Here is a 144179-nt window from a genome sequence, read left to right as displayed (position 1 = left end):
CGAGTCTGTCAAGGGAACCATCCTCTTCGGAAATGCCACCGGTTTCTGCGCCTTAGCGCTGAGAAACGGCTCCAGGCAGTCATCGAAAAGAAGTACTGCGTCAACTGCCTGGCCCACCACCATTCCGGGGGATCGTGTCGTAGTAAAGACCGATGCCAGTCGTGTGGACAGGATCACCACACTCTTCTCCATACCAACGAGTGCTCAGCGTTATCCTACGCTTTCCAGAGCTAATCCTTGCTGTTACTTTTGCTGCGTATCCTCGCAAGGGGGGGGGGAGAGAATGTTCTCGCCAGAAAGGCGTTTAATTTCGGGAGGCAGTGTGATCCCGTACGCTCTCCTTTTCTCTCCTTCTGCCTCCGGACTTCCAGTCCTAGAGCTTCCAATCCGCTCTCCCTATCATTAATTTCTTTTGTATATTTAGTACCAATTTACTTCTGATTAAATAAAGACACCCGACGCACGTCGCGCAAAACCCCGTAAAGTCTACGTGTTATTATTTATCGAGTGCATTTCAGAGTTAGAGCCGCCCCCCTCCAACAGTATGATTTTTATGGTCATTTTGAAAGGTTTTTGTTGTTAGTTGAGTTGTTTTTTGTTACTATTGGCGTTTTAGATGGTTTTAGAATTAGATACTGTCGGAATCGCTGTTTTTATTAAGCTTGGTTTTATTAAGGTTTTTTGCTTTTGGTTGGGTGTTCTTAGTGGTTTTGAGGTTTTTTGCAAGGGTTTTATTTTTTTCTTTGGAGAAGATTCGAAGTTTCAGGTCGTTGGTTTTTTCGCTGGCAAGGAAGGAAGTTCGTGAGGTCGAAGTGGAGGGTGTGTCGATCTCCATGTAGGTGTCATCTGGGTTGTAGCGATCGGTTAAAGCTTGGGAGGCTGTTGCAGAGTTTACGGGCTGATGGTCTGGTGTCTGATATGAGGTCTTGGTATGATATGGTGTTTTGATGATGATGATGGGATGTCGTATTTAGTTTTATGTATTTGGGTGTAGATGTGATATTTTTGTTTGTTGTTTCTGTATAGGTGTTTTGATTCTTTAGTGTAGATGCAAAGCTGTTGCTTAGTTGTTTGTTGTGGCGAGTGTAGTATAGTGTCAGTGCTGTTTTATGATCGACTTTTTCTGTAATTTTAATAGCTACCAGTTCTTGTTGTTTTTTGAATGTTGGGCAATTCCGATCTAATGGCCTGTGTTTGGCGTCAGATTCAAGAAGGTTTTGCAGTGTATGCACAATTTCTCGTTCAGGCAGGTCTCGTTTTCCTCGGTGTGTGCTTTGGCAGAACAGTTTTTGCAAAGCTCCTCTCGGCTCTTGCAAATAGCTGTCGGGTGTCCATATCGGAGACGTTTCTGCATCTTAATGGCATTGGGATGTATGGGCAAACGCGAATTCTTTCATAGCCAATGTCTATTGATTCTGGGAGATTCAGTGAGGCAAAGGTAACAACAATGAGTAGGGTTTCTTTCAAAGTTGTGTCTTGTCGTTTTAGGATTTTGCGTACTTCGGTGACATTCTGTGGTTTTAATTCGCTAAGTATTTCTGATTCATCTATGTTGCGTAATTCGTTGCAGTATATGACGCCTTTAGAAAAGTTTTGGGTTTTATGTTCTGTAACTTTAAGTTCTATGTCTGTCATATTTTTAAGTTTAAGTAGTTTTTGTGCTTGTAAATTGTTTTTTGTTTTAATGAGTAGGTAACCTGCGCGGACGTTTTTACACGACTCAACTGGTCCTCCACATGCATAATCAATTGTTTTTTTAATTAGGAAAGGTGATATGTTTTCAAAAGATTTGTTGTCGGTTCTATTTATTACGATACATTTCGGTTCTCCTAGCTGTTTGTTGTAAATTGATGTTGTTGAGGTTTTATGTATGTCTGGTGGTTTATCCATTGTTGTTGTTATTTTTTGGGCTTGCGCCCGGCACTCTGAATTTTGTTCTATGTGTAAATTGTTTTTGTTTTCGAATTTTGTCTTGTGCACTTATTTGTTTTTTTACTGATTAAGTTGGTGGGCTGATTTTCGGCGCTTTGCACTACGGTAAGTCAGACGTAACACGTCTTATATTCAAGAGAGTTGAAGTGGTACTGTTCATCAAACTTATTAGGAATTTAATACAATAAAAATTGAGCATTCATTATAAAATTTTTAATTAAATCTTGATAAGATACTTTAGGTTTTTCTTTTAACCTATCACTCTGTCTAATATTTGTCTGCGAGTCAACCATTTCATTTTCAATTATATCGCCAGATATAACATCACCAGACGTTTCTGGATCGGCATTCTCCAAGTTAGCTTCCACATCACTAGGCAGTTTATCTGATTGCACAGATTTCTCAGAAATATTAAGAACATTATCAATTTGTAAACTTTCACCATCTTCTTGATTAAGATGCTCGTTCTTATCAACCACTGCTCTAGATTTGACCATGTTGACCTCGTCAACAATAACATCTCTTGCTGTTACAAACTTTTCAGTTTTCACACACCACACTCTATAACCGTTTGGTTCATAACCAACAAGTATACCTTTCCACGATTTTTCATCGAATTTTCGTTTTCTTATTTTAACATGTACATATACTGTCGAACCAAAAACTTTTAAGTATTTTAAAATTGACTTTTTACCATGCCACATTTCCTATGGTGTTTTAATGCATTCCTTTAAATCATTACTTGGGCTTCTATTTATTAAGTAGGTAGCTGTCAGAACTGCCTCACCCCAGAACTTTTTCTGTAGGCTTGCCCCTATAACCAGAGAGCGTGCTTTCTCTGTTATAGTTCTAATCATCCTTTCGGATACGCCATTCAACTGAGGTGTGTGTGGAACTGTTATTCTTTATGTCTTTATTCTTATATTTTTCAAACTGGAGATTTGGTTGTTTACCTTTAATGCAACTCTCACATAACTCATCACTTGGTTGTATATTGTTTAAAATGTTAGAGTCTTCAAATAAATTTTTTGTTAATAATTTCGAATAATTTTCCTTTACTTATATGCCCTAACCTCTCATGCCATAAATTGTGACTTATTTTATTTAATGGAAATGCTTGCTTATGTATTGTAAATCTTACAGAGGGAACGTTATCAAAATAATATGCATTCATTATATTTGCATTATCTTTACTTACAAGCACACCTCCTGGGTGAAATACTACAGTAAAGCCAGCATCTTGCATCTTTTGAACTTAGATAAGATTTTGAGCGACTTCAGGACAAAATAATACGTCATTAAGAGTTATAGGGGTCTTCGTATCAGTTAATAACTTTATATTTCCCTTCTTAGTTGCAAAAATATATTCGTCAGATTTAGCAACAGCTATTTTAACTGGAGATTCAAGTAAATTAATTTGTGATAAAAACGATTCATTGTTAATTATGTGATTTGATTCACCCGAATCTAAGAGAAAAGAAATTTGGTCTTTATTCTATTTACCCACAACTTTAGCTTCACCGATCACATCGGTATAATTGTCGGTAAAGCAAAGGGTGTTTTTGCTTTCGTAAAACGATGGTCTAAGGAATTCGATGATCCCTACTACGAAACTCTTATATATATCCCTGGTTCGGCCATACTCGAATATTGTTCGTGTGTATGGTCCCCCCAATATGCAAAGTATCAGGACCTTATCGAATCGGTACAGAAACAATTCCTTTTGTTCGCTCTTCGGGGTTTAAACTGGGACCCACATCGCCACCTTCCTCTGTATGCCGACAGACTACGCCTTCTGGACCTGCCCTCTCTTAAGGATCGTCGGACCTGCCATGGCGTGATGTTCCTGCATAAATTAAAAAATGGATATATTTTTTCCAGTAATCTTCTTAAGGGGGGATATACATGAAAACCAAAACTTTTTGGGAAATTTTTTTTTTTTTTTTAAATAGTTTATTATTTAAAGAATATAGTATGAAAGTTTCATTATCGAATTCCAACTTTAAGTGCCTCAAATCAAGTATGCACGCAAGGTATACAAGTGTTAACGTGGGCGCATCAAAAGCTTTAAATGTCTTTTTCTCAGCTTCTAATGCTATGGACACGATTCACAAAAAACTATGTAACATATCGGAGTGAATCAAAAATTATTACGATCAGCATTAAATTATCTTCTATTTGAACCTACATGGTTCTTATAAAACTGAGTATTAATATTTTTTAAGAGGGTGGGAAGTGAAAACTGATTACCTGAAAATGGCATTTTTTCCTTCAAATCAAAATTTATTCTTTTTTGTCTTGATTTTTTTTTGGTTTTTTAGGTTCAAATAGAAGATAAAGGTGTAATGAATACAAAAAAATTTAGTTTACGGATTTCGGACAGGAATGCGCTACGGCATATGTTCCATAAGTCCGCCATTTTGTAAAATATTGTTTATAACTAATTTTTTTTATCATCTCTGATTCTACTTTTAACTATATCCAAAGTTTCACGACGATTGCTTGACTATTTCTTATAAAAAAAAATTCACGAAAAATGGGAAAATTTTGACCGCTTACATGTATATCCCCCCTTAATCAAATACGCTTTTCAGTTCCTTCTAGGCCATCACGTTACTTTCGGCCTATAGCTTTGGATATTTGTAAAACTAGTTTCGGGGCACACTTTTCGCGTTTTATGTTCACTTTACAACGACATGTACTCTCTGTTATATTTTGAAATGTCATTAGACTTTAACAAAAATAATATTTTAAGACACCTATCCTTGCCTCTGACCACCTGATGTGAGTCGGAGCATATCATTAAAAAACACTCCTTATCCGGTCTGAGGTAAGGATATGGATTCAAAATGATAGATATTTGCTATTCTTAATAAATAAATAAATAAATAAATTCATATTGGTCTTATTGTTACATTTTAACATAAATGCGAACCCGGAATTGCGAACTGTGTTATTTTGTTGCTGAGCTGCTTGCGCCTGTTTTTCATGACTATTTTCCTTTTCATTTTTGTATTTATAGCAATCCCTTTTAATATGCCCGGTCTTGTTGCAGTGAAAACATTTTAGTTTATTAAATTTATTTTTGTATTTGAACTGATTCTTGTTTTGGAATTTTGTTTTTTGTTTGTCGTTTTACTTACTTTATTTATAGCCTGTAGTACTTTTAGGCTTGTATCTTTCGCTGACCGTTTTAATTTTATTTCATGGTCTAGTAATCTATTCTTCACAAATGCAAGAGTTAAATTATTTTCTGTCAAAGTCTCAATGGCCGTTATGACGCCATCATAAGATAAAGGAAGGTGGCTTACTTTATCCATCTCATCCAGATTGCCACCAGATGCAATCAAATCAGTAATTAATTCATCGAAAACCGTAAAATGATTAAGCAAACTAACATCTCCTTTTAATTTTAACGACAGTAATTGCTTTCGCACAGGCAATTGGCTTGCCAAACTTTTTCTTTCATAAATCGAATCTAAATTCAAAAATATTTCTTTGGCACTGCAATCACTCGTGGCAAAATTTAACAAGAAAGGAAGCTAACTTCGGCACGCCGAAGTTTGTATACCCTTGCAGATTGGTTTCAATGTTTATATTATAGATTTAAATGCTGAAAAGACTCACAAAACAGTGATTCCTTACATTTTACCTATACTTATTATGTTTACAGTTTGACAGTTTCTGTTTTACATTCCCAGCTTTACATATTTTATACATTTACCGATCGCTTCTATGGCAGCTATATGATATAATTGTCCGGTTTTTATAAAATTTATACCAAAATCCTAGAATAATAAAAAAAGCTTATATCTCAGAGTAGATAAACATACGTTGATAAACAACGAAGCTATAATTTGTTTCCTATTAATTTCCCGATCGTTCCTATGGCAGCTATATCATATAGTCGTCCGCTTTTCATAAAATGTTTACCAAAATTCAGAAATAATATAAATGGCCACATCATCTGCAAAAATATTGAAAAATAGCAAAGTTATAATTTTTTTTCGAAAAATATTTCGAACATTTGTATGGCAGCTATATGATATAGTAGTCCGATCCGGCCCGTTTCGACATATATAGCAGTGAGAGTATATAGAAGACTATATGCAAAGTTTCATTCAGATAGCTTTAAAACTGAGGGACAAGTTTGCGTAGAAACAGACAGACGGACAGACGGACAGACGGACAGACGGACAGACAGACAGACAGACAGACAGACGGACAGACGGACATGGTTAGATCGATTCGGCTGTTGATGCTGATCAAGAATATATATACTTTATAGGGTCGGAAACGTCTCCTTCACTGCGTTGTAAACTTCTGACTGAAATTATAATACCCTGCAAGGGTAAGGGGGTCTTCTCATTAAAAAGCCGTTTTTTGGACGCTTTTAAAAAAAATTCTTATTTGAAAACGCAAAGAATAATTGAAAACTTTTTTTATTTATTGTATTCAAAAATGTTCAAAGTAACTAAAAAAGTTGTTCTTGCCTCGATACGAGGGTTGTTCAAAGAGTAATGAGACTTCAAACTTGGTGGTCGAAAAAAAAGGTGTCGTCCTGGCGGCCACGATTCAGGGTCTCCAGAGCGTCCGAAATGAAAAATAAAAACGGGGTTATAATCAGAATTGATGTCATTTTCGGGTGACGGAACAGATTTTTTTTTAAATTTTTTTTAACAAAATGGCGGCCATTAAAAAAAAAAATTCGATTTCGGGCTTTTTTTTTTGTAGTTTAGTGTAAAAAAAAAAATAGAAAAAAAAATTTAAAAAAAATCTGTTCCGTCACCCGAGAATGGTGACAATTCTGCGTCGACTCCACTTTGTTTCATGAAAATCGGTTCAGTTGAACTGGAGATATCATGGCCGCCAGTTCGAAAAACGTGGTTTCGAGATAAACGCGTTTGAAGTTTGAAAAAAGCTCATTTTGCGAAGAACTTGATTCACAAAAAAGGCTGTATCTTCTAAAGTATTTCGAATTTCTAAAAATCTAATGGGGACATATACACACCATCCCAAGCTATAAATAAATGCAAAAAAAAAAAATCGAAAAAAAAAAGTTGCCCAATGAGAAGACCCCCTTAAATATTCAATTATTGTGTTTTTGGCTAATTTGTCAAGCTTTTTCCATGCATCAGATTCAATGTTACTACTTTCATCAATCGCTTTTATCAAATCGTTTTCACTTAGTAAAGCCCGTATACGAAACTTCCAAATTGAGTATTTTTCCCCATCAAAGGGTTTAATATTACGTTTTCGTTTTTCCATTTTGATTATAGTAAAGTAATATGAAATAACATGCGATACCTATCTGCTATGGTGTTCTGGGCCCATAACCTATTATAATTTTAGGAAAAAATGGAATTCCTGGAATGGCGGAAAAACACGACCACGCCGTTTGGTTGGTAGAAAGAAGAGGAGGAGCGGAAACGCTAATAGTGATGGACAAAATGAATAAATCATTTTGCTAAATATCGATACTATTAATAACGACATTTATATCGATATCTTAACAAGTTTAATATAAAAGAGACAAATATTTTACTACAAATGGGCGTGGTCTCGTTTTTTTTAAGGATTCAAATTTGTTTTCATGTTGTGGCGATTAGCTGAGGTGTGCTCGGTTTGAGCGTTGTTGATCGATCCGGACCGATCACACTCAATGCAGCTCTCTGGTATCTACCCTACCACACTGTAAAGGTTTGTTTTGCCATAACAATAAATAAATCATAAGGGCAGACTTTATAAGTAGCTAGATTAGATCTTAGGGACGAGTGTTTCTTCCACGGACAATTTTATGTGGCCTGTTCAGGAGTTAGCTCACCAAAAAGCCTGATGATCCGATCTCCTGATGTCAAACAAAGAATGTTGTTTACATAGAGGTTTTACAATAAGTTTTAAGAACATTTTGAAAATTATATTATAGAATAGGCCTCTTAAATAAAACTACGGCGTATCCCATACCTCCTGGTGGAGTGGAAATAGGGATTCATTTTTATACCCTTGCAGGGTATTATATTTTCAGTCAGAAGTTTGCAACGCAGTGAAGGAGACGTTTCCGACCCTATACAGTATATATATTCTTGATCAGCACCAACAGCCGAGTCGATCTAGCCATGTCCGTCTGTCCGTCTGTCTGTCTGTCTGTTTCTACGCAAACTAGTCCCTCAGTTTTAAAGCTATCTGAATGAAACTTTGCATATAGTCTTCTATATGCTCTCACTGCTATATATGTCGGAACGGTAAGTCAGAGGTAACACGTCTTATCTTCAAGAGAGTTGAAGTGGTACTGTTCATCAAACTTATTAGGAATTGAATACAATAAAGATTGAGCATTCATTATAAAATTTTTAATTAAATCTTGATAAGATACTTTAGGTTTTTCTTTTAACCTATCACTCTGTCTAATATTTGTCTGCGAGTCAACCATTTCATTTTCAATTATATCGCCAGATATAACATCACCAGACGTTTCTGGATCGGCATTCTCCAAGTTAGCTTCCACATCACTAGGCAGTTTATCTGATTGCACAGATTTCTCAGAAATATTAAGAACATTATCAATTTGTAAACTTTCACCATCTTCTTGATTAAGATGCTCGTTCTTATCAACCACTGCTCTAGATTTGACCATGTTGACCTCGTCAACAATAACATCTCTATAACCGTTTGGTTCATAACCAACAAGTATACCTTTCCACGATTTTTCATCGAATTTTCGTTTTCTTATTTTAACATGTACATATACTGTCGAACCAAAAACTTTTAAGTATTTTAAAATTGACTTTTTACCATGCCACATTTCCTATTGTGTTTTAATGCATTCCTTTAAATCATTACTTGGGCTTCTATTTATTAAGTAGGTAGCTGTCAGAACTGCCTCACCCCAGAACTTTTTCTGTAGGCTTGCCCCTATAACCAGAGAGCGTGCTTTCTCTGTTATAGTTCTAATCATCCTTTCGGATACACCATTCAACTGAGGTGTGTGTGGAACTGTTATTCTTTATGTCTTTATTCTTATATTTTTCAAACTGGAGATTTGGTTGTTTACCTTTAAGGCAACTCTCACATAACTCATCACTTGGTTGTATATTGTTTAAAATGTTAGAGTCTTCAAATAAATTTTTATTAATAATTTCGAATAATTTTCCTTTACTTATATGCCCTAACCTCTCATGCCATAAATTGTGACTTATTTTATTTAATGGAAATGCTTGCTTATGTATTGTAAATCTTACAGAGGGAACGTTATCAAAATAATATGCATTCATTATATTTGCATTATCTTTGCTTACAAGCACACCTCCTGGGTGAAATACTACAGTAAAGCCAGCATCTTGCATCTTTTGAACTTAGATAAGATTTTGAGCGACTTCAGGACAAAATAATACGTCATTAAGAGTTATAGGGGTCTTCGTATCAGTTAATAACTTTATATTTCCCTTCCTAGTTGCAAAAATATATTCGTCAGATTTAGCAACAGCAATTTTTAACTGGAGATTCAAGTAAATTAATTTGTGATAAAAACGATTCATTGTTAATTATGTGATTTGATTCACCCGAATCTAAGAGAAAAGAAATGTGGTCTTTATTCTATTTACCCACAACTTGAGCTTCGCCGATCACATCGGTATAATTGTCGGTAAAGCAAAGGGTGTTTTTGCTTTCGTAAAACGATGGTCTAAGAAATTCGATGATCCTTACACTACGAAACTCTTATATATATCCCTGGTTCGGCCCATACTCGAATATTGTTCGTGTGTATGGTCCCCCCAATATGCAAAGTATCAGGACCTTATCGAATCGGTACAGAAACAATTCCTTTTGTTCGCTCTTCGGGGTTTAGATTGGGACCCACATCGCCACCTTCCTCTGTATGCCGACAGACTACGCCTTCTGGACCTGCCCTCTCTTAAGGATCGTCGGACCTGCCATGGCGTGATGTTCCTGCATAAATTAAAAAATGGATATATTTTTTCCAGTAATCTTCTTAATCAAATACGCTTTTCAGTTCCTTCTAGGCCATCACGTTACTTTCGGCCTATAGCTTTGGATATTTGTAAAACTAGTTTCGAGGCACACTTTTCGCGTTTTATGTTCACTTTACAACGACATGTACTCTCTGTTATATTTTGAAATGTCATTAGACTTTAACAAAAATAATATTTTAAGACACCTATCCTTGCCCCTGACCACCTGATGTGAGTCGGAGCATATCATTAAAAAACACTCCTTATCCGGTCTGAGGTAAGGATATGGATTCAAAATGGCAGATATTTGCTATTCTTAATAAATAAATAAATAAATAAATTCATATTGGTCTTATTGTTACATTTTAACATAAATATCATATAGTCGTCCGCTTTTCATAAAATGTTTAAAGTTAACTTCAATAACACAAAATAATATTTTTTATACTGAACACCCACGTTGTGAGGAGTCGATTGACCCCTCACAAATTACAGCACTAAAAACAGCCGAAACGCCAACGGATCAGCAGCCGAATAACAACAAACTGCAGCCACCAACAACAAAACCAACGGCACAAACAACCGCCGAACAACAACGGACCAGAAGCCACCAACGAGAAACCAACGGCACCGAAATATTATCAAAACAATAGCCCGGCCCAGGGGAAAACAAAGCAATTTCAAATCAAAAGAAAACTATTAATTACTTACTCAATTAATATTTTAGCCTAGCAAGTAGATGTAAGTTTAATATGTAAGTTTAGAAATAATAATATAACTTAAGCCTAGCGATAGTTCTTTTGTTTTGTCCTTCCCCCCGGTTCTCACATCACCAGCAGACACACACACACACACACACATCAGCGCAGGGGCGACAAACTCACCACGAAAAGTAGTCACATGAACCAACGCCGCATAAGAGCGAGCGAGAGGGAACATACGATCGAGCGGAGGAACAACCCCCGAAAATTGGCACGCGCCAAAAGAAAGAGCGAGAGCAAAGGAGTGCCGAAACTTAGAGAAGCGAAAAACGGAGCTGCAGAAACTTCGAAAAAGCGCGTGACTTTTTCACTCTTGCGGACGTGAGAAATTGAAAGGAGGTGCGAGCGGAGTGTTTATTCTAGAAAAGACGTTTTTGCGGTTCAAAGTGCCAGAAAATCTAGTAAACAAAACCCGAGACCAACAGGCGGATCTCGACCAGGATTGTTTTGACCCAAAATACCAAGCGAGACGCGCCGATGCCCACCAGCGGCCATCGAGACGAACCAGCCGTCGACGCGACAAAGTTCAGCCACGGAGATTTCGCCATCAGATTCCCAGCCGTCAACTGACGCTGAACGCAAGGAAACCGAGGAACAAGGAGCAGCGTGTGCCGGCCCAGGACCAGCGGCGGAGCACCCTACGGATTCACGTGTGTGTGTGCGTGAGAGCGAGACGGGTGAGTGTACAAAGTGAAACCGCATTTTGACCAACGAGAATATCACGTGCACAGAGAAATATGTCGAAGGCCTCGATGCGGTGTCACCAAAGAGTAGGCTAAAACCTGTAACCTTAACCTGACCTAACCTGCTTAACCCCGAACACTAAGAGAAACGCCTGAAATATAAATGAAAACCAAAATAATTCAAATAAATTAAATAAAATATTTTCTAAAAATATGAACATAAATTCCATCGCCATGATTCTTTTAATTTCACCCATAAAATTGGGGAATATTTTCTGCCGAGACACCGAGAGAAATGGGTGACCAGAAATTATAAAACACATTGCTAGTTAGGTAATAAATATTTCTCAACTATTTTTACGCAATACTTTGCCATGTTTTCTCTGTGGATAAAATTCCCGAAATATTTTTATGAAAATCCCAGATATTTTCTGCGAGTTTCCTAATGCGGCTAGAAGCATTAGGAAACTCGAACCGCCAACACTAGGCCCCAAATAAAAAGCTACTTTAAATACTGCTCGACTACTTTTTTTAAAACACACCTCAATTCAAAAGCTGGTCGCGCATAAATATATGTATTTCGAAATCCGATACTTGATCAGGGCCAGGCTTAGCCGATCGCATATTACAGAACGGCAGCGAGTGCCTAGAGTTTAGCCCGAAGATTTTTGCCTTAGAAAAGGTGTCCCCATAATCAATCCGCTTTCTCGGTCTCCTCGAGGCGAGGGTCATGAGCCAGACCCAATACGCGTAACCGATGACCCTTTTTGCTCTCCTGCAAATACCGAATCAATTACTTTTCCTTACTCAGTATCCCCGTGGCTGACACTCTCCATCTTAGGTCAGCCCACCGATCGTCAAAAGCCTTTTGTCCCAGATCTTTATAATTTTTTTTCTGTAAAGAGACCCTGGCGTGACCCGTTGCAAAAATAGGAAAATTCATAATCGCAAAATCGTTTTAAACCATACAAATTCGACAGAGAATTTCCCAGGGATTCCAAATCTGTAACCAAAAAAATGTTCAGATTTTTTTTGGTGAAGATATGAGCATTCAAAGTCGAAATTGTTTTCCATGTATGCGTCATACAACAAAAAATAGGCAAATTAGTCGACTTGCAGGTATAGTTACACAAAAACTACATAACCAATGGTCATGATTTTTTTTTTAATGACAGTTACATTCATTAACACTTATCCGAATTTAAAAAAATTGTAGTTTTGTGTGGGCTTGTACAAGTAAATAGCTACCTGCCAGGTGTCCATTATTTTCACATTCTTCCGGCTAAAGTAGTCTATAACTTCTGAAGCTGCCCAGAGCCGGCAACTATGACTACGCACTGCGGGTATCTTTCCTGAATCAGAATCCGTTTAGATCGGCTGCGTCCAGCTGCGACTCTGGCATTGCGAAGCAAAAAACCGAAGCAACTCAGGGTACAATATACCAAAATACCGACAGAGTTTCAAAAAAAAAAAAATACTAACTGTAGGCGTGGCACATTTTTCAATACATATGTAAATTTTAATATTTTATTTAGCTATTTTTTTACGGAAATATGGGCGCGCGTTGGATTTCGTATCTCCGGAAGCGAGAATTGGAAGCGATTTTGAAGGAGTTTTCCTTGGAAGCAACAGGAACAGTCGAGAAAATGAGGAGCCGGTTGGCCGCATTTAATAATCGGGACGATCACGTGCTGGAGATAGCCGAACGACTGTAGGAATGCGAGGCAGAAATCACAGCCGCGCTAACTGAGAGGAAACAACACACCCCGAGTCCGAGTCCACACCCTCCGGGTACCACGCAGCTTCAGGTGCCAACACTTGAAGGCAGAGGCGCCGCCGATGTAGCCGGAGACATGGAGACTAACCCGGTCAGACGGGATATTTTTCCCTAGAAATCCGAGATGTCAGCAGCCACGCTCGCAGAGAAACTGAAGAATTGGGGATTTACTCTCAATGGGACCACGGATCCCATTACATTTATCCAGCACCTCGAGGAACGAGCCACCGCATACCAAGTCAACGTGGAGAAGATGCCGCAGGCCATCCCTGGTCATTTCTGTTGGGATTGTCGTCGCAGAGGAATACGCACTTACGAGTGTTGCCGTCGGGCCCAGCCGGGAAACGAGAGGAGTCTTCGCCCCCTCGGGGAGCGGTCGGAGACTGCCTACAGGAATCCCCGGAATTAGGAGAAATTTTACAGGTTCAGGCTAGCAGAATTATCGCGCAGGTACGAATTGAGGGTCAGCGGTTTAACGCCACTATAGATACCTGAGCTAGCAGAAGCTTTGGGAGCGAACGAGTCGTTTAACGCATAGGAACACCACATAACGTACGGTCGGTACGCACCCATGTCAGTCTGGCCGAAGGCTCGCGCAAAGAAAGAACCAAGTCACTTGTAGCCAAAGTCCAGTTGGACCAACATTGGGTCACCCTTCCATTGCTAGTTTTAACTTCGATCATGGAAGACGTGCTATTGAGCATGGACTTCCTCTGTGGCGTGTCCGCAACTCTTCAATGTGGTCGCGATTCGCTGCAACTGAATCTTCTCCCTATAACCAGTCCCAAGAACGATTTAGCAATGCCTGCTCTTTTGACAAACGTGTTTACTCCGGAATCAACAGACAACATCGAAGCCACAGTACCCGAACCACCAATAAACGATCCAGATAACGGGATGCAAGCCACCCAGACCAGCAGTATTTTAGGGCACCGAGACGACATCGCCGTGCGAAATAATCCGTGCGAGTGACTTTCCCAGCCAGACCAGAATACAGACCTGACGCTGAAGGAGCCGTAATCAAAGAGAACACAGAGCAAGAAGATTTAGAATCCTGGGCGAATCAATTTCTACAGGAGGAATTGGCCAAATTCGAAGGATTGACGGGAGTGTCAAATATCGCCGAGCATACAATTACGATGCGGGATAATAAGCCCATCAAACAGAGGTATTTTCCCAAGAATCCTGCGATGCAGAGTATTATTGATGAGCAGATCGACGACCTGCTACGCAACGACTGCCTAGAGCCTTCACGGAGTCCCCACAGAGCCCCTATTGTACTCGTGGGCAAGAAATCTGGAGAGATGCGACTATGTGTCGATTTTCGACAACTAAATGCCCATTCAATTCCAGATCTTGGAACGGTTACGCCATGCCAAATACATATTGACTCTCGGTTTGAAGTGCGGGTATTGGCAAATTCCTGTGGCCGAGTCCAGTCGCGAGTGCACTGCATTTACAGTCCCCGGGAGGGGATTGTACCACTGGAAGGTAGTGCAGTGTAGTGCGTAGTGCAACCCATGTCTCTGTTCCTTAAGAAAGGGACGAAATGGCAATGGCAGCAGGAACAGCAAGATACGTTCGAGGAACTTAAAAGGAAGCTCACGGAGGAACCTGTTCTCACCTGCCCCAATTTCAACGAGAAAACTGTTTTGCAAACAGACGCCAGCGACATCGGCCTAGGAGCGGTCTTAACTCAGAAGATCCAGGGATAAGAACGGGTCATAGCATTTGCCAACAGACGTATCATCACCGGAGAAGAAAATTACTCTGCAACGGTAAAGGAGTCTGGCAATCAAATGGGCCAACAGGAAACTCAGGTTAACGGACCTCGCCTTGAAGTGGATTAACTCGATTGATAATCCCACCGGCCGCATAGCGCGCTAGGCGTTGGAACTGCAGCAGTACCAGTTCGACGTCAGCTATCGACGCGGGAGCCAGAACATCGTCGCAGATGCACTTTCCCGACAGCTTCTGGAAGTACTACAAATGATCCACGAGGGTAAGCCTGGATGCACATGGTATCAGCGAATGCTGAAACTCGTTCAAGACAGAACTAAAAATTACCCGAACTACGCGTACGAGAACCAACAGCTATATAGGCATATCGGATCCCGACACGACGACGAAGACTCCGTGCCATGGAAACTGTGTGTGGCCAAGGAACACCGTGTATTGTCGGAATGTCATGACCAGCCCACGGCAGGACATCTAGGAATCAGGAAGACAACCACCCAGATCGCCCAGAGATATTACTGGCCGGGTCTTTTTGGGATAATGCCAGGTATGTCCGCAAGTGTGACCCTTGCCAGCGATTTAAGGCAAGCCAAAGCAAGCCAGCGGGTAAGATGTTCACCAGACAGATCAACGAGCCGTTTGATACTGTCTGTACCGATTTCATTGGTCACCTTTCGCGGTCCAAAAACGGAAATACGATGCTGCTCGTATTCTTCGACGCCTTTTCGAAATGGGTTGAGTTGGTCCCCTTAAAAAAGCTACTTCGGCGCATCTTGAGAAATCCTTTCGGGAGAGGATTTTGAACCTCTTCAGGATTCCAAGCACATTTGTCTGTGACAATGGAACCCAATTTCGAGTCGTTCCTTCAAAGCCTTCTGCAAACAGGCGGGAATGGAGATCCAGCATACAGCAACTTATACTCCGCAGCAGAACCCGACAGAAAAGGCCAATCGCACCATTAAGACTATGGTTGCCCAGTACACCAAGGACCAGCAGACGACTTGGGACGAACTTCTGCCCGAACTGAACCCGGCAATACATAGAAGCGTCTCGGATTCAACCGGAATCAGTCCGGCGTTCATCGGCCAAGGCAGAGAGCCAAGACTCCTAGGGGCCTTGTATGATGAAGTGACTCCAGGGCCAAGCCACGCGCCACGGTTACACAAAGCGAAAGCGGAATTGGTACGCGACGTATTCAAAGTGGTTCAGGAGAGCACTCAGCGAGCTTCGTTGGAGCAACGAAAATACTACGATCTCAGGCGACGCGCGTGGAGACCAACCATAGGATCGCTAGTCTTCGTAAGACAGCATCACTTGTCCAAGGCGGTGGATAGGTTAGGTTAGGTTAGTCCGGACGGCCCTCGAGGGGCCACACATAGGCCAATATGGCCCATAGCTATCCGGGGAAACTCCTGGATGTACCTAAAGACTATTTATGCGGGTTTCGAGATCCTTGAATATCAAGGTGTTTTTCGCAAAGGCAAGGAGTTCGCCTGGCTTCCTCCTGGGGCATCTTCTAGCTATGCCAGAACTGGAGAGCCTAGGTATCTCATTCTTGCCCTCGTTAGGGCCGGACATTTGCAAATCAGATGCTCCAAGGTTTCGTTTGCCTCGGATTCATCACATTTCCGGCATTTGGCGTTGTCGGTAATACCCAGCTTGAATGCATGTGCAGCAGACAGGCAGTGATCTGTTAGAATTGCATTCTACAGTCCTTACGCGGAATTACTCCTCTACCTGCTTTTTGCGCTTGCGTCAGCCCGTCTCTCTAGCTCGCTTTGGATCGTTCTTAGGGAGATAGGGACGTTTTCTGCTCTTTAATCGCCAGTCCGACGCCTTCCTTTGCAAGTTGCCTTGCTGGCTGGGAACCCAGTAGATCCTCACTGACTTAGTCGTGCTCAGGCTATCTAGTGACTCCCTGCTTGCCAGTACATTTTTTGAACTGACCGCTGATGATTGCATGGATCTTATCGCCGATTAACTGTCTACGAACAAATTGACCGCCTCATGTGGTTTATGCTCTGCGCAAGCTCTGCTGCTTTCCTGATGGCGAATACTTCCGCCTGGAATATACTGCAGTAGCTTGGTAGCTTATACGACAGCCTCATTTCAGGGTCTCAACAGTATATGCCCGCTCCAACTCCTCCTTCCATCTTGGAGCCGTCGGTGTATATATTGAGGTATTGAGCATGGTCCTGGCTTGAAATTCACTCATTTGGTCCCATGAATACTGTTGTGTTTACACCCGGGCACGTTCACGGTATCATGTAGTCAGATGTACTGCTCATGTCTCGACCAATTGAACTGTGCCTGAAACCTTGTAGCGACCAGTTTCCTGATGCAACCAGACGTTGTGCCGCCTTTCCTGCTGTCAGTTGCGCTTGGATATCTAGGGGATATATACCGATTATGGTTTCAAGTGCTTTGGTGAGGGTTGACCTCAGCGCCCCTGATATGCAGAGCAGTGCCTGCCGCTGGGTTCTCTCCATAAGCTTATTATACGTTTCCTTCTCCGTGGCTTGCCACCACACTAAGACTCCATACAGCAGAGTCGGACGCACCACCGATATGTAGAACCAATACATTAGAGCGGGTGAGACCCCATGTGCTGCTAAGCATCTTCATGGATGCAGCGCTATGGTGGCCTTTTTTACCCTCTCCACTACATTGGCCTTCGGGGTCAGCCTGGTTTTGTTAATTTTCGGGGGTATTGCGGCACCTTGTATCTCTTGGTGAAGAGAATAAGGTCCGTCTTATCCGCATTGATATTGAGGCCTACCTTCTCCGCCCACTCACATATCTCCCTGAGCGTTGTTTCCATGATTGAGCTGAGGGTCGATGGACAGACTCCCGTGATAATTATGCTTATTTCATCCGCATAAGCTGTTATCTTTGGTGCTTCCCTCTCGAATCTCTTGCTTAGGTCGTCTACCACCAGATTCCATAGGAGGGGCGACAGAACCCCACCTTGCGGCGTGCCTCTGTGCGCTACTCTCACCATGGAAGCGGTGCCCCAATCTGATTTTACCCGCCGGCAACTTAGAAGATATCTTATCCACAAGTTGATAGCGGGGGACGAGTTGGTCGCTTCTAGGTGATCCATTATAGCGTCCGTGCTAACGTTGTTGAATGCCCCGGATATGTCCACGAACACTCCAAGTGCATATTCCTTATTGTTTAGGGCGCTTTCAATGGTGGCTACCATCGAATGTAGTGCCATCTCCACTGATTTCCCCTTCGTGTAGGCGTGCTGTTTGGTCGACAGTTGTCTCCCTACATCGTTCCTGATGTATAGGTCTAGCAGCTTTTTCAGCGTTCTAAGTAGGAATGAGGTGAGGCTTATCGGTCTGTAATCCTTGGGGCTCACGTGGCTGAACTTTCCTGCTTTGGGCAGGAAGACAATCCGAGAGGTCCTCCATTGGGTAGGGATATAGCCCGTGCTTAAACAATCTGTATATATTGGGTAGAGCCATAAGGTGATCACTTCCTTGGTCGCCTGCAGCATGGCTGGGAATATTTCATCTGGTCCTGGTGCTTTTATCCTCGCAATGGAGTATATAGCCCAGTGCATTCTACTAGAGGATATTAGATCTTTTGGGAGATGCTCTACTCCAGTTGCTAGGTCCTGGTGCTTATTTGCATCGGGTACCTCAGTGCATCCTGGGAAATGCGCATGCACTAGTGCTGTTAGGGCCTCTCCGCTGCCCTCAGTCCACTGTCCGTCGTCGTTTGAGCTGACTCTGTATGGTTGGCTGCTTCGATAGCAGCTTCCGGAGTCTAGCCATTTCCGGGGCAGTCTCTATATTGGAGCAGAAGTTTCTCCATGAGTTTCTCTGCGCCTTGCGTATTTCCTTCTTGTAGTCCGTTAGTAGGACTTTGTATTCCTCATTGATGATGTCATCTTTCGCTTGCTTGGCGATTTTGAAGAATTCTTTAAGTTTGTTGCGTCGGAGTGAAAGGTCCTTATTCCACCAGGGTGGCCTGGTCCTCTTTCTCGTGTCCGATATAGGGCATGATGCGTGGTACGCATCCAGCAGATTTTGAAAAGGGTCTCTAGGGACTTTTCTATGTCTTTGGCAGATTCTACTATGCCCAGAGAGATCGCGAGCCGTGTTGTGATAGTCTCCTTGAACTTTCCCCAGTTAGTATTCCGGGGGTTCCTGAAGACTGATTGTTTTGGAGAGTGTTCGAATGCGTATTGGAACCGTAAGTACTTATGATCTGAGAAGGATGGTCTCTCAAGGACTTTCCATTCTGATACCAAAGTACCTTGTCCCCTTACAAGAGTATGATATAGCACGTTTGAGGAGGTGGGACCTACAAAGGTGTGTTCCTCCCCCACGTTTGCTATACTCAGGTTGGTTGACAGTATAAAGTCTAAGAGGGACTCACCTCTGTCGTTTATGTCGGGGCTCCCCCATACGCAGTGGTGCGCGTTGGCGTCTGCACCCACGAGCAGTTGCTGGTCCTTCGGGCTGGCTTCTACCAAGACATAAGGTTAGCGTGTAAACCCTTCCGTACAAGTACGGTGGTTCTATTCCTGCTTACCGTTGGTGGATGGAGCAAATTGTAATTTGCGGACTTCAATCCGGCGATGGCATTGCCTGAGGCGATCCATGGCTCCTGCACCAAAGCTATGTCGGCGGATCCTTGCTCCATGGCTATGAGGAGTTCCGCCGACGCGACCTTGCACTTATGGAGGTTGAACTGCAGCACCCTTAGTGTGATGGGTACTGGGCTCACCTCCATACGACGGGTTGACTACTACGGTCAGGTCACCGTCCTCTCCTTCGTCAGACTCATCCAGCGTCATTTCCCGGTCGGCACCCACGATGGTTTCCAGACCTAGGTTCTTCTCTACTACGCTTGCCTTCAGGGTGTGAGCATCCTTATCGCCTGGGTGGCGCTCTTCGAGGCGCAAGTATACGCTACCCATGCCCGAGGCGGCGGATAATTTTGCCGCAAAGCTAGCACCCAAGTACGAGGGCCCCTACAAAGTAATTAAATTCTTTTCTCCCACTATAATGCGTTTGCAACACATCCAGAATAGATAGCGCAGAACGGCATCACTCGGAGATTTGAAGGAAGCAGTCAACGAGCCAGAATCCCAGAATCTTGTATCCAGACGACTGGACAGCACCGAAGACACCCAGATGGCTGAACAAGTTTACCGATCGAGCGACGCTAAACCCCACTAGCAAAGCAACAGCAGCATCAGAGAAACAGAATCCAGGGATACCCGCACCAAGCCGGAGGCAACAAAGAAGCATTACAAGGAAATACCCGCACCCAGGCGGAAGCATCAGAGAAGCGCAGAAGCAGCATCCAGAAGTCCGAATGAAGACGGCACATTAGCAAGAAACAAGCTACAAACAAGCCGTCGAGTAACACTCGATCCTGGCCAAGACAGGAGCCAGCAAGGAATACTGCGACCGGAGCCAATGTTTGAGTCAGTGGGGCCACTTGTTGGAGGGAGCGCCTTCCCAACGTCCCACTCCCCTAGTGGGAACTCAATACTTCCAGTAACATTGGTTAACCTTCCCCTCCCCCCCTCCACCCCCATAACAACTAACTAACAACTAAAACCTAGTTAGTGATAGTCAAAAACAAAAGACTAATAAACCTTTGTCTCCCCTACAGCAATGGCATCGGACAACTCGTCCGACTGGAGCTCTGACAGTGAGATGGGACCCGCCGAGCCCCGTAGAGGCGAGCCCCCCCTGTGGCGCCTGGAGACGCGAGCCCCGGCCACCTTGAAAGGTTTGGGCCCCAACGGTGTCGCCCTGGACCACCTGGCGGACAAGGACGATGGCCAAAGTAAGGCGCCTCTGTCGGGAAAGCACACAGCCCAACCATGGGTGCGTAGCCCGCTCGGATCGAGGGGCAGGAAGCCCGTCTCAGGCCTGGGCCAAGAGGCCATACACGCCTGGGCAGCAGCGGTGGTGCCAAGCCTGGTGCCATCCGCTCCCCGTCGAGTGACGTGGGGGGCCGTGACCGAGGTCGTCATACCTCCGCGAGCTCCAAGGGAAAAGATGCCGGCCCTGATCAAGGCCACCAGCGACAGCGACGAGGATGACGACGATACGGCCGTCGCAGCCCCGGATGCGGCCGCAAGCGACAGCGACGATGACGTGACCACCAGGAGCGACGTCCACTTTGCGGCAACGCTCGATCCCGCCGTCCATGCGTCTGTCATCGCCAGTTGGACTGCAGAGATGACCGAGATGGTGCGCTATCTGGAGGAGCAGAAGAGGGCCAAGGAGACACCAGCGCCGCGTCCCGAGGACCGCACACCACCTACCTCGGTCAAGAAGGAGCCCAGCACATCGACAGCCCCGGCCAAGGAAGTCCGCGAAGAATACCCGCCGGCCGATGAGGACTGGGTGTTGCCACCCCGACACTGGCGCATCTTGATCGAGGGAGGACGTATCCCTCGCTCCGTGGTCGAACACGTGCGACCTCAGGAGGGGACCAACCGACGTGTGAACCGGAAGTTCCTGTTCCACGCCGGGAAGGAGGAATTCCGCGTCCACATTACGAAGACGGACAAGATCATCATTTCTAAACGCTCCCCGAAGTAGGAGGGGGATGTGAGGAGTCGATTGACCCCCCACAAATTACGGCACTAACAACAGCCGAAACGCCAATGGATCAGCAGCCGAACAACAACAAACCGCAGCCACTAACAACAAAACCAACGACACCGAAATATTATCAAAACAATAGCCCGGCCCAGGGGAAAACAAAGCAAAATCAAATCAAAACAAAACTATTAATTACTTACTCAATTAATATTTAAAACTAGCCAGTAGATGTAAGTTTAATATGTAAGTTTACAAATAATAATATAACTTAAGCATAGCTCGGGCAGAAAAAAAAAACAACAACAACCCCCAGTGTCGCGACGCGTCGCAGCCACGCGCCACACAGAATGTGCGAGCAGAGAAAATACACTGACAAACACTTTTTGAGTAGAATTAATTATATTTGTTTATTGATTGGTTAAAAATTTATATTTATTTATTTATTCGTCAAAATCGATTGCACTGCATCAGATCCAAATTATTAATGTTTGTAAAGAAATATCTCATCTCAAGTTTGGAGCTTTCAATATCTTCAGCCATTTTTGCGTGCATTTATTTCCGCCTAAGAAAAACGACTGCAAAAGAAATCCAAACTTTTTTCTTAAGTGCAGAAGTCAACGTCAGCCGCGCAGTTCCCTTTAAAATTGTTCTTGTTTTTGGTACGATGTGCGAGTTTTGATCGCTTGGGTCGCAAACTCGAGATCACGGCAATGTGCTTGCTACCTGCGCCAAAAGTCTGTGTCTAACAACAACAACAACTTTTCTGAGCTGACTTTCGAGTCCAACAACAACTTCTTTGAGCTGACTTTCGAGTCCAACAACAACAACTTCTCTGAGCTGACTTTCGAGTCCAACAGCAACGACTTCTCCGAGCAGACTTTCGAGTCCGACAATAAATTCTCTAAGTTGACTTTCGAGTCCAACAACAACAATTTCCCTGAGCAAACCTTCGAGTCCGACAATACATTCTCTGAGCTGACTTGCGAGTCCAACAAACTTCTCCGAGCAGACTTTCGAGTCCGACCATAACTTATTTGAGCCGATTTTCGAGTCCAACGATAGATTCTCTCCACGCTGACTGGCGAGTCCGACCACAACTCTCCGCGCCGACGTCCGAGTCCGACAACCACTCTTTTTTCTCTTATCCCCATGCACGTTCTGCAACCCTCGAGCTACCGCGAGAAGCCAGACGCGAGAAGACCAACCTTGACGCGAGAAGCCAAGCCCTCCTGCGAGAAAGCAATGCACGCAACCGAGCCAGGGCACACAGAGCCAATCTACATCTACGACGCGAGAAGCCGTTGTCGTCCGACGCAGTACGATCTCACCGTCCCGCTAAGCTACCCGAGGACAGACACAGGACATAAGCCGCATATCAGTCGATAGGTATTTTTGCGTCATATAGAGCTGCCTAAGTAGGCCGTATATTTTCAGAGATACCCTTATAACGTGTGCGCTCCATGATAGGTTATTAGTAATGGTAATACCTAGGTTAACAACTTGCTTAACATACTCAATACAGCCGTTATTAATACGAAGACTAGGAAGATTTGGAATATTTTACGATCTTTTACTAACAATTAAACATTTACATTTTGACGGATTAAGGGAAAGTCTATTCATCCTTGCCCCACTACTACTACATCTACACAGTCAAAAATTCTAGCAACAGGACAACTAACATACATTTGAACACCGTCAGCATACATATGAAGATTACCATTGGTTAATACATTCGGGAGGTCATTCATGTACATAGAAAACAAAAGTGGTCCAAAAGCCTTGAGGTACACCTCGCGTCAAAATCATAGCGTCAGAGGGTCCAGTGTCAGTGATCACAGCTTGCGATCTGCCATATAAATATGACAAAATAAATTTAACAGCAGTGTCAGCGAATGAGAAGAACTTTGAAAGCTTCGTACATAACATTTCGTGGTTAACCGTGTCAAAGGCTTTGCTAAAGTCCAAAAGAGTTAATAACGTCATAGGTTAGGTTAGGTTAGGTTAGACCGGACGGCCCTCGAGGGGCCACACATAGGCCAATATGGCCCATAGCTATCCGGGAAAACTCCTGGATGGACCTAGAGACTACTTCTGCGGGTTTCAAGATCCTTGAATATCAAGGTGTTTTTCGCAAAGGCAAGGAGTTCGCCTGGCTTCCTCCTGGAGGCATCTTCTAGCGATGCCAGAACTGGAGAGTCTAGGTATCTCATTCTTGCCCTCGTTAGGGCCGGACATTTGCAAATCAGATGCTCCAAGGTTTCGTTTGCCTCGGATTCATCACATTTCCGGCATTTGGCGTTGTCGGTAATACCCAGCTTGACTACATGTGCAGCAGACAGGCAGTGACGTGATAGAATACCCACTAACATTCTGCAATCCTTCCGCGGAAGATGCAGCACGTAGTGGGTGAGTTTCTCGTTGTGTTCTTTGCACATGATTTTTGATATTCTGCAGGTTGCGGAATTACTCCTCCACCTGCTTTTTGCGCTTGTGTCAGCCCGTCTCTCTAGCTCGCTTTGGAGCGTTCTTAGGGAGATAGGGACGTTTTCTGTTATTTCACTCGCCAGTCCAACGCCTTCCTTTGCCTTGGTGGCTGGGAACCCAGTAGATCCTCACTGACTTAGTCGTGCTTAGGCTATCTAGTGACTCCCTGCTTGCCAGTACATTTTTGGAACTGACCGCTGATGATTGCATGGATCTTATCGCCGCTTGACTGTCTACGAACAAATTGACCGCCTCATGTGGACGGTTTATGCTCTGCGCAAGCTCTGTTGCTTTCCTGATGGCGAATACTTCCGTCTGGAATATACTGCAGTAGCTTGGTAGCTTATACGACAGCCTCATTTCAGGGTCTCAACAATATATGCCCGCTCCAACTCCTCCTTCCATCTTGGAGCCGTCGGTGTATATATTGAGGTATTAAGCATGGTCCTGGCTTGACTTCCAGTCATTTCGTCCCATGAATACTGTCGTGTTTACATCCGGGCTCGTTCACGGTATTATGTAGTCAGATGTACTGCTCATGTCTCGACCAATTGAACTGTGAACCCCACCTTGCGGCGTGCCTCTGTGCGCTCCTCTTACCATGGAAGCGGAGCCCCAATCTGATTTTACCCGCCGGCAACATAGAAGATTTTTTATCCACAAGCTCATAGCGGGGGACGTGTTGGTCGCTTCTAGGTTATCCATTATAGCGTCCGTGCTAACGTTGTTGAAAGCCCCGGATGTGTCCACGAACACTCCAAGTGCATATTCCTTATTGTTTAGGGCTCTCTCAATGGTGGCTACCAACGAATGCAGTGCCGTGTTCTCTGATTTCCCCTGTAGGCGTGCTGTTTGGTCGACAGTTATCTCCCTTCATGATGTATAGGTCCAGCAGCTTTTTCAGCATTCTAAGTAGGAATGAGGTGAGACTTATCGGTCTGTAATCCTTGGGGCTCACGTGGCTGAACTTTCCTGCTTTGGGCAGGAAGACAATCCGAGAGGTCCTCCATTGGGTAGGGATATAGCCTGTGCTTAAACAAGCTGTATATATTGCGTAGAGCCATGGGGTGATCACTTCCTTGGTCGCCTGCAGCATGGCTGGGAATATTCCATCTAGTCCTGGTGCTTTTATCCTTGCAATGGAGTCTGTAGCCCAGTGCATTCTACTAGAGGATATTAGATCTTTTGGGAGATGCTCTACTCCAGTTGCTAGGTCCTGGTGCTTATTTGCATCGGGTACCTCAGTGCATCCTGGGAAATGCGCATGCACTAGTGCTGTTAGGGCCTCTTCGCTGCCCTCAGTCCACTGTCCGTCGTCGCGTTTGAGCTGACTCTGTATGGTTGGCTGCTTCGATAGCAGCTTCCGGAGTCTAGCCATTTCCGGGGCAGTCTCTATATTGGAGCAGAAGTTTCTCCATGAGTTTCTCTGCGCCTTGCGTATTTCCTTCTTGTAGTCTCTTAGTAGGACTTTGTATTCCTCATTGATGATATCATCTTTCGCTTGCTTGGCGATTTTGAAGAATTCTTTAAGTTTGTTGCGTCGGAGTGAAAGGTCCTTATTCCACCAGGGTGGCCTGGTCCTCTTTCTCGTGTCCGATATAGGGCATGATGCGTGGTACGCATCCAGCAGATTTTGAAAAGGGTCTCTAGGGACTTTTCTATGTCTTTAGCAGATTCTACTATGCTCGGAGAGATCGCGAGCCGTGTTGTGATAGTCTCCTTGAACTTTCCCCAGTTAGTATTCCGGGGGTTCCTGAAGACTGATTGTTTTGGAGAGTGTTCGAATGCGTATCTGGGATAAAGGATGTCCTCTGCCTCCTTGTTTATCTGGAGGACTGCACTTTGCCCCCCCTCTTTGGGTGATGGGGCCGCAACGTGCAACACCTTCCAGACCGCGGTTGGGATATCCGGGTTCTGACGCTGCAGTAGCTTCAGCGCCCGGTCCGCTTGCATTGCGATGGGGATGAGTACCTTCGCTTTTGGAGTGGATGGGATTAGCTCCCGGTCCACCACCTCTAGCTTGGCTCCCTCCGACAGCGCCTCCAACTGGCAGACCGCTTGCGTCAGCCACTTTCTCGTCGGGTCATCCATGCACTTTAAGGGTTATATACAGTTGTGATAGATGAAAAAATCTATATTTTTTTATTGCATATTCTTTAAGTATATACTGTTGAGAATACTCTCACAAAAATTCATAACGATCGGAGCATTACAACCGAGGTTGTAGCTATTTATGGCGCACTACTTGCACATCAGCCGGAACAAACTTGAAACTTTAAACGCGATTATCTCAGAATCTTGTTTTTTCGAAATTACCTTTGCGGTGGACACGATTACTAAAAAACTATTAATCCGATCAACACCAAATTTTGACCACTTATTTATTATAATAATAGCTAGTCCATGAACGATTTTCAATTTTTTTGAAAACTTCCTTTTTTAGAGCATAAAAACCGAAAATCTTACCCCTTAAAAAGGACATTTTTTGTTGAAACCGTCGCCATTTTTTTTTAAATCAAATTTTTAAAAATCCTTCGTTTACGGACAAGGAAATGCAATATACTAACGAAATTTTTTTGAATTTTTGATTTCTGATGAACCGTTCTCGGGATATGATGTCCACCGCAAGTCACCATCGAAAAAAGACGATCTTGGAATTCGGCCATAACTTTTTTATTATTTAATATTTTTTTATAAATATATAAATAAATATATAAATAAATTTTAATAAGTACCCAGAAACATGTACTAAACAGCGTCGGCAAAACATTTTTAATAAATATTCTTTATGGAGTAAAAAAAAAAAATCGACATAACTTCATATTTTTGCGCGGTACAACTGTATATAACCCCTTAATATAAATGGCAACCCCTCCAGCATGCCCCTCGCGGTCAGATCTATAAAGGCCATAACCTTCCCATTCAACTAGGACATCACTAAGTTGAGGGACAAACCAAGTTTCACTAACACACACAACATCAACATTAGATTTTATAAACAAATACCGGAACTCATCGATTTTTTTGCATAAGCTTTGAGCGTTAATATGGCATATACGCAACCCTTCTTTTTGTTTTGCAAGAACCCTAATTTTTGCACTACTATTTGCTCTGGATGCTGCTAAATCAAAGCTATTGAATTAAAATAATAAATTAAGCACACACGCAATTTAAGAACTATAAAATTATTACAAAAAAAGAATTCTATTAAAATGACTTCTCTTAAAGAACTTAGTTTATTAAACCTACATAAGAGACAAATACTAACGAAAAAGAATTCCCTCTCTTAGTTGCTCTTCAGCATTTCCAGCAGTCGAGATATCCAGAGATAGCGATGTATTAGCTTGCAGGTCGTGGAGCTTCTGCATGCTATCAATTCGCATTATCTATGCGTCGGCTCCCTCGTATTGGGTGACATGTACGACCGCCCGTCGTGTAAACACCCAGTGCAGACGCTTAAGCTTTTTTAAGCGCCTGGCCCATTTGAAGATAGCGTAGTTCTCTCTTGAAAGGCGCTCATTTAAGTAGAGGGCTGCCGGCGAATTGATACCCAAAAGTTGTAGGTTTAGTGGCTGCTTAAATTCTTTACGGTACGCACCAGCCGCACGCAGCATCGCGGCCTTATCTCGCACGTGTTCAAATCTAATAATAATGGCCGGATCCACGTCTGGATTAGATCTCCGCGGCTTTATCCGGAAAATATCGTGAATCAATGTTTTTAAATTTTCGCATTCACAATAGGGACCTTCGTGGACTCGCAAGTCTGCCGCAATGCAGGCGTTAACCTGAGTAGCTACCTGAGCCTCCACTTCTCCAAGACGCCCACCCAAATGTTGAGCCTCTTGAGCAGAGGCCTCCAGCTGCAACAACCGTTTCTTAAGCTGCTCCACACCGGCGACTTCTCTTTCCAGATGAAGCACCCTTTGAGTGAGTTTTCCAATGGTCTCACTCATCACATTTACCTTTTCGCCCAGCTCTTGTAGTATGCGGGTTTCAGATATTTGAACCGCATCAGTTATAGTGGCTGAAATACTGGCTGTTTGTTCAGCTAGCTTGTTCTCAATGATGTCCAGTAATTTAGGACACGGCGCATCAGAGGGTCGGGCAAAAATTATTTTTGCACTTTTAGTTATTTTTATAGTGTTTTTAAAGTGTTTTTCACCACAGATTTAATCGGTTCAAATAAAAAACTGAGTGATCTTTGGAAATAAATTTATTTTCTACCACAATAAGTGAGATTACAAAAGATTTTAATTATTTTCACGGAGCTGTTTAAAAATACGTCTTTCTCTGACTTTATCTCTCTCTTCCTGTTCATAAATATATGTATTTAGAAATCCGATACTTGTTCAGAGCCAGGCTTAGCCGGTCGCATATTGCAGAATGGCAGCGAGTGCTGACAGAGGCACATCCGATGCCTAGAGTTTATCCCGAAAATTTTTGCCTTAGAAAACGTGTCCCCATAACCGATCCGCTCTCTCGGTCTCCTCGGGGCGAGGGTCATGAGCCAGACCCAATACGCGTTACCGCTGACCCTTTTTGCTCTCCTGCAAATACCGAATCAATTACTTTTCCTTACTCAGTATCCCCGTGGCTGACACTCTCCATCTTAGGTCAGCCCACCGATCGCCGAAAGCCTTTTCTCCCATATCTTTATAAATTGTTTTCTGTACAGAGACCCTGGCGGGACTGAGTATATTCCAGCCGTCGAAACTAACTTACAACGTAGACAATCATGCTTTAAATATGAAATAAATATGAAACTATTAGTCAAATATACGGAAATATCTACACACCAAATTATCTACCGCAAGCAAAGCTACGGGCACCATGCTAGATATTAATAAAAGTATTATCAGTAATCTACTTTATTGGCTGGCAAAAATCCTCCATCTGAACCCTCCCCGAGGGTGCCGGCTGGGCAATGGGCACTATATTAGCCCGGACAGGGGTAATGCATTGCTGCTTGCCCCGTCCGCGGTAATACAGTGTCTAGCTAAGGCCACGGTTCAACTCCTTCTGCCCTAAAAAGCTTAAGGAAATGAGCCGTTAGCCATGGGTGGAAGGAAGGCATAAAACGCAAGTGGGTGGTACCCCTGAAAAAGAAACTATTCTGGAGGGTTTGAAGAAAGAAACCAGGGCTGGGATGTCAGCCCAAACGTCGGTGGAAGGCGTGACCGCTACCACCGGCACCGGGCACGGGGGGGAGCAATCCTCTCTGCGTGTCGCCAGTGGTTACACCTCTGATGTGACGGGAGCAGGTCATGTCAGTTGCAACGCTACTGCCGAAAAAACTACGCAGGGGAAGTTGAGCCGCTCACGTGCCATAGTCGATACATACTCGGACCTTGAGAGCGTGCAGCTTCTCCACTCACCGAAACCAGGCACCAGCTCCGAGCGCAGGGACGGGCCAAAGCGGTCAAGCGAGGGAATGAAGGCCAAGGCGATGTACAAGGCTGCCCTCCGCATCCAGGATCGGCTCCAAAAAAAAAGACGCCCTATCCCCAGAGGAGAAGGCAAAGCTTACCTGGGCTGAGGAGAAAATCGCTGAGGGGAGGCTTCACTTCGCCAAACTCCCCCATATGAGTTCGACTCGCGGATTCGCCAACAAGGTGGAGGAGATGCTTGCCAACAAAAGGCAACGCTCAACCGAAAGTGCCTCTATGGACGCACCGGGGAGCAAGCGGCAACGCGGGCCTATGGAGGGAGGCCCTCCTCAATTGGCAAAAAAGCCCAAAAAAACCGCAAAAGTCAGTGAGGTGACCAAACGATACCTGATCGTGGCCCTCATTGACAGAAGCGATGAAGCCGGCAAAATGACCGAGGCGCAGTGGAAGATGGTGCATGCGCGGCTCGTTGAGTTATTGTACGCACGGATGGAGGATGATCTCGAAGCTCCCATGCCCACCTTCGATGGTGCTGGGTGGCTAAATGGGGTCAAAATCCTAAAGTGCATGGATGAACCGACGAGAAAGTGGCTGACGCAAGCGGTCTGCCAGTTGGAGGCGCTGTGGGAGGGAGCCAAGCTAGAGGTGGTGGACCGGAAGCTAATCCCATCCACTCCAAAAGCGAAGGTACTCTTCCCCATCGCAATCCAAACGGACCGGGCACTGAAGCTGCTGCAGCGTCAGAACCCGGATATCCCAACCGCAGACTGGAAGGTTCTGCACGTTGCGGCCCCATCACCCAAAGAGGGGAGGGGGGCAAAGTGCAGTCCTCCAGATAAACAAGGAGGCAGGGGACATCCTTTATCCCAGATACGGGAAGATGGCGTGGGGCATGGGTAGTGTATACCTGCGCCTCAAAAAGCGCCACCCCGGGGATAAGGTTGCTCACACCCTGAAGGCAGATGTGGTGGAGGACCTAGGTCTGGAAACCATCGTGGATGCCGACCGGGAAATGACGCTGGATGAGTCCGACGAAGGAGAGGACGGTGACCTGACCGTAGTAGTCAACCCGTCGTATGGAGGTGAGACCAGTACCCATGACACTCAGGGTGCTGCAGCTCAACCTCCATAAGAGCAAGGTCGCGTCGGCGGAACTCCTCATAGCCATGGAGCAAGGATCCGCCGACATAGCTTTGGTCCAGGAGCCATGGATCGCCTCAGGCAATGCCATCGCCGGACTGAAGTCCGCAAATTACAATTTGCTCCATCCACCAACGGTAAGCAGGAATAGAACCGCCGTACTTTTACGGAAGGATCTACACGCTAACCTTATGTCTCACTATAGCTCTGATGACCTGACCGTGGTGATGCTAGAGAGCGGGAAAAAACACGTTTTGGTAGCTTCCTGCTACATGGCACACGACAGAACACATGAGCTTGGTAGAAGCCAGCCCGAAGGACCAGCAACTGCTCGTGGGTGCAGACGCCAACGCGCACCACTGCGTATGGGGAAGCCCCGACATAAACGACAGAGGTGAGTCCCTCTTAGACTTTATACTCTCAACCAACCTGAGTATAGCAAACGTGGGGGAAGAACACACCTATGTAGGTCCCACCTCCTCAAACGTGCTAGATCTTACTCTGGTAAGGGGACAAGGTACTTTGGTATCAGAATGGAGAGTCCTTGAGAGACCATCCTTCTCAGATCATAAGTACATACGGTTCCAATACGCATTCCAACACTCTCCAAAGCAATCAGTCTTCAGGAACCCCCGGAATACTAACTGGGGAAAGTTCAAGGAGACTATCGTGACACGGCTCGCGATCTCTCCGGGCATAGTAGAATCCGCGGAAGACATAGAAAAGTCCCTAGAGACACTCTCCAAAGAACTGCTGGATGCGTACCACGCATCATGCCCTATATCTGGTGGAATAAGGACCTTTCACTCCGACGCAACAAACTCAAAGAATTCTTCAAAATCGCCAAGCAGGCGAAAGATGATATCATCAATGAGGAATACAAAGTCCTACTAAGGGACTACAAGAAGGAAATACGCAAGGCGCAGAGAAACTCATGGAGAAACTTCTGCTCCAATATAGAGACTGCCCCGGAAACGGCTAGACTCCGGAAGCTGCTATCGAAGCAGCCAACCATACAGAGTCAGCTCAAACGCGACGATGGACAGTGGACTGAGGGCAGCGAAGAGGCCTTAACAGCACTAATGAACGTGCATTTCCCAGGATGCACTGAGGTACCCGATGCAAATAAGCACCAGGACCTAGCAACTGGAGTAGATCATCTCCCAAAAGGTTTAATATCCTCTGGTAGAATCCACTGGGCTATAGACTCCTTTGCGAGGATAAAAGCACCAGGACCAGATGGAATATTTCCAGCCATGCTGCAGGTGACCAAGGAGGTGATCACCCCATGGCTTTACGCAATGTATACAGCTTGTTTAAGCACGGGCTATATCCCTACCCAATGGAGGACCTCTCGGATTGTCTTCCTGCCCAAAGCAGGAAAGTGCAGCCACGTGAGCCCCAAGGATTACAGACCGATAAGCCTCACCTCATTCCTACTTATAACGCTGGAAAAGCTGCTGGACCTATATATCAGGAACGATGTAGGGAGACAACTGTCGACCAACCAGCACGCCTACACGAAGGGGAAATCAGTGGAGACGGCACTACATTCGTTGGTAGCCACCATTGAGAGAGCCCTAAACAATAAGGAGTATGCACTTGGAGTGTTCGTGGACATATCCGGGGCATTCAACAACGTTAGCACGGACGCAATAATGGATCGCCTAGAAGCGACCAACTCGTCCCCCGCTATCAACTTGTGGATAAAAAATCTTTTAAGTTGCCGGCGAGTACAATCAGATTGGGGCACCGCTTCCATGGTGAGAGGAGCGCACAGAGGCACGCCGCAAGGTGAGGTGGGGGTGTGGTAGACGACCTAATCAAGAGAAATCGAGAGGGAAGCACCAAAGATAACAGCTTATGCGGATGACATAAGCATAATTATCTCGGGAGTCTGTCCATCGACCCTCAGCTCGATCATGGAAACAACACTCAGGGAGATATGTGAGTGGGCGGAGAAGGTAGGACTCAATATCAATGCGGATAAGACGGACCTTATTCTCTTCACCAAGAGATACAAGGTGCCGCAATGGATCCCCCCGAAAATTAACAATACCAAGCTGACCCCGAAAACACAAGTCAAATACCTCGGCAATGTACTTGAAAGCAAGCTGACGTGGAGAGCAAATGTTTTAGAGAGGATAAAAAAAGGCCACCATAGCGCTATTTGCATCCAAGAAGATGCTTAGCAGCACATGGGGCCTCTCACCCGACTCTGCTGTATGGAGTCTTAGTGTGGTGGCAAGCCACGGAGAAGAAAACGTATAATAAGCTTATGGAGAGAACCCAGCGACAGGCACTGCTCTGCATATCAGGGGCGCTGAGGTCAACCCCCACCAAAGCACTCGAAACCATAATCGGTATATATCACGGAACAACGTCTGGTTGCATCAGGAAACTGGTCGCTACAAGGTTTCGGGCACAGTTCAATTGGTCGAGACATGAGCAGTACATATGACTACATGATACCCAGAACGTGCCCGGATGTAAACACAACAGAATTCATGGGACCAAATGACTGGAAGTCAGGCCCGGACCATGCTCAATACCTCAATATATACACCGACGGCTCCAAGATGGAAGGAGGAGTTGGAGCGGGCATATACTGTTCAGACCCTGAAATGAGGCTGTCGTATAAGCTACCAAGCTACTGCAGTATATTCCAGGCGGAAGTATTCGCCATCAGGAAAGCAGCAGAGTTTGCGCAGAGCATAAACCGTTCACATGAGGCGGTCAATTTGTTCGTAGACAGTCAAGCGGCGATAAGATCCATGCAATCATCAGCGGTCAGTTCCAAAAATGTACTGGCAAGCAGGGAGTCACTAGATAGCCTAAGCACGACTAAGTCAGTGAGGATCTACTGGGTTCCCAGCCACCAAGGCATAGACGGTAACGAAACCGCGGACGAACTTGCAAAGGAAGGCGTTGGACTGGCGAGTGAAATAACAGAAAACGTCCCTATCTCCCTAAGAACGCTCCAAAGCGAGCTAGAATAACGGGCTGAAACAAGCGCAAAAAGCAGGTGGAGGAGTAATTCCGCAACCTGCAGAATATCAAAAATCATGTGCAAAGAACATAACGAGAAACTCACCCACTACGTGCTGCATCTTCCGCGGAAGGACTGCAGAATGTTAGTGGGTATTCTTACAGGTCACTGCCTGTCTGCTGCACATGCAGTCAAGCTGGGTATTACCGACAACGCCAAATGCCGGAAATGTGATGAATCCGAGGCAATCGAAACCTTGGAGCATCTCATTTGCAAATGTCCGGCCCTAACAAGGGCAAGAATGAGATACCTAGGCTCTCCAGATGCCTCCAGCCAGGTCAACTCCTTGCCTTTGCGAAAAACACCTTAATATTCAAGGATCTCGAAACCCGCATAAATAGTCTCTAGGTCCATCAAGGAGTTTCCCCGGATAGCTGTGGGCCATATTGGCCTATGTGTGACCCTTCGAGGGCCGTCCGGTCTAACCTAACCGAACCTAATCTACCTTATTTATGCGATCGGAGACGACTCTTTCTGATCGTTATAAAGTTGGTTTTAAAGAAAATTAAATATTTAACACAAATTTTTGAACTAAGTTTATTATAAAAGGAAAATAATTGTGACTTCAGTGTACATAGCAATCAAATGAAAACTAGAGTTTTTGTTATTTTATTTGTGAAAGCAGTAGTTTTACGTCAACTTAAGCATATTATTTGCACACCTTGCGGCACTGTCAAAGCTTAGCATATTCTTTTGCAATTCTTTTAACATTTCAATGTGCTGCTTGTGAATCTTTGTATTGACATATTTGTATTTTACGCCATTTATTAGTTTTGCAACTAAGTAGGAAAGCCATAGGATATTGGTTTTCGGGGAAAAAGAAGCCCAGTTGTTTCTGAAAATATATAAAAAAAATATAATAATAATAATAAATAATATTGCGAAGAATTAAACATCTATATAAGTATCGATATAATTACAGCTGTTCGGATATAGTCCATTTAATAGTTCTAATTAATTTTAATAAGACTTAAACTATGATATTTTGCAGTCAAATAATTACTCATATATGATTTTATTGCTGGCTTGTTCGCTATTTTACTAATAATGCGATATGTTATACTCTGCACCATTCCCCAATAAGCCTCACTTGTGAACTTTTGACTTGTTTACTCTCCTCAACAAATAGCGACCGGCTATCTTTACCCTGCTTGTGCGCTTAGGTATTATGTCGAGGCTCTATGTAATCCTCTTCTGAGTAATTATGCGATCCCAATTCCATAGTTATATCCACATTTTTGTACGCAGTCTTCCATATACAATCATTTACAAATACAAATACAAAACAAGAAAGGAAGCTAACTTCGGCACGCCGAAGTTTGTATACCCTTGCAGATTGGTTTTCGTATTTATATTATAAATTATAATGCCGAAAACAGACACTAAACAGAGTTTCATAACATTTTACCTATACTTATTATGTTTACAGTTTGACAGTTACAGTTATACATTCCCAGCTTTACATTTTCTCTACATCTACGGATCGCAGCTATATGTTATAGTTGTCCATTTTTCATAATATTGTTACCAAAATTCTGAAATAATACTAAAAGCTCATGTCTCAAAGTAGATGAAAATACGTTGAAAAACAACGAAGTTATAATATTTTTTATTACTTTCCTTATCGTTCCTATGGCAGCTATAAGATATAGTCGTCCGATTTTTATAAAATTTATACCAAAATTCTGAAATAATACCAGAAGCTCATGTCTCAAAGTAGATTAAAATACGTTGAAAAACAACGAAGTTATAATTTTTTTTCGATTCATTTCCCGATCGTTCCTATGGCAGCTATAAGATATAGTGGTCCGATTTTCATAAAATTTTTAACGAAATTCTGGAATAATATAAAATGGCTATATCTCAAAAATGATGGAAAATTATTGAAAAACAGCCAAGTTATAATATTTTTTCCAAAAATTTATCGAACATTTGTATGGCAGCTATATGATATAGTTGTCCGATCCGGCCCGTTCCGGGGTTTTGCGCGAAGTGCGTTGGCATGTTAATTCTACGTATATAACATGAGAACAAACTAGAAAACTTGAACCTAGCTTGGGAGAGCGTACTGGAAGCTTTATGGACTGGAAGTTCGGAGAGAGAGGGAGAAAGCGTACGGGAGATTTTAAGGCTGTCAGCGGGATCATACTACCTTGTTATTGCCAGAAGAAGGTTATAGCATAAGAAAATGTTGGGAAAACCTTCTGGAAAAGTCCCTAGCGGCTCAACAGATGTACACACTGTTGTATGTAAATTTCTGAAACACCCTGAAACAGATCATAACTGCGTTGAGATTGTGTATCAATGCAATCGGTAAAAAAAATATTGAAACAAAAAAGTCGAGTTAACGCAGCATTACTAAAGTGAGCTTAAACAATTGGAAATAATGCCTGCTGTTAGACGATCAAGACTTGGACGGCGTTCAAGCAATGCAACAAGTAGTCAGAATTAGCCGGACGCAAGAGGAACGTACAGAAAGAAATGCATCGATACGTGCCCAGATGGCACAGCTTCGCGCTTCACAAAGACCACCTTAAGCCCGACAAAATAATAGAGGAAGACGAACCGCAAATGAAAACTTGATTCGCGCTGCATTCGCATACAATTCTGAAACACCCTACAAAGATCATTGCTGCGTTCTTATTGGTTCATTGTCTGTCGTATATCAGCATTGCAATGCACTGAAGTTTCGGTTGGAAACCCCCGGCTTATGCTGTGCACGTGGCAAAATTAAATTAACCGTTTTTGATCATCCACAAGAGCCATTGTATTCGCTACTATATCGAAATTCAGCCCAAAGTTTCCTAAAGCTTGCACAAAAATATAAAGGATGCTTTCAAATGACGTCATTTGGAGCCGAGGTTGTTAATCGATCAGGCTACAATCCAACTTATAAAGTAATGGCGTCTCTTTATTATCAAAATGAACAACTCTCATTTTTTCGAAATTGCATCCCAACATTCAGGTTCAAGGCCAAATTCACCACCGAACGGGCGCTTTGTTACCACCACAAAACAAAGATTATAATTTCCTTCAGATCTATTTCATTGGTGATTCGGCAGTTGATCTAAATCACCGCTGTCCAATATTTACTGCAACTAAACGTGAAATTATCGAAGAATTGCAAATATTCTCCATTAGCATAATGAATTGGTTAGATTGTTCATTGGTTAAAATTCATTATGACGAACACAAAAGACTCACTGTGGCGCCATACAAGACAATTTAATGCTCCCACTATCAATGAAGTCGCAGTGGTAATTGTTGGCGAGAATGTGGAATCACGCGATATTGTTTTTAAGCGTCGGGATAATGAGACTCATCGGTCATATGATGTTCTTCAATACCTGTTGATGTTCTGTCGTGGAGAATATGGGTATCACTTCAACATAAAGATGGTCAATACAACGACAGGTTTGTTTACAAGTCATCACTTCTTTTTGATTTTACAACTAAGTCTGAATTCAAATTTTAGGAGAAGATAGGAATAAGAAGGTCAGCCCTATGAATTTATATGCGTATCGATTGATGATGTTTCAACAGCACTGTTTCGACATGTACGTCAAAGTAGAAACTGAACGTCTCAATTTCATTTGATTTAATCAGTCGAAGTTGGGGCGAGATAAAGTTCGCCGGGTCCGCTAGTTAGACTATAAAGAATCGATCCATTTTCGTCAAATAAATAAGATACGATAGTGGAGTTATCGTGTGGCGCACACACTCGAATACGATTGCGAAAAAAAGAGTCGAATAAAACGACGCTAAAATAAAAATCAAGTTATCACAACTCATAGGCCATAGTTAAAACGGTATTTAATTTCAAGTTTAGGCTAAATAAAAACCGAATGAAAGTTTTTGGATACATTTTATGTTTAGTATTGTAAGGATTAATAAAATGTTATTTCTATTTAAACATATCTATGAGACACGACGTTGAATTGGGGAGAGATTTTATAATGCATGGATATAATTATACACTAGGCAAATAAATTTAAGGTTCATTTTATACTTTTATGTGTTTCTATCAAATTAACGGTGTCGTGTGTCACATTGATTTGCCTTAACAGCCTTAACGAAACGTGAGTCCTCGGGACACTTATCCTTTATCAAATGCATTATAGTTTTTAGATATCGGTTGTTTTTGTGGAGAGTTAGGATGTACACCGAAAACCAACTTTTTTTTTTAGGAGACTCAAGAGATTCCCAAAACAAAATTAAAAACAAAAAACTCCAAATGTTGTTGTTTAAACGGTACTCAATTCATTAAGCTAACTTAAGCCGTTTTGCCACAACATTTTTTTGAATAATGGCCAGTTTTGTACCGAACAGAAAAGTGTGCCTTTCTACGTACTGGAGTGGAGTATCTCAGATTTTACGTTGAAGATGGCGAAATTAAACCAAATCCAAGTAAGATTGAGGTCCTTTCCCCACCAACTACTGCGACGCAATTAAGACAATTTATAGGTCTGGCTATTGGCTATTGGTTTATTCTAGCAAGAGTACAACAGCTTCGGAAGTTAAATATGAAATGCCGTGAACGGTAGAAAATTTGTTTTGCACACTCACTGTCATTCAATAAAAGCTGCGCAAACGAAGTTGAGTTTTTTTTTTTATCACAAAACCCAATTTCCACAGTTTCTACAGTCATCCCTAGGATAGCAGAGGTTCGTGTAGATCTAGCAGCAAAAACAAATATTTGGCTGATATCTAAAATGAATAGAGAAACATGGAAGGAAATGTAATAAAAATATATGAAATTAGAACTGGCCTACTATACACGAAAGATACAGCATAATGGCAAGACTCGTTATTTACCAGTGATTCCTAAGGCGTTTAGGTGGTCTGTATTAAATAATGTGCACAAGGCCTTGATGCACGTAGGATGGCAGAAACTCTAGACAAAGTTAATGAACAATTCTGGTTTAATTTGGTATTTAACCAAACCCTCTTCTAGAAAGCTACAAATGTAACTACACCCAATTCCTAAGATTGAGATACCATGGCATACCATCCATGTACCAGGGGTGTTAGTTGAAGTTTTCCGGTTTTACTGTTGATGGCGCTAGCCGTACTATATACATTTGTATCATTCGGCATATGTGTCATTTTTTTCTGTTGACATTAATCTAAAGAAATACACATTTCGCATTCCGTCAAAATAAAAATATCATACTTTTTTACCATGCCCACCTTCGATGGCGCTGGGTGGCTAAATGGGGTCAAAATCCTAAAGTGCATGGATGAACCGACGAGAAAGTGGCTGACGCAAGCGGTCTGCCAGTTGGAGGCGCTGTGGGAGGGAGCCAAGCTAGAGGTGGTGGACCGGGAGCTAATCCCATCCACTCCAAAAGCGAAGGTACTCTTCCCCATCGCAATCCAAACGGACCGGGCACTGAAGCTGCTGCAGCGTCAGAACCCGGATATCCCAACCGCGGACTGGAAGGTTCTGCACGTTGCGGCCCCATCACCCAAAGAGGGGGGGGCAAAGTGCAGTCCTCCAGATAAACAAGGAGGCAGGGGACATCCTTTATCCAAGATACGGGAAGATGGCGTGGGGCATGGGTAGTGTATACCTGCGCCTCAAAAAGCGCCACCCCGGGGATAAGGTTGCTCACACCCTAAAGGCAGATGTGGTGAAGAAGGACCTAGGTCTGGAAACCATCGTGGATGCCGACCGGGAAATGACGCTGGATGAGTCCGACGAAGGAGAGGACGGTGACCTGACCGTAGTAGTCAACCCGTCGTATGGAGGTGAGACCAGTACCCATGACACTCAGGGTGCTGCAGCTCAACCTCCATAAGAGCAAGGTCGCGTCGGCGGAACTCCTCATAGCCATGGAGCCAGGATCCGCCGACATAGCTTTGGTCCAGGAGCCATGGATCGCCTCAGGCAATGCCATCGCCGGACTGAAGTCCGCAAATTACAATTTGCTCCATCCACCAACGGTAAGCAGGAATAGAACCGCCGTACTTGTACGGAAGGGTCTACACGCTAACCTTAATTCTCACTACAGCTCTGATGACCTGACCGTGGTGATGCTAGAGAGCGGGAAAAAGCGCCTTTTGGTAGCTTCCTGCTACATGGCACACGACAGAACGGCCCCACCAGAAGAACTCATGAGCTTGGTAGAAGCCAGCCCGAAGGACCAGCAACTGCTCGTGGGTGCAGACGCCAACGCGCACCACTGCGTATGGGGGAGCCCCGACATAAACGACAGAGGTGAGTCCCTCTTAGACTTTATACTCTCAACCAACCTGAGTATAGCAAACGTGGGGGAAGAACACACCTATGTAGGTCCCACCTCCTCAAACGTGCTAGATCTTACTCTGGTAAGGGGACAAGGTACTTTGGTATCAGAATGGAGAGTCCTTGAGAGACCATCCTTCTCAGATCATAGGTACATACGGTTCCAATACGCATTCGAACACTCTCCAAAACAATCAGTCTTCAGGAACCCCCGGAATACTAACAGGGGAAAGTTCAAGGAGACTATCGTGACACGGCTCGCGATCCCTCCGGGCACAGTAGAATCCGCGGAAGACATAGAAAAGTCCCTAGAGACACTCTCCAAAGAACTGCTGGATGCGTACCACGCATCATGCCCTATATCGGACACGAGAAAGAGGACCAGGCCACCCTGGTGGAATAAGGACCTTTCACTCCGACGCAACAAACTCAAAGAATTCTTCAAAATCGCCAAGCAGGCGAAAGATGAGATCATCAATGAGGAATACAAAGTCCTACTTAGGGATTACAAGAAGGAAATACGCAAGGCGCAGAGAAACTCATGGAGAAACTTCTGCTCCAATATAGAGACTGCCCCGGAAACAGCTAGACTTCGGAAGCTGCTATCGAAGCAGCCAACCATACAGAGTCAGCTCAAACGCGACGACGGACAGTGGACTGAGGGCAGCAAAGAGGCCCTAACAGCACTAATGCACGCGCATTTCCCAGGATGCACTGAGGTACCCGATGCAAATAAGCACCAGGACCTAGCAACTGGAAGAGCATCTCCCAAAAGATCTAATATCCTCTGGTAGAATCAACTGGGCTATAGACTCCTTTGCGAGGATAAAAGCACCAGGACTAGATGGAATATTCCCAGCCATGCTTTAGATGACCAGGGAAGTGATCACTCCATGGCTCTACGCAATATATACAGCTTGTTTAAGCACGGGCTAATTCTCTATCCAATGCAGGACCTCTCGAATTGTCTTCCTGCCCAAAGCAGGAAAGTGCAGCCACGTGAGCCCCAAGGATTACAGACCGATAAGCCTCAACTCATTTGTACTTAAAACGCTGGAAAAGCTGCTGGACCTATACATCAGGAACGATGTAGGGAGACAACTGTCGACCAACCAGCATGCACGGCACTACATTCGTTGCTAACCACCATTGAGAGAGCCCCAAACAATAAGGAATATGCACTCAGAGTGTTCGTGGACATATCCGGGGCATTCACGGACGCAATACTGGATCGCCTAGAAGCGACCAACTCGTCGCCCGCTATCAACTTGTGGATAAAAAATCTTCTAAGTTGCCGGCGAGTACAATCAGATTGGGGCACCGCTTCAATGGTGAGAGGAGCGCACAGAGGCATACATTTTATGTTTAGTATTGTAAGGATTAATAAAATGTTATTTCTATTTAAACATATCTATGAGACACGACGTTGAATTGGGGAGAGATTTTATAATGCATGGATATAATTATACACTAGGCAAATAAATTTAAGGTTCATTTTATACTTTTATGTGTTTCTATCAAATTAACGGTGTCGTGTGTCACATTGATTTGCCTTAACAGCCTTAACGAAACGTGAGTCCTCGGGACACTTATCCTTTATCAAATGCATTATAGTTTTTAGATATCGGTTGTTTTTGTGGAGAGTTAGGATGTACACCGAAAACCAACTTTTTTTTTTAGGAGACTCAAGAGATTCCCAAAACAAAATTAAAAACAAAAAACTCCAAATGTTGTTGTTTAAACGGTACTCAATTCATTAAGCTAACTTAAGCCGTTTTGCCACAACATTTTTTTGAATAATGGCCAGTTTTGTACCGAACAGAAAAGTGTGCCTTTCTACGTACTGGAGTGGAGTATCTCAGATTTTACGTTGAAGATGGCGAAATTAAACCAAATCCAAGTAAGATTGAGGTCCTTTCCCCACCAACTACTGCGACGCAATTAAGACAATTTATAGGTCTGGCTATTGGCTATTGGTTTATTCTAGCAAGAGTACAACAGCTTCGGAAGTTAAATATGAAATGCCGTGAACGGTAGAAAATTTGTTTTCCACACTCACTGTCATTCAATAAAAGCTGCGCAAACGAAGTTGAGTTTTTTTTTTTATCACAAAACCCAATTTCCACAGTTTCTACAGTCATCCCTAGGATAGCAGAGGTTCGTGTAGATCTAGCAGCAAAAACAAATATTTGGCTGATATCTAAAATGAATAGAGAAACATGGAAGGAAATGTAATAAAAATATATGAAATTAGAACTGGCCTACTATACACGAAAGATACAGCATAATGGCAAGACTCGTTATTTACCAGTGATTCCTAAGGCGTTTAGGTGGTCTGTATTAAATAATGTGCACAAGGCCTTGATGCACGTAGGATGGCAGAAACTCTAGACAAAGTTAATGAACAATTCTGGTTTAATTTGGTATTTAACCAAACCCTCTTCTAGAAAGCTACAAATGTAACTACACCCAATTCCTAAGATTGAGATACCATGGCATACCATCCATGTACCAGGGGTGTTAGTTGAAGTTTTCCGGTTTTACTGTTGATGGCGCTAGCCGTACTATATACATTTGTATCATTCGGCATATGTGTCATTTTTTTCTGTTGACATTAATCTAAAGAAATACACATTTCGCATTCCGTCAAAATAAAAATATCATACTTTTTTACCATGCCCACCTTCGATGGCGCTGGGTGGCTAAATGGGGTCAAAATCCTAAAGTGCATGGATGAACCGACGAGAAAGTGGCTGACGCAAGCGGTCTGCCAGTTGGAGGCGCTGTGGGAGGGAGCCAAGCTAGAGGTGGTGGACCGGGAGCTAATCCCATCCACTCCAAAAGCGAAGGTACTCTTCCCCATCGCAATCCAAACGGACCGGGCACTGAAGCTGCTGCAGCGTCAGAACCCGGATATCCCAACCGCGGACTGGAAGGTTCTGCACGTTGCGGCCCCATCACCCAAAGAGGGGGGGGCAAAGTGCAGTCCTCCAGATAAACAAGGAGGCAGGGGACATCCTTTATCCCAGATACGGGAAGATGGCGTGGGACATGGGTAGTGTATACCTGCGCCTCAAAAAGCGCCACCCCGGGGATAAGGTTGCTCACACCCTAAAGGCAGATGTGGTGAAGAAGGACCTAGGTCTGGAAACCATCGTGGATGCCGACCGGGAAATGACGCTGGATGAGTCCGACGAAGGAGAGGACGGTGACCTGACCGTAGTAGTCAACCCGTCGTATGGAGGTGAGACCAGTACCCATGACACTCAGGGTGCTGCAGCTCAACCTCCATAAGAGCAAGGTCGCGTCGGCGGAACTCCTTATAGCCATGGAGCCAGGATCCGCCGACATAGCTTTGGTCCAGGAGCCATGGATCGCCTCAGGCAATGCCATCGCCGGACTGAAGTCCGCAAATTACAATTTGCTCCATCCACCAACGGTAAGCAGGAATAGAACCGCCGTACTTGTACGGAAGGGTCTACACGCTAACCTTAATTCTCACTACAGCTCTGATGACCTGACCGTGGTGATGCTAGAGAGCGGGAAAAAGCGCCTTTTGGTAGCTTCCTGCTACATGGCACACGACAGAACGGCCCCACCAGAAGAACTCATGAGCTTGGTAGAAGCCAGCCCGAAGGACCAGCAACTGCTCGTGGGTGCAGACGCCAACGCGCACCACTGCGTATGGGGGAGCCCCGACATAAACGACAGAGGTGAGTCCCTCTTAGACTTTATACTCTCAACCAACCTGAGTATAGCAAACGTGGGGGAAGAACACACCTATGTAGGTCCCACCTCCTCAAACGTGCTAGATCTTACTCTGGTAAGGGGACAAGGTACTTTGGTATCAGAATGGAGAGTCCTTGAGAGACCATCCTTCTCAGATCATAAGTACATACGGTTCCAATACGCATTCGAACACTCTCCAAAACAATCAGTCTTCAGGAACCCCCGGAATACTAACAGGGGAAAGTTCAAGGAGACTATCGTGACACGGCTCGCGATCCCTCCGGGCACAGTAGAATCCGCGGAAGACATAGAAAAGTCCCTAGAGACACTCTCCAAAGAACTGCTGGATGCGTACCACGCATCATGCCCTATATCGGACACGAGAAAGAGGACCAGGCCACCCTGGTGGAATAAGAACCTTTCACTCCGACGCAACAAACTCAAAGAATTCTTCAAAATCGCCAAGCAGGCGAAAGATGAGATCATCAATGAGGAATACAAAGTCCTACTTAGGGATTACAAGAAGGAAATACGCAAGGCGCAGAGAAACTCATGGAGAAACTTCTGCTCCAATATAGAGACTGCCCCGGAAACAGCTAGACTTCGGAAGCTGCTATCGAAGCAGCCAACCATACAGAGTCAGCTCAAACGCGACGACGGACAGTGGACTGAGGGCAGCAAAGAGGCCCTAACAGCACTAATGCACGCGCATTTCCCAGGATGCACTGAGGTACCCGATGCAAATAAGCACCAGGACCTAGCAACTGGAAGAGCATCTCCCAAAAGATCTAATATCCTCTGGTAGAATCAACTGGGCTATAGACTCCTTTGCGAGGATAAAAGCACCAGGACTAGATGGAATATTCCCAGCCATGCTTTAGATGACCAGGGAAGTGATCACTCCATGGCTCTACGCAATATATACAGCTTGTTTAAGCACGGGCTAATTCTCTATCCAATGCAGGACCTCTCGAATTGTCTTCCTGCCCAAAGCAGGAAAGTGCAGCCACGTGAGCCCCAAGGATTACAGACCGATAAGCCTCAACTCATTTGTACTTAAAACGCTGGAAAAGCTGCTGGACCTATACATCAGGAACGATGTAGGGAGACAACTGTCGACCAACCAGCATGCACGGCACTACATTCGTTGCTAACCACCATTGAGAGAGCCCCAAACAATAAGGAATATGCACTCAGAGTGTTCGTGGACATATCCGGGGCATTCACGGACGCAATACTGGATCGCCTAGAAGCGACCAACTCGTCGCCCGCTATCAACTTGTGGATAAAAAATCTTCTAAGTTGCCGGCGAGTACAATCAGATTGGGGCACCGCTTCAATGGTGAGAGGAGCGCACAGAGGCACGCCGCAAGGTAGGGTTCTGTCGCCCCTCCTATGGAATCTGGTTGTAGACGACCTAATCAAGAGATTCGGGAGGAAAGCATCAAAGATAACAGCTTATGCGGATGACATAAGCATAATTATCACGGGAGTCTGTCCATCGACCCTCAGCTCGATCATGGAAACAACACTCAGGGAGATATGTGAGTGACTCAATATCAATGCGGATAAGACGGACCTTATTCTCTTCACAAAGAGATACAAGGTGCCGCAATGGATCCCCCCGAAAATTAACAAAATCAGGCTGACCCCGAAAACACAAGTCAAATACCTCGGCATTGTACTTGACAGCAAGCTGACGTGGAAGGCCAATGTCGTAGAGAGGGTAAAAAAGGACACCATAGCGCTATATGCATCCAAGAAGATGCTTAGTAGCACATGGGGCCTCTCACCCGCTCCAATGCATTGGGTCTACATATCGGTGATGCGTCCGACTCTGCTGTATGGAGTCTTAGTATGGTGGCAAGCCACGGAGAAGAAAACGTATAATAATAAGCTTATGGAGAGAACCCAGCGGCAGGCACTGCTCTGCATATCAGGGGCGCTGAGGTCAACCCCCACCAAAGCACTCGAAACCATAATCGGTATATATCCCAAAGATATCTAAGCGCAACTGACAGCAGGAAAGGCGGCACAACATCTGGTTGCATCAGGAAACTGGTCGCTACAAGGTTTCAGGCACAGTTCAATTGCTCGAGACATGAGCAGTACATATGACTACATGATACCCAGAACGTGCCCGGATGTAAACACAACAGTATTCATGGGACCAAATGACTGGAAGTCAGGCCAGGACCATGCTTAATACCTCAATATATACACCGACGGCTCCAAGATGGAAGGAGGAGTTGGAGCAGGCATATACTGTTGAGACCCTGAAATGAGGCTGTCGTATAAGCAACCAAACTACTGCAGTATATTCCAGGCGGAAGTATTCGCCATCAGGAAAGCAGCAGAGCTTGCGCAGAGCATAAACCGTCCACATGAGGCAGTCAAGCGGCGATAAGATCCATGCAATCATCAGCGGTCAGTTCCAAAAATGTACTGGCAAGCAGGGAGTCACTAGATAGCCTAAGCACGACTAAGTCAGTGATCTACTGGGTTCCCAGCCACCAAGGCATAGACGGTAACGAAACCGCGGACGAACTTGCAAAGGAAGGCGTTGGACTGGCGAGTGAAAGAGCAGAAAACGTCCCTATCTCCCTAAGAACGCTCCAAAGCGAGCTAGAATAACGGGCTGACGCAAGCGCAAAAAGCAGGTGGAGGAGTAATTCCGCAACCTGCAGAATATCAAAAATCATGTGCAAAGAACACAACGAGAAACTCACCCACTACGTGCTGCATCTTCCGCGGAAGGACTGCAGAATGTTAGTGGGTATTCTTACAGGTCACTGCCTGTCTGCTGCACATGCAGTCAAGCTGGGTATTACCGACAACGCCAAATGCCGGAAATGTGATGAATCCGAGGCAATCGAAACCTTGGAGCATCTCATTTGCAAATGTCCGGCCCTAACGAGGGCAAGAATGAGATACCTAGGCTCTCCAGTTCTGGCATCGCTAGAAGATGCCTCCAGGAGAAAGCCAGGCGAACTCCTTGCCTTTGCGAAAAACACCTTGATATTCAAGGATCTCGAAACCCGCATAAATAGTCTCTAGGTCCATCCAGGAGTTTCCCCGGATTGCTATGGGCCATATTGGCCTATGTGTGGCCCCTCGAGGGCCGTCCGGTATAACCTAACCTAACCTACCTCAGTGAGTATGTCGAGTTTCGTTCCAAGTAAATCGAATTTGCGGGACCCATGTGGTGTCGTGTAATTCAAGTTATTAAAACCTTGGTAAAATTGTTAAAAAGGATCGCTACCGACAACAAATTATTAATTTGAATAATACGTTGATCAAAAAACGGCCGGAATGGGCCCAAAAATATGGCAAAGTTATCTTGCAACATGACAACGCGCCGTCTCATACCGCTAAACTGAAAGGACTTGTAGGGAAATATTATCGCACCCGCTGTACTCTCCAGACCTCGCCCTGTCCGACTATCACCTTTTTGCATCGATGGGACACTCACTGGCAGAGCAGCTCTTCGCCAATTTTGAAGGAGTCGAAAAATGGCTCGTCGAATGGTTTGCCTCGTAAGAAAAAAAGTTGTTTTGGAATGGTATCCATAATTTGCCTGAAAGATGGGCGAAATGTGTAGAAGCCAACGGTCAATACTTTGAATAACAAATTTTTCACATTCTCTTGAGAATTGAGTGTTTTCTTTATCGAAAAAACCGGCAAACTTCAACTAACACTCCTGGTAAATATATAAGTGGCAAACTTAGTGGTAATAATGACTTGAAAGAATATATCATTGTTCAAATGCGTTTACCAAGTTTGTTTACTTACATCACACTCTAAACATAGAATCTGAAATCTGCATTGAAGTTGTAAAGTCAGCCAATTCATTCATTTGTATTTCTAGTGTAGTGTATGCACATATCGCAAGACGTTGATGCACTATGTACAGTGCATATCAAGAACTTGCGACACCAAGCACGTGCTTGTTCTGTTAGCAGTTAGTAGGTGCTGTCTAATTGCCCCGAATTTCTGGTTTTTCTACTTCGTGGGATAAATTTTCTATTGATCCTTTTGCGGAGGATTTCCTGGCCACCCACCTCCTAAACATGGTTCTTCGAGCCGGATAAAGATATCGTCCTGGAATCCTTTTTTCCCAGCAGCTTTGGTGGTGCCGCCGCAAAAAAAAGATAAGTAAAAAGTTTCCTCCCGTCTCCAATTTTAAATTTCGTGTCAACTCCAAGTCCGAAATTTCTGACACTACGGCAATTACTTACTCATTTACTTAGTGGTAATTGACATCCTCAACCTTCAGCCGAACAATAATAATAATAAAAAATAATAATCAAACTAGTGAACGTGTGTTTCGAGTCGAGCGCCGCGGCAGTGAAAATTGTACAGTGAACAGTTCGTGTTGCCGAATTCGGCCCCCTACCCGAGATTTACTTTTCATATCTTCGTTCACTGTATGTTTACAGCGGACTCGATATTTTGTGAAACCGTTTCTTCAACTTCAAAAAAATACAGTCCACTCCGCGACGCTCTACTGTTTGTATTATACAGGCCAATATATACATATATTGTCTGCCTCCAGTACTTTTTGTACGCCCTCACAACTCCAGTCCAGTTAACGGGTTTCCACTGTACAACATATATTGAAATATAATTATTCTGTCGTTCCAATTTGCTTCGCGATTCTCAAGTTCAATGAATAGTCTTCTTGTATTAGTTTGAGTTTTATTTGGACTTATTTGGTTTAGTTGGAGCAGCAATGGTGCCGCTCCAATGATCCAGGTGTCTCTGATTTTTACAAAATTCTTTAAGTCTAATTAAGGCTAAGTCTCGTAGCAGCGCTGCTCGCAGGCGGCGGCAGAGAGACGGCTATGTAGATATATCCTTATATAAATGAACGTACTTATACACATTGGCTATGCGCTCTCAAGTGGAGGCGCGAGGGGTATGCATATGCTGTCCGTTCGTTACAATTATGCCGACGCTAGCACTTTCTGTGTGCGGCCTAAGCTATAGCTATCGGTTCATATTTCGGCCACTTAGGGATTATGACCGGGACATTGAAATATGTAAACACTGCAACAAAGTGTTACAGTGCGTACCCTTTAAGTACTTTCGGTACAGTGGTTATTCAATATATGTGCATATTACAATATAGTTTCCCTCCAATACCGTTACCAACAACTATTATATAAAATCGAAATATATAAAATTAAAAGCGAGAGAAAATAAATAACATTTAAAAATCTAAAGCCTAATTCATACACCTAATTCATACACCGATGCGACAGTGTTTTTTTTTCTCCACTCCCGATTTAGCAACCGCAGCGGCCGAGTTGTTTTTTTTTGTTTGTTGTTGTTTTCTCTTAGGCCGCTGCTCGTACATATGCACTGCGTTAACGACGGCATAACTCAGTGAACTTTTCCGTTTGAGACAAGAAGCAAGGTTTTAATTAATTTTTTATTATTTAATTAATTCATTAATTCCGCCTTTCCGACTACAAAATAAATAATTTATTATTATTAGCTTAAATAATAATTTGTTAACTTTTTGTTAATTATTGATTTATATTAATTATAATTATTTTATGTATTAATTATTAATTAATAATAATTTCTTTATGATTGCAAATGATTAATTTATTATTCTTAAATTCCACACGATTCGTGACATTTTTTGCCGGAATTATATAGACCAAAAGGGAAACCTGCAAGTCCGAGCTCCGAAACATATAACATATATACATATATATATACATCCCTGCTTCCTACTCAACCACGATCACGGACATTCCGGTCTACGTTCTTGTTCCCGACTCTGCTTTCCACTTCGAATCAGGCATCCTTCACCTGCAGCAGCTGTCGCCATATCTCTATTCTGTCCTTATTGAGTTTTCTTTGCGCCCCCGACTTACGCTGCAAAATGGCTCAAAATGCAGTGGACATCGCCTTAAGAAAGTTTATTGCCACGACAGCCCGTGTTAGCCAATTCAAAGCTAACATTCACACTCCGAGCCCTCCTGAAATTGAGAGATTTTCCCCTGCCATGTGCCGAGTCCATCGGGACCAAATCCGGGCCCTGTGGAGAAGAGCTACGAAAGCTGCTCCGATCTTCTTTGCGTGTCCGCCGACAACACCGCCGACTCGACAGTCCTCGAATCCAGATACAACGACTATTACTTCGTCTATTCGAGGTGTGTTGTCCAGCTTCAGGACATACTTAACAAGGCCGCCTCCCAGGCCACACAGGCTTCCGTCAGTGTCCAACCACTTCCTTCTACGGGTTGTCGCCTGCCACCAGTGGACCCCGAGGTCTTCACAGGCCATTATCTTCGGTGGCCCACTTTGACGGACTTCTTCACGGCGATTTACATTAATAATTCCAGACTCACGCCAGTGGAGGGGATGTTTCACCTACTTTCCAAGACGAGTAGCGATGCGCATGCGATCGTTTCCAAGGCCCCTCTGAACAACGAGGGTTTCATCTCAGCGTGGAGAAGCCTTTCCGACCGATTTGAAAATAAGCGATTGTTAGTCAACAGTAGGGGTGGTAAGGTACCTCCTGGAAACGTACTACGGTACGGCCAATGCGAGCGGCACCTCCTGTGAATCCCGCACCCAATAATCCTCTGACTCCCAATCCCTACCAAGACATGGGCAAGTCTTGAAACTGCCTCCCCTCAAGTCAGGCGTGTAAAGCGACCCGTGCCCACTGACTATAAGGTTCGCAGCTGAGGGGTAAACCAGCTGTGTTAGAACGGAGCCTTCCTAGGGCCGGGCAACCCTAGGTCGGAACGAGCCTTGCCGTGGCTTAGGGGCGAAGCCACGGTCGACCTAACTTCAATGCCCCAAACCCCTCGGGCCGCCGCGCTCGCCCTGTCGAGCAACGCGGGCGTTTATGAACATGGACACAACAAAAAAATCCGCTTCGGACCTCGTGGGAGAGGTAAAACCCCAAAAACCAGCAACAGATAGTGAATTGGACGAGGAGGAGCTACTGCGCTCGGATGACGAGACTCTGGCTCCGTCCATTTCAATAGGCCAATAGGCACGCAAGCCTGCAAGATGGGTCTACCCTACAACCCACAATGCAGAAGCTGCAAGGAACCAAGCGAGCAGGAGACACCAGAGCACCTGTTGTGCCACTGCCCGGCACTCAACAGACAAAGAGCCCGACACTTCGGAGCACACCAACTCGAGTCACTAGGAGAAGTTGGGAGGCAGCCAGTAGCGGCCATCCTAGCTTACCTGAATGACACGGGTTGGTACTAAGAAGGGCGCAGACAACAGTAAATCGAGGGTGTGGATCAAAACGGAGCTCTGCTCCAATTGGAGGCGGCCAGGGCTGCCTCACCACTTTACCTACCTACCTAGTCAACAGTCAGTTAAAGATTCTTTTTAACATCCAGGCTGTTCCTCAAAAATCCGGAGGCGCTCTAAGAGAGCTGCAACGCACAATTCAAAGTTGTTTGACCGCCTAACAAATGTCCTCCTTTGACGTCGAGGCGTGGGACTGCCTTCTTGTGTATATGGTCTCCTCGAAGCTTCCCAAGTTTACGCTTTCTTGTGGGAGCAATCAATTCACAATAAGGCCGAAATTCCAACCTGGCATGAGTTGGACGCGTTTCTGACGACGAAGTCAGGTCTAGCGGCTCTGGGCATTTTCCTACTACATCCGAAGAAAGCAACTCTACTTAAATTGTTTTTCGCGAGGGCACTAGCAACGGGAATGTACTAGTGCCCATTCCTGCTTTACGTGCCATAGCCGGCATCATACTCTGCTGCACAGCGATTATTGATATCTGCCATCTCGGCCGCAACTTCCAAGCGCGAGCTCTAATCGATTCAGGTTCCGAAGCAACATTTATTACAGAGAGGCTGTAAGCTTCCATTCCAGCCAGTTCAGACCCAAGTATCCGGTCTCAACGATACAGTTTTCCTCACACGAGCAGCGACGGATTCTTCGTACATCAAATTTTTTATACTCTCTTGGGAGGGAAAATTCCCTAAAATATCAGATATTTATACGCTCTGGGGAGGAAGAAATTCTTCAAAAGGCCAGAATTTCTTCCTCACCCGAGCAGCGACGGCGGATGACAAAATACACGAATTACCCCGGCCACCCATGTATAAAAGCGAATTAGACTTTTACAGAAACGGGTAGTGAATCCCTCCGCCCGTTTCTATGAGAAAATAGTACTCCTTTCTTAGGGAAAAGTCCGACTGGGCGGTTCTCCCGCTGTCGCGCTGTTAAGCTGGGCCTTTCGGTCGGCAGCGGGCCCTTATGCTAAGCTTAGTTCAGTACAAAAACGATCTATTGATCCTTTTGCGGAGGATTTCCTGGCCACCCCCCTCCTGAACAAAGACGGTAACCTCTGGTTTACATCCCAGTTTAAACCGCGTAAAGCGAAAAGTAAGAAGTTCTTTGAACCGATTCTATGCGATTACTCTTGACACCATACTGAGGGCTCCAAACGCAGGATCCATATTCTAAGATAGAACGAACAAGTAAAGTATATAAAGAGTTTGTAACATAAGGGTCATTGAATTCCTTCGACCACCGTTTAATGAAACCAAGCACACCCCTGGCTTTATTCACCATGCACAAAAAATTATCAATAAAGTCAAGTTTAGGATCCAGACGGACAGCCAAATTATCAACTATATAAATTTTTTCCAAAGAGCAGCAGTTCAGCGTATAAGTTGCAGGCTTTGGAACGACACGGGAGAGTGTCATTAGGTTGCATTTAGAGCCATTTAAGTTTAATAAGTTCACGCGGCACCATGTTTGAAAATTGTTAATTGGCAAGTAGCGTCGTTATATTGCACACAAAGTTTGATGTCATCAGCGTACATAAGTACTCTGGAAATGGGCAAAACTTCGGGCAGATCGTTGATAAATAATGTAAACAATAGGGGACCCAAATGACTCCCTTGCGGGACGCCAGATGTAACCCTAAGAACATTAGATAGTTAATTTTAACATGAGATCCAATTAAGAAGATCAATCGGAAATCCTATTAAATCAAGTTTCCGAACAAGAAGAGAATGGTTAACAGAGTCAAAAGCTTTACTGAAATCAGTATACATTACATCTGTCTAAAACTTATTTCGGTAGCCCTTTATAATAAAGGAAGTGAGCTCCAAAAGAGTGGTTGCAATTGATCTTCGCTTAATAAAACCATGTTGACATGGAAAAATAATTGACTTACACAGGTGCTGCAAATGAGGAGTAATGACATTTTCGAACAGTTTTGGGATGGCCTTCCAAATAAGGGGAGAGTGGGAGGATAGGGTAAACAATTTGAGAAGATCTTAAAGAAGAGAGTTTTCGTTTAAGGTAGGACTGAAGATTTGGTTCGATTTGGGGATGATGTAAGAATAAGCCTGATTTGGGTCTATTAAGTTGGAGTAAGTGGTTTGAAAAAACTGAGCATTATCTGCTGTTGTATTATCAAAAGAGAGCGAGGAAGGATGAGTAATGACTTAACAAAATTATAAAACTGTTTTGGGTCCTCAGAAAACTGGGCCCTGCAACGAGTCAAATAATTATTGTAGCACTACCTGTTATGCACGGTAAAAGTGGACCGAGCTGATAAATAACTAGATAGGATAGTTGGAGAACCGGTACGTTGATATTTAGCATACAGATTTGATTTTTTATTTTTGAGGCGGGTCAACTCTTTGGTATAACGGAACACATTCAATAAAAAATGAATTCATAGCACTTTAAAAAATATCCACGGCTTCCGCCGTGTCAGTGCATATGTATAGATCGGACCAATTATAATCAATTATGAAATTATTCAGCCGTACGAAATCCGTCTTGGTAAAACAGAAGACTTCTTGGGCTGGACAGTCAAATTTATTCCGTGAAACAGTCCTCACGTCAATAGTCACATCGAAAGTGGGATGATAGGGATCTTTGGGTTGCGTCAGGGGCGCCACCCTAGCTAAACTTAATCTTGCCGGATCAGAGACAAAGCAAAGATCAAGCAAGCGCTCTAAGGAAATTCGAACATGGTTGACTTGGGACAGCCAAATGTCAAACAAGCCAGCAACAAAATCATGATGTGTTGTGGTAAGAAGTGTATTAGTAGAATTATCTAGAGACCAAATAGCCCCTGGGATGTTAAAATCACCAAGAACTAGTAAGTGGTCCCTATCCGAAAGTCTTTTTGAGACCAACTGAATAGCGGAAAGATGGTTCCAATAAATGGGAAGTTCCGACAATGGAGGATTGTAGGAACATGTAACAAAAATTGAACTACCATTAACTGATAGCTTCACGCAAAGAAATTCAACATCGTTGAATTCCTCGAAAATTATTAATTCGGACGTGAGAGTGGAGTCGACCGCTATAAGGACACCTCCCCCACGTCTGATAGGCCGATCTAGCCGGTATACTGTAAACACAGCTGGAAAAACTTCGGAGCTCAGAATCTCCGGCTTTAACCAGGTTTCTGTGAACACAAAACCTTTGGAAGCAAATGTGACAGTGTCAGAATACAATTTAGGAAGCTTACTGCGTAAGTCTCTTGCATTCTGATACGAGATATCAACTGAGTTGGTTAGCTTTTTTGGAACGAATTGACAGACGTAGAAGGCGCATTGGGCAAATCGGTCCTAGGAAGAGTAATTCCTACAGGGCGCTTTATCTTTTTCTTACTTTCGAACTCTTTGACAACTGTGGCCAGGCTTGGGCAAAGCATGTCAAAGATTTCGTCAGGAACATTTATCTTTAAAGAAGAAATGTTCCTAGGATAAGAAAAATTTAAATTTTTTCACCTTAATTTTTTCTTTATCGGCTTTAATTTTGCTTTGGATAAAAGCTATAACATCTTCCGATGTTAGATCAGGGAAAGCCGCGAAACAAATAACTGTTTCGTTGCTGGAATTGCCATGAGGGGTTTTGGCAAAGCAGACTGACCCACCTTACCAATTTCGGCCGGTAGTCCGGGCCTGACACCCTGGCAGGGATTTGGACTAGGACTCTGAGAGGACAAAAATGGAGAAAGTCCTAAAAAATAATGACGGATATACCGGTTATTGACTGCCAATTAGTGATTTAAAATTGAAACAGGACCAAATTGATTGAAAAATCGATATAATTTGAAAATTAATCGTCCTACACCTATTATTTTGTCCAGCCAAAATTTGTGAATTTAACTATAAAATATTTTTTTTATTTATTAGAGTTTGTGAAGCTGTTTTTAGTTTTTGAATGTAGACAAATATTATGAGTTATGAAAAAAACTTGATTTGTTAAGATTTATAAAGAAATTAATTAGAAATTAAACGTTAAAAAACAAAAAAAAAACAAGAAAGGAAGCTAACTTCGGCACGCCGAAGTTTGTATACCCTTGCAGATTGGTTTTCATATTTATATTATCAATTATAATGCCGAAAACACTAAACAGAGTTTCATAATATTTTACCTATACTTATTATGTTTACAGTTTGACAGTTACAGTTATACATTCCCAGCTTTACATTTTCTCTACATCTACGGATCGCTTCTATGGCAGCTATATGATATAGTTGTCCGATTTTCATAAAATTTATACCAAAATTCTGAAATAATACCAGATGCTCATGTCATAAAGATTAAAATACGTTGAAAAACAACGAAGCTATAATTATTTTCGATTAATTTCCCGATCGTTCCTATGGCAGCTATAAGATATAGTGGTCCGATTTTCATAAAATTTTTAACGAAATTCTGGAATAATATAAAATGAATATATCTCAAAAATGATGCAATAATATTGAAAAACAGCCAAGTTATAATTTTTTTCTAAAAATTTATCGAACATTTGTATGGCAGCTATATGATATAGTCGTCCGATCCGGCCCGTTCCGACATATATAGCAGTGAGAGTATGTAGAAGACTATATGCAAAGTTTCATTCAGATAGCTTTAAAACTGAGGGACTAGTTTGCGTAGAAACGGACAGACGGACAGACGGACGGACAGACGGACGGACAGACGGACGGACAGACGGATGGACAGACGGACATGGCTAGATCGACTCGGCTGTTGATGCTGATCAAGAATATATATACTTTATAGGGTCAGAAACGTCTCCTTCACTGCGTTGCAAACTTCTGACTGAAATTATAATACCCTGCAAGGGTATAAAAACTCACACCTATTATTTTGTCCATATGTGTATATAGATGGTAAATAACTACCCATCAGACAAAGAGCGGCCTCAGTGCGGAGGGATCCGAGAAATGTCCGCTAAAAATATTAAATACGGACAAAGAATCGGAGTTTCCGCATTAGGTTCGGGGATTGCTCAAAAACGGACGCGCAAACGGACGAAAAGCAAAACTGTTTCGTTCCTCGTGAATGTACCAAAAGCGTATTGTTAACGGACACTGTGCACACGTACAGTGTGCGGCCAAATAGCGGACTTACCGCAATAGGTTTGCCGACAACGTATACTGAATCGGGCGAACACTGGGAATCTTGTCATCAACGAAATTTCTAGAACTCGGTGAACGGTTCTTCTCCTTCCTTCTTTTGTCGCTTGCCTGTTTTTTGTTATTTTGCTGCAAATTAGCAAGAGGCAAACACTAAATGGAGGGAGAGGAGTTATTATTGCATCATCTTTCAACACTTTTGGTTTGAGGAATTTATACCGTCGCGACTCTTTTCCTTTTGACCGACGACAAGACGCACGTGTTTTCAACGGTAAATGTTAAATTTATATTGATTAATATGTACAATCTCTTACTAATCAACTAATATTGACTAGATTTATATTTATTTATTTATATTTTTTCGGCAATGCTGGCGATACTTAATTTCCAACGAAGTGGCGCGCCAATCCTACTGGTGTGAGACAAAGTCCAAATTGTGCATTCAAGAGATGCTTATAACGTCATCCGTCAAAGGTATGTATATTTTTCGTATATTTTTTAATACTTATATACTTATAATAATTTATATTTTTTACAGCCGCTTTTATGAACAAATTTGTGTTGGAGGACACAGATTTCGATAGAGTGACACAAAAATCAGCATGCACAGAACGGTTTGTATTAGTATTAAGTTTTATTAGTCTTAAGAAAATAAGCAAACCTTAAGTAAAATGTTTATTTTTTAAGTTAAATAATGATAAATAATAAATAATGATAAACATAAATAAATGTATGTTTCATTTACATTTAAAAAAAAAAGAAATTCTAAAAAAAAATTGAATTGGAAAGAGATATTAAAAATGTATATCAAACGTATCGTCAAACGACCGCAAACGGTACTTTTTCGGGTATCGGTGAAGGACTGTAAGCGGTAAATTTTCCGGTATCACCACATTTCCGCAAACGGTACTTTTTCGGGTATCGTCAAAAATCTGCAAACAGTACTTTTTCCGGTATCGCCACAGGTCCGCAAGCTGTAATTTTTCGGGTTCCGAAAATGAGAGGTTTGCTGCCACAAAACCCCAGGACAGATAATTTACTTTCTTATCGATCTTGAGCCTAAAATTTGACGTTTTGTCCGTTTGAGATCCGCAAAACCGTTTTAAAAATTTTTTACGAAGTTTTTGTCTGCTTGGTAAGTAAATAATTTCGCATACCCAGCAGACAAAAACTTCGAAAAAAATATTGCACATATTAATCAATTTAAATTTAACACCTACCGTTGAAAACACGTGCGTCTTGTAAAAAATTGTTAACTCACGTCCGCACAACTTTCCGGTGAAAAGGAAAAGAGTTGCGACGGTTTAAATTCCTCAAACCAAAAGAGTTAAAAGATGATGCAATAATATCTTCTCTCCCTACATTTAGTATTTGCCTCTCGCTCATTGGCAGCGAGATAACAAAAAAACAGGCAAGCGACAAAAGAAGGAAAAGAACCGGCCGCCCACTATACGTTTCAGTGTCCGTTAAGAAAACGTTTTCGGCATATTCACGAGGAACGCCACAGTTTTGCTTTTCGTCTGTTTGCACGTCCGTTTTTGAGCTTTCCCCGAACCTAATGCGGAAACTCCGATTATTTGTCCGTATTTAATATTTTTAGCGAACATTTCTCGGATCCATCCGCACTGAGACCGCTCTTTGTCTGCTGGGTAAATAAATCCCTATACATAAATAAATACTTTTCTAAATACTAAGACATCTCTGCCCATCCTTCCGACTAATCTTACCTTTATTTCTACATTTTCCAGGGGAAGTTGGAGCCGATCAACCACCGGTGGACTCCGGGCCAGATTTCCTGCGTCTTCAATTCTACCTGAGTCGTCCCTACTCCAGCCGTTCGTCAACTGGACAACTTTAAGCTATGCTGAATGTCGGCAGTAAAAGACATCGGCCTTCTGAAGTATCCCGTAGGATTTTCCTTCACGAATGTGACTTGAGGTTTAACTTGTGGTGGTCGTGCAGCGTACACTGAATCCTGTCGGTCACGATCCCACCTCCAAGATAAATCCAAAAGCCCCATCCACCAAGGATCTGCACAAATCACATAAATAATATGGAAACAAAAGACTTATGGTTTATATAAATAAAAACAAAGTATCTCTATCTGATATATCACAGTTTTTTAATGACAAGTTTCTCGCATGCTCTTGCACGGCTCTGTGGCCAGAGGGGTGCAAATCAGTCGTTCTCACGCCCCGATGTCAACACCTTGCCACAGCAGAACCCTTGCGAACTGTGCCTGGGAGCGATTGTCCGTCCTACTGCGGAGCAAGCCTTCCGTCCTGACAGAAAAAAAAATTATTTAACAACAGTCCCCAAGTCCTCGGTGAAGTTGCAGACCGTAAAATAGGCCTCGCAAGCTTATTTTGATAGGGCGCCATATTGCAACGGAATTGCCTTTTTTTTTACGGATAAGGCTGGGCTAGCTCAGGATGCCCAGGGCGGATTCTACCCGATGCATTTCCTACATAGGGCCCCTACTGGAAATCCAAAAGAAACTACAAATGTGGGTCTATTCGATAATTTTAAGTTCCATTTCATTTTTCTTGAAAAAATGTACAGCACCTGTTTTGCACAAATCCCGAACCCTGTTTTTCTGAGACAAGGAGGACAAGACACCAAGGACACACGTACTTGAATTTAATTGAGAAAAAAGCCACAAATTATGCTTGCAACATGGCACCGGAAGGGGATCCCTCCATTAGGAAAACCCGCAGTCACATGGGAAAGTGCTAACACTTGGTAGAAGCCCACCACTTTAGGCGGACCGGGATCAGAGCCAACAATCGCCCACCGAAATCCACTACCGCCCTCCAGGAAGAGACTCACCGGGTTTGTCATCCAATGCGAGAAAGGCGCTGAGTGGTTGGAAACGGAGTGCGGCTGCTGACTGGATGCCGGTTTTAATCACCCCGTTGGACAAGAATAATTAAGCTGTGTGCCAGTGATTTATTTCGGCCGCACAGCCGGCTGGGCTGCATTAACCCGGTTACGCGCAATGCATCGCTGATTGCTCCGTCCGCAAAAATACAGTGTCCAGCAAAGGCTACGGTCAAATACATCCTGCCCAAAAAGCCGAAGGAGCAGGCGGCAATGCAGGCCTAAGGAGGCAGGCCCTCCCTTAAAAGCGAAAAAGACCAATAAAGCCGCAAAAGTCAGTGACAAACGACATTTGACCGTGGCACTCATTGACAGAAGCAACGAGACCGGCAAGATTATCGAGGCGCGTTGTAAGACTGTGCATGCGCGGCTTGTTCCGTCATTGTTTTCACGGATGGAGGAAAACCACGAAGCTCCCAAGCCCACCTTTGATGATGCTAAAAAAGTGTCTGGCGCAAGCGGTCTGCCAGTTGGAGGCGCTGTGGGAGGGAGCCAAGCAGGAGGTTGTGGACCGGGAGCTAATCCCATTAATTCTTAAGGGAAGGTACTCTTTCCCATCGCAATCCAAAGGGACCTGGGGCTGAAGCTGATGGAGTGTCAGAATCCGGACATCCCAACCGCGGACTGGAAGGTTCTGCACGTTTCGACCCCATTACCCAAGGATGGGGCAAAGTGCCCGATGAGGAAGAAGACGGTGACCTGACTGTAGTAGTCAACCCGTCGTATGGAGGTGAGTTTAGTACCCATGCGATCAGCGTGCTGCAGCTCAACTTTCATAAAAGTAAGGTTGCGTCGGAGAGACTCCTCATAGCCATGGAGCACGGATCCACCGACAAAGATTTGGTTCAGGAGCCGTGGATCGCCTCAGGCAATGCCTTCGACCTACTAACGATTTGCTCCATCCACCAACAGTAAGCAAAAACAGAACAGCCGTACTTGTATGCGGGTCTACACGCTAACCTAATGTTTCATTATAGTTTTGATGTGGTGACTGTGGTGATGCCAGAGAGCGGATAAAGCGCCTTTTGGCGCTTATACTGGCATGACACTGCCGCATTAATTAGAGACTTCATTAAAGATTTGACAGCGCTATAGCGTTTTACACAAGTGCGAGCAAGACGACTATATGGCGCTCTAATGCATTAGAATAATGCATTAGCTACTTCATTGCCGCGATAATCGATAGATCTACATATAATATACTAGATACTCGATAACAAAATACGGGTTTAATGAAGAAAATTGTAATTGAAAAATGTATTAGCCAGCTCATTGACAGTATGGTCTCACAATGAGAATTTTATTTTTATATCATTTCGCTTGTTTTTTGAACTGAAAATATATTAGAAAATTAGCAAAAATAATATGTTTTGCGGTAGCAAGGTTCTTGCGCTGTAAAATTAATTAAAATGATTTTTTTTGTAATAATTAAAAAAATTTTAAGCATTGTAGGTTAAAAACATAAATTTAAAGGATTCTGCATTTATTTATGCAATAATACTGTTTGTATGAGTGTTTGTTAGTGTGAGTAGGCTTCGATGCCTGGCAAAATAGCACATAAACTAATTGCCTTGTTTGTGTCGCACCCAGCACTTGAACTAGGTGGACTGCAGTTGGAGGAGTAAAGATCTCTTTGAATTGCAGATGATTACTGACTTTATTGATTCAAACTTAACGATATTTATAGCTAACAAAGTGCTTGCATTTACGAATATTAATAATAAAGAATAATGTAGGTTGCTAGTGCATGCGGAAACAAATATGCTTCTGGTTACAAATATTGATGTGCAAGAATAATGTAGGTTGTAATGGTATATGCAGAATGAGGCTATTGCTCCATCCCACTTCATCGCGTCAGCAGAATCTACATATGCGCTTGACCTGGTAATCGATACTTTATTTTGGCAGCATATGAGAGTGCTGCGACTGACGAATTACATATTATGTATTGTTATGATTATGAATTATATATATATTGCAGCGACTGAACATTCTCCCGGCCGTTGAACGGGTGTTCAACCTTCAGTAATGTCGAACGAAAAGCTCCGTGGGGTAGGTTCGGGTGCTGGCTGGTCACTTGTTGTCCGGGGATTGGGGCCGCATTGTGGTGTTCTCCAATTGCCTCGTCGATATCGTAGACTCAGGGTCACGATCAGTAGTATTGATATTGATAGTGCCACATAGGCGGCTACTTGATGATGGTGTACAACGCTGACTTGATTTTCGTACTTCGCATCTTTTAGTTTGGCCAGTTGTTGTTGTAGGGCATCTAGTTCGCGTAATTCGGCGTCGGCTGTCTTGGTCGTCGATTCTACGCCTGGTTTCGGTGTCTCTTCTATGTTTATCTTGGTGATGTTGCCAAAACGAACATATGCTGCTTTTGTCTCGCTGCGGCTTGTGCTAAATGTACTAACGCTGATTTTTGAGTTGCGTGCCGTACAACCTGCGGCGAGTGATAGTAAGCCTGTTCCTTCCATTTGTACTGTGGAGGGAACTCCCGTGCACACCGCCTGCAGTTCGATCGGACTGTGGGTTGCAAACATCCATCTGTTTCGTTGATGTGTTGCTGACCATATTAAATCGGACTTCGAGTTAGCAGTCTCACATTCCGTTTCAGTCTTGTTATTGAACAACTGAAATTCACATCGATTATCTACGCTAAACGTAGCTTGATGATTGACGCATATGTGTTCATCCTTTGGCAATTGTAGACATTGATCAAACTCGTCAGTAGTTAGTCCCATGAATTGATCTCTATGGGCATTGACAGTTATGATCCTTGTTTTGAGCTTGAATTCATGCCAGCTTCCTGCCTTCCATGCAGGGATGGGGATGACGCTGAAAACTTCTTGCTGCGCTGTGGATACTAATGGCAGCGTTATTTTGAAGATGACATGGTCAGTGGTTGTTGTTCCCTCGGCATGCATGATTCGATAGAGTTGTATTACGTCATTTGAAGAGACTGGCAGCTGTTGATCCGGTGGGATGTGCTCCCTAATCTGATCAAGTTGATCCCTTAATTGTTGGGGAGAAACTAGCATGGGGCTAATTGTTCGGTGGCGAATGTCGGTAAGAACGTTGGTTATCTCATTTTGCATTCGCTGCATTCCATTTGCCAGTAGAGTGAGCTGGGCTGTCAGGATCATGTATGCTTGTTGCAGATAGTTGCCTTGATATTTTCCTCGTTCTCTGGTGAGAGCATCTATTTGTCGTTCTATGTTTCGTATGCGGTCGTTGATAGCTGAATTGCCTTTCCTTACCACATTTATAGTGGAATCCAAGATTGATGTTTGGTTCTTCAGTAGCATCATTAAGACGTCCTCGTTTGATTTGACATCGTTTATGACCTTGGACATATCTTCAGCATATTTGGAATCCAGCACGCCAAATAATGAGTTCGCCACATTTCCGACTATATCTAGCGGTGATCTTCGCTGCCGTGAGTGATTAATAAGCTCATTTCCGGCTTGTAATTCGGCATGTACGTGTTGAAAGTGCGCGTATATAGAGTTACATGCATTGACATTCTGTAATTCTGAACACTTGTGCTTGAGTTCAGTTATCCCGGCAGCCAATACTCTCATGTCACTCCAATATGGTTGCAAGTCGTAATATACAATGATGGTCCAGTCTGAAATAGCCATTCTAGAGGTCCCGATTCTTTCATAGAACAGTCCTGGCTGATTTGTGAAATGCGTGACCTTTGTTTGTTGTCCCAACGCTAGTGGCAGAACGAGTAACATTGCCAGCAGGGTTGGAAGGATCGAAGGTGATATCTTCCTCCTCTGTGTAGGCATTTCATCCTTTGCCGTTGTATCTTCGATGGAACTGCGCGGACGTTTAACGGCTGTTTCTTCTTTTAACAGTGGCGCGAGACGAGTTACTGACCGTTTGAAGATCCCAGATGCAGTCTTTACATCTACTACTCGGACATGGTCGTCCTTACCGGGATATGTCTTCACTATTCGTCCCATTGGCCAACTCATCACAGGCACGTTGTCTTCCTTGACTAGCACAAGTAGTCCCTCTTTCACGTTTTGTGATGCGGTTTTCCACTTGTTGCGCATTTGAAGCTCTTGTAGATACTCCATAGACCATTGGTCCCAGAACATTTGTTTTAATCTGGACACTAATTCCCATCTTTTCACCAACGTTTTCCCTGGTGAGGCTAGATTTGCATCGGGAGCGGCGGTCAACGGTTCACCAATCAAAAAATGGCCAGGAGTCAGAGCTGATGTATCTGTTGGATCAGATGACATTGGTGTCAGCGGTCGGGAATTGAGGATTGCTTCGACTTCCACGATTACGGTGTTAAGCTCCTCAAATGTTAATGACGCTGTGGCTGTGACTGATACTAGAAGCCGCTTCGCAGATTTCACCGCAGCTTCCCAAAGCCCGCCAAATGATGGTGCTCGGGGCGGTATGAACTTAAACTCCACTTGCTTTTTATTGCAATGGTTTATAATCTGTTCTTGAGCCTTGTCGGTGAATATAGCTCCCTCTAGGGCCTTCAATTGATTATTGGCACCGACAAAGTTTGTTGCGTTGTCACAGTGAATAGTCTGACATTTTCCGCGTCGACCCAAAAATCGTCGAAGAGCAGCTAAAAATGCATCTGTTGTCAAGTCACTTACTAACTCCAGATGAACTGCCTTTGTTGCAAAACAGCAGAAGACTGCAATGTATGCCTTATCAGGTCTTTTTCCACGTAGTTTGTGATGAATCCAAATCGGTCCACAGTAGTCAACACCAGAGTTAAAGAATGGCCGAGCTTGTGTTACTCGGTCAGCTGGTAGGTTGCCCATGATTTGTTGCATCAACTTGGGCCGTGCCTTTGTACATCTGACACAGCTGTGAATTATGCTTCTTGCCATTGTTTTATCATTGAGAATCCAATATTGTTGTCTGGCAATGGCTCTTAGAGCTTGAGCCCCGCAATGCATGTTCTCTTCATGCATCTCTCGCAGTAGCATTTTCACCAGTGGATCGTTGTATGGAAGCAAAATTTGATGCTTCGCGCTATATGGAAGGCTAGATTCTTCTAATCTACCTCCGACTCTGATCAGTCCGTCGTTTCCGATTATAGGACATAGGGAGACAATCGAGCTCTTTTTGTCCAATGTTTTGTGGATTCGGAGTTGTTTGTATTCAGCACTAAAATCAATTTGCTGGATAGTTCGCAGGATGATGGTCCTTGCATTGGTTAACTCACCGACACACAATGTAGTTGTGGGTGATCTGTTTTTTTTGTTACAGAACCGCATCATATATGCTACAATACGTTGTAGCTTATTGAAGGAGTTGCTGTGGTTGCACTTGTAGAGTACACTGCCAATTTCATTTTGACATGTGGGCACGCTTATGTGATTGAGCCTGCGTTCTAGATCGCTGGGGGTGGTAGTTGGTACCTGAGCCCACTTGTCGCGAGAGCCATGTAGAAATAGAGGTCCATATAGCCATAGATTGTGTTCTGCTAACTTGCTGGCGGCAATTCCTCTTGATAGTACATCTGCTGGGTTGTTAGCTGATGACACGTGACGCCACTGAGATTGGTCTGAAACAGCTTGGATTTTTGCGATTCGATTTGCCACAAACGTGTGATATGATGATGCTGATGCGTTTATCCAGGACAGCACCACAGTCGAATCTGACCATAAGTATCCAGGTACCTTATCGTTTGGTATGCGTAAATCCTTCCTCACCCTGTGGGTTAGCTCTGCTCCCAATACTGCGGCGCATAGTTCCAGGCGAGGCAGCGTCTCTTTTGCTGTCGGCGCTACTCTTGACTTTGAGCACAGTAGCCGAACAGACACTTGATTGTTCTTATATGTGGCTCGGACATAGATTGCTGCTCCGTATGCCCGCTCTGACGCATCGACAAACGTGTGAATTTCCTGATTAATGGGCACCTTTCCGTCAAAGATGTGCCGTGGAATTTGCAAATTGTTCAATGCTTGTAGATCAGCACGATAATTTTTCCACTCAGTTTGCAGCAGTTGAGGAAGCTCGTCGTCCCAGCCCATCTTCAGCTCCCACAGGCCTTGCATGAATATCTTAGCCTTTACCACAACAGGAGCGAATAGTCCTAGTGGATCGAAAATTTGTGATGCCTCCGAGCTCACCACTCGTTTGGTGATGGTTGACGCTTCACTTTTTTGGGATCGCCCACATAGCTGATCCTTATTTGGTACCCAGATCAAACCCAATGTTTTCACACTGTAGTGTTGAAGGGTTTCGTCTAATTTGACGTGGTTGACTATGTCTTCCTTTGGAATTTGTGCAAGAACTTCGTCATTGTTGGAGCACCACTTTCGGAGCTTGAATCCGGCTGGTAGCAGTATTTTGTTTAGCTCTTGTTGAATCTGAACTGCTTCTGGGATGCTATTTGCTCCTGTTAGACAGTCGTCTACATAAAAATCATGCTTGAGCACGGCTGCTCCAAGCGGTAAATTCCTTTTGGTTTTCTCAGCCAAGTAATCCAAGCATTTTGTAGCTAGGAATGGAGCTGATGTTGTACCGTATGTTACGGTTTTAAGTCGATAATACTTGAGTTCGTCTGATGGATTCTTTCGCCAGACGATTAATTGATAAAATTGATTATCAGGATGTATCCATACCTGGCGATACATTTTCTCTATATCGGCTGTGAACACGTACTTGTGAGTGCGGAACCGCAGTAAAATTGCAAACAGTTCGCTCTGTACGGTGGGTCCAGCATACAAAATATCATTTAACGACTTGTTGCTGGTGGTCTTGCAGGAAGCGTCGAACACTACCCGTAGTTTTGTAGTGCTGCTTTCGGGTTTTAGCACACAGTGGTGCGGAATAAAGTAGTGATCCGTAGGTATTCTTGTGGGAGGCACTTCTTTCATGTGTCCAAGGCTTTCATACTCGTCCATAAACTCTACGTAACCCTTCCAGACTTCAGGTGTTGTTCTGCGCTCTAGTGCCAGAAACCTGTTAGTTGCAGTTTTCTGCGATGCCCCCAGGGTTGATGATTGCTCCGAAAAGGGCAGCTTTACTATGAACCTTCCATCTGCTGCGAATTGGAGATTTCCTAGGAAGTGTCTTTCGCAATGAGCCTCTATCGGTGATTTTGGTTTCTCTTCCGTTTCTAGGTTTTCCAAAGTCCAGAAACGTTCCAAAAGCGTGTCGATTTGGTCCTCTGTGGTTACAGGCGCGCAAATTGCTGCTTGGTTGTTTTCTGCAGATACTTTCCCGGCGACAATCCAACCAAGTTTAGTATTCTGTAGGACCGGGCCGCCTGGTTTTAACATCATCTGGTTTGGCAGTAGTAACGAATAGTAGTGCTCAGCTCCGATAAGCATGTCAATTTTTCCTGGCTTATCAAAGTTTGCATCTGCCAAAGCGATGTTTTGAGGGAGTCGTAGATTTGTTGGATCTAGCTGATGAGCCGGTTGATCGGCTATAATGTGTGGTAACACGAAAGCCTCGACTTGCTGAGTAAAGTCGTTATGCATTGATTTCATTTGCACATTTACTCTAGCTCGACTAGTCTTAGGATTGCCTCCAATACCTTCGATACGTAATGAACTACCGTGGAGCCTTAATGATAGCTTTGAAGCCATTCGTTCAGAGATCAAGTTTATTTGTGATCCTGAATCAAGCAGAGCTCTGAAAGTGGCCACCTGACCATTGCTTGCTTTTACTGATACCTTGACTGTGGCCAGCAGATTGTAACTCTTGTTACTTGCTGCCCCTACAGAAGGTGATTGTGGTTCAGTTGCTGCACCTGATGACGTTTCAAGATGCAGCAGTGTATGGTGTTTTTTATCGCATTTAAAACACAAACGGCCTCGGCATTCCTTTGCCTTGTGGTCGCTGCTGAAGCAGTTGACACACATTCGTTGTTTTTGTACCCAATTGAGTCGTTCGGGTATTGGTTTATTGCGGAAGTCATCACATTTGTATAGCCAATGATTCCGTTTGCAAAATGGGCAGCTTGGTAATTTTCCAGCGCTGGCAGAAGTGCATGTTGGCCCCTTCTGATCCCTTTTTGCTTGTTGACTTCTTTTTCCTGTTCCCAGTACGCGAATTCTCTGGTCGAGGATGTTAAGTATTGTGTCGAGACCTTGCAGTTGTCGAGAACCATCCAACGACTGTTCGTACAAGGCTCTATTAGTAAAATCCAATTTTTGCTTGATGATAGCAATCAATATTGTATCCCAGCTGGATACATCGATTCCTAGTCCCCTTAATGATGCCAGGGACTCGATAGTTGTTATATACAACTCTTTCAGTGATTTCGGATCGTCACTATTTGTGTGGTGTTGCAAGAGCCGATTAAGAATCGTGTCGTCTACGTGTCGGGGATTGTTGTATTCATCAACCAATATGCCCCATGCGCTTGCGTAATTTTCTTCTTTTAGATCGATGTGTCTTATCAATCTCTCTGCCTCTCCAGTTACGGTGGTTTTTAGATACCACATTTTCCGTACTGTCGGCATGTTGGTGTCATGGACCATGCATTTGAATAAATCAAAAAACTGCGTCCATTTGAGTAGATCCCCATCGAATTTGGGGATGCTAACTCTGGGCAAGTGTACATCTTCATTGCTCGATGCATTAGTTTTTGCCCCTAACACCTTTTGGATATCCCTTTCCAGTCGGAGAAATGACTGCATGTCGTATCCTCCCCTGACCGGGTCTTCGTGTTCTTCATGAACAGCGAAGTGGATCTCCTGAACTTGTGACCATAGTGATTTTATCAAATCACTTGTAATGGTTTTTCCAGTCTCTGAAAATTCTTTCAGAGCCCGATGGATAGAGTCTGATATGGCTCTTTGTCGGCGACATGCCGACATGAGTTTGCCCACAGGCTGCTGTATGCTTGCAGGGTCTGCGTTTCCTTGGGCATGGCTCGTAGTTTGAGCCATTGCGTCAGTTATGGCGCTTCGATACTTGTCGCATGAGTCACGACAGTCTTTGTAAAAGTTTAGATATTCCGAGGTTCTATATTTCTCCAGAACATTACGGTCATTTTCCGCAAATCGATTCCACGCTTCATCGATTGCGGCCAACTTAGATTGAAAGTATGTTGGGTTTTGTTTCCTCTCCGCAGAATCTTTCTTGAAATTGCGGATCAGTTTTGAGATCTCTTGACTGATCTCTTCCTGCAAGTCTAACGCCTCTGTGGCTGCTCGCTCCTCCATGCTAGTCATGTTGAAAAGTGCTATATTCTTGACCCGTTGGGAGTGTTTTATTCGCTTTTTAAGCTGGATACGCTCCTTTTCGCAACCGCTTGTGGTCTAAAAAATTAGCACTTGTTCAATTGACTTGGAGAACACACTAGACTCTGAGTTCTAGTGGAAGGATTCAAAGGATGCCCAGGATTGTTCCAAGAGTTGGGGAACTTGACTCGTGGGACTTGAATTGTCCTTAGGACTTGATCGTCAGGACCTGAATTGTCCTTAGGATTTGATTGTTAAGATGTGAATTGTCGTCAGGACGTGAATTGTCGTCAGGACGTGAATTTTCGGCAGGACGTCAGGACGTGAATTGTCGGCAGGACGTGAACTGTCGGGGTCACCAAATGTTTGTATGAGTGTTTGTTAGTGTGAGTAGGCTTCGATGCCTGGCAAAATAGCACATAAACTAATTGCCTTGTTTGTGTCGCACCCAGCACTTGAACTAGGTGGACTGCAGTTGGAGGAGTAAAGATCTCTTTGAATTGCAGATGATTACTGACTTTATTGATTCAAACTTAACGATATTTATAGCTAACAAAGTGCTTGCATTTACGAATATTAATAATAAAGAATAATGTAGGTTGCTAGTGCATGCGGAAACAAATATGCTTCTGGTTACAAATATTGATGTGCAAGAATAATGTAGGTTGTAATGGTATATGCAGAATGAGGCTATTGCTCCATCCCACTTCATCGCGTCAGCAGAATCTACATATGCGCTTGACCTGGTAATCGATACTTTATTTTGGCAGCATATGAGAGTGCTGCGACTGACGAATTACATATTATGTATTGTTATGATTATGAATTATATATATATTGCAGCGACTGAACAAATACTTCGACGAGGAATTCAGAAATTCATAATAATACGCCGCGAAAGGCGGCCGTTTTTTTTGTTTACCTTTTACGGTCGGTGTGACCGTAGTCGTATTACCAAAATAATCCAAGCAAAATTCAAGCAAAATTACACAAAATTACACATATAGTTGACTCTTTCAAGGTTCTAATGAAGTAGCTAATTAATGAAAACTGCATTACTGTATCATATGGGCATTACTACATGGCACACGACAGGACGGCCCCACCAGAAGAACTTATGAGCTTGGTAGAACCCAACCCGAAGGACCAGCAACTGCTCGTGGGTGCAGGCGCCAACGCGCACCACTGAGCCCCGACATAAGCGACAGAGGTGAGTCCCTCTTAGACTTTATACTCTCAACCAAACTGAGTATAGCAAACGTGGGGGAGGAACACGCCTTTGTAGGTCCCACCTCCTCAAACGTGCTAGATCTTAGGCCGCCCGCACACTGGCGGCGGAAAGCGGAGCTGAGAGCGGAGCTGATAAGCGAGCTGATAATTTTGTGCAAATTTCTAAGCTCAGCTCCGCTCTCAGTGTGCGCGCTCTCATACAAGTAGTGTGTTTGTTTCAAAGAGCTGATAAGCCGTCAGCCGTCAGCTCCGCTTTCCGCCGCCAGTGTGCGCGCGGCCTTACTTCTGTAAGGGGGCAAGGTACTTTGGTATCAGAATGGAGAGTCCTTGAGCGACCATCCTTCTCAGATCATAAGTACATATGGTTCCAATACGCATTCGAACACTCCCCAAAACAATCAGGAACCCCCGGAATACTAACGGTGGAAAAGCTGCTGCACTTATACATCAAGAACGATGTAGGGAGACTACTGTCGACCAACCAGCATGCCTACACAAAGGGGAAATCAGTGGTGACGGTACTACATTCGTTGGTAGCCACCATTGAGAGAGCCCTAAACAATAAGGAATATGCACTTGGAGTGTTCGTGGGCATATCCGGGGCATTCAACAATGTTATCACGGTCGCTATAATGGATCCCCTTGTGGATAAGATATCTTCTATGTTGCCGGCGGGTACAATCAGATTGGGGCACCGCTTCCATGATGAGAGGAGCGCACAGAGGCACGCCGCAAGGTATGGTTCTGTCGCCCCTCCTATGGAATCTGGTGGTAGACGACCTAATCAAGTGATTCGAGAGGAAAGCACCAAAGATAACAGCTTATGCGGATGACATACGCATAATTATTACGGGAGTCTGTCCATCAACCCTCAGCTCGATCATGGAAACAACGCTCAGGGAGATATGTGAGTGGGGGGAGAAGGTAGGACTCAATATCAATGCGGATAAGACGGACCTTATTCTCGTCATCAAGAGATACAAGGTGCCGCAAAGGATCCCCCCGAAAAGTAAAAAAACCAGGCTGACCCCGAAATCACAAGTCAAATACCTCGGCATTGTACTTGACAGCAAGCTGACGTGGAAGGCCAATGTAGTAGAGAGGGTAAAAAAGGCCAGCAGGACATGGGGCCTCTCACCCGCTCTAATGCATTGGGTCTACATTAGTGCTGGAACAAACATCGATGTTTATTCGATACAATCGATGTTTCAATATATACACCGACGGCTCCAAGATGGAAGGAGGAGTTGGAGCGGGCATATACTGTTCAGACCCTGAAATGAGGCTGTCGTATAAGCAACCAAGCTACTGCAGTATATTCCAGGCGGAAGTATTCGCCATCAGGAAAGCAGCAGACCTTGCGCAGAGCATAAACCGTCCACATGAGGCAGTCAAGCGGCGATAAAATCCATGCAATCATCAGCGGTCAGTTCCAAAAATGTACTGGCAAGCAGGGAGTCACTAGATAGCCTAAGCACGACTAAGTCAGTGAGGATCTACTGGGTTCCCAGCCACCAAGGCATAGACGGTAACGAAACCGCGGACGAACTTGCAAAGGAAGGCGTTGGACTGGCGAGTGAAAGAACAAAAAACGTCCCTATTTCCCTAAGAACGCTCCAAAGCGAGCTAGAGAGACGGGCTGACGCAAGCGCAGTATATTCCAGGCGGAAGTATTCGCCATCAGGAAAGCAGCAGAGTTTGCGCAGAGCATAAACCGTCCACATGAGGCAGTCAAGCGGCGATAAAATCCATGCAATCATCAGCGGTCAGTTCCAAAAATGTACTGGCAAGCAGGGAGTCACTAGATAGCCTAAGCACGACTAAGTCAGTGAGGATCTACTGGGTTCCCAGCTACCAAGGCATAGACGGTAATGAAACCGCGGACGAACTTGCAAAGGAAGGCGTTGGACCGGCGAGTGAAATAACAGAAAACGTCCCTATCTCCCTAAGAACGCTCCAAAGCGAGCTGGAGAGACAGGCTGACGCAAGCGCAAAAAGCAGGTGGAGGAGTAATTCCGCAACCTGCAGAATATCAAAAATCATGTGCAAAGAGCACAACGAGAAACTCACTCACTTCGTGCTGCATCTTCCGCGGAAGGACTGCAGAATATTAGTGGGTATTTTAACAGATCACTGCCTGTATGCTGCACATGCAGTCAAGCTGGGTATTACCGACAACGCCAAGTGCCGGAAATGCGATGAATCCGAAGCAATCGAAACCTTGGAGCATCTCATTTGCAAATGTCCGGCCCTAACGAGGGCAAGAATGAGATACCTAGGCTATCCAGTTTTGGCATCGCTAGAAGATGCCTCCAAGAGAAAGCCAGGCGAACTCCTTGCATTTGCGAAAAACACCTTGATATTCAAGGATCTCGAAACCCGCATAAATAGTCTTTAGGTCCATCCAGGAGTTTCCCCGGATAGCTATGGGCCGTATTGGCCTATGTGTGGCCCCTCGAGGGCTGTCCGGACTAAGCTAACCTAACAACCCTATTAAATTTAAAAAAAAACTGGAATGCCACGAAGAAGCATGGACATTTTAGAGACGATTTGTTCACTTTTTTAAATTTTTGTTGTAATGATTATTTTTAATTTCGGCCTATGGGCGCAACCACTGTGTAATGGGTCCAGCATTTATATAGGACAAGGCATAAACGGAGATAATTGGTTCAATGGGCAATTTAAAGCATCTCTTATTTTCTTTTGTGCCGCAGCCACATTCGCTTCGATGTCGTAATCTGACTCGATTTGCTAGTCATCACAACTGTAGGACCATGCCTGTACATTTAAAATAGTTCTAGTAACACTGGTGTTGGTGTAACTACGGATTGCCACAGTCTAGCTGGGGACCTTAGATTGTTGTTGGAAAGCTGATAAATCTCTACGGTTTTAGCTAAGTTGGGAACGTACAGCTGTGTTCACGGAAATAGCAGTGCCCAACGACCTGCACGTTTAAGATCGGAAAATCCTGTTACAAACACTATTTTCATAAATTTTTTTTTCATAAAAGCTTAGTATATTTAATTATTAACAATACCACAATAATTTAATTTAGGTAACATAAACCCTTTAGAAGATATAGCTAATAACAACAAAAAAGGTCTATATTATGCCGTTCATTGAAATAGCAGTGAAAAACTAAAATTCTTCATAAATTTAAAAATATCGTATAAGAAACCTATTTCTTCTTAAATTCTAATTGACTATGATCTAATATTTTGTTAAATAGCCTTTAGAAGCTATCATAGCCTCATACCTTGGTGGCAAGGAGTCCACCAAGTCTTAGCAACGCTTGAGGGGATTATGGTCTCATTCCTCCTGCACAAATCGCCAAAGATGCGGCTTAGAAGTCGGAAACTTCTCTAATACGTAGCCCTTGATGTCCCCCATAAGTTTTCGATCGAATTTATATCCGGGGACTGTGCAGGCCATGGCATTGCATCCACTTTTCCATTAAGAACCCACTCCTTGGCCACCTTGCTGGTATGATTAGGGTCACTGTACTGCTGAAATGCGCAAATTAATGGAATATTTTCCTCAGGATACGGCTGCAAGACAGTTTTTAATATTTGGACATAAACATAATGGTCTTTGATCCCACAGATCATATATACGGGACCTAAAACGTTGTATGAAAAGTATACCCAAACCATGATTTTTAGGCCACCATGTTTACTGTCTTCAGCGTATGGTTTGGGGGGCACTATCTATTTGGAGGTCTTGTCTTGTCCTATTCCACCAAATAAAACCAGTTTGGAGTCATTTGTCCAAAGGATATTACGCCATTTGAATACTGGCAGTTCAAGTGGCTATTGGCGAACTCGGATCTTGCCTTGATATGCCTTTAACCAAGCAGTGACATTTTCCATGGACTTCGCGAATCTAAAATTTATTCAATAAGTCCCCGGCGAATGGTCCCATGACTGATTCCCATGCCAATTCCCGCTCATATATCCATAGAGGATGCAAAAGGACGAGCTTTGCTGAAGCGAAATACGCGTCGAGCCTGTATAATTGTGGTTTTGCGAATCGTACCTCGGTTTTTTTGGGTTCGGTTCATATTTTATGACTTATAAACTATTTTAAAAGAACAATTTGAAAGATTTAGAGACTCTTTACATGTTTTGCTCTTCTTTCTAGGCTAAGTAATCTGATACCTTTCTATCATGGAGCAGTGAGGTCCTGCGCCCACTAAAATAATTTTTTTTGCGTTGTAAAGGTGTATTATAGTATAAACTATAATAACGACCTTAATTAAAGTCATTTTTTACAAAATTAAAAGAAATTTCGGCACTTTTTGCGAAAGAAAATTAAAAACTGCTATTTCAGTGATCGGCCAAAACGAGCTGCATATGTGAAAAATATCAATAAAACATAAAAATAGAGCAAATCTAACGGAATTTTTTCTCGATTCTTATCTTTATGTTCCATTTTACAAAAACAATGTGCAATAGATCAGCTTTCAAAAAGGAATATGTACAAAAAAACGTTTTGAAGTTGTTCCTCTGTCGCACTGCTATTTCAGTGAACACAGCTGTATTACTCCCGTGACTAGGTTGTTGAATATTGACTATGACTGGTTTAACACCGGTTGTGGGCGGCTACTGCCCAGCAGAAGCGTCACGCACGCACGGAATTTTGGGAACGAATCGTACAGAGCACTTTTAAGATAGAAGAACGCGAAGATAAAAATGAAAATTTGTCCATATTTGATATATAAACGAATATAAATATATGGTCTTCTTATGTGACTATAACTTAAAGAGTAGTAAGTTAGTTAGTTAGTTACTTACTTTAATTCATTCCGCATCATACGGTATATATCATATTGATAATCTCCAGTGGCTGAAAAAAGGTCTTCATCACTGGACAAATCATTAAAATAGCAAGACTGGCCAATAGTTATTCTTGAAAGAGTGTAGTCAATAATAGATATTTTCACTCCTTTTGAAGGAAGTGTCAAGTCCTTGTTCTTAAATTTAAAATAAATATCTTTCTTGTCAGTATCTTTAATTAAAACGTTGCCCCAATGAAGGTCTCTGTGCTCAAATTGGCACTCTTCTTCCCCAATGGCCAGGGTTAATATAATCTAAAAAGAAAAACAAGTTCGAGTTTTACCTATCTGTGCAAATATATTATAATATATAATATTATAAGGAATTTACCTGTTGCAGCATAAAATAAGATTGTGCTGCATTGGTAAATGTAAAATTTGACATGTCGTTTCCCGCAAACTCCAATTCAAGAACTAAAAAAAGTTGTTTGTCTCCAAAAACTCGGGGATGTTCATTCTCAGAATTGTTTTTAGCGTCGTATTGTTCCCAAAGCTTTACCAAATGTTGTGGATATTTGCCGCTAACTAGTGTGGTCTATAAACAAAAAAATAAACAAAAAGTTAAATTAATTAATGTTAAAATGTTAATCAAAATGTTATTAATGCGTAAAATTGTTTTGTATACTATGAGTACTCTTAAAGCCAATATCATACACATCTATATATTTATCCATCTTCTATATAAAAGAACGTCATGTTAATAGACTTTTGGGGGTGGTAAGGGTGCATCCAGACCAAGGCAAGATCCGCATAGTTTTTGCTGATGTATATTCTTTGGCTTTACTGGTGCACCAAATCGGCTCGTAGGTGAATATCAATTTGAAAGACACCACCCTCTCCGCGGAGAGGGTCCTCCGCGTGGTACCTCCAGGAAAGGTAATACGGAACGGCTAATGCGAGCGGTATTTCCCGTGACTCCCACACCCGAAATCCTATGACTCCCAATCCTCACAGACACCCGGGCAAGTCTGGAAACGGCCTCCCATTAAATCAGGCGTGCAACGCAACCCGTGCCCTCTGACTATAAAGTTTGCATCTGAGGGGTTAATCCAACTGTGTCCTTAAGGAGCCATCCCAGGGTCGGGCAACAATTGTCGGAACTTGCCTTAGCTTGGCCCTCGTGCTCACCGCGTTCGCCTAATCGACCAACGCGGACGACAATGAACATGGAAAAAAAATCCGCTTCGGACCTCATGGGGAAGTAAAACCCCACTCCAAATGTAATCTATCCGAGATAGACAAAGATGATCTATTGCGATCGAAGGACGAGACATCTACTTCGGAGGGGAATGCCAAATCGAGCACCCCTCTAACGCTATAACCATCCAAAAGCAAAACCGAGGCAAATCATGGCAAGATTGAAAGGAAAGACGGAAGGACAAAGCCGCGGACCGACCAATAGGTTAAAGCGCAGGCTAGCAAGGCCAATTTCATTCTGGCTTAGATTGCATGAAGTGAAAAAGAGGGCAAAGCAGACCCGCACGACCTAGCAGACAAAGCTCGTTTTCAGGCAGTGGTAGGAGAGTACGAGCGAGACGAGAAGCCACAAGCGAAGCGCAACCGCTCACAGGAGGTAAATGAGAGCGCTCCGAAGAGAGCAAAGAACGTCAAGAGAACCCCGAGACCGACATAGTTCGTCACGCCGGCAAAGAAGTTCAGCGAGGTGGCTAGAGGCAGCCTTACCATGGCACTGATAGACGGGCACAATGATGATCGACGCCTTCTGTTGGGGAAATGGGTGGAGGTCGAGACCAATCTGGCGGAGATGGTGACAGACAAATTACTAACCAAGTCAACCGGTCGGACACCCTCGTTTGATTCCTCAGAAATGATTAGAGGGCACCGAGCGATCAGGTACGACGATTAGTCCCCAAGAGTCTTCCTGGAGAACTGCGTTGCTAAGTTTAGCAATGCATGGAAGGGAATCAGCATCAATCTCGTCCAGCTAGCCTCGTCGAAAGCGCTTTCTTCGATGGATCAGCAAATGTAGTGATTGAGAAAAATCGGAGAATCATCCCAATTAATAATGTTTTATATATCCTTGCGCAAAAATAAAATTTTTTTTTTCTTTTTTTTAGGCTTTGCTTTTATTTATTGAATCTTCTCATTTATGAGACTAACAATAAGTGTATCAAATCTTACAAAACTACCTAACTAGCAGTCATGAGACTGGTACAGAGTAAATGGCCCTGACTAATTATGGCTCGGTTGGATGGTCGTTACGTAGTAGACGGCTTCTTCTGGAAACTCGTATCAAGTCCCTTGCTAGAGGATTCGGATGGGCGGAGAGTTTTTCCTTGTAGGACGCTTTTTGTTTTTCTATTTCGTTCTTAACTGCAGGAATGCCGAGATCCCTGTGGATGTGTTCATTGCGAATATACCATGGTGCCCCAATGATAGTTCTCAAGATTTTTGATTGGGCGCGCTGAATGATGTCTAGATTGGTGCTGCACGCGTTCCCCCAGAGCTGGGAGCCATACGTCCATATTGGCTACAGTGTGGAGTTGTAGAGCAGGACCTTGTAGTCCAGACACAGGGGCGATCGGGAGCTTATGAGCCAGTGGAGGGCATGTTTGTCTGTTGAGAGTGAACGTTATGTGCTTACACTTTTGTTCATTTATTTTAATACGCCAATCAGATAGCCACATCTCGACTACCATGAGGTGGTTGGCGAGATACGACTCGAGGCATGAGGCCGTTGAGCCAGACGCGGTGGAATGCTTGAGAAACATCGAGAAATATCGCGCTGCAATATTCTCGATGCTCGAAGGCTGTGCGAATTTCTGATTCTGGAGTTCATTTATCATTTTTTGAGTTATTAGGTCATCGCCGGGAGCCTTTTTCGGCTTCAGTTCTCTAATGACCTTCGTGGTCTCGTTCGGACGAAATGATGCTGGAGTAGATTCCGTTTCATTTTGGATTTGCGGTAGTTCAAAATGGATTTGCAGTAGGGTTCGGCTGGAAAACGCCCTGGAGATGTGAGGCAAAAGTTTCGGCTCTGTCTTTGTCGCTGCGGGCCCAGCAACCGGATGACTTTCTTATCGGGGTGATGGTTTCAGTCGGAGAGCTTAAGTTTGGGTGAGCTCTCCATAAGGGATGCTTTGTGCTGGTTGGCGATAGTTTCTCAATATATCTTAATTGTGCATTTTCGGCATCTTGCTTCAGGGTCCGGCTTAGTTTGCGCGTGGCTTCATTTAGACGTTGCTTTGACGCTGCATGGCGATCTATTGGCTTGCCACGCCCGTCGCAGACGCCTCCTTTCTTGGATAAGCACAAGTACCTCTTCCAGAGTGGAGGTGGGGCAGTCGATGTCGGCTTCAGTATTGAGCTGGGGGGCTGGCTCAATGTAAGAACTCACGTACTTTTTGTATTTCATCCAATTTGTTCTGTGCGACGTCAGCCTGTAGGGGCGATCCGTAGTTTCTGGGCTTTGAAGGAGGGTTATCAACAGCGGCGAGTGATCTTTTGGACACACAAAATATCATTGCCAAAAGCTTTTCAACTGCGTCAGATGCGGCCTGCAACACGGTGTGGAGGCCTGCTTAAAGGATCTTCACCCAGTGAAGTGTGTAATCTGTGGCGGAGACCATACTGCTAGCTACAAAGACTGCCTCGTTTATCAGCAAGTTGCTAATCGACGGAAAAGTGTCACAACTCATCGCAGCACCGCTCCCCAACAGCCAGCTCATCCAATAGTTTGGTCTAACCTTGTTACTTCAAGCTCCTACGCTAACGCAGTTCGTGGGCAAGTTAGTCGCCCCCAGCACCATGCTCCTATGAATGCCCTGCAGAGTCAACAATTTCCCCCATTGGGCAGTTGCAATAGTAAGAAAAGTCAGCTACGCCACCAAAAGGTACCCCCTCGACAGCAGCAGCAGCAGCAGCAACAGCAGCAGCAGCAACAGCAGCAGCAGCACCATCAGCAGCAACAGCACCAGCCGCAGCGTTCACAACAACAACAACAGCAGCAGTCTTTCCCTCAACAACAGCGACGCAGCTCGCAGCAATCTTTCAACGACCATCAGTGGCAGCGCCAAGAGCAAATGTTCTTGCAATCGAACGAAAGAATTTCGGTCCTTGTCGCCCAGTTTGACAAATTATTCCAAATGATGGTGTCGATGATGGGTCTTGTCTCTAGACTCCTACCACAAACTTCTCCAGGAACTGCACAAGCAGTTGCTGGATTTTTCCCAGCTAATATAGTCCAACAATGAGTCAAATTGGCCTTAACATTGGTGTGTGGAACGCCGACGGACTTGCCAACAAAGCCCTTGAGCTGGAGCTCTTTGTGCAAAGTCATAATATTGATATTAAGCTGGTCAGTGAAACACACTTTTGCTCAAGGTCGTTCTACAAATTGCACGGGTACGATATCCATCAAGCTACTCATCCTGCCGATCGAAAACGCGGTGGCTCAGCAATTATTATAAAATCCTGTCTTCAATATTACCAGTTGTATAGTATGCAAAGTCCAAATTTACAATGTGTAGCAGTTAAAGTTAAAACTGATCATGGCGAAACTGCTATTGCATCCATCTATTGTCCACCAAATTTTCAATGTTCTGCTGACGACTTCGAAAAACTTTTTGACGATCTTGGAAGGAATTTCATCGTCGCAGATGACTGGAATGCTCATCATCGCCTTTGGGGGTCTCGAAACTCAACTACCCGCGGAAGAGCACTCGCCGACATAGTTCAAAGGTCTTATGTCCAGGTCCTTGCAACTATCCTCATAGCCAAAGAACTCCAACAGCTATTGACTTTGCTGTCTACAGTGGGATACGACCTGAGTGCCTCACCATCTCAGAAAGTTAGCTCTGATCACATCCCATTGATAAGTTAAGAGTTGCTGCGCAGAAAATTTGCCATAGGCATCGCATCCTGCCTCGAAATGCGAACCTTCCACGCTTCCAAGCTACAGTTAACCGGCTTGTTAACCTCAAAATGCTGTTAAACTCTCCGGACGATATAGACGCTGTCGAGATACTTATACGAAATATTCATACCGCTGCCGAGGCCTCAACCTGTGGACAAGTACCGAACTCATCTAACCCACCTCAGGCTCTTTTAAACCCTGAGGTTATGAATCTAGTAAGGTTGAAGAGATCCCTTCGGCGCAGATATATGAGATCCCAAGACCCATCCGACAAAGCTGCATATCGACGCGCCGAAAACGATCTCAAAAAGCTTCTGTATGAGACAAAGCGTGAATATTTTGATGAGATGCTCCTCAACGCTGACCCCACCAAATCGAACGGCTTCAACCTCTGGAAATGTACCCGGAATATTAAGCGACAACCCATCCGAAAGATCCCCATTAAGAAATCTGACGATACATGGTGCAGGTCTGATTCAGAGATTTCACTAGCTTTTGCGGATGAACTAGAGAAGCGCTTCCAGCCTTTCGACCTCGCGAACCCCGAGGATGTTTAAGAAACATTAGCCTTCATAAATGCCCCCTCCCCTGAAGCGGTTCCGATCCAACATGTAAGCCCAGAAGAAGCTTGTCTTCATATTCGAAAGCTACATCCCAGTAAATCGCCGGGATTCGATGGCATTGACAGCAGAATTGCCAAGGCTTTGCCTAAAAAGGGAATCTTGTTCCTCGTTCTCCTTTTGAACTCCATGCTTCGTATCCACCTCTTCCCCTCTCAATGGAAGTGTGATAACGATGATACCAAAGCCTGGTAAACCGGAGAACCTAGTTGAGTCATACCGACCGATAAGCTTACTACCCAGCTCTGCTATTTTTCTTGATGTCAGGGAAGCTTTTGACCGCGTGTGGCATGATGGCTTACTTTATAAGATGAAGTCTCTACTACGGACTGGCCAATTCCTGCTTTTAAAGTCAGACCTGCACGATCGTAGTTTTATGGTTGAGGTGAGAGGGGAAAGAGCTAGCATTCGTATGGTTCTCCATGACATCGCCATTCCACAAGCACCACAGGCGCAGTACTTGGGTCTGATTTTGGACAAGCGGCTCACCTGGAAGCAGCACACAACGAAGGTAGCAGCTTCCTGTCGCGCTAAGCTTAAAAAGCTCAACTTGTTGCTTAGACCAACAAGCAAGCTCAGCCTTAGCAACAAAATGTTGCTATTTAAACCAATTGTTGTGCCTTCGATGACTTACTGCATCCAATTGTGGGGGATGGCTTCTGACTCGAACGTCATGAAGGTCTAAAGAGTCCAAAATCGAGCGCTGCACATGATTGCTAATGCCCCCTGGTACGTAAAGAACAAAGCCTTGGCAAGTGACCTCCACATTCCCTCCATCAGGGAGCAGATCAACCGGCATTCAAGTCGTTATAACGAACGTCTCACGGCTCACACCAATCGCCTAGCGGCTTCATTGACCAACACGTCAGTCAGAAGAAGGCTCAAACATAGACATCCCGCCGATCTCTGGACAAGAGGAAGACATATCTCGCGAGTCTTAAAGCAGTAACTAGCATTTTCCACTTGTCATTAAAAATTTGTTAATTTGTTTTCATTTCTGTTAAGTGCCATGTTATTTTTGTTCATATTTATATCCAACGTTATATAGCCATTAAGTTGGTTGATCAACGTTAATAAAATCTGTTTAATGTTATGCCAAAAAAAAAAAGGTTTCGCAAATGTTCCCTTTAATAATCGGAACAACATGAAAATTTCCGTCCCCGACCACCGCAACAATTTTGTTGACCAGGGAACTTTTCTCCCTAATATAAATAGGTGGGGGCTTTGGCTGTTTTTGAGTCTCCTGCTCCGGCTCTGCTTGGTTATTCTCAACAGCTGCTAGCGGGGAAAATCTGTTGGAGTTGGTTGGGTCGTAGCTTTTGGTGACACGGTTGATCTTAGGTTTGTTACCAACACGGTTGGTGTGGGCTGAGCTTACGCCTAATTTGGATGTAGCGATTCATGCCAGTCTGTATCGCCGGAACCGCTTGTTGCTTATCGGAGCTCACGGTTTTTGGGTGATTGGTTTAGTTGTTGTTGTTGCTTATGCTGCGTTTGCAAAATTGCAGCACTGCTTGTTGTTGGTGCGTCTTCCATCGAAGCCGGTGGTGGTGGGGTATGGCATTCGTAGCTCCAAGATGTAGGTGTTTGAGTGAGTAGGGCGGGTAACAAGAGCGCGCTCTCTTGCCATCGGCGGTCAGTAGAGCCGGGTTGGGCTTGGTAGACGTTTTTTCTGCTTCGATATCGCGAGTTGAGAAGTAAGTGAAACAATCGTTTCTTTGGTTTACAGAGCTTCTGCGCTCATTCTTTTGATCGCCGATCTTTATTTTGAGCTTGTTACGTGTGGCACCATATAAATGAACTTTGCAGCTCAGAAACACTTCTCACGCACTTGAGTCCGTACTGTAGGGCTTGGCCTAACTATCAGTACGTAGCTTAGAGTTCCGAATTTACTTTTTTTTACCATGAAAAACACTGCAAGAATAAACCCCGCGTAGCGGTCGTCCGTAGGCACGTCTGCACTCGATGAAGGTCGAATGCTGATGGAAAAATTAAATAAATTAAATAACTCAACTTCCAAATAAGGCAAGCTGCCAGATTTTGGATTTTTGCGCAAACATAACCAAACTAAATTGTTCTTGTTAAACCCAATTCTCATTCTTTCTTTAAGGTTAATTCAGTGCAAAAATGCCCACTTTTCAAAAAAAATGTTGTGGCGAAACGACTAAAGTAAGCTTAATGAATTAAATACCATTTAATATCACAACATTTGAAGAATTTTTGATAAATTTTGTATTCAAAAATATTTAGAGGTACAGGAGTTATAGGTAATCTCACGAGTCGCCTCCAAAAAAAGTTGGTTTGCGATGTACATCCTAACTGTCCACAGAATCGTCCGATCTAAAAAAAATATACCTCATTCGGTAAAGGATAAGTGTCCCGAGGTATTCACGAAGCGTTTTTATTTTTAAAATTTTATCCCGATTTTTTTATAAAAATTGGAAGTCAAAACCCCGATTTTTGACTAAAAAATTAAGTTAATTAGGTAAATAAAAAATATAATAAAATTAAAAATTAAAAAAAGCTCGACGTGAGTACCTGTAGAATTACCTAAAGAAGTTATGTTTCAAATTTCAAACCGATTGGTTCAGTAGATTTTCAGTTATCGTGTACACCGATTTTCAAAATGGCATTTTTTAGGAGAGCGCTTTAAACTTTGTGATTCTCATGCATTGAACACCAGACGACCTTCGTTCAACTCTGCATAACTTTGTCAATTCTCATATGATCGATGTAAAACTTGGACATAATATTAAGATATTGAGCCTTTAAAATAAAAAAAAAATTACGAAAAAAAAAATTAAATGCCCCCCCGTTAAGGACAAACCAATATATTTAAAATTGGAGCAGATGACCTAAGGCAGGGAGGGCTGAAGATACACCTCAATAACAACCGAGGATTTTAAACCTAGATATATGTATGTTAGTGAGAGAGAGTAGTCTGTCCGTATGCGTATTGTTGTGACATTTGGTTTCTCTTCCCCCCTTTCGCTTAGTAAGATTGCAACAGGCAAAAACAAAAGGCGGGCAAGATCACCACCTCCTTAGCCGACGAACATAGCCGTGCAAATCATAGTGAATTTTGTAGTTCCACCGAGCCTGAATCGTTACACTTGGCGTGCACTATGTTGTCACACAGCCAACAGGTGATGGTGAGTTCACCATAGGTAATATTTTTCTTACAGTTTTTAGCAAAGCAGGCAAAGTTGTGAGACATCTTAACGACTTACCAATGTACTTCAGTTGATAAAAGAGGGCGCAAGGGATTAAGTGCAGCTGCATTGGAAAAGCGGGAGAGCAATAGTGGGAGAGCATGAGATTAAGCAAATAACTATAACCGTTTCTAGCAGTCGTGACGGCGCGAACAACTACAAACGGACAAGGCACAAGAGGAAATGCAAAAAAAAAAAATCCAAAGCAACCGCAGCAGCCCAAACTAAAATTCTATTTAAAATTAATTTAAAAACAAGAAAGGAAGCTAATTTCGGCACGCCGAAGTTTGTATACCCTTGCAGATTGGTTTTCATTTTTATATTATAAATTATAATGCCGAAAACAGACACTAAACACAGTTTCATAGCATTTTACCTATGCTTATTATGTTTACAGTTTGACAGTTACAGTTATACAGCTGTGTTCACGGAAATAGCAGTGCCCAACGACGTGCACGTTTAAGATCGGAAAATCCTGTTACAAACACTATTTTCATAAATTTTTTTTCATAAAAGCTTAGTATATTTAATTATTAACAATACCACAATCATTTAATTTAGGTAACATAAACCCTTTAGAAGATATAGCTAATAACAACAAAAAAGGTCTATATTATGCCGTTCATTGAAATAGCAGTGAAAAACTAAAATTTTTCATACATTTAAAAATATCGTATAAGAAACCTATTTCTTCTTAAATTCTAATTGACTATGATCTAATATTTTGTTAAATAGCCTTTAGAACCTATCATAGCCTCATACCTGGGTGGCAAGGAGTCCACCAAGTCTTAGCAACGCTTGAGAGGATTATGGTCTCATTCCTCCTGCACAAATCGCCAAAGATGCGGCTTAGAAGTCGGAAACTTCTCTAATACGTAGCCCTTGATGTCCCCCATAAGTTTTCGATCGAAATAATATCCGGGGACTGTGCAGGCCATGGCATTGCATCCACCTTTCCTTTAAGAACCCACTCCTTGGCCACCTTGCTGGTATGATTAGGGTCACATTACTGCTGAAATGTCCAAATTAATGGCATATTTTCATCAGGATACGGCTGCTAGACAGTTTTTTAATATTTAGACATAGACATAATGGTATTTGATCCCACCGATCATATATACGGGACCTACAACGTTGTATGAAAAGTATACCCAAACCATGATTTTTAGGCCACCGTGTTTTACTGTCTTCAGCGTATGGTTTGGGGGGCACTATCTATTTGGAGGTCTTGTCTTGTCCTATTCCACCAAATAAAACCAGTTTGGAGTCATTTGTCCAAAGGATATTACGCCATTTGAATACTGGCAGTTCAAGTGGCTATTGGCGAACTCGGATCTTGCCTTGATATGCCTTTAACCAAGCAGTGACATTTTCCATGGACTTCGCGAATCTAAAATTTATTCAATAAGTCCCCGGCGAATGGTCCCATGACTGATTCCCATGCCAATTCCCGCTCATATATCCCTAGAGGATGCAAAAGGACGAGCTTTGCTGAAGCGAAGTACGCGTCGAGCCTGTACAATTGTGGTTTTGCGAATCGTACCTCGGTTTTTTTGGGTTCGGTTCATATTTTATGACTTATAAACTATTTTAAAAGAACAATTTGAAAGATTTAGAGACTCTTTACATGTTTTGCCCTTCTTTCTAGGCTAAGTAATCTGATACCTTTCTATCATGGAGCAGTGAGGTCCTGCGCCCACTAAAATAATTTTTTTTGCGTTGTAAAGGTGTATTATAGAATAAACTATAATAACGACCTTAATTAAAGTCATTTTTTACAAAATTAAAAGAAATTTCGGCACTTTTTGCGAAAGAAAATTAAAAACTGCTATTTCAGTGATCGGCCAAAACGAGCTGCATATGTGAAAAATATTAATAAAACATAAAAATAGAGCAAATCTAACGGAATTTTTTCTCGATTCTTATCTTTATGTTCCCTTTTACAAAAATTATGTGCAATAGATCAGCTTGCAAAAAGGAATATGTACAAAAAAACGTTTTGAAGTTGTTCCTCTGTCGCACTGCTATTTCAGTGAACACAGCTGTACATTCCCAGCTTTACATTTTCTCTACATTTACGGATCGCTTCTATGGCAGCTATAAGATATAGTCGTCCGATTTTCATAAAATTTATTCAAAAATTCTGAAATAATACCAGAAGCTCATGTCTCAAAGTAGATGAAAAACAACTATCAGTTTCCCGATTGAACCTATGGCAGCTATAAGATATAGTCGTCCGATTTTCATAAAATTAAAATCGAAAATCTGAAATAATATAAAATGGCCATATCTCAAAAATGATGCAAAAATTTTGAAAAACAGCCAAATTAGAATTTTTTTATGAAAATTTATTGAACATTTGTATGGCAGCTATGTATATGATATAGTCGTCCGATCCGGCCCGTTCCGACATATATAGCAGTGAGAATATATAGAAGACTATAAGCAAAGTTTCATTCAGATAGTTTTAAAACTGAGGGACTAATTTGCGTAAAAACCGACAGACGGACGGATAGACGGACGGACAGACGGACATGGCTAGATCGACTCGGCTGTTGATGCTGATCAAGAATATATATACTTTATAGGGTCGGAAAGGTCTCCTTCACTGCGTTGCAAACTTCTGACTGAAATTATAATACCCTGCAAGGGTATACAAACACAAACAGAAAAGCAGCATGCACATGCGAAGTGAACAGGAACTATTAAAAACCCAAAAATGAAAATATTAATAAACAAAAATCGAGAGCGCAACAAAAAAAAAACACGTCCGTTCACTTAGAAGAAAGAAATAGAGATGACTTTTGGCCTATTGAATATATCGACGCATTTTCGCGAAAGTATCGTATGTCGCTTTTTTTCGAAATTGAGATTTTAATGCAAAATTGTTAGGAACCTAATGTCTCACTACCCTGTGAAATATTATAACTGAAACCCCTATAGTTCCGATAAAAATTAAGTTTCAATTTTGTCTTTTCTATAGTGCTTCCTAAGAGATTAAAGCACAAAAAAGCTTCTCCTGTAAAATTGGATTTATCGACATACGATACTTTCGCGAAAATGCGTCGATATGTTTCTGCATGGTATTTAAATATCTCTATACTTGTTAATGTATGCTATATGAAGGCAAAATTTTAAAAACAAAATAATGCACAATATTGGGGCACACATATATAAAACAAACACTCCTTTACCTTGTGTATATTTACAAATCCGGCAGTGGAGTTTATTGCATTGGCTTGAAGGCTGGACATTTTTTTAGTAATGATTATTTCAGGCAAAATTTCCGCAAATGTTTTTTGCTTCTCTCCATTAATTTCAATTGATCCTTCTATAGGTATTATCTTTAGAACAATGTCGACGTTATGTTCGCTATTATTGTTGGAAGAATTGGTGCACCTAAAAACCTCACCGTAAGCACCTTCGCCTACTTTAACTGGGTTCGTCATCCGTGTTGATGGATATGTAGCATGAAATGAAAGCGGCTTGAACTGATCACAATGTTTTAAAACTTCTTGTTGATGATCACAATCAATTTCATTTAAATCAGTAAGACGTACAGACATACGGCCGTTTACTTGAGATCTTGACTGTCTGGCTTTAATGGTTCCCCATTTGTTTATGGTTGGTTCAATCAGTCGAGACGTGCGCAAGCTATTTAATGATTTCCGCCACTTTCCTGGCTGTAAAGCAAAAGGAGGTAAAAGCACTATACTTTTTTCACAACTGATATTAATTTCATGAATATCTCGACCAACATTGTAAGGTAAAATTTCAAATCGAATTTTGTTTTTAACTTCTGATTCCATTTCTTTTTTTTTCTTGGTAGTATTAAATTCAAATCCTTCAAGTTTTATGCCAGTTATAGGAGACAGTCTGCAATTAAATAATTCGGAAGCTAACCGTTTGGTGCATGGAGTTGATATTAAATTGTTCTGATCATAGGTTTTTCTTGAACAATCGGCGGAATCAAAATAATTTTGCTGAGCTTTGGATGAATCTTTTATTTCTATAGCCTTTATACTGGTTTCTACACTTGAGTCAATGTTGAATGATACTCTTACAGCATTTTTAATTATGTTGAGTTCACGTAGTTGCCTGGAGAGGGAAAAATTTGTTAGATATGTATTTACATTTATTATATTTATGTTGTTTTATCTCACGGCCTGATATTTAACAATTTATCAAAAGAGTCTATCCATTCAGTTTGAGAAGCCTCATCCATCATGTCAAACAAAGTTTGTTTTTATTATTGCATTTAAAATTTCTTGGCTTGAAGATAGTTATTTGAATTATAATTTTTTCTGTATGAAAGTATTGGAACCTAGTGATGACAAATTTTTTTGTTTAATTTTCATAATCGAATTAATCGAAAATGTTCTATATAAGCTCTCGAAATAGTTAAGTACAAAGTTTTAATTGGCTTTTAGGAGTCCGAAATGTGGTAATCTGAATTCCAATGGCTGTTTTATTAAAAAAACAATGATATTAAATTTTATTAATTGCATATATCCGATGTCACATAATCAATGAAATACAGCTAGCTCCAAAGTCAAATATCGATGGTAAAGAGACATAAAATTATATATATATGATATAAATCGATAAATAATTTTCGTTTTCCAAATTTTTGAATTTAATGGATTATAATCGATTTACTTGTAAACATTTTTAGAACAAATCGGTTCAGTAAAACTATCAGGCCTGCTCGGAAAATCGTAAAATTTTTTCGTTTTTGTTTTGGAAGAAATCGTTTGTTTTCGTTTTTAGCTGCTCCGGTTTTCGGCATATTTCGGCTATCGTTCTGCTATTGGAATATTTCGTTTTCTCATCGTTTCTTACGGTCAAACAGCTGATTTGTGTATTTGATCAAAAGTAAACAAATTTAAAATATGCCTTTTATATGTTCAATTTCGTGCTTCGAATCCAAGAGGAGGCAGAAATCGCTGCAAATAAGAAATTATAGGCATCTAAGATGCAACATCTTTGGTCGGAGGGCCAATGTCAATCAAGGCGCAGCAAAGTTCAGCCTACTTATTTATTAAAAATGAATTAAACTTAAAACAGCTGTTTTCCACAAGAGCGGGCTGCCACATTATTATTTGGTCAATTTTAACCATTTAAGTAATCAAATTAAATAGAATTATTTATAAACAACATTTTTGGCGCTTCTTTAAAGTCTTTAATTTATTCTTTAATATTTTATAAGTATTTTAAATTGGCTGTTTCGTTCCACCAACAATATGGCAGCCTTATACTGTCTTCCCACACAGCACATTTGTGAGGAACGTTTGGGATTTTTAACAAATGTGAAACTTGTGTTCCCACACAACGTCAAAGCACATTCAACATCCGAACAGCTGATCGTTCAGCTGTGGCTGCCAAATTGGCAGTTGCAAATTTGAAATGGAGCATTTACCAACTATTTTGGCTGTTGTACAACAGCAAAAGGCACAGATTGCGTCAGAATTTATCCGCAATAAATTTAAATGAATTAAATGACAAGGAATTTTAGTTTTTCTAATGATTTTTCTCTAACAAAGAGCAAATTCCCCGAAGAGTGTCTATAGGTGGTATAGGCATCCAAAATCTTTAAAATAAGGTAGAGTTAGGCGGTTTATATTAAATAGTAACAATTGAGGACATATTGGGGCAAGAATATACAGAAAAAACGCCAACTATTTTGGGCATGCTTGTAGCTTTGGCGCCACGTTTTAAATTCCATATCTCATTTGTTCCTCGCCAAGTTTGTTTACATTTTCGTTGTGATGGTCAAATTAAGAAGAAGAATCAGAGTTGCACCGAAAAAGTATCGCCTAACTATCGCCAAACAAACCGTGTTTAGATTTTAATGTTGATCTAACGGCGGTCCATTTGGGAAAATTCGGAACGGCAAAACCTTATGGACCGTTTGTTCAACGGATGTTGAATGTGCTTTAACGTTGTGTGGGAATACCCTATAATGTTGTGTGGGAAGACCCTATTATACTGTTATCCCACACAGCGCATTTGTGAGGAACGGTTGGGATTTTTAAAAAAAGTGAAACTCGTGTTCCCACAGAGCTGCGTTAAAGCGCATCCGCATCGGAACAGCTGATCGATCAGCTGTGGCTCATGGAAACGTAAACAAGAACTGTCGAATTGGCAGTTGCAAATTTGAAATGGAGCATTTACCAATTTATTTTGGCTATTATTCACCCGCACTAAATTTAAATTAATTAAATGACAAGTAATTTTAGTTTTTTTAATGGTTTTTCTCTAACAAAGAGTAAATTCCCCGAAGAGTGTCTATAGGTGGTATAGGCATCCAAAATCTTTAAAATAAGGTAGAGGCAGGCGGTTTATATTAAATAGTAACAATTGGGGACATAATGGGGCAAGAATATACAGAAAAACACCAACTATTTTGGGCATGTTTGTAGCTTTGGCGCCACATTTTAAATTTCATTTTTCAATTGTTCTTCGCCAAGTGTGTATACATTTTTCGTAGTGTTTTTCGGTGCAACACTGATTTCTTCTTCTGCTAAAAACATGCCCAAAATAGTTGTTGGTGTTTTTCTGTATATTCTTGCCCCAATATGTCCCCAATTGTTACTATTTAATATTAAATGGTGCGAGAAAGAATAAAAAATGTAATAAAACTGTCTGTTGACGACTATTTGCCTTTCGATCTGAGTTACAAGTTATATATTTAAAATTATGAAGAATTAATGAACAAATATTTGCGAAAAAGAGATACAGTTAAATTAACTAAACTGATAGAAGCAAAAACAATATTTTGGAAATAGCGCAATTATATTTATTTGCAAGGAAGAAGGCTGGACCTTAAGGTTAATAGTAAAATACGAATAAGGAAGCCGTGGACCATCATGGATAAAATGGGACAGTTCATTTATCGCCATGCCGAACTAGAAAATCTCGATGCACATGGCATATGTTCTTCAACTTCCAGGCATTTTCCAATTTGCTGTCATGAGTCATGTTGGATGGCATAGCGTTCTGATTACCAGCTTTATCCGTGTTCGTTCAGGGATTGTACCACTAGTTCTATTATGTTCTTTCCTGAACGGGTTACTGATTCACCATTTTTTATGGAACCCATATGCAATCATCAGATTTCCATATCCAAGTGTTCCATTTCTGTCATAATGAGGCGACTGGAAACTATGCAAGACATCCGCCGCCGCTAGCACGCTTGGGTGTCGTTGAGAAAAAATAGTATTAAAAAACAAAGCACACGAGTCTTGTTTTCTAATATAGGCTGTTGCCAACAAAGTATGACCGCATCATTGCGCCCCAAAATAACATATGACCTAGTGAAAAGAGCGGTAACACTTCAAAACAATAAATATTTGTCCGATGCAAAACAGTTTTACCCTCTCGAAACAGAGCTAAAAAAAAAAACAAAAAAAAAAAACAAAAAAAAGAGGAAAACCATTTCTATGCATCTGCTGGACAACTCACTCTGAATCTGCTCCATTTGGAACAAGCCACCAAAGCGTCTGACTTCCCTGTCAGCTCCCACAAAGTTTTTGCCGTTATCGCTGCGCAGTCTACGTACTGCTCCGCTACGGCAGACGAAATTCCTGATTGCAATGATGCAGGAATCCGTCGACCGGTCATGCGCCAGCTCCAGATGAATCGCCCTTGTCGTCAAGCACGCGAACAAGACTTCTCTCTGTGACGGGCAACAGTAACCAGCAATAGTCCAATCCTGTATATTTGAATGACCATCCTCCCGCTTCCAATCGATCCTCTGGAAAGGTCCCATTATCGGCGGCATCAGCCGCGTTTGTTGCAACTTGCATTCGATGCCCGACGAGATTACCTCCTTCAGCACTCGTCTCATCTTTGTGACCCAGAATCTCGTCCTGTTCTGAGCAATCGTCGCATCCACGTTTTGATGCTGCATCTGGAGGTGAAACTGTCTTAGAACCATCTCCGAAAGACTGTGCCTGTGTGACAGTACCACAGGCCTTCTTGCACTACACGGCATGCACAACGTGGCATCAACTCTGCCATAAACTCGCAGAACTCCGTGTTCATCCACGTCAGGCGCCAGACCTCGAATCTCGCTCGAGCTGGCGACCTCCTTTCCACGGCCACCAATGCGAACTCACTGGACATCTCCTGGGCATCATTAGATGCATCTGGAACACGCTCAGTTCCCTCTCAGGCGCTGGCCAGCCGCTTGCTGGCTGCTTCAAAAATGCAGCACGGCTTAGCCAACGGGATTCCGGGCTAAGGTCCGCCTTATTCTGCGACCACGTCGCATCATCCGCTGCATTATCAGATGTAGGTACCCATCGCCACTGGGAAACCTTTGACGACTCCAAAATCTCCGCCACTCGCTTGCCAACAAACTGCTTGTACCGGCGATGGGTGCTGCCGATCCATCTCAGCACCGTTTTCGAGTCTGTCCATAACACCGTCTCACTAATGTCCACACTGTGCTCCTCCTGGACAGTGTTCATCAATCATCATCAGCTCCAGCCTTGGGATCGACATCGTTCTCATCGGCGCGCACTTCGTCTTTGCGCACACGAAGCTAGCCAGCATGTTGCCATCCTCGTATCCCAATGGGTCGAACGTTGACATCAGCAGGCTTAAATACTCCCTCTTTGTAGGGACTCGATCTCCACTTAGAACGCTTTTTGACACTCGATGATCCTCGTTGCCATCTCTCCAAAGGAATCGTTAGGAACATCGATCCTCGGGTCGGATCAGCACTTGGTGGAACATCTCCTTGATGTCACCGCATACTTCGACTGCTTCTTCCCTGAAGTGGAAGAGCACGGCTGGCAAGGGCTTGTAGTGCTGAGGCCCCTTGTCCAGCGCCGAACTTAGCGAGGTTCCTCCAACATTGGCGGCAGCAACGAACACAAGCCGGACCTTACCGGGCTTGTTCGGGTTTTCGACACCAAAATGTGGCAAATACCATAGATTGTCGCTCTTCACCGTGACCTCATTCGGCTGCAGCTTCCTCGCATATCCTTTGGATACGTAATCCTTGATGATCCGATCGTATTCCAGCGCCAACTGCCCGTTGCGCTTTAACTTCTTCTCTACGTTGAACCCATCCAAGCTCATTTGCGTCCGCATACGGTCCCTCTTTGGCAAACCGCCTCGTCCTAAGTGGCAATCCCAAATGTCCATGGTCCAGTCCGATGAGCAACTTCGGCACCATGTTGCTGTAGGGCTTCATCGGCAGACGCGCATCCTTATGCACGCCCTGGACATTTCGTCGACATAACGTCTGCATCGGCAGAATCAAACTCGAAACGGCGTACACGTTCCTCAAGGCGTGGCGAGTGGGCTTCCCAGCTCCACTTATCTCAAGGCTCACCACGTTGGTGGGCTCTCTGCTGGCCTTTCCTCCAAACCATTGAATGTTCAGCTGTGTCGATGTTTGCCTTGGACTCCCAGATCCCTCTGTAGCCCGTCGTCGGTCATCGTGACGGAGGATCCTTCATCCAAGAGTCTCCACATGGCGACCAGCTCCGTACAGCGTTACTGGCAGTATACGGAACAAAAGTCGGCCTCCCTCGGCGTCAATGCAGCTTAAATTCCTCTGCACGGGTGCCTCCGCTTCCCTTCTCTCCAGGCTGTTTCTGAGGACAACCGACTGCTGGCTCCTCTCGTGGTCCCTGTAACCACCTCGTGGCGAAGACCTCCTGTCCGGGCTGCGTCTGGAAACTGCTGACTGCTGGTTTCCTCCGTCGTGGCGCCTGAAGCCACTTCTCTGCTCCGGCCATCTTCGCCTCTCGTCCGCGCCATGTAGCAGACGGTGATGCAACTTGTGGCATCCGTTGATCTGGCACTCGCTATGCACATTGCAGGATTTGGTCGTATGACTACTTCGTAAGCATGTGAAGCTGAGCCGATGCCTCCTTACCATGCCTGGTGGCGAAGCTCCGATGAACTCTCTACATCTCGGGTTAGCATGTTGCCCTCCACAGATTGGACAACCTCCATGCCGATCATCCCATTGCTCGCGTCCGTTCTGGTCGACGCTCGCATGCAGAACTCGACGCCTCGGCTCCTTTCCCTCGACGTCCAAAATCATACACACGATGTTTGCGTACTCCTGTAGCCACGCGCTGAAGTGCGCTACAGTCGGAAAGGGCTCGATCGACACAGCGTGCCTTGCCCAATCCACTCGCTTGCTTGTAGGAAACTTCGCCACAAGCTCCTCCATGAAGGTTGGGTTCCCCAGTTGCTGTTCCGCCTTCGCAGACTGCAAGAAGGCCGTGAGGTTACGAAGGAAACGATCCTCGCCAGGTGCTGCTCTGAGATCGGTTGCACCTCTCGCACGTTGTTCAGCTGGCTGCGTGTAAGATGCTGCGGTCGGCCAATTCTAAAACGCAGCACCTCCATCACGGCGCAGAGGTTTCCTGGATGAATCAGCAGTGACTTCACTGTCTCGCTGGCTTCATCCTTCAGCGCCTTCAAAAACCTCTGGTTGTTCTCCAGGTATGTGCAGTTGTATGCTTGGGTCGTCTCCACAAACGCACAGTTACAGATAGGCCACTCCTCGGGCTGCCCTCCAAGTACAGGAAGGTCTCGAAGCCTCCTTCGTCCCATGCTTTTGCCACGTTGTGGATGCTCCCGCACGGTAGCACGAATCCATGCGCAGCACTTGTAGCACACAGTGGCTCCACAAGATGATTGCTAGTCGTTAGCAATGGCGGTCCACTCCAATATGGAGCGTGTAGACCGCACTGCTAGCACCAACACCGCTAGGTGGGACCGGTCCGACCCCGTTAGTCCTGCTCCACTACTCGCTTGGTGCTGATCCCCTCGCGTTGTTGTAGAGGTGGCTTCCCCTCCGTTCAGCCGGGAACTCCTCCTGGGGGGACTGCTGCATCCCAGGTCCAAATATGGCGCTGCCTCAGCGCGCTTTAAAACGGCTGCACCTGTGCCTCCTGACCGCTGGCTGCGGTCTCCTCGACTGAAGCTGCCTGCGTCTCCCGGTCGCTGGCTGCGACTCCGTCCGTACCCAGTTTTTTGACTCTGACTAAAAACATTGGCAATGGTATGCATAAATTATTTGACAAAAAGTTTTTTGTTTAGGTCCCTTAACTTATATTATGACCAGTTTTGTATAAACAGCCAAATAACAGCCAATTACCGAAAAACCTATAATTTTGCAAAGAATGGTGTAAAAATATGAATGCAATTTAAAGTATTAAATAATATGTTTAGCTCAGAATTACGAATTTAAAATAAAAACATTTCTATTATGTTAACGGAAAATATTTTACCATAATTTTCATTAAGGGGGGGGGTAAGGTTAATTCGGTGCAAAAAAGGCCACTTTTCAAAAAATTATTGTGGCGAAACGGCTAAAGTTAGCTTAATGAATTAAATACCATATAATAACACAACATTTGAATAATTTTTGATACATTTTGTATTGAGAAATATTTAGAGGTAGAGGAGTTATAGGGAATCTCCCGAGTCGCCTCCAAAAAAAGTTGTTTTGCGGTGTACATCCTAACAGTCCACACGATCATCCGATCTAAAAAAATTATACCTCATTCGTTGAAGGATAAGTGTCCCGAGGTATTCAGGAAGCGTTTTTTTTTTTTTAGTTTTTTTGTGATTTTTTAGGAAATTTGAAAGTCAAAAACCCGATTTTTGACTAAAAAAAAAACGTTATTTCTTAATTTAAAAATATATAAAAATTAAAAATTAAAAAAAGGCCGACGTGAATACCTGAGGAATTAGTTAAAGAATGTGTGTGCCAAATTTCAAATCGATCGGTCTAGTAGTTTTTTTGTAATCGTGTACACCGATTTGAAAAATTGAATTTCTCAGGAGAGCGCTTTAAACTTTGTGATTCTCATGCATTGAACACCAACCGACTTTCGTTCAACTCCGCATAACCGTCAATTTTACTCTGATCGATGTAAAACTTGGACACAATATTCTTAAGATGTTGAACTTAAAAAATAAAAAATAAAAAAAAATTTACGAAAAAAAAAATTAAATACCTTACCTCCCCCCTTAATGGAGGTGTTACAAAAGGCATCTCAAGTGGAAACGAGGCGTAAGCTAGCATCGATATATATACTTACTTCATTCTATTATCGATCCTTCATATTATCGATTATTTGTCCAGCTCTATTGGATATGCAAATTTATTTATAATCTTATATATATAAATTCTGTTTTTTTTTCTTAATTCAGTGAAAATATTACTCAGCCCTTTTTTAAGTTTCCTTCACATATCTTTTCATGTTTTCGTGCTGTTGTGTTTGTTATGTTTATGAAAATTGCTACTGCGATGCAGGCATACGACAAAAGAAGTGCAAATTATGCGACAGCGTCTTGGAAATGGCGACATTGCGACAAAAGCAATAAACCGTCTATCCTCCGCAGACCCTAAGTATAACAGGTGCAAAGCAGATAGATCATAAAAACAAGTACGATTATATATGTACATACCACAAAGTGCTTACAACGGCAGCTTGTTTTACTGTGTGTGCGACAGTTTAGCTCCTCGGTGTGTGTGTGTGTCTATAGAAAGTGCGCACGTCAGGCGTTGACTAGTAAATTATGTCCAGAATCACATTGACCACGTTAGCGCACAGAGAAGGCATCAACATAACCGACATTAACACCAGTGGGAGCGACAATAGTAAAAACAGCGACAATCGGACGGGCACTTTGACGCATCTTATGGAAGGACATGAGACTCGTGGAGCAACGGGTCCAGGTGAAGGAACTGCGTCTGGGTTTATATCTGATGGAGCGGACCACTTGCGACGCCAAAGCAGTCGTTTGCAGACTTCCCGTTTTGCCTGTCTTAGGAGCTGCGGCAACTTTCTTACATATCTGGTACGACTGCGCAGTACTCCTGACGAACTCGAACAACGTTATAAGTCTAAAGAGATCGATAAAATCTTGGAGAAGGAAAAACATACGTTTCGACGTCAGGTGAGTCACATATACGGCGGATTAGACGTTACCAAGAAGTACCGATACCACCCCTGCAAAATCGGGTTGGGGCTGTTCTACTCTTCTAAAAACAAGAAAGGAAGCTAACTTCGGCATGCCGAAGTTTGTATATCCTTGCAGATTGGTTTTCATATTTATATCATAAATTATAATGCCGAAAACAGACACTAATCAGAGTTTCATATCGTTTTACCTATACTTATTATGTTTACAGTTTGACAGTTACCGTTATACATTCCCAGCTTTACATTTTCTCTACATCTGCGGATCGCTTCTATGGCAACTATATGATATAGTTGCCCGATTTTCATAATATTCTTACCAAAATTCTGAAATAATACTAAAAGCTCATGAAAGTAGATGAAAATACGTTGAAAAACAACGAAGTTATAATTTTTTCTATTACTTTCCCTATCGTTCCTATGGCAGCTATAAGATATAGTCGTCCGATTTTCATAAAATTTTTAACAACATTTTGGATTAATATAAAATGGCTATATCTCAAAAATGATGGAATAATATTGAAAAACAGCCAAGTTATAATTTTTTTCTAAAAATTTATAGAACATTTGTATGGCAGCTATATGATATAGTCACCCGATCCGGCCCGTTCCGACATATGTACACTCCTGCCCACAATTATACGACACCCCGAAAACTTTAGTTTCGACCCTCGTAGGAATGTCGGGAAGCATATTACAACAAATTCAAGTATGCTGAATTAAAGCTTAATGAATTATGCTTAAAATATGATTTTTTTATCTCTGATTGGACCACCCGTTTTTAAATAGCGTTAAAAAAAGCAGAAAAGCCCGATTTTTGCCATGCCTGAAACTGTATCATAGCTATACGACACATGTCAATTTTTTCGATTTACTTAATATTTTATAATTTTAATGGTATATAAAAAATTGTTTAATGATTAATAGAGCCACTTTAAGCCTTGGCAACCTCAAAAAGTCTCTTAGGCATTGAATTAACAAACTTTTTTGGTAAATATTGGTGTAATGGAAACTTTTGACCCAAAATATCACTTTTAAGGGTCTTGACACTCTAAAATTTCTTGTTATTGGCCTAAGCTCGCCTGACTTAAGTAAACTAAATGTTTTAAATTAAATTCAAGCCAGGGGAGCACGGTGGCCAACCCAAAACTCTTATATTGTGATTATTTATGAAGCGCTGGGTCTCTCTAACTTGGTGAATCCTGCATAAAAACATGATATTTTTCCATATGTTGTTCCAAAAATGTTAGAAGACGATCATGAAATACTTTTTTGTATTCTCCACTATTCATCTTGGATCTGGGAAGCACAGATCAAGCGCTTAAGACGCATGAAAGGCTCCCCCAAAACAGCGTTTTGAAAAAATAAGTTTAACCTCATGTAAATCTGTCCAATAGTGTCAAAACCAATCTGGGCCGTCAAGATAAACATTTTTTTCGTCAGAAAAAATTATCTACCTAAAAAATATTGAAAAAAAACTGTATAATCAAAAATAAGTTAAAATGTCATACTGAGGCCAGTGTCTCCAAGACTTTTTCCTAAAAATTTAAGTTGTTCTGTTTTGTAGCTCATTTTTAAGAATGGAGCCGTCTTTAAGACTACTCTGACTACGTACTACGATGATTTCAGTGTCCGCCAGACAGTCATTCGTGACACAGGCTGACTGCAACTAGCGGCAAGTGTGGCGCTCCAAGCAATCGAATAGCTAAATCTAAGAATTATGCGACGTTCATGGCGGTCGGGCAACTTGGGATCCTTCCAGAGCTTTGCTTCACTCCATATTAATCCGAATTTAAAAAAAACTTGGGGTAAAACAACGTATTTGATACATTTTCTGCGATATTTCGCTTACATTAAAGCCAGCATCGTTGTAAGCCCTTATTCTTCCCTTTTTTTCGTCGGATAACAAACATCCACTTGACATTTTATTTCCAAATCATTAAAATGTTACCAGAAACATAAAAAAAATTATTTGAATCCAAATAATTACCTCTAGCCGTTAAAATTGACATGTGTCGTATAGCTATGATACAGTTTCAGGCATGGCAAAAATCGGGCTTTTCTGCTTTTTTTAACGCTATTTAAAAACGGGTGGTCCAATCAGAGATAAAAAAATCATATTTTAAGCAGAATTCATTAAGCTTTAATTCTGCATACTTGAATTTGTTGTAATATGCTTCCCGACTTTCCTACGAGGGTCGAAACTAAAGTTTTCGGGGTGTCGTATAATTGTGGGCAGGAGTGTATATAGCAGTGAAAGTATATAGAAGACTATATGCAAAGATTCATTCAGATAACTTTAAAACTGAGGGACTAATTTGCGTATAAACGGACAGACGGACGGACAGACTTCACTGCGTTGCAAACTTCTGATTGAAATTATAATCCCCTGCAAGGGTATAAAAATGTAGCACGCAGTCTCGGCCTAATGCTATGTTTATATGGACAAAGCAGGTCTAAAATGTAGTAACCTGATGAGTGTGCAGTAATGCAGTATCATTTTAAAATTGCATTCTTAGCACGTCGCAGCAGAATTATGATTTATTAGAAAGAAAACAAGTATCGGCATTGTGTTGGATTTTTACATTATAAATTGCTTAAATTACTTAAGGAATATCGATAGGAATACAAACGCTGACTTGCTAATTTTTGAAAATTTAGTGAATAATTAGGGTAAGGTGGGGTAAAGCCGACAGTGTGGGTAAACCCGACCTCCCTCTGTTTTCGAAAATCGGAAGCACTACGCAAACTAATATTAGTGTTGTCGTGTAGAGCATCGAAAACAATGAAAATGGTGGTATGACAGCATTTTATTAGTCAACATTTAGATGGTCAAACGACAACAAGTTTGTTTTCACAATTTTGACTTTCATTTTTGTGCATAACTAACTGCAGGATATTTCTTAATGTCAAAGTTATCGCATGAAAAGGTAAGTGGATTTAGATTCTTTGAAAAAAGTCCTACAAAGTGCATATAAGTTTGGTTCATTTGTTTTCATAATTTCTTTTTTAATTGCGTTTTTATGAAAAATTACGTGGTGGGGCAAATCCGACCTCTAAATAGTGGGGTAAATCCTGCCGCAAAAAAAGCCAAAAAAAACAACTATCACACCAAAAACAATCAACATCGCAGCCAACCAGACGTTCAACTCGAACGAAAAAACGCCAGCAAGCTATTTGAGCAGCGAATCAGATGATACTGATTAATTATTTTGCTATTTTCATTTTTTTAATTCTATTATCTTTTATTACCATTATATAATATAACATTGATTGATTTATCATTGCAAAACCTATATTTAGGTTATATCTGTACTAAATCAACCAAAAACATAGGCGGTCGGGTTTACCCCATCATTTTTGAACATAGCAAAAATGAACTTTTTCGTAAAACGCTTGTATCTCAAAACTTTTCAAAGGTATGAATAAAATGCTATGCATAGAAAGTTGCGCAGAAGTCTAACCTTTAATTTGGTATATATAACGACTTGATCCGATGTAAAATAAGCATGTTATAGCCAAAACCATTTACTAGGCCGGCTTTACCCCACCTTACCCTATTTTAGGTAATTTTCTCTCCGTCTCAAAATGTATTTTGTATATACATATGTATATATATTTATTTAGTCTTATAGCAAATACTCAGCGTTTGAAAAGCTACGCTACTCCTGTAGTTTTTCGTTTTGCTATCGCTACCGCTCTCACTTTGACGAGAGCCGTAGCAGAAAAACGGCTAAGCTTATGCTCTGCTCTGCTCGTAGTTTTGTCGCTTCAAAAACTATAGCAAAAAAAGAAAAGCAATGCTCTGCGTAGCCGTAAAAAAAAATTGAGAGCGAGATGGGAGCAGAGCAAAAGGAACTTCGTCGTATGCTACGGCTTTCGTGGCTATAAACTCATTTCTTTAGAGACAATTAATTTTAGTTTCATATGCAAACGTTTTTGTTGCATATTTTTCATTTAATATGAAAAAAACAGCCAAGTTACCATTTTTTTTTTTTAATTTACCGAACATTTGTATGGCAGCTATATGATATAGTCGTCCGATCCGGCCCGTTCCGACATATGTAGCAGTGAGAGCATATAGAAGACTATATGCAAAGTTTTATTCAGATAGCTTTAAAACTGAGGGACTAGTTTGCGTAGAAACGGACAGACGGACAGACGGACAGACAGACAGACGGACAGATGGACATGGCTAGATCGACTCGGCTGTTAATGCTGATCAAGAATATATATACTTTATAGGGTCGGAAAGGTCTCCTTCACTGCGTTGCAAACTTCTGACTGAAATTATAATACCCTGCAAAGGAATAAAAAAGCTGACAAAGTTTTGAAAAAAAAAATTTTTGACAAAACTTGGAAAAAAAATTTATTGACAGAAAAAAATGGGGAAAATTTTTGAAAAAAAAAAATTAGACAAAATTAAAAAAATGACAAAATGTCGACAAAATTTTATTAAAAAAATTGTGGACAAAATTTTGAAAAAAAAATGTTTGACATTTTGAAAAAAAAATGTTAAAAAATTTTTGGAAAAAAAAAATTACAAACTTTTGAAAAAAAAAAACAAACCAAATATACATAAATTCAGCTGCAGAAGAGGTGATGATAGAGAAATATGACAATTTTTCAAAAATTCTTCAACAATTAATACAACAAAAAAATTTTTTCTTTCCCCTAGCGTTATTTTTTAGCTATCATCAAAATTTGCTGGCTATTTCTAGCTTTTTTCGAAGTTGGGTTTAGCTTTTTCAAGCCCTGAAGAGTTGGCAACACTGCGTAGCATATGACAAAATTCCCTTTGCTCTGCTCCCATCTCGCTCTCAATTTACTGTTACGTCTACGCAGAGCATCGATTTTCATTTTTTGCAATTGCTATAGCTATAGTTTTTGAAGCGACAAAACTACGAGCAAAGCAGAGCATAGGCTTTGCTGTTCTTCTGCTAAGGCCCTGCTACGGCTGACAATTTAGGGTTATTTTAATATGTTAAGAATTAATATATTAAGAATTATCCGCCACATCAAGAACTCCACGAAACCCACCTTAACAATATAACTTCATTACCAATCCCTTATGCTGCAGTAATAGCATCAATAGTTTCGGAGGAGCAGCCCTCCTAGTACATAATTTAATCTCCCACTCACTAAAAACTGACTTTAAAGCCGTTGGGATCTCAATACAAAAAAAAAAAAAAAAACAAATACAGATCTCATACCCCATATCTCCATTAAAACAATTTAACTTAAAGAAAATGTTTTAGCCCCATCTACCCCACATGCTATCGTCTTTGGCGACTTCAAAAGCTGGGTATTTTGCCTTGAAAACATGATTAAATATAAAAAAGCTAATGCCATATTCAAAAGGTCAATTAGGATTGCTAAAAAAGCCTCTATTGTAAACTTCACCTTCGAAATCCCGCAGAACTCCGATCCTTCAAAAATGTGGACAGACATCAAACGGCTCTGCGGAATCTACTCGTCAAATTATATATAATACATAACTCACTAAAAGCAAAGACAATAGAGTCATCCATACATTTGTTTTGCAAAATGAGGCTACATTTTTGATCGCGTTCTCCCGCTCTCACAAAGTTGAAAGCGTAAAAATCTAAAAATAGAATGCGCTTGCTTGTTTGAGTAAAAACAAGAACACTCAACCGCGTATGTGTGGGTGAAAATTTTACCATATATACACACTTGGCGAGGAACAAATGAAATATGGAATTTAAAATTGGCGCCAAAGCTACAAGCATGCCCAAAATAGTTGTTGGCGTTTTTTTTTTTTGTATATTCTTGCCCCAAAGTGTCCCCAATTGCTACTATTTAATATAAAAGCCTACTTCTTCTTTAATTATAGATTTGGAAAGCCTATACTACCTATACACACTCATCGGGGAATTTGATCTTTGTTAGAGAAATTTCATTAGAGAAACTCAAATTCCTCGTCATCTAATTCATTATAAGTTAGTGCGGATAAAATCTGACGCAATCTGTGCTTTTGCAGTTTTACAACAGCCAAAATAGTTGGTAAATGCTCCTTTTCAATTTTGCAACTGCCAATTCGACAGCCTTTGTTTACGTTTTCATGAGCCACAGCTGATCGATCAGCTGTTCGGATGCAGATACACTTTGATGTGGGAACACGAGTTTCGCATCTGCCGTTCCTCACAGATGCGCTGTGTGGGAAGACCGTACTAGAAATGGATAGCGGAGTAGAGGACATGTTCGCATTAAGCATACAGGAAATTCAGCTTTTCTTTAAAATGTCATTTTGTAGTTGGGACCATGATACAATCTATGATTGTATCATGGTTGGGACCCTATGGAATCCCTATGGAATTCTGGATCTCACAAATGTCAACTATGCCCTTGCTAGCTAAGGTGGCATTAAGTTGCCTGATCACGCCTGCTAGTTCGGTTTCATCTGAACGGTTTGCTTCTGCAAACGTAGTCGAATGACAGACTAGCATGTAACCGAACGATTTTTTTCTAAAATCATTAAAAACAGATTTGTATTAAATAAAACCACTCAATTGTCTATACCATATCCTTCATAATGTTATTATTGTTCTATACCAAGGATAGTGAATAAGAGTTGCTTGAGAGCGGGTTCGATGATTTCTATTCATTTCTATTTTTAAATTAAAAACAGTCTATTATGTCTCAAATAGCTCTTATTTGCTGTTAATGGTTGATAAAATCAAATATAACGATTTTTAGGCTCCAAATTTACACAAATTTTCAGATACAGGAAATCATTATCCAAGTTTTGCTAAACATTAAAAAATATAAAAAAATCGATATATCGATATTTTTTACGATATTTTTAAATATCATCGAGAGATATTTTTTTAACAGCAAATATCATCAATACGTTTTTTTTTAAAAACCAACCACCCTAAGTACTGGTAAAAGCTGTTTTACCGGTAAACCTGCATTTAAATTTTTTTTTGCCTGTAAGACGATTCAGCATTTTCCGTTGGGGATGATTAAGGGGGGACATCTGAGTAACTGGCAAAAAAAAGCCCATTTTCTAGAATTTTTTTTGGCCAAATGAAAAAGCCAATCGAAAAGTTTTAAAGTAGGTTTGTTAATGTTAGATGTGAACTACAAAATAAATTTTTTTGTTAATAAATTGAAAACAAAATGGCGGCTGTGCAGCATGTCTTCGTAGGCCCTATTTTTTTGAAAGGGGTCCATGGCCGAAAACCTAACCTAAAATGTTCAATTTTCATGAAAAAAAAACGTCACAAAATTGTTGATAAAAAAAAAGTAAGCAAAAAAAAAAAATCTTACGTACGTCGATAGCCATAGGTATTTTGGATATACTGTCAAAATTTCAGATCGATCGGTTAAGATTTGTTCGAGTTATGTTTTCGGCCAACTCAAAAAAAGTGGTTTTGAGAAAAACGCGTTTAAAGTTTTAAAATCGTATATGATTACATGTGAGGCATCGCCGTAGAATGGAAAATTTCGACACTTAGAAACTTTTGCCGGACTCTATCTTTTGATATGTTATTTTTAAGACCATAAAGTATTTTTTAAGCAAAAAAAAAATTTTTCGATTTTTAAAAAAAGTTACTCAGATGTCCCCCCTTAAACACAAAGTAATATTGACGCCGCACAGTAGCGCCTTTTCTCATTTAGCGTTGCAAAAATCATATCTTTTGAACCAAATAAGGTAATCGAATAATTTAAACGGCATTGGACAGGTAATGGTTGTAAAATATATATATGTACTGCATAAAGTACCACGCCCACAAATACGCCTTTTTAAAGGGTATCAAAGTGAAAAAATAATTTTTTTCAATGAAAACAATTTTTAAAAAATATTTTTTATTTAATTTTTTATGTTTATTTTTATGTATTTGCTCAAATAAAAATAATTTGAAAACTGAAAAAAATTTTTTTTTAATTCGAAGTGTAACCGCCACGCGCTACAGTTAGTATATTTCTTGAAATGTATGAAATTGTGTTGGTATTTTGGTATATTTTACCCTGAGTTGTTTTGGTTTTTTGCGTTGCATTTCCGCAGACGCAGCTCGACGCAGCCGATGAAAGTTAATTCTGGTCCAGGAAAGATCCACGTAACTTGTAGACATAGTGTAGTCAGTGGCTTTCATTGGCTTCAGAAGTTATAGACTACTTTAGGCAGAAAAAGGTGAAAAAAATGGACACCTGTCAGGTAGCGATTTACCTGTAGAAGCCCAAATCAAAGTGTCGCTTTTTTTAGGTTATTTTATAGTTTATGAATGTATCTATCATTTAAAGTAAAAACCATGACCATTGGTTTTATGGTTTTTTTGTAATATTACCTGAAAGTCACCCAATTTACACATTTTTTTTTGTATGATCCAAAAATCGAAACAAAGTTCAACTTTAAATGCTCATAACTTCTACAAAAAAAATCTTAAAATTGATTTTATTGCAGATTCTGAATCCTTGTTAAATTTCCTGTCGAATAAGTATGGTTAAAATCGTTTTTGCGAACATGACTTTTTTGATTTTTGCAACGCTAATTGTTCGAGAGGCGCTACTGTGCGCCGACGCCTTTTGACCCTCCAGTTTAAACGCTTATGACCGACGTGCGTTGCATTTCCTTTAACTACCACCAAAGAGTATAGATCTATATAGAGGGGACATCTCATACAAAAAAATGTGTCGTATGGCGGGTTCCAGCGGTAGAACCCGCATTTTTACCGTGGAACCCGCAATGCTCGATTCTACTTCGAATGTGGGGCACCCAGAGGGCTGCTTCCCAGTTGGTCTAGTGGCTAAGGCATCCGACTGCCAAACTAAGGTGCATGGGTTCAAACCTGGTTAGACTCTAGATTTTCTTCTTTTTGTTTGTTTCTTTTTTTCTTTAGTCTTTGTTTCTTTAGTTTGAGTTTTTGTTTTGTTTTTATACATATGTGATTGATTGTTTATACAAACAAATCAGGAAAATAACAAAAAAAAAAAAAATGGAAATAAAAATAAATAAAAATTTTAGTGGATGGATAAGTTTTTTCATTATAAATCCTTGTTTTTAATGTTTTTATATTTTGTTTGTTCTTTTGAATGGTTTTTATATAATACAGTATGTTATTTATATATTATATTATGTTATTTACATATATATTATATTATGTTATTTATATGAGTTATTAACGGGATTTAAAGCTATTTTGATTTTAAGAGCCTATTCCCCATTCTCTTAGTGAAAAAACATTTTTGCTTAATAAAAGTTTTAAAGCTTCAGTACTTTTTTAAATAATGTAATAAATAAAATGATATATAAAAAATTTTAGTTTTTAATAAAAAAAAACACTCATTATTGTTGCCGACCAACGCTTTAACCAGCACGACCATAGAACACAATATGCACATGCACAATAACCAATGTGACTTTGAAAAACTTTTAACTCTCGCTCTAGCAAAGCCAAATATGAAATTTCGTCTCAACGAATGTTGTCGCGTTCACGCACACATACACACAAAACCCACTTTTAATTATGCATTGTGTACGTAATAAACGAAATCAAAAGTTACCCTGTGCTATAATTGTTTTCGTCTAGTTTTTTAATATTACAATTCATATTTCCATCATTTTTTCTTATCACTGTGCAATTGCTCCATGCATCAAAAAGCATTTGTATAGGTTACACACACCCAAGGTTTTTAGTTCTTTTATACAGGAACTATAGTTTTCTGTTCGAAATAATTTTGATCAAGTATCATATAATATAAAAAAAAAAATAATATAAAATATTACATTATTACAAATTTTCGATGTTATTTATTAAGAAAGCAATAGCGGCCGATACCGACGTTGTAGATGACTTGTGGGTTAAGTCTTCGAAGAGCAAAGAACTCGATTTATATTTTGTTGTATCAATTTACCCTCTTTGGTTTTAGGTCAAACTGCTCCTCCTAGGCGCTGGGGAATCCGGAAAATCGACATTTCTCAAACAAATGCGTATCATTCATGGCATAAATTTTGAACCGGAGTTGCTACGTGAATATCGACATGTGATATACCAAAATGTTATTAGGGGTGAGTCAGTTATTTGCTAAATTCATAAACGTTTACCTAACTATATTTTTATATGTTTAAGGTATGCAAGTCTTGCTGGACGCTCGGGAAAAGCTCAACATACCGTGGGGAAGCGACGGCCGCGAGCAGGATGCTAATGACGCTAAATTAATGGAATGTTATTCAATAGAGGCGCCTAGATTTATGGAATACGCTCCATTAATACACCGACTGTGGCAAGATCGGGGCATTAGAAGAGCATATGAGAGAAGGCGTGAATTTCAAATTGTAAGTTTTTTTTTGTGCATTAAGATTTATACTTTAAGTTATTTATGTAATTTTTCAGTGCGATTCTGTTAGCTATTTTCTAGACGGCATTGAAAGGCTGGCCAACCCAAATTATGAACCCTCGCACAAAGATATTTTACACTGTCGCAAAGCAACTAAAGGTGTTTATGAATTTTGTGTGAAAATACAGGTGGCTTAATTGGTTTTATGTATACTCAAAAATGGATTCTAATCAGAGCTCATAATTCCAGAACATTCCATTTGTATTTGTTGATGTGGGTGGACAGCGAACTCAGCGACAAAAGTGGACTAGATGTTTTGATACTTCTGTGACGTCGATTATATTTTTGGTATCTAGTTCAGAGTTTGATCAGGTGCTTGCGGAAGACAGGTAAAATTTTACAAAAACATCATCGTAAAACGAGTTCAAATCGCATTTATTACCATTACAGAAAAACAAATCGCTTAGATGAATCAAAGAATATTTTCGATACTATTGTGAACAATAACACATTCAAGGGAATTTCAATTATATTATTTTTGAATAAGACCGATTTGCTTGAACAGAAAGTCGGTAATCCTGAGACTGATATTCGCTGGTATTATCCGCAATTTAATGGAAATTCTCACTCGCTTATGGATGTCCAAAACTTTATATTGCAAATGTTCATGAACGTTCGCCGCACCAGCAGCCCCAGTAGGATCTACCATCATTTTACCACTGCCATTAATACGCGCAATATTAATATTGTGTTTAATTCTGTAAAGGATACGATATTGCAGCGTAATTTAAATGCTCTTATGTTGCAGTAGCGACATTCATAAAATATAACAGCAATTAAAAAAAAAAAAACGTAATATAATATAAATACAAGCAAATAGGACTCAATTTTTTATATATATAATACCGACGAATGTGCCTGATGTCTGGAGAATATATTCAATTTTGAAATGGACCCAATTGTTGATAACTTTTTAAAGATGGTTAAACTATTTAGTAATTTGAATTGAATAAAATTATATTACTACTTTATATATATATATATAACATATATGTTTGTATTTTATTTTTAATGCTCAACTGTATATGTCGCAGTTCTCAGAAGAGTTCGAATCGTGAAAGAGTGAAAGAGAGAGCGAGAGACAATCGAAGAGCAAGAAGTGGTAGGAAGATCAGCTCTGGTTTTACAAACGGTCGTCACTTTGAGTTTGGCTCTAAGCGCGATCGGGACTAACTGTGCTATCGAAATGGCTGACTGTGAAAATACACCATCTCCGTTATCAGATGTGGAATCGGCCCTGCCACTGGAAAATGAAAGTGTTATTGCTATGTTAGAAGCACAAAACAGTGCATTGTTGTTATGGGTCTCAGCAAAGCTATGCAAGGAAGTGCTTCTTAGTGGTTGGCAGCGACCTTGATAAACATCTTTAATGCGGGTCCAAATACAATTCGGCCTTTGTTGATCAAAGATGGACTCTTTTGCATGAGTGCTGCATTCAAGTGGTCCAGTTGTTGGCAGTATAGGTCCGAATTGAGCGTTTGGCCATAGGGGAGCAGCTTAAAGTGGATGATTCCCTTCCAATCCCACCAAACACACAGAAGAACCTTCCTGGCCGTCAATCCAGGCTTGGCCACCGTCTGGACAGCTTCACCGCTTTTCGACCACGACCGTTTGCGCTTCAGGTTGTCGTAAGTGACCCACTTTTTATCGCCAGTCACCATCCGCTTCAAAAACGGGTCGATTTTGTTGCGATTCAGAAGCGATTCGCATGCATCCATACGGTCAAAAACGTTTTTTTTTTTTTTGCGTCAAGTCGTGAGGCACCCGTACAGCGAGCTTCTTTTTGAATCCAAGCTTCTTCAAATGCTTTATAACGATTTGATAACTCATGGCCAGCTCTTAACCGATGTTACGGCTGCTACTATGACGGTCTCTTTCGATAAATTCAGCGATTTTAACGCAATTTTCGACTACACGCCTTCCGGAGCGTGGCGTTTCTTCGACCACCTCTGCACCAGAACGAAAACGTTTAAACCATTGTTGTGCGGTAGAAATAGAAACGGTTAGCGCGTGAAAAGAGCGTTTGCAAAGACTCCTAGCAAAAATATAGCAAGACTTTTTTGACAACCTTATATATGTATATGGATGACATAGTAGTAGCATATTTTAGGGTTTTTGTACTATCCCTTGGAAAAATCACTAACAGAGCAATTTTAAGCTTTTAGGTGGTTGAGGACAATTTTATCGAATCCAAACCAGTATTAGCTAACCCTAAACGTGAGACTGAACTTCACACAGACGCTAGTTCACGTGGCTTTGGAGCTGTCCTTATGCAAAGACAAAATGATGGTAAAACCAATGTAGCTGAGTCTAGGTATCATAGTTTCGAGCTCGAAACCCTAGCGATTATCGATGCATTACGTAGATTTAGAGTGTATTCAGAGCATATGGATTTTAAGATAGTGAGAGATTGTAATTCATTAGTGCAAACGTTGAGTAGGAAAGCCACAAACCCTAAGATAGCGAGATAGTCATTGGAATTGGAAAACTACGACTATTCCATAGTTCAGAGACCTGGTGTTAATATGCCTCATGTTGACGCTTTGAGTAGGCAAGTTCAAATTTTAGATGCACTTAGAGAAAATAGTGATAATACCAGTGATACTAGTGATAGATATATTGACTTGATATTGCAAGCTGAACAAATGCTTGACCCTGAAATAATTAAGATAAGAACAGCCGTAGAGGAAGAAAGTTGTACTTAATTTAAATTACTAGATGGTATTATTTACAAAAAGAATAGTGCCGAATCCTTATGCCTATATGCTCCGTGTTGTATGGAGGAACAAAAATTTGGGCTATCCCATTAGAAAATAGTCCACCTAGCTGCTGAAAAATGTAAAAATGATTTATTATAGATTATTTTATAAAATTTATTTATTATTATTATTTATTTATAAAATTGATTAAACTTTTTCCACTAAATAGCACTAGTACCCGTGAAGAAAAAGACGCACTTAATAGGTATTTTGAGTTCTAGGCCGCCCTAAACGAATTATTTCCGATCTAGGATCTTGCTTTACCTCCCTGGAGTTTTTAACTTTCCTTCATGAACGTGATATAGAGCATATAAAGGTGGTCACATGGGCCCCTCAAGCCAACGGGCAAGTAGAGAGAGTGAATAGGATATAACCCCATTTGTTAGGGAAATTATCTGAACCAATAGATCAAGCAGATTAGTATAAACTGTTAAATAAAGTGGAATTGTCTATCAACAATTCCATTCAAAAACTAGTATGTTATTGTTTGGTGTCATTCAGAAAGTAGATGAATTATCAGAGTATATTGAAGACAAGTTTAGTTTAGAGCAAGATGACTTATAGTATTAGGTTGTTTGGTAATGACATACCGGTTTTTACATTCAAATTTCGCACTCCGCTTGTGAAGTCAAATATAATCATACATGGCAATGTAGTATCTCGTTTGAAAGGTATTGGTATCACCTTTAAAATGATATATAGATTGTTTACATGAGCTTCCACGTTAACAATCGATTGAAGTTCACAATCGCAGAAATTCGGGCAGTTTTGAAAATTTATTTCGCACAGGGAAAAACTGCCGCGAAATCTCGCCGACAGATTATTGCTATCTTAGGAGATAACAAACTTTCGATCCAAATCGCCGAACAGTTGTTTAGGCGATTCCGAAGTGGCAATTTTGATACCGAAACACCCAAGCCTACCTGACGACCAGTGACCGTTGATACGGATAAAATTATGGAAATAGTGGATCGAGATCGTCATGTGACTATTAGAACCATCGCAGAGGAGCTGCAACTAAGCACGGAAACAGTCCATAGGCATTTAAAGTCAAAAAATTTAACAAAAAGCTCGATGTAGGGATGCCTCATAAGTTATCCCAAAAAACCCTTTTCAACCGTGTATCAATCTGCGAATCTTTGTTGCACCGTAACAAATTCGATTCATTTCTGGATCGGTTAGTCACTGGTGATGAAAATGGATCACATATGACAACATAAAGCGTAAAAGATCCTGGTCGAAGCACGGTGAGTCGTCTCAAACGGTGGCAAAGCCAGGACTGACGGCTCAGAAGGTATTGCTGAGTGTATGGTGAGATATCAGAGGAATTATCCATTATGAAGTGTTGCCCTATGGCCAAACCATCAATTCTGACTTCTACTGTGAACAACTGGAGAGATTGAAGATTGCACTTGAACAGAAGCGGCCAGCCATGGTGAATCGTAAGGGCGTTGTGTTCAATCATGACAACGCCAGGCCCCATACATCTTTGGTGTCGCGTCACAAGCTACGGGAGCTTGGTTGGGAAGTGTTAATGCATCCACCTTATAGTCCGGACATTGCCCCAAGCGATTACCATCTGTTTTTGGCCATGCAAAATTTTTTCGATGGACAAAAAATGAGTTCAAGGGAGGATTGTGAAAATCGAATCGCTGAGTTTTTTGCCAGTAGGGACAAGGACTTCTTTAGGAGAGGCATATACAAGTTACCATCAAAATGGCAGAAAATCATCGAAGACAACGGTATATAAAGCACTAAAATCGGACAATGCTAACTATGTTAATATCGTCGTCAAAAATCAATAAAGAAACCGGTATGTCATTACCAAACAACCTGATATATTTACACCGACCTGAGTCAGTCACCTATCGAAATCGAAGGCAAGCCACATGTTTGTACTACAAAACTTGTGTTATTGCGTTAGTTTTTGACAGCTTGTTTAAAATTATTTGAAACAAACAAAAAATTACGAAAATGAACAACGACGAAAACGCGATATAAACATATCAGCAATGGAGCAACATAAAGATGAAGTTCATGGATTTGTGTGGGATGTCTCCAGCAACCTTCGGGGACCTTCAAAATTCAGGGATTGCCTTGAACGCCTTGAGATCCTCTGTGGAATATCGCACTATAGCGAGGTCTCTTGCCGTATCCAGCAAAAGTGTGCAATAAGGAAGTAGAGGGACAACCTTATTACGAATTAGGAAATGCATTAGGCAAGCGGTGGCCGTACATTTCCAATAAATACTTGTATATACATTTTAAATTTTTATTTTAATTGTTTGTTTTATGTTTGTTTCTGTCTTCCTGATGAAGCAGAGTCCGCTTTTTTTCTTCTACCAATTCTTCCAATTGGTCATGACAATTCATTCACTGGCCAGTCTCAAGAATGGACGACTGGCTAAGACATTTTCCGTCCAAGTCCCTAGAAGTGCCCCCAACGACAGCTCTTCTTCTTCACACATTGTGTGACACACAAAATTTTTTATCGGGCATTTTTGAAATTAGATCTTTCGATCGCTGCTGCCAGTCGTGGTCGATAAGCTGACGGGGTTAGGGGGTCTCCCTCGCCCTTGCTTATCAGAACCAACCGTTGCAGCTTCCAAGTGTCTTGGAATTTCCCGCTGGTAATGCACGCGTTATATGTACATATTCAACAGGATTTGGGGTCTGTTCTTCGCCATCGCTATTAGGACTTCTGATGGAATGTTATCGGGCCCTGGGGCCTTCTTCCTTTCTAAGGTTTTTGCCGCTTTCAGTAGCTCGTCCTCTGTGAAGAGCTCGATCTGATTTTTGGCTATCGGTGGAGTAGTTCCCGCTATGCTATTTGTATGGCCGGAAAATAGTGTTTTGACTATATGGTCTATTTGCTCTTCCTCCAATTCAGGTGTTGGGTTTCTTGTTCTTAGCTTCTTTATCACGATTTTATATCCCATCCCACATGGGTCACTGTTGACATCGTTACAGAGGCGGTTTCATATCTCCGTTTTGCTTTTTCGGATGGCAGTATTTAAGTCCTTCTTGGATTTCTTAAATTGGTACTCCTCTTCTGTAAAGATTCCTCTCCGTCTAGCCCTCGTAAGGCGGTGTCTGTTTTTTATATGTACACGCTTCTCTGAGAGCTTTTATCTCATCGGTCCACCAGTACGCTTCTTGTCTTTGTCTGCGAGGATGGCCCATTTTAGGCATTGCAAGCCTGCCTTATGGTTGTCATGTTATATTTAAATAATTAAAAATATTGATATATTGATGTTTTAACGTATTTGTCACATCCCTATTTATTTTACTGGCTCTTAGAGCTGTAAAAACATCACGACATCAAGCCAGATGAAAATTTTTCTCTCCACCTAAAAAATCTTAAAAAGTTGAAATTTCCCCAAAAAAAAAACAGTTTTCCCCCAAAAATTAAAAAAATCTTTTTTTTTTTTTTTTTTGTTAAATACAAAGAAAAAACATCTTTTTACTTTATTTTAATGTTTTTTTATACATATGCATCGAGAACATACCAATTTAAAAAAAACCCTAAACTTTCCCCCTAAAAAACACCTACATCTAGAGGGAAAACCACTAATAGGGTCTTCCCACACAACGTTAAAGCACATTCACCGTCCGTTGAACAAACGGTCCATAAGGTTTTGCCGTTCCGAATTTTCCCAAATGGGCCGCCGTTAGATTACATTAAAATCTAAACACGGTTTGTTTGGCGATAGTTAGGCGATACTTTTTCGGTGCAACTCTGATTCTTATTCTTAATTTGACCATTCACCACGAAAATGTAAACAAACTTGGCGAGGAACAAATGAGATATGGAATTTAAAACGTGGCGCCAAAGCTACAAGCATGCCCAAAATAGTTGGCGTTTTTTCTGTATATTCTTGCCCCAATATGTCCTCAATTGTTACTATTTAATATAAACCGCCTAACTCTACCTTATTTTAAAGATTTTGGATGCCTATACCACCTATAGACACTCTTCGGGGAATTTGCTCTTTGTTAGAGAAAAATCATTAGAAAAACTAAAATTCCTTGTCATTTAATTCATTTAAATTTATTGCGGATAAATTCTGACGCAATCTGTGCCTTTTGCTGTTGTACAACAGCCAAAATAGTTGGTAAATGTTCCATTTCAAATTTGCAACTGCCAATTCGACAGTCTTTGTTTACGTTTTCATGAGCCACAGCTGATCGATCAGCTGTTCGGATGCGGATGCACTTTAACGCAGCTCTGTGTGAACACGAGTTTCGCATCTGCGAAAAATCCCAAACGTTCCTCACAGATGCGCTGTGTGGGAAGACCGTATAAAGAAATGCCTTAAACGCCATAAAAGGTTCTTGTTCATGGCGTTTCATTGCTTTTCCTTAATTTTTTTGATCACACTGGTTACCGAGCAAAATACATAGCGATTTAATGGTGGAAAAAATAAATCGCGCAGCACAGACACAATCGATATCGATATTACTGTCGAGTAGAGATGTCAAACTACCGGTAATCGCACCATCGGTAGTTACGAGTTTTTTTTGCAAACTATCGATACTATCGCGATAGTACCGACATTAAAAAATTTCTTTAAAAAGGAGATATTCCATTAATAAAATACTCAAAAAAGTTGAGGGTATATATTAATTTAGAGATTTTTAAGAGTAAAGATATAATATAGTAAAAGTCTTAAAATATATATAAATAGTCGGACAGTTTTAATTTCTTGTAATATATATATTTTTCTTCCTGTATTTCATTGTTTGGTTTCAAGCTTAATAATAACAAAAATAAAAAAATAACAAAAGATTCATATTTTATATCTTAAAAAAGAAATAATATTAAAGCGGTCCTTGCACTATTCAAAAATAATGTATGAGATCAGAGTTAACGTTTAACAGTCAGATATCCACAAATTTTTGTTTATAAACAACAGTTTATCAACTATTTTTTGTTTCAAATTGGATCTACGATCGGAAATTATTTCTCCTGCCTTCAAAAACATTCTTTCCGACTCGGTTGACGTCGCTGGAACAAAAAAAAAAAAAAAAAATTATATAGAGGCGATACTACCGCGATTGTTTTCAAACTACCGATAGTGGAAGCTGAATCCAAACCATCGGTACTATCGATAGTACCACCGGTAGTTTGACATCTCTACTGTCGAGATTGTTACAGCTCTACTGGATCTCTATTATTTATTTGGTCGCAATGATAATGTTGTTAACAGGGACAAAGATGTTCCGAGTTGCAAATTTACCGATAGGTATGTATGGATTTGTAATATTACGCTTATTACATTTAGAGCAACATACTGCGCTCACACAATAGTTGCTAGAAGTAAAAAAGGGATATATGTACATACGACATTGTATACATACGTACATATTTATATATGTATGTATGTACATATGTACCTATTTTATATTTTTTTCTACGTCGCAATAAATTTTCAGTACTCTTCTCTGTGATTCAAAAAATCACTTTAGGACAAGCTACATATGTACATATGTATATGTATGCATATGTATACATACCCTTCAGTTCCAGAATTCCTCGCCCGTCCAATTCCTCGCGGTATGTTCGAAAAACAAAAACAAATTACATGGGCCTCGTTCAGCGAAGTTCGAAACAAAATAGCCGAAACAAATTCTACCTACGCTCGGCTACTGCCGAGGGCTTCACGAAGTTCGTTCTTCATATTTGTTATTGTTTTCGATCTACGTTCGGAGTAGCGGTTGCGAGAATTCGTAAATTAGAGAGAGATGGAGATGGAAGGAAGGGAGGAAAGAAAATTGGTGTCAAAAACAAAGAGTATTGCACCGACGTGAGAATGACCTTTTTAAAATAAGTAGAGTTATTTAAAAATATTTAAGATTATATTTAATTAATTTTTACGTATAAAATCGTGTGGGATATGAGCACGTAAGAAAATGTGCTTTAGACATGGCCGAAATGTTCATGTTTGATTATTGGCCCTTTGTGAATCTAATTGCAAGGCATTGCCTTGTCGGCTATACCCTGACACGCGCGAGAATTTTCGGTCTTCGGTTTTGTCTTCTAATTCTCTTTGCATTTTGAGTTGACTGCTGTTGCATTCAGATGTGTTTTGCGTATAGTTGCGTAAAAATGAAATATTATAAGGTAAGTGGAACTTATTTGCATTCAATTATTAATTTTAATTGCAGAATTGACGATTAAAATGGATGCGACTTCAACCTAGACGGTGTGAATGGGATTCAGTACGGATTTACAAAGTTTTTTTATCCAGTTTAAGTTGGTATGTACAGCAATTTACAAAATGATTCAAAAATATGTATGTACTTATGTATTTAATTTACAGATAAAACAAGTTTCTTAAAGGACCCAGCAGCCGGCAAAGGAGACTCGTGACACGCACTTATGTACATACATATGTACATATGTATGTACATATGTACATATGTATACATGTTTAATTTTGGAGAACAATTTAATGCTACCAAAAAAGTGAAGATAAATAAAAACATGCAATCCATAAATAAATAAGGAATAAATTACATCGGATTTTTACTAGGAAGGGGGGGGGGATTTTTCAGGAATTTTCTATAGATTTTCATCTGGGATTCCTGGCGGATTCCGCTAGCGAATCCCGCGGGATTCCGCAATGATTTTCTCGGGATTCCTCGACGATTCCTCTAGCGATTCCCGCAAGATTCTTCGACGGTTCCCCCAGCGATTCCTTGACGAATCGTGCACGATTATCTTTCGAAATTCCCGGTGACTTTCCCTGGCGATTCCTGGCGGATTCTTGGCGAATTTCGAATTCGTGGCTGGGATCACCTTTTGTATGGAAATTCCTCGAAGTTTTTTATGAACGTTCCCTGACGATTCGTCAGGGATCTATTTCGGTTCCGTGAGGAATCGTAGGGGAATCGTTGAGGAACGGAACTGAAGGGTATGTACATATGAACAAATGTATCTGGTAAGGTTCAGTTCCATTCAAGGAACCGAAACATTTCCCTAAGGAATCGTTAGGGAGCGTTCATACAGGTCGGCGACGAATTTTCATACAACGAGTACTCCCAGCCACGAATTCGAAATTCCCCCAAGAATCCCCTGGGAAAGTCCCTGAAATTTTCAAAAAATAATCCTGCAGGAATCGTCGAGGAATCCTAGAGGAAAATATTTAGAAAATTTCTGAAAAATCCCCTTTCCTATAAAAATCCGATGTAATTTATTCCTTATTTATTTATGGATTGCATATTTTTATTTATGTTCCCTTTTTTTTAAACATTACATTTTTCTTCATAAATAAACATATATGAACATACATATCGACGCATTTCGGCGAAAGTATCGTATGTAGCTTTTTTTTCGAAATTGAGATTTTTATGCAAAATTGTTAGGCACCACAGGTTAGTGAGACATTACCTGTGAAATATTATAACTGAAACCCCTATAAAAATTAAGTTTCAATTTTGTCTTTTCTATAGTGCTTCCTAAGAGATTAAATCACAAAAAAGGTCCTGTAAAATTGGATTTTTCGACATACGATACATTCGCGGAAATGCGTCGATATGTTCATAAGTGCGTGTCACGGGCCTCTGCCGGCTGGGCAGGGTACTTTAAGAATTTTTTATCTGTAAATTAAATACATAAGTACATACATATTTTTGAATCATTTTGTAAATTGCTGTACATACCAACTTAAACTGGATAAAAAAAACTTTGTAAATCCGTACTAAATCCCATTCACACCGTCTAGGTTGAAGTCGCATCCATTTTTATCGTCAATTCTGCAATTTAAATTATTAATTGAATGCAAATAACTTCCACTTACCTTATAATATTTAATTTTTACGCAGTTTGAAAAAATACGCAAAACACTTCTGAATGCTACAGCAAATGCAAAGAGAATTATAAGTCAAAACCAAAGACCGAAAATTCTCGCGCGTATAGCCGACAATGCAATGCCTTGTAATTAGATTCACAAAGGGCCCATAATCAAACATGAATATTTCGGATATGTCTAATAGGGTCTTCCCACACACCGTCAAAGCGCATCCACCGTCCGTTGAACAAACGGTCCATAAGGTTTTGCCGTTCCGAATTTTCCCAAATGGACCGGCAGCAAAGCGCTTCTAAATCTAACGACCGTTTGTTGGCAATAGTTAGGCGATAGTTTTTCGGTGCAACTCTGATTTATTATTCTTAACAGTGAAAATTTGACCAACACTACGAAAATGTAAACAACGTTGGAGAGGAACAATTAAAAAATTAAATTTAAAATGTGGCGCCAAAGCTACAAACATGCCCGAAATAGTTGTTGGTGTTTTTCTGTATATTCTTGCCCCAAAATGTCCCCAATTTTTACTATTTATTAGATTTTGGATGCCTATACCACCTAAAGACACTCTTCGGGGAATTTGCTCTTTGTTAGAGAAAAATCATTCGAGAAATTAAAATTCCTTGTCATCTTGTTAATTTAAGTTTAGTGCGAATAAATTCTGACGCAATCTGTGGTTTTGCTGTTGTTAAACAGCCAAAATAGTTAATAAACTATTCATTTTACTCTCACATTGGCCGCTTCTGCCATCATTGTTTACGTTTTCATGAGCCACAGCTGATCGATCAGCTGTAATCGGATGCAGATGCACTTTGACGCAGCTCTGTTGGAACACGAGTTTCGCATCTGCGAAAAACCCCAACCGTTCCTCACAGATGCGTTTAGTGGGAAGACAGTATAAAGTAGATCTTCTTACGTGCTTATATATCACACGGTTTAATACGTAAAAACTAATTAAATATAATCTTAAATATTTTTAAATAATCCAACTTATTTTAGCGCCTCTTGAATAATCGCGTTGCAATAATCGAAAAAGTCATGTTTGCAAAAACGATTTTAACCGTAGTTATTCGACAGAAAATTTCCCTAGGATTCAGAATCTGCAATAAAATTCGTTATTTCAGTGCGAAAGTGCCCTCTTTTTAAAAAAATGTTGTGGTGAAACGGCTAAAGTTAGTTTAACAAATAAATACCATATAATAACACAACATTTGAACAGTTTTTGATACATTTTGTATTGCAAAATATTTAGAGACAGAGGAGTTACAGGGAATCTCCCGGGTCGCCTCCAAAAAAAGTTGGTTTGCGGTGTACATCCTAACAGAATCATCCGATCTACAAAAATTATACCTCATTCGTTAAAGCATAAGTGATCCGAGGTATTCACGTAGCGTTTTTTTTTTAATTTTTCCCCGATTTTTTTTATAAAATTTGAAGTCAAAACACCGATTTTTGACTAAAAAATTAAGTTAATAATAATATATATTCAAATTCAAAATTAAAAAAAGCTCGACGTGAGTACCTGTAGAAGTTATGTTCCAAATTTCAAACCGATTGGTTTAGAATATTTTGAGTTATCAAAACAGATTTACACAGATTTTCAAAATAGCATTTTTCAGGAGAGCGCTTTAAACTTTGTGATTCTCATGCATTGAACACTAACCGACATTCGTTCAACTCTGCATAACTTCGTCAATTTTCCTATGAGCGATGTAAAACTTGGACACAATATTCTTAAGATAACCTTGAACCTTTAATAAAAAAATTAAATACCTTACCCTCCCTTAATAAACTAATAAAGAACCTAAAAGAAACGGCACTTTGGTTTGGGCTGGTACAGGTTAATCGCTACCTTCCAGGTATCAATTTTTTTAAAATTTTTCTGCCTAAAGTGGTCTATAACTTCTGAATCCGATGAAAGCCACCGACTACACTATGTCTATAAGCTACGTGGATCTTTCCTGGACCAGAATTAACTTTCACCGGCTGCGTCGAGCTGCGTCTGCGAAAATTCAACGACATAAACCAAAACTACTCAGGGTTAAATATACTAAAATACCGACACAATTTCATACAATTCAAAAAAGTATACTAACTGTAGCGCGCTTGGTTTTGTGGCGGTTACACTTTGAATTAAAAAAAAAAGACAACATTTTTTTTCAGTTTAAAATAAAAATAAAAAATAAAATAAAATATATTTTTAAAAAATGGTCTTCAATGAAAACAAATTTTTTTTAAATTTATTTTTTTTTACTTTGATACCCTATAAAAAGGCGAATTAGTGGGCGTGGCACATTTTCCAATACATATGTAAATTTTACAACAATTACATGTCAAATGGCGTTTAAATTATTTAGTTATCTTGTTTTGATCAAAAGTTATGATTTTTGCACTATGTACAGTACATATCAAGTGGAACTTGCGACACCAAGCACGTGCTTGTTCTGTTAGCAGTTAGTAGGCGCGAAGGAAATAAATAAAAAAGAATGCGAGGAAACTACTACTGGCGTGCTGCCGGATTCGTTGCATGAATGCGTACTAAGTGGGTTAAGATTAAAGTTTTTAGTTTGGGGAGGCTATCATCATTAGATATTATGGTGTACAAATCACAGTTGTTGCTAAAATGTGTAGGTGTCATTTTATTGGCAGCATACAGCCCCAACGCTTCAAAGCTATCTAATAAGTAACTTTCGTTTAGAATGTTACTATTCAAGTCTCCAACTAGGATAACGTCATCATATAAAGCTGATAATTCGCTAATAGTTTCCATAAGGGGATCAAAGTCTATTGTGCGATTTGGACCATATGTGCAACCAATTAGCACTTTATTGTAGAGAAATTTATTGGCTACTTCTAAAATAATATATTAAATTTTGCTGTCATTGGTAAGTAGGGTAAGTTAAAGGTACGTTTAACATATATAGCGACACCACCAGCATGACCAACACGGTCTGAACGAAACAAAACATAACCCTCACAATCAATCAAAATATTAGACAAATCAGACGTATATCTACTCAGATACACAGATAACATCAACATTAGACTGGACAAAGAGTAACCTGAACTCGTCAATTTGTTTAAATAGGCTCAGTGCATTTATGTGAACTACTTATATACCCCTTTTTTAATTAGATAAAACTCGAGTCTTAGAAACTAATCTGACATAAAATAAGTAGCTAAATTTAAGAGCGAAAGCTCTCCGAAACAGCAGGCTGGTCATCAAGGCACCCATTCGGCTGAAGAGCGGGCGAAGAGGAGAGAGTAAGAGCAGAACGGGATCCACTGTCGTTATCAGCTAATCTCAAAAGCTCATCCATATGTTCAATGCAATGTATATTCTCACTCCCTTTGCATCGGACATGGACAAGTCCACGGCGAGTAAATACGGCATTTAAGACCTTATGCTTTTTTGGTCTCATTGCTTCTTTGTTCTCTCTGAAGTTGCTCGTTTATGAAAATTGGCGCATCAGAATCAAGACCCACGAACTTTAAGCTCGGTTTCGATTTTGATTCACGCCGATAAGCTGCAGTTGATCGTAGCAGCATGACTTTCTCACGCGCATTTTCCATTTTTATGATGATGATCAGGTCCACATTACTTTTCTGCGACTTACGGGCCCGGAAAATGTCCCGAACTCGATGCGGAAGAGTGATGTGAAGTGAGAATAAAGTGCGTAAGTTCTCGCCTTCAGAGTAGGGCACGCCATGCATGCGTAAATCAAACGCGTTGTTGGCTATATTTTGAGCAGCCAGCTTAGCCTCTACAGTGCCCACTCTCTCTCTCTCATTGCACGCATATCCGCGACCTCCCGGTGCAAGTGTTCAACGCGCGCACAGCTGTTCCCGTTGCGAGCGTTGATCAGCTACCTCCCGCTCCAGGTTGGAGACCCTCACGCCCGTCTGCTTGACCTCACCCGCTATGGGGTGAGGGTACTGAGGATGCGCATTTCAGCTTCCCTTACTAGACCGGAAATTGCTTCGGTCTGCTCCTGAAACCGTATCTTGATGAGCTCCAGCATCTGCGGTGAGGGGGCATCGGAGAGGCGCTCAGCTGCTCCAGTGTCTTTCCGCAGGCATTTGTTGGACGTCGACGTTATCTATTTGTAAGTGTATGAAGTTTTTGCAGTGTAGCGTTTTCGGTGTATTGGAGTAGTGTGTTTCTATCAGTATTAGTGTATTAGTGGTGTGGGCAGCAAAACGACAAAAAACTTTGCAACTTGTTTCCGTGTATTGGAGTAGTGTGATTGTCAGTGTTAGTGTAAAGTGGTGTGGGCAGAAAACGACAAGACTTTGCAGCTAGTTTGCTGTTGGAGACTTGCACACACACACAGGCCCAACGTTGTTTACTGGCGTTATTTAATTTGGCAATAAAGCAAAAAGTTTTGTTTTGAAATGCAGTTGCAGATTATATTTTAATTCAAGAATAGTTTATGTCACGATTAGCACATCAAAAATATTTATTTGTATACTAATTCGCTGCTACAAATTGAATTAGTTCGGAGCACTGTAAAACACGACCGCTCTCTTCCGCTGTTTTTCTTATGTTGCGGCCTATTTTATGGTTTAAAACAGCGATGGGCACGCCGTGACTCAATTTGCTCACGCTGCTCAAACCGTTATCTTTTTTCGGAGGCGCCAGCATGTCGCACAATTGCAGACGCACAAGTGCAGTGCTCGCGATCAGCGAACCGTGAAGATTTACAAAAACAACCACACTGACCTTTGGCGCAGGTAGCGAGGACATCCCCGCGATCCCGAGTTTGCAACAACAAAACACAAGCGACCGAACTCGCACATCGTCCCAAAAACAAGAACAATTTTAAAGGGAACTGTGCGGGTAGCGTTGTCTTCTGCACTAAAGAAAAAAGTTTGGATTTCTTTTGCAGTCGTTTTTCTTAGGCGGACATAAATGCACGTAAAAATGGCTGAAGATATTGATCTACTCAAAAAGTTTTTGTCAGTGTATTTTCTCGGCTCGCACATTCTGTGTGTCGCGTGGGTGCGACGGTTCGCAACGCTGGGGGTTGTTGTTTTTTTTTTTTTTTAGCGAGCTGCTGCTCAAACCGTTAGATCTCGTGCCCATCGCTGGTTTAAAAAGTTAGTTCCGGCCGCTGGCGGCAGAGGAGGCTCGTGACAAGCACTTATGTTATTAAAAAATATGTAGAGTTACCAAAAGAGTGAACACAAAAATATGCAATCTATAAATAAATAAGGAATAAATATATTCGGATATTTACCAGAAAGGGGGATTTTTCGAGAATATGCTAAAGTTTTCATCTGGGATTGCTGTCGGATTCCGCTTGGAATTCCTCCTGCAATTCCTGGCGAATTCCGCTTGTGATTCCCGGCGGAATTCCTATATTATACCTATTTATTTTGAAATTCCGGTCGGCTTTCAACATTACGAATGTTCTGGGGGAATTCCTATAGAATTTCCTAGGAACTTTCTATGGAATTCCAACGGAACTACCTACGGAGATCCGATGGAAACATGTAAGATAGTTCCTAGACGTTTTTGCCGATCTGGTCTTTATAATAAACCAGTCGTGGAACAGGGTAGTTTTTTATCTCGTTTTTTTTTGTCGCGCCAAAATTTCGTCACCAAATGATTACAAATGCATTAGGCAAAGAAGAGAAGAAAAAACCAAAGCTTAATTCTAATGGGATATGTCCTAAAGCTCTATAAGACTTTATTTACCGCTGATTTCAAAACAGTATATAAATTAGGTTGTATTTGATTTTTGTTTTTAGTTAATGTATTAAAATATGTTAAATAATTTCAAAATCGAATTTCGAACTTCGAATTCCTGACTCATTTCGGGATTTCCGGGCGAAATTTCTTAAGGGGGGATATACATGTAAGCGGTCAAAATTTGGCCATTTTTCGTGAATTTTTTTTTATAAGAAATAGTCAAGCAATCGTCGTGAAACTTTGGATATAGTTAAAAGTAGAATCAGAGATGATAAAAAAAATTAGTTATAAACAATATTTTAGAAAATGGCGGATTTATGGAACATATGCCGTAGCGCCTCGAGCTTTGAGTTGCCGGGCTATGGACACGATAGAGCTCGTAATTCCTGTCCAAAATCCGTAAACTAAATTTTTTTCTATTCATTACACCTGTATCTTCTATTTGAACCTAAAAAACCAAAAAGAAATCAAGACAAAAAAATTAAATTTTGATTTGAAGGAAAACATGCCATTTTGAGGTGATCAGTTTTCACTTCCCACCCTCTTAAAAAATAGTAATACTCAGTTTTATAACAACCATGTAGGTTCAAATAGAAGATAATTTCATGCTGATCATAATAAAATTTGATTCACTCCGATATGTTACGTAGTTTTTTGTGAATCGTGTCCATAGCATAGGTAGAAATGCAAGAATTTAAAGCTGAGAAAAAGACGTTTAAAGTTTTTGATGTGCCCACGGTTACACTTGTGTACCTTGCGTTCATACTTGATTTGAGGTACTTAAAGTTGGAATTCGATGATGAAACTTACACAGTATATTCTTTAAGTAATAAACTATTTTTTAAACAAAAAAAAAATTTCCCAAAAAAATTTTGGTTTACATGTATATCCCCCCTTAAATCCGGGGGAATTTCGGAGGTTTCGTACTGAAGGGTACATATGTACATACATTAATATTAATAATGTTGTATGTTCACAAATCTAGCAATTCAACACTTTCACAACACTGCATCACACCAAAAATATGTCGCTGCAGTCCAAATACCTATTCCGAGTAATGTCGATGTTGCTGAGGATAGCCGTTTCTCGCCCCAGCGCGCACGGGACCAAATGTCCACAGTGATCCTGGCACAGGGGCCTATGTCAACTATCGACATCACCATCGACAACAGCTGGAAAAACGCTGTTAGCGGCACTATTGCTGAACAGGATCCCCATGTGCAATCCTATGACTGTTTTGGGTCAATCAGCCTAAACTCGGTGATGCAAAGCAATGTACCGTCCCCATTTGAGGGCTTAAATAAATTTTCGCATCTGAACATGCCCGGCGGCCAGTGGTCACAGCAATATAAGTTTACATCTCAAAATATGCAGAATTCTCACTACAGAGTCCTACGCAACAGTACTCGAGCCGATTGGGTCACCTACGATCCGAATTTCACTATCGAAAGAAATGGCAAAGGTAAGCAACTTGCGAAACTCTTATGTAAACAAAAGCACCCCATAACAAAAAAACAGCAAGAAAGGAAGATAACTTCGGCACGCCGAAGTTTGTATACCCTCGCAGCTTGCAATTGGATCGTTAAGAATCGATCCACTCTGGCCAAACTTATAGAAAAAAAGGATATATAAAAGTTGTATGTTTATACATATACAGGCCTGTTCTAATTTCCACTTCCGCAAAATTTATTCGGATTTGGATTTCCCTGACCTGTTCTAGTATTCACTTCCGAAAAATTCTTACGGATTCGTATTTCCCTCTGTTAAGTCTCTGTTAATTTGCAGGAGAAACACACGGAAACTTTCCGTGTGCCATTTAGCCGGCGGATTCAAATCCGCAAAATCAGAAATTAATTATTTTAAAATACAATGCGATTATGTATATTACAAATGTTAATTGTAATCTATTCCTTGAAGTTTTGGGAACATTATTGCATAATTGAATTAGCTAATACTAACTTACTTAATTTATAAATAATTATTTTGTGGGTGCACCTTAAAATCGGTTCGATTCTAACCTTCAACATTATTGCAAATCCGCTGCCGCTGTGTCGTATTTGAGAGGGACCATTTAAGGGTTGTCAGCGTTTCAAAAAAAACGGCATATATTTAAGATTAATTTCGAACAATTACTTTTTATGTTGTTTTACAACTAAAATATCTGCTATTAGGTAAAGTATATGAAAAAGTGTTTTTGTTTAAAATACCAGCCAATTCAATCTACAAACTGAACTAAATTTTATGCGAAGGGAATTTTTTCTAAACCCTCGGCAACTCTACTTTCGAGCATTTTGCCACCAGAACAGCTGATTGCAGTTACAAATATTTCAAAATGTTTATTTCCTGTCTTAATGCTTATTCCTTAGATTTTATTATTTAAATTAGTGCTTCATTACTATATATGAGTTGGAGACTACAGCGGGCCAAAATTTGATCAGCCCCTTTTAGCAAATCTTAGACAAGGGAATCTCTTTTGTTGAAGGCGACCAGCTGATTTTGTTTGGGAATTTAAGGGAAATTAAAAAAAAATGTCCTTAAATCACCAAGGGAAATTCGCTTATGTTAAAGGGAAATCCGCAAATGTTATCAAATTCTCTTCCGAGTGGAAACTAGAACAGGCCTGATAATACTTTAAAAAAATACTTTGAAAAACATCCAAGTTATAATTTTCATAAAATTAAAGTCGAAATTCTGGAATATTAAAAAATGACCATATCTCAAAAATATATTGCAAAAAAGTCAAGTTATAATTTTTTACTAAAAATTTGTCGATCAATTGTATGGAACGAAGCCAGCGGTAGGCTTTCAATGACCCCTATGTTACATAATCCTTATATACTTCTTTAGTTCGTCCTTTCTTAGAATACTGATCTGGCGTTTGGAAACCTCACTATGTCCATAGTCAATATTAAATTGGTCAAAAATACCTTTCTACTTTTCGCTATAGGTGCCGTAAACTGGGATGCAAACCAGAGGTTACCTTACCGTCCTATTCTAGTAAACTCCTTCTAATGAACTTACCTTCCTTAGGCCATAGAACCATATATGTATATTTAAACCTAAACTATGGTGACGTGGTATAGAGTTGCGCCACTGTAAAACTTCCTTTGAATTGCATGAACATTTTATAGCCTTTTGTGCAATTATAACGAGTTGTGCACAATAACCTTAAAAGTAGATAGCCTCCTAAACTAAAATCTTTCTCTAACCCACTTAGTTCGCTTGCTAGGAAACAATCAGGCTGCACATCAGTAGGTCATTTCCCTGTATTTTTTTTCTTTATATTCTATTGACGCGCCTACTAATTTGGTGTCAGAAGAGCAAATTAAGTGTAATGATCGTAGAGCAATACCGTCCATAAAAAGTATAAGAGCTCGTAAAATGGGGTCAATAATTTTTTATATAAGCCATTTTGTATTTTTTAAATTAAATTAACACAACAACTAACTTAACTACGAATGAAGTCTAACTATTTACAAAGTATTTATAATTGCAGACTAAAGTAGATTTCCACTGTTTGTGGGTGCTTGATATTTTTTTAAAGTGACCCCTCGTTTAACTAGTTTTTCTGCTTTTTTGATTTTAATAATTTGATTGTTTATTCCCTCTTTTACCATCGGCTCTATTTGATTTAAGATAAGTTCACCTTTTGATGCTTTATTTTGGAATAATGTTTTTCCCTCCTAAAGAGTGGATTGGTATATGGTCCAGGAATGAATATGGTGGGACTCTTTGACCATACCTTTATCCTCCTGATAACTCTGTAAAACAGCTGAATCCAATTGCGTCCTACATGGTGTGACGATGTCACCAACTCATGGATGTAAATATTATATGTAAATAGTAGAATAAGTGTAGATTTAAGGTAGATAAGCTTAGGTTACATAAACACGGCACGAAGCCACCATATACACACACACACTCATCCACGGGCCTCTGTGATACAGTATACGTACGAACTTGAGTTTTAATCGTGCTCCGCAAGTTTATCCTTTTAAGCCGGTTAAAAGCGTTAAGTATCCTGGAAATGGTACAGAAGTGCAGTGTGAGATTCCCGGGGATATAGGTACGTACCCGGATCGTTCCTGGTTTCAAATTCAATAGGCCTCAGACGCCCAAAAAATCTCGGCAACTAAAACGCCACAGGAACTTGGAGGTAAGGGGAGGGGAGAACTCTCTTCCCTGTTAACGCCTTCCACTTTCCCTTTTTACAGTTTCCCCCGCGTTTTTTTTTTGGCACGTAAACGCAGCTGATCCGAGTTTTGTGCAACGTAAACGCAGGAGCTTTTACAGCTGCGCTTAACAGCACGACATTGTTAGTGTTGAAAAGTGCTCGCGGCCAAGTTTTCCCACCTTATCTCAATTTGAATTGAAGTTATTAATTAATAAACTAATTAATTAAATTTTCTCCGAACGCCGTGTAAGGTCTCGCAGTTGGAGGCGGAAAAAGGTCACGGAATCGACTAAGCTCTATACCCCCGCTTAGGCGGTGTCCCGAACAAGGGACATCGGAAACCGAGTAGGGGCGGTATATCCCCCGTCGTAGAGCCTGGTTGAAATTCTTAGCAGCGTGGGAGCCCTGAGCTAGCCGAAAAGTCAGCCATGGAGGAGGGAAACTCCTTCATGGGCGAAACAGCAATTGCGAGGTCGCCATATCGTTATGGAGCATCTCATTTGCAAATGTCCGGCCCTAATGAGGGCAAGAATAAGATACCTAGGCACTCCAGTTCTTGCATCGCTAGAAGATGCCTCCAGGAGGAAGCCGCATAAATAGTCTCTAGGTCCATCCAGGAAATATTCCCGGATAGCTATGGGCCAAATTGGCCTATGTGTGGCCCCTCGAGGGCCGTTCGGACTAACCTAACCTAACGTAACCTAAATTGCCGGATTGATTGCTTGCATGAGTACTACGTGGGTTAAAAATAACGTTTTTAGTTTAGAAAAGTTACCTACATTAAATGTTGTGGTGTACAAATCATTGTAATATGCACAAAGAACTCAAAAGGGTTTATCCATTTCAAAGGATGTTCTACAGTAGGGTAAAACTAATGGTATAAAGGATCTAGTGTTTCTACTTGATACACGAAGAATAAGCTGACCCAACAAGTCAGCACTTTCCAACTAGATTAGATAAAGAGGGTAAGTTAATTAGTAGGCGTCGGTAGCCCCTATTTTGCATCCCAGTTTAAACCGCGTAAAGTGAAAAGTAAGAAGTTCCTTTGAACCGATTCTATGCGATTACTGTTGACGCCATACTGAGGGCTCCAAACGCAAGATCCTTATATTAAGATAGGACGAACAAGTGTAATATATAAAGATTTTTTAACATAGAGATCATTCAATTCCTTCGACCACCATTTAATGAAACCAAGCACACACCTGACTTTATTCACCATGCACGAAATATGATCGATTAAGTCGATTTTATGGTTCAGACGGACATCCAATCGTCAACTATATTAATTTTTTTCAAAGAGCAGCAGTTCAGCGTATAAGTTGCAGGTTTAGGAACGACACGGGAGAATGTCATTAGCTTGCATTTAGAGTCATTTGAAAGTTTTTCTTTTTAATTTGAATATGAGTTAATGAGTGTACCTTACATTAAAAAAAAACATGACCATTGGTTATGTAGTTTTTGTGTAAATATACCTGAAAGTCGACTAATTTACTTATTTGTATATCCTTGCAGGGTATTATAAATTCAGTCAGAAGTTTGCAACGCTGTGAAGAAGATCTTTCCGACTCCATAAAGTATATATATTCTTGATCAGCATCAACAGCCGAGTCGATCTGGCCATGCCCGTCCGTCCGTCCATCTGTCCGTTTCTACGCAAACTAGTCCCTCAGTTTTAAAGCTATCTGAATGAAACTTTTCACATAGTCTTCTATATACTCTCACTGCTATATATGTCGGAACGGGCCGGATCGAACGACTATATCATATAGCTGCCATACAAATGTTCGATAAATTTTTAGAATTATAACTTGGCTGTTTTTCAACATTTTCGCATCATTTTTAAGATATGGCCATTTTATATTATTTTTGACTTTTGGTATAAATTTTATGAAAATCGGACAACTTTATCTTATAGCTGCCATAGGAACGAAATTAATAGGGGAATTAATAGGAAAAAAAATTATAGCTTCGATGTTTTTCAGCGTATTTTCATCTACTCTGAGATATGAGCTTTTTTATTATCTTAGAATTTAGAAATTTTATGAAAATCGGACAACTATATCATACAGCTGCCATAGAAACGATCGCTAGATGTAGAGAAAATGTAAGGCAGGTATATAAAACTGTAACTGTCAAATGTAAAATGTTATGAAACTCTGTTTTGTGTGTTTTCAGCATTTAAATTTTTAATATAAATATCAAAACCAATCTGCAAAGGTATACAAACTTTGGCGTGCCGAAATTAGCTTCCTTTCTTGTTTGTTGTATAATGCATACACGGAAAACAATTTCGACTTTGAATGCTCATATTTTCCACAAAAAAAATGTAAAAAGTTTTTGGTTACAGATTCGGAATCCCTGGGAAATTCTCTGTCGAATTTGTATTGTTAAAAACGATTTTGCGATTATGAATTTTCCTATTTTTGCAACGGCTTTTGTTCGAGAGGCGCTACTGTGCGTCGTGTGTAAATTCAATCTTTGGTTCAGCTTTATTGGGCTGCACACATGGAACTAAATTGAAGCTTAAGCAGAAAGCTCATCCAGCAGCGGCGGTACAATGGGCCACGTACCTAAACAGTGAACATGACTTTTCCTATTTTTGCAACGCTATTTGTTGGCGAGGAAAAGAAGAAAAGGAAATGCAAAAAAAAAAAAAAAAGAAAAGTAAGTGATTTAAAGCAGTTTATATTGAATAAGTAGTTAAAACTAAACAAGTGGATTGGTGTAGTAGATTGGTCTAATCATTATTTACACATTGCCTTACCGTATTTTTAATTAAATACACCCCTTTTAATTAAACATACGGTGAGGCAATACGTAAATAATGATTAGACCAATCTACTACACCAATCCACTTGTTTAGAGGCTTACGTTCAGTATTATCAAAATAAGGAGACTGTTTTGGGAGCTGCCAAAATTGCACTTTTTAAATACTTTTGAGGGCCCAAATTTCCCATTCCCATTTTTATTTAATTTTTTCTTTATCTTTGCAGCGAAATAAACATTCAGCTTGGTCTGAAAAATTTGCCCCTTCGACGAAGAAACTACCCACAGGAAAGAAAGTCTGCACTTGCTAACTAGGCATCCAAAAGCCAAAACTCTAGGCAAATATAAAATTGTACACACATATATCAGAACGGAGCAGGTTGGAAAAGTAGGGCAACAATAAAAAAAAAAAATAAATCGGAAAAATTAAAATTTACATTAGCTCGTCTTTGTGAACATCTTCGAATATTTTCTATTATAAAGATAATATTTAAGATTTTAAAATATTTGTATTTTTTTGTTAAATCTGACGGCATTATTATATGGAACCATTGGATCGATCGGTAAATGTATAATAATATTAAATGGTATAGGTAAATGTAAATAGAATCGACTTTACTTCCATGTTTTTCAACACATTAACGCTGTGATGATATTTTTTTACAATTTCATAAGTAAGCTAGCTTCGGCGTACCTATTTAATTGGCAGTGCCGTAGCAATTCTGTTTTGCGTGGAGGGTGTGAGGTGAAAATGGTTAAAAACCATGGTTCAAAATGATAAACGAATTGTGAAATATACAAAAACATCTCTTCATTCTTCTTCTTCTTCATTCTTTTATAATTCATTAATTTGTTTCCCTTCTGGCTATTTCCAACTTCGATTTCATATATGAGAAAAATGTGAGCTGCGGCGGAAAACTCGTTGTTGGGGGCGGCGCTTCCTTTCTTCGGAAAAAAGTGGTGGTTCAGAGAGTGGAAAATTCCCACGGCGCAAGCGAAGTATTGGCGAAGTAGAAATAAAAAGCGGGGGCGTCGTGGGTGAATTCAAGCGTAGTCGATCAGCTTTATTTCGCTGCATACATGGAACTGATTTTTTTATACCCTTGCAGGGTATTATAATTTCAGTCAGAAGTTTGCAACGCAGTGAAGGAGACGTTTCCGACCCTATAAAGTATATATATTCTTGATCAGCATCAACAGCCGAGTCGATCTAGCTATGTCCGTCTGTCCGTCTGTCTGTCTGTCTGTCTGTCTGTCTGTCTGTTTCTACGCAAACTAGTCCCTCAGTTTTAAAGCTTTCTGAATGAAACTTTGCATATAGTCTTCTATATGCTCTCACTGCTATATATGTCGGAACGGGCCGGATCGGACGACTATATCATATAGCTGCCATACAAATGTTCGATAAATTTTTAGAAAAAAAATTATAACTTTGCTGTTTTTTAACATTTTTGCACAATTTTTTAGATATGGCCATTTTATATTATTTCAGAATTTTGGTAAAAATTTTATGAAAATCGGACGACTATATCTTATAGCTGCCATAGAAACGATAGGGAAATTAATAGGAAACAAATTATAACTTCGTTGTTTTTCAACGTATTTTCATCTACTTTGAGATTTAAGCTTACTTTATTATTCTAGAATTTTGGTATAAATTTCATAAAAATCGGACAACTATATCATATAGCTGCCATAGCAGCGATCGATAGATGTAGAGAAAAAGTAAAGCTGGGAATGCAAAACTGTAATTGTCAAACTGTAAACATAATAATATAGGTAAAATGTAATGAAATAATATCTGCAAGGGTATACAAACTTCGGCGTGTCGAAGTTAGCTTCCTTTCTTGTTCTTAAGCATAAGAACGAGCTCCCGCCCGCTTTACTTCGCTAAGCGAGAGCGGCAGCGGCCGATCGGAGTAGTCGGTAACGAAGCCCGAAGCCCGCGCTCGAGAGTGCGAAAGCGCTTAGCGCTGCGGGAGAGCGAGCGCGGGAGAGCAAGAGGGGCGAGAGCGGAAAGCTCAGCCAGCAGCGGCGGTACGATGGGCCGCATACCTAAACATTCCGCCCCCCTTGCAATCACTCGGGTTGCAACAGGTCCGTTGCATTACGGCTGGTGACAGGCGCCGGACACGACCCAGCCGAAGACGGTGCTCTGGGCCACCGGGAGTCCGTCCTGGATGTTTAGGAACCCCGGCTGTATCACACGCGGATACATGTCGGCGCCCAGGACCATGGAGATCGTCGCGGGTAGATAAAAACGGCTAACGTAATGTCCCGGAAGTGGTCCCGAACCGCCTCGCTCAGCTCCCGGACTGGAGTACGAATCCGCACGTAAGGCTCGATCTTGAAAATGACGTCGTGGAGGACCTTGTTATCGGCCTTGGAGCCGGCGGTGGCCGAACAAATCTGCTCACAGCCAACGCTGGTAGTTGGCAGACGGAAACACGTCGCTAGCGGGGCGTCGATGCAGCTGCCGCAGGTCGATGAGTGCCGCCGTGTCGAAACTCCGAGTCCCGGTGTTGATACGCACCACAGCTGTCGGCAGGATATTTACGCTGTGCCGCTGGAGTAGCGACGATAGCGATGGAGCGGCGACCGCGGAGCGTGCCGAGAAGGGCCAAGGAGCGGCGGACGAGGGCCGAGGAGCAGCTGGAGAATGCCGTGGAGTGACGAACGAGGGCCGAGGAGCGGTTGATGACCGCCGTTAGGTGCAGCAACGTGTGGTGGTCTTGGCCGCACGTTTGGCAGCAATCACCTCGCTGGCACCTTCCGTCGGAGTGTTCGTGGGCCAAGCAGTTGGGACAGTACCGGTTGGCGAGGACGGCCCGGAGTCTCTTCTCGGCACTCAGTCGGAGAAATACGCGACATTTCTTGAGCGGATGGATCTTGTTGCAGACTCGGCATCGGTAGGAATTGGAACCTCGAGTACATCTGCGCTCCAGTGCGATGGCGCTGCGTGGATGTGGAGACATGCTGTTTGCTATTACTGGCGGAATAGGACGGAGATAAAAAAAATCGGAATTAGTAATAGAAACCTAGCGATTTGGAACACGGAATAGAGCTACGACACCACAGTGACATAAAACATCGGAGTGACAGACGACTGGTTATTGCGGGCAGACGGGCGCTTCCATCGGGAGACGGACGACTTTCGCTATGATCGATAGTGTGCGAACTTGAAATATGGAAGTGCCCGATGCAGCGAACGGGGTGCATGCCCTGGATGGTCATGCTTATGCAGGAGTGTGTGGTGGTGCTGGTTGCACGTCTTGCATTGGTCACCACTGCGGCAGGTTCCCTCAGAATGTTCGTGGGCCAAACAGTTTGAACAATAGCGGTTGTCGAGAACCGCACGGAGCCTCTTATCAGCGCTGAGTTTGCGGAACTGTTGGCATTTCCGGAGCGGGTGGAATCCGTTGCAGATTCGGCAACGGTAGGACTGCGTGCTTTGGGTACGTCTGCTTTCCAAGACAGCCGCACTGCGAATGGGAAGGAATTTGTCCCCCGAGCGGTTTGTCGGGATGGAAATTCGTGTCGAGAACACAGACACGCCGCTCGTGGCCTCTGTAGACACTGGGCCTGAGAGTACCGATCCGAAAATCGTCTCTTGCGCGAGGAGAGAGCCGAAAATGTTATTCTTGGAGCCGCCTAGAAGCACGGACGGAAGAATGTCAGCTCCAATCAGGACGTCGATTTCGGAGCTATCGAAGAACGTTGGATCAGCAAGCGGGACGTCAGGTAGTTCTTTCAGTAGGTCTCGTGGAATCGGATACGAGGGTGGCTACCCGGCTAAATGCGGAAGAACATAAGCTGCAGTTTCCAGCTGCAGCCCGGGTCTGGAAGGCGCTCGGATGGCGATAGTGCAGAGCTTGGTGGATTGGGCGGCAACTGTCTCATTGAGCCCGGAAACTCGGGTCTGAACTGGTTTAAAAGGTGGGCTTATTCGACTGAATAACCTCTCGGTGATGAAGGTTGCCTCGGAACCAGAGTCGATTAAGGCTCGAGCTTGGAAATCGCGGCCTAAATGGCAGATGTTAATGAGGGCTGTGCCCAGTAGAACGGCTCTTGAGCCGGAAGCGAAGCACACTTGCACATCAGTGTGATCTTGAGAGGCGCCCGTGCTTCGTGGAGTAGGCGCCGGTCGAGGCCTGGGTGGCGCCGTCGGACTTGGTGCGGTCGCGGAGGGATTATCGCGGTGCAGAAGGGTGTGATGACGACTGCGGCACATAAAGCAGCTATGGGCACTAGTGCAATCCTGTTGCTGGTGCCCTCTTGCAAAGCAGTTCAGGCAAAACTGCTTTCTCCTAATGTAGTCGGAGCGACCATCTACATCCATTTCAAGGAAACGGGGACATAGGCGAATAGGATGGTTCTCCCTCAAACAGAGATCACGCCCTCTTGGGGCCGGAGCCACTCTGGCCTCGTAGGAATTCAGCCTTCGCACTGGGGCGCTCGCAGCTGTCGGTCTTGACGGAAACTGCCCTGAACTGCTAGGCCTGATGTCGTCAATAGCTTCTAGAGTACGATGACGCTCTGTCAGAAACGCGTCTAACTCACTCCATGTAGGGATTTCTGCATTATTGTGTATGGATTGCTCCCACATCGAAAGTGTGATCTTGGGAAGCTTTAAGGAAACCATATACAATAGTAGACAATCCCACGCCTCGGTTTGAATAGAGGACATCTCTAAGGCTGTCAGGCAACTTTGGACGGTGCTTTGCAGTTCTTTTAGAGCGGCTCCGGACTCTTGGGGGACAGCCTGAATGTTGAAGAGGATTTTCAACTGGCTGTTGACGAGTAATCGCCGATTCTCGAAGCGGTCGATGAGGCTTTGCCACGCAGAGATGAACCCTTCATTGGTCAGAGGGGCTTTGGATACGATGGCGTGCGCATCGCCACTTGTTTTGGATAACAAGTGGAACAACTTCTCCACCGGTGTGAGACGCGAATTGTGGATATATATCGTGGTGAACAGGTCTCTGAAGGTGGGCCACCGAAGATAATCACCAGCGAAAACTTCGGTGTCCACTGGTGGCAATCGACAACCCATGGACGGGGGTGTGGGCGCAGGGGCGGAAGCCTGAATGGACTGGGAGGCGGCCTTGTCAATAATTTCCTGCAGCTGTACAAGACACCTCGAATATACGGAGTAGCACTCACTGTACTTGGATTCAAGCTCAGTGGCGGTGGCTGTACTGTCGGAGGACACTGACGGTAGGTCGGAGCAGCTTTCATAGCTCTTTTCCACCTTATCCCACAGGACCCGGATCTGCTCCCGATGAATTTGGCACATGGCGGGGGAAAATCTATCGGTTTCAGGGGCGCTCGGAGCGTGGATGTTAGACTCGAAATGGCTAACCCGGTCCGTTGTGGAAATAAACTTTCGGAGAACTCGGTAGCCGCAGAAAAATGGACGAGTCCCGGAATCAATGCTTTGAACAGGGACCGTAAATAATGATTATTGTCGCTATTTTTAAATGAATAAATCAATCACTTCCAATCAACATAGAACAAGCTTGACTAGCACGTTTTTATCCTTTAAGGATACACTATGAATATCCTTGATGATTTTTAATTTTCAATTGTTATATTTATTCTTCTATTGTTAAACATTATTTTTGATCAAAAAAAATAAAAATCACAAATAATCATTATGCTTGAGCAAAAAAAATAAAACTCACCTAATATTAAATAATTGCAACAAACACAGGTAAAATACATTTTGTTTTTGTTGTTGTCAATTGTTGCTCTAGGGTCCCTTTATAAGGACATAGGACAATATTGGCAATATCCTTAAAGGATCAAAAGTTCTTGCTTGGTGAGTTTTATTTTGAACAAAAAAATAAAAATCACGAATAATCATTATTTTTTGAGTTTTATTTTTTTTGCCCAAGCATAATGATTATTTGTGATTTTTATTTTTTTGGCTCAAAAATAATTATTAGTCTTGATTTAAAAAATTAAAAATCGATAAGTAATCATTACAAAGTAATTTTTAAAATATTACTTATAATGATTACGGTCCCTGGCTTCGAAACGTAACGGAACCCCAGTTTTGGAATTGGATGTGGAATCACTTTGGTAGAGGAGGCGAAACACGAAATGCCAGAAGAAGCGGAATTGTAGATAATTGTAAAAAATCCCAGAAAATACCGCACCCGGAGAGAACGCAATGTGCCCGCTTAAGGTCACACTGCCAGTGGATGCCGCGGAGAAATTCGCAAAATAAGCGCTGGGCTCAGGTTCTGAGAGCCTCGGGGCGCACAGGAGAAAAATAGTAATATTCGAGGAAGGCGCCGGGCTTAGGTTTGAGAGCCTCGGGACATCACCGAGAGAAATAACGAAAACTCGTGAAGGAGAAAAATAACTCGAGTGGGGCGTCTGGAGCCGATTTGAAAAAAAACAGCGAGCGTAGACCGGACTGTCGGGTCTTTATCCAGTGGAACGAAATTTTTGTATTTATGGATTTCGGCTCAGAACAGGAAAAACAGAGACCCACGAAAGTTGATTTCTTCCCGTAATAAAAAAAAATGGATAAATCAATTGATAATTTCGAAAATTATTGGCCGCAAATAATTAATTAATTCGGCGGACTTATTACGAAAGGTGGAATTAAAACCATTGGCTGTCGTTTGGAAGAACAACGGGCACTGTGTTCTGCCGCCGCACATTGGGCCAGCGAGCCGATAGTTCGACGAAAATTAAAGTTTTAAAGCTAGGTTCTTCAAATTTGGTACATATATTAGTGTCAATTCACATAAAAACATATATAAGTTTCAGACCGATCAGACCACGCCTTCCCTAGCCGCCCATATATGATAGGTTTCCTCTTATTGATATTTGTACGGTAATAAATAAATTAAATTCAACAAATGTTTTAAATTAATTTTTTTAACACTTAACCTTAATATTAATAAGTAAAAAATAAAAATGCATTCAAAATGAATATAAATAAGTATTTTTCATTTTAAAATGTTCCTAACAGTCGTCTTCTACGTCAAGTTCTATTGAAAACGGATTTTCAGAGTCAGAATCTAAATCACTATCACTATTGCTCCGTGCTTAAGTCGAGTTCTATCAGTTCATCATAAATCCAACTCGTTACGGCAGATGCTCTATGATTGTTTTCTATATAGACATCAAACAGTTGCGCATAGGTGATCTCAAACACAGCTACAATATGTCGGATTTATATATGTATATAGGGGCAAAAAGATGCAAAAAAGCTTAATAAAATTAGTTTATATACACTTTGCACTTTAATGACACATAGTTATTTTTTGGCACAAGTTGGCACAAAATTTGTTATAGTCTACAATAGATGGGTTACCAGGTTAGCTTTTTAATACTTTTGGACAACACAAATAAACGCACACAAAGAACACATTAACAAACATGAACAAAATCTTTTTTAATACGAATATTCTACATACCTTTCCCTTTCTTTTCCATAATTTTAGTGAAAATTGCTTAAAGCACAACAATTTTGTCGCGCTCGCAAGTAAACAAAAATCTTTCTCGCGTTTTTGAGTTTCGTACGCACGCAATCAAAGAGTTGAATTTGAAGGGACGCCAAAATTTCCGGGATGCATCAAAACAATTAAAATCTTTTGATTCAATTTAGTCAAAGTATATACTTTTCAAATTTTATTATTAAAATAGGTTTACTTTCTATGAAAAATTTGAATTTTCGTCGATATATCGGTTCGCTGGCCCAATGTGCACCGGCAAAACAACCACAATAAAAACCCACGGTTAATTCGAAAAGGTGAAACAAAAAAAAAAACACAATCGTAGTTGCACCCGTGAATTTGATTTGCAGTTTGGTTGTAAATGTTTGTTGTTCTTTTGAATTTATTTGAGTTAATTTTATTTTATTTGAATTTTTATAATTTATTTATTGGTGGTTCCTGTGTGGGAGCCAGAAAATATATATCGTATGGGCATGCATGCATATGGAAATATATGTGTATGTGTAAGGCTTGTTGCACAGTGGAGCTTCGAGAAGTGGACTGTATTTAGATTGGCGGAATAGCAGCACAAATTATGTGGAGAAAAAAAAATGGCACACAAAAAAATATCGCGGCAGCGCACAGTGGGCCCAATAGCTCTGCTAGCAGAATTAAATTAATAACTTTAGTAAATTAATAGATATTTTAATGAAACTTTGTATTTACAGTTTTTAATTCATTTTACGTATATTCTCCAAATTTTAATGTCCTACGGTAGGTATTTCTCATAGCTCCCATACAAATGTTAAAAAAGCCATATTCAGAAATATACAGGCCTGTTCTAGTTTCCACTTCCGCAAAATTTATTCGGATTCGGATTTCCCTGACCTGTTCTAGTGTTCACTTCCGAACAATTTTTACGGATTCGTATTTCCCTCTGTTAATTTGCAGACGAAACGCACGGAAACTTTCCGTGTGCCATTTGGCCGGCGGATTCAAATCCGCAAAATCAGAAATTAATTATTTTAAAATACAATGCGATTATGTATATTACAAATGTTAAATGTAATCTATTCCTAGAGGTTTTGGGAACATTATTGCATAATTGAATTAGCTAATACTAAAGTACTTGATTTATAAATAATTATTTTGTGGGTGCACCTTAAAATCGGTTCGATTCTAACCTTCAACATTATTGCAAATCCGCTGCCGCTGTGTCGTATTTGAGAGGGACCATTTAAGGGTTGTCAGCGTTTCAAAAAAAAAAAAAAAACGGTATATATTTAAGATTAATTTCGAACAATTACTTTTTATGTTGTTTTACAATTAAAATATCTGCTATTAGGTAAAGTCTATGAAAAAGTGTTTTTCTTTAAAATACCAGCCAATTCAATCCACAAACTGAACTAAATAGTATGCGAAGGGAATTTTTTCTAAACCCTCGGCAACTCTACTTTCGAGCATTTTGCCACCAGAACAGCTGATTGCAATTACAAATATTTCAAAATGTTTATTTCCTGTCCTAATGCTTATTCCTAAGATTTTATTATTTAAATTAGTGCTTCATTACTATCTATGAGTTGGAGACTACAGCGGGCCAAAATTTGATCAGCCGCTTTTAGCAAATCTTAGACAAGGGAATCTCTTTTGTTGAAAGCGACCAGCTGATTTTGTTTGGGAATTTAAGGGAAATTTAAAAAAATGTCCTTAAATCACCAAGGGAAATTCGCTTATGTTAAAGGGAAATCCGCAAATGTTATCAAATTCACTTCCGAGTGGAAACTAGAACAGGCCTGATAAATGTTCACATTTTTTTTTAAATTTTTTTATTTTTCTTTAATTTTTTATTAATTTCTTTAATTTCGTTGTCAGATAAGTTTATGTTCTTCAAAATTGTGCCAAATACATATTCATTTAGCACCAACAATTTCCTTGATGCGACATTTTCGCCAAGCCACATGCAAAACAGAACGCGCTTCGGGACTGACATTTCACCTAAAAAGTGCAATAAGATTAAGAGTTGGACGTAATTGGTTATCATTTTGGACATTCTCACATCACAAGAACTCACACTTTACATAAATACTAAAATTAGCTTGAATACGATTGAATAACGTTAATTTCAGTCCAATGAAGACAGTAAAACGCTCAAAAACAATTCTTGCTAAGTCAACTTACAAATAACACATTTTTTAGCTACACATGAAAAGACGTGCCACTAACATACAATTTGTATTTAGTACATACCTTATTTTAAGGGAAACAAAAGTTATTTGTATCTTTGTAATCTTTGTGTAGACACGTGCCGCAAATCAGTTAAGTTTCAAAGCTCGCAGCCGATCAGAGATGCACTAAAAAGCTCATTCAAAAGCTTTTTTGCGCTTTGCAGAGTGTAGCCAATTAAATAAAATCAAAACTAAACGCAATATTTATATTTAAAAAATAGACTTTTATTCCGCTAGATTTTAGATTGGATCCACTGTGCAGCGGCGAACTGTTTGGCGAACAGGCAACTCCCGAAACAATTACTTTCCGGATGCCTAATATTAATTATGCCTTTATTTTCCTTCACCACACAATTTCACTTTGCCTTTTGGTTTTCGCGGAGATGCCGATATTTGGCCCGTGAGTATGTGTGTATGTACACCGGAGCAACGGACGAACCGTGAATCGAAAAAAAACCAGGAATATGGCGACACACACAAAGCGGAGGCGGATAGAAAATTTCCACAAAACGACGAGAATGGAGGAATGAAAATTCCTCAACTGCCGTTGTGTCAGGAAAACTCGGAGTTTGAGTCGACACGGTAAATCTTGCAGCAGAGTGAACGAAATTTAATGTTGTTACCACTGCTGAAGATCGGCAGAGAGGGGGGAGACGGAATGTTCGTACTTATCTTTGGTGGAGAGAAACGCCGAGAACTACTGGTGGGGCGGAGTTGAAAATAATCCGGAATCCAAAAAATCCGGCTCGAAGGACCAAATGCTGGGGGCGGCGCTTCCTTCCTTCGGAAAAAAGTGGTGGTTCAGAGAGTGGAAAATTCATACGGCGCAAGCGAAGTATTGGCGAAGTAGAAATAAAAAGCGGGGGCGTCGTGGGTGAATTCAAGCGTAATCGATCAGCTTTATTTCGCTGCATACATGGAACTGATTTTTCTTAAGCAAAAGAACGCGCTCCCGCCCGCTTTACTTCGCTAAGCGAGAGCGGCAGCGGCCGATCGGAGTAGTCGGCAACGAAGAGATATAAGATATAGAGTTAGGCATAGGAACTAGTATATGGGATAAGTTAAGATCACACACACACACACCACCCACACACACCACCCAGTTAAACATACCTGGCAGGAGGTATAAAATGCAGCCCTTGCATTGGGCCAAAATGCAAACAAAATTGGAATGTCTTCGCAAAACGAGAATACTCCAGGTGGCAGCCACACATGTGGAAATCCACCCGCGGGAGACTCCGCGGCCAGGGCAAGGATTCTGGAGGCCCTAAAAAACATTCCCCCAAGCACTGACGTGGCGGTGGCTGAGACGACGAGAAAGATGACGGTCCAATGGCCTTTAGAAGGAGCAGCAGGGTTCTAAGATCCCCGCTCCTCCCAGCGAGCAAGGCTCCGGTACCGACAGCAGGAGAGAATGCGGACTCCCAAACTCCCAAAAGGACACGGGACGCCGCCAGCCCAGCAGCCTCTCAGCGAGGTACGCCACCTAAGAGATGCAGGGAATCCCAGTGTCTCAAAAACATCGCGGAGCTGGGAAAGATCCTGGATGATGTCCTCGACGACATCAATAACAAGCAGGTCCGGCACATAACCTTGGTTATGAAGACCAAGCTGGCGAGGGTGAAGGACCTGCAAGCCGACATAGGGGAGTGGCTCAACTCTGCTCGGCAGCCTGAGGAGACGGACCGACCCGAAACTGCAGTAGCATGCCACAACTGTTCCCAGGGCGGGAACAAGATTGAGAGCACTCAGAGGCGGGACGCAGCACAGCAGACGCCCAAGGTCTGGAGCAAGGACGGCGCAACACAGACGGAGGCGCGGCGAGCCCCGACCACAACAGAGAAATAGCAAGTGACGGCGGCCAACTCGAGCGCGAAGAACCTGCGGCACGCCCCCACGCCGGCTGAAGCTGCTAAGCAGGGGAAAACCTCCGCAAGAGGGACACCCGCGGCCAGCGCGCCCAAATCCAGGGCACCCAACCCGCCGCAGCCAACCGGCCCAGCGACCGAAGGCCCAGAAGCCGAGGGAGGCGCCTGGAAAACCTTCACGAGGAAAAAGCGGCGCAAGAAACTCGAGGCTCCTCATCGATCCCGCCCGGACGCAGTCATTATAGCTGCGAAAGGGAAGACATACAGTGAAATCCTGGCCATGGTCACCAGAAGGGACGACAGCCAACTTGCAGGCCTGGGTAATTGCGTCAAAAAGGTTAGACGAACCACCAACGGAAACCTTCTGCTAGAGGTGGCGAAGAATAGCGCTGAGAGCGCAGCGTCTATGCGAACGAGCATAGCGCAGGTGCTTGGTGAAACGGCGGAGGTTCGGGCGATGTCAGAGGACTCAAAGGTCTCGGTGCTCGAGATCCGAGAGCTGCCCGAGATTGTGGCCGCGATCGCGGAGCAATTCAGCTTGGATGGGGCCAAGGTCAAAGTGCGAAGCCTCCGCCCTGGCTATGCTGAGTCACAGACGGCAGTAATTAGCCTCCCGTGCCCCCTGGCAAAAGCGGTGCTCAAGAGAGGTTCTCTACGCATAGGCTGGACTTCCTGCACGATCAGGGAGAGGACAGGCCCCCCAAGATGCTACCGGTGTCTCGAGGCTGGCCACCTGGCCGCAAACTGCAGAAGCGCGATCGACCGGAGCGGCTGCTGCATAAAATGCGAGGAGAGGGGACACAAAGCCGCTAAGTGCCCCAACGAGGCGAAATGCTTCCTCTGCGCTGCTTCAGGCAAGAAGGAGACGAGGCACCAGGCAGGTAGCAAAAGCTGCCCGTCCAGGAGCACCAGTAGCAGTGGCGCCGCCCCCCCGTAATGCGCCATGCAGTTTATTGCAAGACGTTGATGCACTATGTACAGTACATATCAAGTGGAACTTGCGACACCAAGCACGTACTTGTTCTGTTAGCAATTAGTAAAACGCGAAGGACTTAAAAAAAAAAGGATGCGGGGAGACTACTACTGGCGTACTGCCGGATTGGTTGCTTGCATGCGTAAGTAGGTTAAGATTGAAGTTTTTAGTTTTGGGAGGCTATCAACGTTAGATATTATTGTGTACAAATCGTTATAATTTGCACAGAGGACTCTAAAGGGTTCATGCAGTTCAAAGGATGTTCTACAGTGGGGCAAAACTAATGGTAAAAAGGATCTAGTGTTTCTTATTGGTACGTGAAAATTTAGCTGACCGAGCAAGTCAGTACTTTCCACGTCACCACGGATTAAGTTGTATATGAATGTAATACCTAGCATGGTTCTACGATCAGATAAGGGGGGTAAGTTAATTAGTAAGAGTCTACTAGAATAAGACGGTAACCTCTGGTTTGCATCCCAGTTTAAACCGCGTAAAGCGAAAAGTAAGAAGTTCTTTTGAACCGATTCTATGCGTTTACTATGGACGCCATACTGAGGGCTCCAAACGCAGGATCCATATTCTAAGATAGGACGAACAAGTGAAGTATATAACGTTTTTGTGACATAGGGGTCATTGAATTCCTTAGACCACCGTTTAATGAAACCAAGCACGCCCCTGGCTTTATTCACCATGCACGAAATATGATCGATAAAGTCGAGTTTAGGATCCAGCCGGACACCTAAATCATCAACTATATTAATTTTTTCCAAAGAGCAGCCGTTTAGCGTATAAGTTGCAGGCTTAGGAGTGACACGGGAGAATGTCATTAGCTTGCACTTAGAGCCGTTTAAGTTTAATAGGTTCACGCAGCACCATGTTTGAAAATTGTTAAGATCTGTCTGTAAGTCTGATTGGCAAGTAGCATCATTATATTGCACACAAAGCTTGACGTCATCAGCATACATAAGTACTCTGGAGTTGGTCAAAACTTCGGGCAGATCGTTGATAAATAATGTAAACAGTAGGGGACCCAAATGACTCCCTTGCGGGACGCCAGATGTAACCCTAAGAACATTAGATAGTTTATTTTCGAAAAGGACCTTCTGCGTCCTGCCATTTAGATAACCTGAGATCCAATTAAGAAGATCAGTCGGGAATCCCATTAAATCGAGTTTCCGAACAAGAAGGGAATGGTTAACAGAGTCAAATGCTTTACTGAAATCAGTATAGATTACATCTGTCTGAAAGTTATTTCGGTATCCCTTTATAATAAAGGAAGTAAGCTCCAACAGATTCGTTGTAATTGATCTTCGCCTAATAAAACCATGTTGACATGGAGAAATAATTGACCTACACAGATGCTGCAGATGAGGAGTAATAACATTTTCGAACAGTTTAGGGATGGCCGACAACTTAGAGATACCTCTGTAATTGTTGGCATCCAATTTGCTACCTTTTTTGTGGAGAGGAATAACGAATGATTCCTTCCAAATAAGGGGAAAGTGGGAGGTTTCTAAGGATAAGGTAAACAATTTGAGAAGTGGATTGCACAGGGCTTCGGCACAATTCCTAAGCACACAGCCTGGTATTCCGTCGGGACCTGGTAAAAAAACTGGCTTAACACGATGAAGATCCCTAAGAAGAGAGCTTTCGTTAATGGTAGGACTGAAGATTTGGTTCGATTTCGGGATAATGTAAGGATAAGCCTGATTTGGGTCTATTGAGTTGGAGTAAGTGGTTTCAAAAAACTGAGCAAAAAGATCGGCTATAGCCTGATCATTTTCTGCTGTTGAATTACCAAAAGAGAGCGAGGACGGACGAGTAATGGATTTACGCTTGGATTTAACAAAATTATAAAACTGTTTTGGGTCCTCAGAAAACTGGGACCTGCAACGAGTCAAATAATTATTGTAGCACTGCGCGTTACACACAGTAAAAGTGGATCGAGCTGATAAATAACTAGATAGGGCAATCGGAGAACCGGTACGTTGATATTTAGCATATAGATTTGATTTTCTATTTTTGAGGCGGGTCAACTCTTTGGTAAACCAAGGAGGCTTGTTTGATGTAGACGGAAAGTATAACGGAACACAGTCAATAAAAAATGAATTCATAACACGATAAAAAATACCCACGGCTTCCGCCATGTCAGTGCATGTGTATAGGTCGGACCAGTTGTAATTAATTATGAAATTATTCAGCCGTACGAAATCTGTCTTGCTAAAGCAGAAGACTTCTTGGGCTGGACTATCAGATTTATTCCGTGAAACAGTCCCCATGTCGATAGTCACATCGAAAGTGGGATGATAGGGATCTTCGGGTTGCGTCAGGGGCGCCACCCTAGCTAAACTAACTCTTTCAGGATCTGAGACAAAACAAGACAAGAGCAAGCGCTCTAA

General features: G+C 41.7%; 7 protein-coding genes and 1 long non-coding RNA gene across 13 annotated transcripts; 4 read left to right on the top strand and 4 right to left on the bottom strand.

Moving 5' to 3' along the window:
- Nucleotides 1–34028: 34028 nt before the first annotated feature.
- On the bottom strand, nt 34029–87084 carry Haspin (haspin). Of its 2 annotated transcripts, XM_041777430.2 has the most exons (5): nt 86892–87073; nt 85923–86826; nt 74352–74555; nt 73980–74275; nt 34029–34342 (listed from the first exon to the last, which is right to left on the bottom strand). In XM_041777430.2, exons 1-5 carry the CDS (start codon nt 86954–86956, stop codon nt 34138–34140), a joined length of 1674 nt encoding a protein of 557 aa, XP_041633364.1. In that variant the 5' UTR covers nt 86957–87073; the 3' UTR covers nt 34029–34137. The 2 variants fall into 2 exon arrangements, with proteins under 2 accessions (XP_041633364.1, XP_041633365.1); XM_041777431.2 differs by lacking the exons at nt 34029–34342; nt 73980–74275 and adding an exon at nt 82747–82792 and having other exon boundaries at nt 74407–74555; nt 86892–87084.
- Nucleotides 56334–58990, top strand: LOC138927978 (uncharacterized). Its single transcript, XM_070283833.1, has 4 exons — nt 56334–56359; nt 56424–56499; nt 57634–57762; nt 58852–58990. The coding sequence occupies exons 1-4, from the start codon at nt 56335–56337 to the stop codon at nt 58988–58990; spliced, it is 369 nt and encodes a 122-aa protein (XP_070139934.1). The 5' UTR covers nt 56334.
- A 2656-nt stretch (nt 87085–89740) lies between the features above and the next one.
- LOC138928075 (uncharacterized) lies at nt 89741–91202 on the bottom strand. Its single transcript, XM_070284358.1, has 3 exons — nt 90849–91202; nt 90193–90640; nt 89741–89790 (listed from the first exon to the last, which is right to left on the bottom strand). Exons 1-3 carry the CDS (start codon nt 91200–91202, stop codon nt 89741–89743), a joined length of 852 nt encoding a protein of 283 aa, XP_070140459.1.
- Nucleotides 91203–91425: 223 nt separating this feature from the next.
- On the bottom strand, nt 91426–91884 carry LOC138928074 (uncharacterized). Its single transcript, XM_070284357.1, has one exon. It carries the CDS (start codon nt 91882–91884, stop codon nt 91426–91428), a length of 459 nt encoding a protein of 152 aa, XP_070140458.1.
- A 2980-nt stretch (nt 91885–94864) lies between these two features.
- cta (Guanine nucleotide-binding protein subunit alpha cta) lies at nt 94865–107034 on the top strand. Of its 3 annotated transcripts, XM_017179107.3 has the most exons (6): nt 94868–95670; nt 105588–105726; nt 105788–105993; nt 106052–106183; nt 106245–106384; nt 106446–107034. In XM_017179107.3, the coding sequence occupies exons 1-6, from the start codon at nt 95290–95292 to the stop codon at nt 106804–106806; spliced, it is 1359 nt and encodes a 452-aa protein (XP_017034596.1). In that variant the 5' UTR covers nt 94868–95289; the 3' UTR covers nt 106807–107034. The 3 variants fall into 3 exon arrangements, 2 of the variants coding, with proteins under 2 accessions (XP_017034604.1, XP_017034596.1); XR_011444511.1 differs by lacking the exon at nt 106446–107034 and having other exon boundaries at nt 94865–95670; nt 106066–106183; nt 106245–106270; XM_017179115.3 differs by lacking the exon at nt 106446–107034 and having other exon boundaries at nt 94865–95670; nt 106077–106183; nt 106245–106382.
- Nucleotides 107035–113913: 6879 nt separating this feature from the next.
- LOC108083983 (uncharacterized) lies at nt 113914–129764 on the top strand. 2 transcript variants are annotated; one of them, XR_011444467.1, is made up of 4 exons: nt 113914–114060; nt 123303–123779; nt 128842–129158; nt 129488–129696. XR_011444467.1 is itself a non-coding variant. In XM_041777435.2 (3 exons), exons 1-3 carry the CDS (start codon nt 114006–114008, stop codon nt 129493–129495), a joined length of 540 nt encoding a protein of 179 aa, XP_041633369.1. In that variant the 5' UTR covers nt 113915–114005; the 3' UTR covers nt 129496–129764. The 2 variants fall into 2 exon arrangements, 1 of the variants encoding a protein (XP_041633369.1); XM_041777435.2 differs by lacking the exon at nt 128842–129158 and having other exon boundaries at nt 113915–114060; nt 129488–129764.
- Nucleotides 114871–115333, top strand: LOC138927845 (uncharacterized). Of its 2 annotated transcripts, none has more exons than XR_005991331.2 (3): nt 114871–114938; nt 114983–115074; nt 115138–115333. It is a non-coding gene; the product is annotated as an uncharacterized lncRNA (long non-coding RNA). The 2 variants fall into 2 exon arrangements; XR_005991332.2 differs by having other exon boundaries at nt 114879–114912.
- A 2653-nt stretch (nt 129765–132417) lies between the features above and the next one.
- LOC138928073 (uncharacterized) lies at nt 132418–134556 on the bottom strand. The gene is made up of 3 exons (XM_070284356.1): nt 134424–134556; nt 133049–134291; nt 132418–132964 (listed from the first exon to the last, which is right to left on the bottom strand). The coding sequence occupies exons 1-3, from the start codon at nt 134554–134556 to the stop codon at nt 132418–132420; spliced, it is 1923 nt and encodes a 640-aa protein (XP_070140457.1).
- Between the last annotated feature and the right edge of the window lie 9623 nt (nt 134557–144179).

The sequence above is a fragment of the Drosophila kikkawai genome, chromosome 2R (genome assembly GCF_030179895.1).
Source record: "Drosophila kikkawai strain 14028-0561.14 chromosome 2R, DkikHiC1v2, whole genome shotgun sequence".
In the NCBI taxonomy this organism is placed as follows: Eukaryota; Metazoa; Arthropoda; class Insecta; order Diptera; family Drosophilidae; genus Drosophila; species Drosophila kikkawai.
Note: the sequence above shows the minus strand (reverse complement) of the source record. Positions and strands in the feature narration are given on the sequence as shown.

Coding starts and splice junctions, on each gene's coding strand:
- LOC108083983 (XM_041777435.2), top strand. CDS start 114,006: ATGATAATGTTGTTAACAGGGACAAAGATGTTCCGAGTTGCAAATTTA. Junction 114,061..123,302: donor AGTTGCAAATTTACCGATAG/GTATGTATGGAT, acceptor TCACAAATCTAG/CAATTCAACACTTTCACAAC.
- LOC138928075 (XM_070284358.1), bottom strand. CDS start 91,202: ATGAACACTGTCCAGGAGGAGCACAGTGTGGACATTAGTGAGACGGTG. Junction 90,641..90,848: donor TGATGCCCAGGAGATGTCCA/GTGAGTTCGCAT, acceptor TTTCACCTCCAG/ATGCAGCATCAAAACGTGGA. Junction 89,791..90,192: donor CCAAATGGAGCAGATTCAGA/GTGAGTTGTCCA, acceptor TAACCCGTTCAG/GAAAGAACATAATAGAACTA.
- LOC138928074 (XM_070284357.1), bottom strand. CDS start 91,884: ATGGACATTTGGGATTGCCACTTAGGACGAGGCGGTTTGCCAAAGAGG.
- Haspin (XM_041777430.2), bottom strand. CDS start 86,956: ATGATGGATGAGGCTTCTCAAACTGAATGGATAGACTCTTTTGATAAA. Junction 86,827..86,891: donor AAATTGTTAAATATCAGGCC/GTGAGATAAAAC, acceptor TTCCCTCTCCAG/GCAACTACGTGAACTCAACA. Junction 74,276..74,351: donor CTTATTTTATGCTGCAACAG/GTAAATTCCTTA, acceptor TTTTCTTTTTAG/ATTATATTAACCCTGGCCAT.
- cta (XM_017179107.3), top strand. CDS start 95,290: ATGTCCAGAATCACATTGACCACGTTAGCGCACAGAGAAGGCATCAAC. Junction 105,994..106,051: donor GAAGGCGTGAATTTCAAATT/GTAAGTTTTTTT, acceptor GTAATTTTTCAG/TGCGATTCTGTTAGCTATTT. Junction 106,385..106,445: donor CAGGTGCTTGCGGAAGACAG/GTAAAATTTTAC, acceptor TTACCATTACAG/AAAAACAAATCGCTTAGATG.
- LOC138928073 (XM_070284356.1), bottom strand. CDS start 134,556: ATGTGCCAAATTCATCGGGAGCAGATCCGGGTCCTGTGGGATAAGGTG. Junction 134,292..134,423: donor TGAGCTTGAATCCAAGTACA/GTGAGTGCTACT, acceptor GATTGCCACCAG/TGGACACCGAAGTTTTCGCT. Junction 132,965..133,048: donor GTTCTTCCGCATTTAGCCGG/GTAGCCACCCTC, acceptor GTTCTTCGATAG/CTCCGAAATCGACGTCCTGA.
- LOC138927978 (XM_070283833.1), top strand. CDS start 56,335: ATGCTTATAACGTCATCCGTCAAAG. Junction 56,360..56,423: donor TATAACGTCATCCGTCAAAG/GTATGTATATTT, acceptor TATTTTTTACAG/CCGCTTTTATGAACAAATTT. Junction 57,763..58,851: donor AGCTATGCTGAATGTCGGCA/GTAAAAGACATC, acceptor TCGGCCGCACAG/CCGGCTGGGCTGCATTAACC.